General features: G+C 41.7%; 2 protein-coding genes across 10 annotated transcripts in view; one reads left to right on the top strand and one right to left on the bottom strand.

Annotated features, from left to right (window-relative positions):
* Positions 1 to 62,587, top strand: part of Cul1 (cullin 1) — a 64,514-nt gene extending 1,927 nt beyond the window's left edge. For both annotated transcript variants that reach the window (XM_013126280.3, XM_005087501.4), the window contains exons 2-22: positions 25,522 to 25,815; positions 32,792 to 32,966; positions 34,914 to 35,081; positions 38,963 to 39,013; positions 39,512 to 39,602; positions 40,382 to 40,545; positions 45,460 to 45,622; positions 46,142 to 46,272; positions 49,331 to 49,438; positions 49,515 to 49,621; positions 52,217 to 52,265; positions 52,831 to 52,962; positions 53,811 to 53,928; positions 55,089 to 55,165; positions 55,580 to 55,711; positions 56,655 to 56,747; positions 60,303 to 60,350; positions 60,429 to 60,511; positions 60,918 to 61,023; positions 61,569 to 61,682; positions 62,365 to 62,587. In XM_013126280.3, the coding sequence (XP_012981734.1) occupies positions 25,676 to 25,815; positions 32,792 to 32,966; positions 34,914 to 35,081; positions 38,963 to 39,013; positions 39,512 to 39,602; positions 40,382 to 40,545; positions 45,460 to 45,622; positions 46,142 to 46,272; positions 49,331 to 49,438; positions 49,515 to 49,621; positions 52,217 to 52,265; positions 52,831 to 52,962; positions 53,811 to 53,928; positions 55,089 to 55,165; positions 55,580 to 55,711; positions 56,655 to 56,747; positions 60,303 to 60,350; positions 60,429 to 60,511; positions 60,918 to 61,023; positions 61,569 to 61,682; positions 62,365 to 62,445 (2,331 nt within the window). In that variant the 5' untranslated portion in view covers positions 25,522 to 25,675 and the 3' untranslated portion in view covers positions 62,446 to 62,587. The remainder of the gene's footprint in view (positions 1 to 25,521; positions 25,816 to 32,791; positions 32,967 to 34,913; positions 35,082 to 38,962; positions 39,014 to 39,511; positions 39,603 to 40,381; positions 40,546 to 45,459; positions 45,623 to 46,141; positions 46,273 to 49,330; positions 49,439 to 49,514; positions 49,622 to 52,216; positions 52,266 to 52,830; positions 52,963 to 53,810; positions 53,929 to 55,088; positions 55,166 to 55,579; positions 55,712 to 56,654; positions 56,748 to 60,302; positions 60,351 to 60,428; positions 60,512 to 60,917; positions 61,024 to 61,568; positions 61,683 to 62,364) is intronic.
* A 3,723-nt stretch (positions 62,588 to 66,310) lies between these two features.
* Positions 66,311 to 128,982, bottom strand: Ezh2 (enhancer of zeste 2 polycomb repressive complex 2 subunit). 8 transcript variants are annotated; one of them, XM_040740415.1, is made up of 20 exons: positions 128,873 to 128,982; positions 110,005 to 110,128; positions 108,934 to 109,062; positions 90,829 to 90,945; positions 87,194 to 87,314; positions 86,186 to 86,326; positions 85,510 to 85,612; positions 84,820 to 84,998; positions 80,137 to 80,228; positions 78,521 to 78,758; positions 77,283 to 77,452; positions 76,809 to 76,903; positions 75,743 to 75,783; positions 75,192 to 75,317; positions 74,056 to 74,234; positions 69,779 to 69,874; positions 69,043 to 69,124; positions 67,975 to 68,055; positions 67,733 to 67,817; positions 66,311 to 66,633 (listed from the first exon to the last, which is right to left on the bottom strand). In XM_040740415.1, exons 2-20 carry the CDS (start codon positions 110,119 to 110,121, stop codon positions 66,573 to 66,575), a joined length of 2,253 nt encoding a protein of 750 aa, XP_040596349.1. In that variant the 5' UTR covers positions 110,122 to 110,128; positions 128,873 to 128,982; the 3' UTR covers positions 66,311 to 66,572. The 8 variants fall into 8 exon arrangements, with proteins under 8 accessions (XP_040596349.1, XP_040596350.1, XP_040596351.1 ...); XM_040740416.1 differs by having other exon boundaries at positions 84,835 to 84,998; XM_040740417.1 differs by having other exon boundaries at positions 108,961 to 109,062.
* Between the last annotated feature and the right edge of the window lie 15,197 nt (positions 128,983 to 144,179).

The following is a 144,179-nucleotide window of genomic DNA, read 5'->3' as shown; positions in this document are numbered from 1 at the left end:
ATTCCCCCCCCCCTTTTTTTTTAAAGTTTCTAGGACCTCAGCTTAACACAACTGAAGAAGCGAGTGCGGTTTAAGAAAATAAGGATATGGGGTTTTCCTTGGTTTGGAAAGGTTTCAAGGTGTTAGGTTTTACTTTTACTTAAAATTTATGTTTGTTGCTTCCCATAGTAAGTTGAGCACTTATGTCTCAATTTAAATTCTGAGTATGCAAACACAAGACTGACCTGTTTTATCTCTTGTTATGCCCATTTTTTTTTTTTGGAAGTTTTGGGGGAGCGCTTATTAAGTCCGGGAGGAAAGGCTGAATGAACTGCTTTGTAAAAATGTTAACCTTTTCCCTTTCCTCCCCTCATTATCATCAGCTGTAAAAAAAACTATTTTGCTAAAAAAAAAAAAAACCAACCAACTTTAGATATGCTAGGATGTTTTATCAGTTTGCAAACTGTCTTTCCTGAGCCTTGTGGTCAGGCCCTGGTAGGTGTGGCCCGATTTGCTAATGTGCCACATACATCTGGGCTGATTTGGCCAGGTGTCTTTAGACACAACGCAGACTCTGTTGTTCTAGGGAACTCCACCTTCTTACCCTATTTAATTTTGTCCACGAAAGCTTATTGCCCATACATTTTGACTATGAGAGCATTAACGACAAGGGAATAAGTACTTTGTATCCCTTAAATAACATAGAACATGATCTTGGTGGTACCTTGCATCAAGTTTTTGGACTAAGTTAATCCTAGGGTTTTACTACTGAGTACCCCGAATTTTAGTTGCAGAAAACATAGTCCTGTTGAGCTGGTTAAGAGTGGAAACTTTAACCGGGTGTTGGTGGCGCATGCATTTAATCCTAGCACTAGGGAGGCAGAGGCAGGCAGATCTCTGTGAGTTCAGGGCCAGCCTGGTCCACAGATCGAGTTCCAGGACAACCTCCAAAACAATACAGAGAAACCCTGTCTCGAAAAACAAAACAAAAAAGAGTACACACTTAATAATAACGTTGCATGCTTCTCTATAGTGGAATTTGTCATCTTTCTTGTGTCTCTCCCTCCACCCCCATAACTAGTTACTGTGTCCTTGTGGAAAACCAAACAGTGTGAAATAATTCTAGTTTAAGGGGTCACTACTTAGACTTTTGAGTTATTTATTTATTGATGGAAACTTGCTTTTATCTCTTTGCCTTTGAAGTAAAGCAGGTTAGTATTTAAGGCTGTTTCCTACTGGGATGAAGTGTCTTGTGAGATACTTCAGTATGGAAAGTGAAGTTAAAGGAACATGTTTTAAATCAAGCAGAATTACTTGGCCCCCAAAAGTTATGAATTACTTGCAGTTTGAACCCTCTGTAAGTTCCAAAGTATAGTCTTTCTACCCTTACCGATAAGATCATAGGATAAGTTGTTTTTGAGAATCAGTGGTTTCATTTTGAAATTATTTTTTAGATATTACTGAAGAGAAAGCTGTTAACCATCTATTTTAAGGGACAGCTCTACATTCATTTTCTTACTGTGTGTAAGCAGACATCCTTGCGTGTGCATGAACCACAGTACACATATGTAAGCACCATAGCACAGTAGTCTACGTAACTCTAGCTTGTGGGTCCCAGGGACAAACTCAGTCATTGAAGTCTTGGCAGGAAGCACCTAAGGTGGTCTTTAAAGTGATGCCATCTAGGTTTTCTTTAAGCTCCTAAAGTGTGCAGATTCCATGGGAATGTCATAACTTTTAAACAAAGCAGTGGACATTGGAGAACTACCTTATAAAACATAGCATACCATTGATGTTTGACCATCGGAATTCTAAAAAGCCCATGTTTGATAGTATTTAATGTTTCCCTTGGAACCTGAACAGAAGAAAGGTACTTCTGCTCTCCTGCTTCCACTCAGGCTCACCTTGATTGCATTCCATTGTGTTCTGTGTGAACTTCATGCCTTCCTTTCCTTATTACCCTTGTCAGCGGAGGCTTCTCCATCTCAGGAGAGCTGGCCCTGCTGTCCTGTCTAGAAGCTGGCCCTGGTCTTCATGATGTCCGTCTGTCTCTGAGTGCTTAACCTTCTGATGACACTTGGTGGTTTCTTCCACTAGACTGACCTTTACCCAGGGACAGGGAAGAACAAATCTGACGCTAGTACCTAGCACAATGCTCATGTCAACATTCATGTACATCCTTCCATTTCAAATCTTCCCAAAGCCTGTGAAATTTAAGTACTGACTTAACCCTCCTTGTAGAAAAAAAGAAGGGTCCTGGACTTCGTGTAGTTTCCATCAGAGCTAAGAAGGTATAAAGAAAGCCCCAGGTGGGAGGTTAGAGCAAGATGGTGGTCTTGGAGAGTAACTTTAACTTTTGTTGTTGTTTGTTTTCGTTTTTTTTTTTTTTTTTTTTTTTTGGTTTTTCTAGACAGGGTTTCTCTGTATTGTTTTGGAGGCTGTCCTGTAACTCTTTTAGCTCTGTAGCTCTGTAGACCAGGCTGGCCTTGAACTCACAGAGATCTGCCTGCCTCTGCCTCTCGAGTGTTGGGATTAAAGGTGTGTGCCACCAACACCCGGCCTAACTTTAACTTTTAACCAAGGATTCACCCTGAAAGTCTGATTTATATGAAATAGAAAGATTAGTAGAGACTAAAGTGAGAGCACTTTTAAGGATTGATGTCTGATCATCAACGGAATACATCATATATAACTTCTAGCAGGGGCAGGGGCAGGTGGGTCTTTGTGAGCTCAAGGCCAGCCTGGTCTACGAGTTGAGTTCCAGGACAGCCAGGGCTGACAGAGAAACTCTGACTCAAAAGAAAAAAAAAAGATAAAAGAGAAGGAAAAAGAAAACACTGGAGAGTACTGATAGTGTAGACATGAACAGTTGTGGAACTTTGGGGCTATTGTTAAATTGAGTGTGATGTTATGATTCGTTGACCTTCAAAAAAATTTAAAAACCAATTAATAAGCTAGCATTATTTTAAAGGCCTGTGTCAGAAAGTACTTTAGAAAACAGACTGCCAATTTTAAGTCTGTATAAAGCATGCACTGGTATAAGTAATTAAAGTTGTAAAATGGTGGTGATTTTAGGTGAAATTGTGTGCTTTTACAAATTTTTTAGAAAAAAAACTAGTAACCAAAAAAATAATTTCAAGTCTCAGTAGAGAAATTTCGTACCAGAAAATATAGACCTTAAAGAAGATGGTTCAGTTACTTTAGAATTGTAAAACTTCCTTATGATAAAACATTATAAACAGATAAATGGCAAATGACAAACTAAAAAATGTTTTTACAAGCAAATTTAATGTTTAGACTATCAAAGAGGGCTTGCAAACTAAAGGAAAAGAAAAATTTCTTCACATGGCAAAAAAGGGCAGACTAGAGAAGAAAACGTGAGAAATCTGGGATGTGTTACAATAAGCCACTTCTGTTGAGAAGCTGGGGACGCATGCCCACTCATTGCTAGAAAGAATCTAAGTAAATACAGTTTTAAAAGACTTTTCATGTATGGGGGTTTACTTGCATGTACACGTATGTACCATATGTGTGCCTGGTTCTCAGAGACCGGACCTGGTGACCACAGAGGCTAAAAGAGAGCATTGGGTCTCCTAAACCTGGAGTCACAAGCCACCATGTTGGTTTTGGAAACTGATCCTGAGTCCTCAGAAAATGCTCTTAACTGCTGAGCCATCTCTTTAGTCCCAAAGAAATACAATTTTTAAGAGCAAATTATGTAACAGAAGCTTTCAAAATGATGTATAATTTGAAATAGCTAGCCTGATTTTAAGTGCTAATGATATAAAAAGTGATAATAGTGATTTAACACCTTCTAACCCTGAGAAAGTTTCCCCATGCCGCTTTTGGCTGTCACGGAGCTTGCTTTGTAGACCAGGCTGGCCTAGAACTCACAGATCTCCCTGCCCCTGCCTCCAAGTGCTGGCTTAATGCCGCCTTATTGTGCACTCTTTTTTAGTTGGATTTATTGTGGATGACTATTTTAGCATTGTTTAGGTAAATATTTGCATTTCTGTAATACAGTATTGTGTATTGAAGTACAAAATTATTAGAAATTAATATTTAATGTATAGATAGAGTTTGTATTTTTGGAAGACACATGTTAATAGTGATTATCTTTAAGAAGTGGTTCATTTTAGTTTTTTGCCAGTTTTTATAGTGCACATGTATTTATAGATAGACAACTGAAAATACAATATATGAATTGGTTCTTTGCAAGCTTTTGGGGTCAGTGTGCTGGGGATGGAACCCAGGGAAGCCTCAAACTCTTTGTATGCTAGGCAAGTCCTCCACCACTGAGGTGCATTCCCAGCATAGTGAGATAATTTTCAAAAGGGTAAGTTGTAAGAAAATAGTAACATAAGAACCATGCCAAGGAAGATCATTCTGCTTCTTCAGTGCAGAAATGACTTGGTGTTTGAGTTACCTGCCCCTCCTTCCCATGTGCTATATAGGGTCAGATGTCTGATTTGGTGGCCTGACTTTGTCTTGTTCTCATTTTTTCCCTGTATCATTCTCCATATACTTTAGATCCCTTCCACTACACTGTCTCCATCTCATGAAGCTCGCTATGTTTTGATAATTTATTGTTTATTTAAAATAGCATTCTTAGTGGAGGTTTCCTTTCTTTTAAAAGTGTGTGTATGTGTACACAAGCATGTATACATACAGGCACCCTACCATACAGTTGTGGACGTCAGAGGACAAACTTGTGGCACTTGGTTCTTGTCTTGTACTGTGTGGGTGCTTGGGACACACTCAGGTCACCAGGCCTGGGGGCAGGTGCCTTTCCCTGCTGAGCCATCTGGGCAGGTGGATAACTGAACATCCCATCCTGTTTTGCTTAGTTCATAACTCCTAATAGGAGATAACATTTTAAGTTGAATATATAACCTTCATGTGTAGTAATAAAACTAAAAACTAAGAAAATAGTACTTGACACAGTTTATGCTTTAGAAAATGAAAAATTTCCAGATTATTAGGGAAATGATTTTGGGAATTAAGAGAAGATGGGCACACAGAAATGAGCATAAAATACATAGAAACTATCACCAGATTCAAGGGGAAATGCCTTTACTACATAGAACACACTAACTATACACACTAAAATAATTACCTGTGCCTGTTAGACTTCTTAAACTCACAATTTGGAGAAAAGGTGAGGATTTAGACCTTCCTTCCTGAGAGCTGGAAAGAGGCCTGCTCTGATGGGACTAGAAGGAAAGGTTTGCAATCCTGCATGAGCATGAGGTTGATAAGCCATGGAGCTTACAGGCTCCTAAGTCCCAAATGATTGAGTCCTAGGAATGGATGCAGGTGCCAGGCTTAACTTGAAAGTGTAAAAGTGGCTTAGGAGAGAGACCAAAGGAGAAGAGTACAGAGTAACGGACTCCTCCATCTTAAAGATTACGTCTTTAAATGCTTTGCTTATAGGTTAATGTTACAGAACATTGATATTCAGCACTAAGTTTGTGCCAATGACTTGCTGAATATGTGCTTTTTGACTTAACTGGCTGCTGATTCTCCTTCTTGCAAATGCTTTACACTGGAAGAAGTCCATCTTTGCTATCCTGGTCGAAACTAGACTTTGACACGTGTCACAGAAATGTGTGATGCTAGACATCAGATAGTTTACTGAAATTCAACTTAATGTGTCTTATTTGGTATGGTGATGAAAGACCATCTCAGAAATTCTATAGAGAGGGGTAGGTCCCTACTACTAAGGGACCCAAAAGATACGAAAGGAGGGAGGGTGTGGGATGTTGAAGACTCATAGTGGGTGGAGTGATTTTGCTTGTTGTGTTAGCTCTTCAGTGGCAGCTTTGTACATGTTTTGCATATAATTGACTTGGCCATTTGCACTGTTTGAAAAAGCTAAGGAGACATGGCTTTGTTGTAGTAGGTGTGGTCTTGGAGGAAGTGTTACTGGGAGTGGGCTTTGAGGTTTCAGAAGCCCACGCCAGGACCAGGCATGTGTGCACTCTGTCTCTGTCTCGCTGCTTGTGGGTCAGGATGTAGCTCTCGGCTACTCACTCACTTGTCTAGTACGGCTCCTGCCTGCCGCCATGCTCCCTGCCATGTAAGCAAGCCTCCAGCTAAAGGCTTCCTTGTGTAAGAGCTGCCTTGGTCATGGTGTCTCTTCACAGCAATAGAACAGTGACTAAAACAATACATGTGTGCCATGTATATAGGCCAGCAGAGGGTGCCAGGTCTTCTGGAGCTGGAGTTAACAACTGTTTGTAAGCCACCAAGTAGGTGCTGGGAACCAAGCTTGAGTCCTGGAAAATCAACAATTTCTCTTAACTGCTGAGCCATCTCTTCAACCCCATTTGTTTTGTTTTTAATGTTTGAGATCACTTTGGCTATTCTAAAGTTTTGATTTGTTTCTATCCTAATATTTATAATCAATAGACTCATTTCCACCTGTTAGCTTCCTTTTCAGAATTAAAAAAATTTTCCGCGTGTGTGCGTGCGCGCTTGCTCATGCACAAGGGCGCAGTGCACAGGAAAAGGTTAGAGGACAACTTTGAGGAGTTGGTTTTCTCTTTCCATTATATGGACTTGAAGATCAAGTTCAGATCATTGGACCTTCGTATGCTAGGACATCTCACCAGTCCGTAGTAATAAAATCTGTGGGAGGAAATCTGGATTTTGTAATTTCAGTGTTATCTTTTATTTTTAAAAAATGTATTTTTACCTGGAAACATGAATAATGGTTTTCAAACTATGCTGCTTGAAGATAATCTTGAAAGCCCTTGAGCAATACCCAAATAAGTGAAGCAAGTTATGTGACAGCAAAATTATGACACCATGGTAGTTTTGTTGTTGGGGCCTTGGGTAGGCAAATGACTACTGAGCTATATCTCCAGACCTCTTGAATATTTTTTTTTCCATTTTGACAAGAACTCTGGAAGTTGTCTGGGTTGGCCTTGATTTATCTCTGTAGCTTAGGTTGGCCTTGGATTTGGGAACACTTCCCTGGCCTCCTTAGTAGCTGGAATTATAGGTCTGTGTCATTAGTTCCAGACATCAGTGTTATTTTGTTTGTTTTTGAGGCTCCCTATACTAAACAAGTGCGGCAGTAAGGAGATTGTGTGGCACTGTGCAACACTAGTTACAGCTGGTGTAAGGATAGCCATAATGAACACCTGAATGAGAGTGGGCTTTATGCTTGTTTAAAACACAGGCAGCAGGGGTCTTTAGTTTGGGTTTTGGTGCTGGGGAATTGGATCTAGGGCCAGACTCCGTTATTGCAGAGGAGCTTCTAGTGTGTCTTCTGCTCTCAACACTCCTTGCAATGTCAGCTTCTGGAGAGCCCTGAGGTAGGAGGGTCATTTTACCCAAGAGGGTAGTTCAGCCCGGGTCCAGTTATGAAGACAAAAGCTGGAAACCCTACTTACCACTCTTATATTTTGACAGATGAAAGCAAGGTATGCAAACAGGGAAGATTTTGTAGTTGAAAAGAAAGCCGTTGATTAGGAGCAGGCGGTTCAAGAAAAATCCACAGCATGTACAAAATGCTGGAGGCTTAACTGTTTGAAAACCACCTTCTAGGGGGAAGTTGGTATTGCAGGATGAGAGAGGTCATCTCAAAAACAACCCAAAGTAGGTGGATGGCATCTGAGCAACACCTAACGTTGGCCTCCAGCTTGCACTACACACATGGGATGGATGGCTCTCACACATGTGGCGTGTCCACATGCCCAGAGTGGGGATTGGCAGCAGGGTGGGTGCTGCCAGGATCTTAACCCCACGTTTCTTTGTTTGGGGACAGTACAGTAGTAAATTGTCTTAAAACAACAACAACAACAAAATGTGAAACTCCAAGGTGAGTCTGGTGTGAAGATCTAAAACCTCTGCTACTCGGCAGGCCAATGCAGGAAGACCATGGGTCAGGTTAGCCCTGACAACCCACTGACCTGCCTCAAAGAGAATACTAGAAGTGTTAAGGATGTGTAACACAAATAATAAAACCAGAGACAGGTATTGGGGTTCCAGCTGAAGATCAGAAAGGCAAAGCAGCCAACCACTAGAGAGTTCTTACCTCTATCAAGGCTCAGACTAAAAAGAGACGATCCTGTTGACTGCAAACTGCAATACTCTCACCAAAACTCAGACTGCCCCTGAGTCTGCACTGCCTGCCTTATGTTCCTCTCTGGTACTGGGATCCCCTTTGTGTGAGCTCTGTTTCTCATTTAGACTGATTCACTCTCATGTAGCCCAAGGTGGCCTTGAACTCACAGAGATCCATCTGCCTCTATTTCCTGAGTGCTGGGATTAAAGGTGTGGCCACCACTGCTTGTCCTCTATGGCTAACCAGTGCCCTAGCTCTGCACTCTGATCTTCAGGCAAGCTTTATTAGGTTACAAACAAAATATCACTACTAGAATGCAGCCATGTGATACAGTGCTTGCCTAGTATTCATACCCCCCAAAAAACCACGAATAAACAAGCATTGAAATAAAAGAATTTCATATTTACTAAATTGATTTCCTGACCTATATAGTAATAATGGATTATAACTGTCAATTTGAACATGTATGCTATAGGTGGGTGATAATTATAGAATATAATTCCATTTCTCTTTAACAATAAAACACATAAAGATTACTAGTCTATATCATTTTTAAACTAGATTTTGACAGATAAGTCAATTGTATGTGACACCTTTGGAGCCTCGTGTACTTATATTTCTTGGCAAATTTTCAAGTTTTCTAAATGTTCATGGTATCCTCTTGTAATCATAGTAATCAAAGTAGGAAGGGTATAGAGGTTGGCTGAGCTAAATTTCAATACAAATTAAGTGATTTTAGTATTTTTTAATGCTGTTTAGATATTTAGACTTAACAGATAGTCTCCTAATAGTCATCTGGTACCCATTCTAAGAGAACAAAAATTATTTACTAATTACTAGATGTTCCTATGAGCAAACTCCATACTTTATGGTATCTGAGGCTTTCTGTAGTTGAAAACGTATGCTTGAGAGAATGATTGTGTAAATATTTATATTCAACAATCAAGAAGAATAACGAGAATGATCAAAAGGAGAAGGCTGCTGGATTCATTTTGTAAAAATTTTGAGGGTCTGATTTCAGAGCTCCGCTAACTTTCACGGAGTCCTGGGAGCAGGATAGAACTGTGAAGTTCAATGTACTTATTTATTGCTCTTGATCTCCCTCAGGATTGTAGGTCATGATCTTCTTTCTTAACTTTCTAATACCATCAGTTTTATAATTTGTACAGCTTGTTTCAATAACTGCATTTTCCCCAAATTTTTAAATGCTCATATTTTATGTGTATGAGTATTTGCCCACGTGCATGTATATATCATGAGTGTGCTAGGTGGCAACGTCCAGAAGAAAGTTGAATTTCCTGGACCTGGAGTTACAAATGGTTGTGAGCCAATATATGGGTGCTGAACCATGGTCTTCTGCAAAGTAGCTTCAGAGAGTCGATTGTGTTCTCACAGTATTTAGAGTACTAACTAACCAGTATCCCTAGGATATCTGTATTATGCCAGGGTACAGTAGAGTGCTGAAGGCTGAACTGTCAGCCAGGTAGGAACTCCAGCTGTGGATCAGTGGTTTGCTTTCAGGAAACCTCTAAGGGAGTGAGATTTTCTGTTTACAGACAGTCATTGTACATACACTCATCAAATTAGTAGGATGTAGAGTCACTATAGAAACATCACTGGGCGTATCTATGAGGAATCATCTCGAGTAGGCTGACATGGGCAGTAGTGTTCCTCCAGCCAGAGTCCTGAACTCAGTAAGGAGGAGGAAGCTACCTGAGCATGGGCTTTCATCATGTCTGCCTCCTGAGTGGGTGCAGTGAGACCGGGTGCCTCATACCCCTGCCCCTGAGCCCCCCTTCACACCGAACTGTGCCCTGAAAGTGACACAAATAAAGCCCTCCGCCTTAGAGTTGCTTTCGTCAGGGTATTTTATTGCAGCAATAGGAAAAGTAAATACAATACATTTTCCATTTTATAACAGGTTAAATGTAAAACTTACTTAATAAAGCATTGATTACCCAAATAACATTAATTATTAAGAAAGCCTAATTTTGAAGTAAGTAAAGAAAATAAGTGTAACATTTAATATTAACTGGTATATTTTGTTTACTAGTGTTTTCTGTCTTATAGAATATGTGTTTCATAAGTGCAATGTATAAATCAACAATGAACTTCTAATTTCCTTTTTAAGGAAAGTTTTACAAATACTACTTGAATAAGTTCATTATCCTAGGATTATCCTTGTGTTTAATGGGTTGTAATCATTTTCTAGTAAATGCACATGAATTAGACGTTCATGGGTTTTAAGGAACGTCTACCACTGTTTTAGAAGAAAATCATCATTTGCAGGGAGATTCCTACTATGTCCCAGCTGTATTTTTACCTACAGTGTCTTACTTTACATCAATCTGAGAATTTGATGTTTAATTCCCCTTATCTTTTTAAGGTGAAACGTGTTTATATTTGTGACGTACAGCACTATAGCTATTCTTTGCTTTGTTGGCACCCAGGGCCTTGTGCATGCTACACCTGATCCCTTACTTCTGAGATATTATACTTCAGATCCCGTGAATGCTGTTAGATGACAAAGTCAGACAATGAGTAGTTCCAATAACCTCACATGTTTATCCTCTTATAAGAACTTTCAAGATTTCCTCTTAGCGTTTCTTCTTTTTTTTCCAGCATGTATGCAGTATACAGTGTTTTGTTTGTTTGTTGTTTTTGTTTTTTGAGACAGGGTTTCTCTGTGGCTTTGGAGGCTGTCCTGGAACTAGCTCTCGTAGACCAGGCTGGTCTCGAACTCACAGAGATCCGGCCTGCCTCTGCCTCGGGTGTTGGGATTAAAGGCGTGCGCCACCACCTGGCTGTATACAATGTTATTAGTTACTGTCACTCTGCTGTGCAGTAGTTCTCCAGAGCTTATTCATTTGTAAAACTAAACAGAATCCCTTGAGCATCCTCCCCATGCCCCATGTTTAATCTCTAAGGATTTCTTTAACCCGAGTGAGCACAATGAAACTGTCCGTATGAAGTACCCAGCTGTTGACATCTGGGTGAGTCTGCTAGTCACACATAACATTTTGCCACGTCTACCTCTTCTAGGCAGCAGTTGGTGTGTTTATTCCATGCCATCTGGTGGGGAGCTGAGTATAGGGGGTCACAGTGTTGAGGTTACCAAGTGGACTTGTTTAAGGGAGAGGAAGGCAGAAACACAAACATGCTCTAGCAGAACATGGTCTGTTTTGTATCTAGCTATGAATTCATGGTCACATAAATTCAGCCACGGGACATGCAGAAAGGATTGGCTATGTTTTGTGAAGGTATGGGATTTATTTTTGGTAATTGAGCGTGATAGTTGTCATATCTACCCATTTATGTGTAAGTTATACTTGCATTCTAGCTTCAGAACTTACCTCATTCCGGTGTCATAGTGTAACGGTGAGTGGGAAAAGCTCACACATCTGGGCATGCTGGGAATCCAGCTGTGACAGCAGTATCAGGAAAAGGCCGCGTGTCTTTTTCTCACAGTTGCTTTGAGGGGGCTAGTTTCCATCTCCAATGGGCTTCTGGCTGGTTTTCTGGCTTCCCACTCTAGTAGAGCCCCCTGCTTGCCCCCTGAGTGTTGGGGATTGAACTCAGGGCCTGTGTAGAAAACATTGTACCACTGGCTATTCATCTGGAGCACCATTTTTTAAGGCCACCAATCTCCTGACATTTACTTTAGTCGGTGACTTTTTCTGAACAGATCTTATATTGATTGGTATCCAATCTGTTGTACTCATTACATTAACTTCTTTCATTTGTGTTTTTTTGGCTTTCTGTATCCAATGTGACATAGAAGATTCTATGTCTTAGTGGCTTCTACTGTAAGTGCCAGCCCTCATCTCTGTTTTTTGTTTGTTTCTGTTTTTGTTTTATACTTGCCCAGGCTGATGTGTACACCTGTACATTTCTGCTTATTTATTGAGGTATGGTTTCCTTTGAGCTTGTTTTGTTCATATATATATATATATATATATATATATATATATATGTGTGTGTGTGTGTGTGTATACACACACATACATACAGACATTTCAGGGGCAGGCATGTACATCATGATGCACTCTGGAGGTCAGAGGACAACTGTCAGGAATTACAGCTCTCCTTTCGTCATAAGAGCTCAGGTAGTCAACCTCAGGTCTTCAGACTTTACCCACTGAGCTGTCTCACTGGTCGAGCCTTGTATTTTGAACTGTGTGTTTGGGTATTTTCAGTTTTGTGTTCTTTGCCAAGTTAACGTGAAATTAATCCATTGACCCCTTTTGAGTAGTGCGTCTTCCCATGGCTTACTGCACAGGGGAGGCTGTTCCAGGCTTCCTTATTGCTGATGTCTTACAGCATGAGAGCTGTTAAACCAAGTGCTCAGTTTAGTACCTCAAAGTTTCACGAAACCCACTTACAGGTGTCTTAAGTGATCATTTAGCTTGTCTACAACTGTTGTGAATTAACACACTTTTGAACTCCACGTTTGTTTACAATACGATGTTAGGTGATTGTCTAAACCAATTACAATTGGTTGAGATCATACAGGCAGCTATGTATTTATAGCTCTTACAATATACATTGTTAATTTTTAAAAGGTAGTGTATAGGAGTTTTGCCTGCATGTATGTGTGTATACCACAGTTATGCCTGGTGCCTGAGAAGATCAGAAGAGGGTGTTGGGTCCCCTGGGACTGAAGTTTCAGATGGTTATGAGGCATTATGTGGGTGCTGGGAATGGAACCCAGTTCCTGAAAGAACAGTCAGTGCTCTTAACTGTTGAGCTATCTCTCCAGCCCAATTTTTGTAAATTTTTTGTTGTCGTTTTGTTTTGTTTTTGGACCATGAGAAATGTTCAGATGTAACAGACATGTTCACCTGAGGCTTAACATTTATTTCCCATTTAGAAAACTACAAATAAGTGTTTGCTTAACTACTGTAATCTCAGTGTTGGTGAATATAAATGATACTGGCAATAACTGTCACAGGACAATGAAAATCGTTGTAGTGACTTCTCTCTCTGTCCCTCTGTTTCAGGATCCCGCCTGGGTCCTGTCACTGCTTTAGTCCCCAAATAACACACAAGACACTATATTCATTATGAAGCTGTTGGCCATTTGGTATGGTTTCTTAATGGCTAGCTCTGACTTAACTATTAACCCATAATTACTAATATATATTTCTGTAAGGACTTATCTTTCCAAGGACCCAGTTTCATGCATCCTCTCTTCCCAGGATCACAGGGTGACTTCCTACCCTTGACTACATTTCCCAGACTCCTCCTTGACTCCTAGTCCTACCTATCTTACTTCCCTATTGGCCAACAGTGCTTTATTTACATATACACAGAAGGACTTCCCCCATCATCTCCTCTTTTCTGTCTAAATAAAAAGAAAGGTTTTAACTGTAACAGTAAAATATATAACAAGGCAGTTATTAAGCAATAACTATAAATACAATATTTAGTCCATTAACATTTAGCAAGATTTAAAGAAAATATCATCTATCTTTGTGAATCTAAAGTTTTATTATGTAGCTTATCTTTAATCCTAACTAAGGAAAACTAAAACTGTCTGTCTTCAACTTCATCAAAGACCACAGAAGGATAATATATAAACACTAGAATTGACAAAGACATCTGGCTACCTGGACAGTCACCTGAAGTTCCTCTGTAACATTGGGGCATCCATCTTCAGCCCATAGGCCACAGTGTATTTGGAAGACTTCTCAGCAAAGTAGAAAATTTTAAACTGCCCATCTGCGTGGGCAGTTTGTCAGTCATTTTTCCTTGTCCTGCAGAAAGTCTGGCAGACTCCTTCATGAAATAGGAACCCTGTAAGACTGTTCATAAGTTCAGCAGTCACTTTTCCTGCGGGTTCTGCATGTCCAGTTTATACAGCAATAATCAAACAGTCTAGGCAAGAACAGATTCTTGCCCAAATGGCTAATCTTGCCACGTTGAAAGCAAACTCCATAACAAGTTTCTTTGATGCCCATCTTCCTCTCAGACATAATTGGTGTGCCAGGAGTAGTTGTGTCTCACTATCGTGAAAAACCCTAAACCATTTAAATGCCGTGTGTGTGTGTGTGTGTGTGTGTGTGTGTGTGTTTTGTTTTGTTTTGTTTTTTCGAGACAGGGTTTCTCTGTATTGCTTTGGAGGCTGTCCTGGAACTCTGTAGACCAGGCTGCCCTGGACTCACAGAGATCTGCCTCCCGAGTGCTGGGATTAAAGGCATGTGCCACCAATGCCCGGTCCCTAAACCATTTAAATGTCATATATTCTGCAGGTCTTTGAAAGGTTTGAAGAATATCTATCCATCTCAAATACATCTCTATATGTCTAAAAAAGCTAACTAACCTTACTATACGTTCTGACTATTATAGGTAACTATAATCTGTATTTAATTATACATTATATTTTAAATGAGTTATACAAACACAGGTAATACCTAAACAAGAGGAGAAATATACATATCACAAAACTGACCTTAAATTTGTGTCAGTAAATTAAAATCCATTCCAAGACAAAGTATTCATTTCTATATCATATTCCCCTTTTTCCCTTTAGAAAGAGACTGACTGTGGTCATTACCGTTTATAAGCATCCTGACACATCCTCTCTTCCTCGGGATCACATGGAGACTCCCTACTCTTGACTACATTTCCCAGAATCTTCCTCGACTTCTAGTCCCACCTATCTTGCTTCCCTATTGGCCATCAGTGCTTTATTTATCAACCAGGAAGAGAGACATATACACAGAAGGACTTCCCCCATCATTCCTCCTCTCCTCTCTTTCTCTGTCTCTGTCTCTCCTCTCTCCTTTCTCTCGTTTTCAAATAGGGTTTCTCTGTAGTCCTGAAACTCCCTCTGTAGATCAGGCTGGCACCAAACCCAGAGATCTGCCTTCCTCTGCTTCCTGAGTTCTGGGATCAAAGGTAGTAAGTGCCTAGCCTTTACTTCAGTTTCTTAATGAAGGGTACTGCAAAACGCTGTAGTCTCATGCCAGCATTCATGATCAGTGAATTGTCACGTTTCAGTCAGGGTAGTGAAGATAAAGATGTCATTCTCTTCGTTCACAATGTCCCTGAATGTATCAATATATGGGTGTGAGAGGGTGCAAGTGTATTCATATGGAAGTCAGAAGGTATCTTTCTGGAGTCAGTCCTCTCTCTGGGCGAACTCACATCAGGCTTTCACGTTAGCACCTCACCATTGAACTCCTTCATCAGCCTAATGCCACTGAGTTCTGCCCACGGAAACCACTGAGGTCTCTCACTACCTAGCTCCCCGACCAGTGCCCTTCCTCCTGAAGGTGACTTGTAATTTTTAATTTATCTTCCTTAGAACAAATATGCTTGTGCCTGCATGTTGGTATTTGCTCTTCCCCATACATAGAAGGTTTCCTGCTTTGATAAGCTAATGTTTGCTAAGAAATCCTTGTGTGGTCAGTACATAGAGACCCTCCTCATTCCTTTGCATAATTGCACAGGCCACCATGGTGTGGACATACCAGAGTGAGGTCTTCTTGTCCCCTCTTGGTGTTTTTTGTTTGTTTGTTTGTTTTTTGTGACCAATTGCTAGTCTTTTGCAGTGAATAAACCTGAATTTACAACTTCTTGTGATTTTGGCTTATTTGTTTGGGGGAGAGATTCCTAGAAGTGAATTTCTGGGCAGAAGGGTAAATGTTTCCATTTTTAAGGGAAAATAGAACTTGTATCATTGAATATTTCTATGAGTTATAGCTAGTTTGAATTTTTTAAAGATTTATTTTTATTTCAAATTTTGAGTATATAGGGAGAGTTATATGCACATGTGTACATTCAGGTTTGTGGTGATACTTTGTTTATACTATAGCAAATAAAGCTTGCCTGAAGATCAGAGTGCAGAGCTAAGCCACTAGGTAGCCACAGAGGCCAGGCAATGGTGGCACACACCTTTAATCCCAGCACTCAGACAGAGGCAGACACCTGGGCTACATGAGCTTGAATCTGTCTAAAAGAGAAACAGAGCCCACACAAAGGAGATCTCAGCACTTGGGATCCCAGCCTTTAATCCCAGCACTAGGGGGGTGGAGACAGGAGTGATATGGCTGGGTGGAGAGAGGGATAGAAGGTGGGAGGTGACTGGAGCAGAGAGGCAATCTGAGGATGCAGTTTGAGGACAGGATTGTTTCTCTGGTCTGAGCATTGGTAGATTTCAGAACGCTAGTGACTGACTCTGCTTCTCTGATCCTTCATCCCCTAATATCTGTCTCCAGGGTTCTATTATAAAAACAACTAGAATTTATGCTACCCAGGTTCCCTACAAATCCAGAAAAGACGTTATCAGATCTGGACTTTTAAGTTGCAAGTAGTTGTGAACTGCCTGATATTTGTGCTGGGAGCTCTGGTCCTCTGCAAGAGCCCCAAACATTGCTAACAACCGAGCCCTCTCTGCAGCCCCGTGAATGTCAGCGCTATCGTCTGTCCTGGAAATTGAAGGAGAAGGTGTTGGAGGTTTGTAAGTTGTCGTCTTTCACTCTTTCCCCTCACATCCTTTACCGTAATTCCTGATGCCGTTCTCATCTGGCTTTTGTTTTCCATTGCTGTCGTGGATATTGAGCCGTTATCCTAATTCTCTTGTTAAAGTTCCTATTTCACTGCCTGTGTCCTCTCCAGACTAACATGTATAAACTCAGGTTAGTAGAACCATTTTCTACTCACAGCAACAGACGGATGGCCCGGTGTACACTTCACACGCGTGTGCCCTCCCTGCCGTGCCCAGCTTTTCCCCCCGGTGGCTGTTCCCTGTCTGTACTTCTGCTGTTGAGAGACTAGAAAGCATTCGGTTTGAGAGCCGCCTTTCTTGGTCATTGTGGCCAGGCAAGATTTCTTTCCCTTCTGGACTTGAGTTGCCATTGTTACCTGTGTCTTTAGTAGGGTGATAAATTGTATATCACATGACCTGTGTGTTTAGGCGGATCTTTGAAATTGAACTTTTTCGTGTTTAGGTATTGTTTTGAGGGAGGATCAATACCTGTGCTGATAGGGTAAGCTTTAAGTTGGAATGCTCAGTAATGTGACTTTTAGTGTTAGGTTAAAGCACTTATATATGTAGAACTTAAGTCATCTTGTGGTGATGTTTTCATTTCTGTGAATGAACCAGACTCAACTTACAAAAATTAAAAAATAGCATGTTTAAATTTGGTTATTCTCCTGTCTTGCCCCCCCCTTCCCCAGCCCAAGGATTTTTTTGTTTGTTTGTATATTTTGCCTGTATGTATGTCTGGTGCCCAGGGATGTTAGAACAGGGCACCGAGTCTCTTGGAACTAGAGTTAATGATGGCTGTGAGATCCTGTAGGTGCTGAGAACCGAACTCAGGTCCTATGATGAGAATGGTCAATGCTCTTGTCTGCTGAGCCATCTCTTTAGTCTCCCCTTCCTCCCTTAATAGCTTTGTTCAGGTGATACATACCTTAAAATATACTTGTTTAAATTTATAATTAAGTTATTTCTAGGAAAGTTAGAGTTATACAGCCAAGGCTACATCCGGTTCTACAGCCTGTTTTGACAGCCTAAAAAATTTCCTGTGCTGATTTGCAGTCATTCCCACCACTAATGTACTTTGTGTCTAGAGATGCTTCTTCTGGACATTTCACAAAACACAAAAATTATTTGCATGATTGGTGTGTGGTGGTTTGCACCTAACATCCACTCAGTTGATACGTTTTTAGGGTTTATCTGTATTGTATCAGTACTTCATTTTTTAAAAATGTTCATTTTATGTGTGTGGGTTTTATTTGTATTTGCCTGTACCACATATGTCCCAGTGTCCCTGGAGACCAGAAGAGGGCATTGCATCATCTGAAATTGGGATTACAGGTAGTTGTGAGCTGCCCCGTGGTGCTAAGAACCAAACCTGAGTCCTCTTGCAAGAGCAGCAAGTGCTGTTAACCACTGGACCATCTCCTCCAGCCCCTAGTACTTTATGTTTTTAAATTATTAGTAATATTTAATAGTAGGAGCTGCCTTATATTTTGATTATCATTCACTTGTTGTTTATGGTCATTTGAGTTGTTACACTTTTTTGACTTTATGGCTATTATAAATAATGTGCCACAGACATTGGTAAAAACATCTTTGTAGATTTTTTTTTAATTTGGAGGTATATAACTTATTGGAATTGATGACCCACATGCTGAATTTGCTTTAACTAATAATTCTGTAGATACTTGCTACCTTGGAAAGAGATAAAAATAAGTAATTGCAAGTATTTGGGATATCTCTGAGACTTGAGGATTTGATTTTTGTTTGTTCAAGAATCAGACTTTATTCTCCTTTGGACACATATTTATGTTTCTTCTCTCAGAGCCATTTCTTAAAACCTTGAAATGGCCTAAAGAAGTATAGATAAGCTTGACTAATATCTGTAGAAAATCTTTATTAGGGTTTTATTAAAAATTGGTTGTGCTGGAGATAAAACCTAGCATTCTACCATTGAGCCACAGTGTTGGTCCTGGTTTAATTTTTCTTTTTCTTTTTTCTTTTTTCTTTTTTTTTTGGGGGGACATGGCTTCTCTGTATTTGCTTCTCTCTGTAGACCAGGCTGGCCTTGAACTCCTGATTTAATTTTTGTGTGCTTGTCAAATGGTAGTTGTTTGAATGGACGCTCCTTTCATTTTGTGTTTAAAAGACATAATTTAAATTTTAGATGAATTTTGTGAGCCTTAAATTTCAGTACTGAAATTATGTAGCCTTGTGTAAAATAATAAATGCTGTCCTCGGTGGATGTGCAAAAGGATTGCTGAGATTTTTGAATGCACAGGTTATTTATAACATACCAACCGTTCCTTTTCTGGTGTGCTTACATGGATTTACAAAAAATGGTGTATTTTAAAAACAACTAATTAATGAAGATTCAAACCAAATGTTTGTGTAGGTTTAGAAGTATCAGTGAAAATCAAGGTCGTGCAGTTACTAGCTCTTTCTGACCTCTAGCTTGGCAGCAGCAGGTAGACTTGTCACCATACCTGCACCATGAATCTTTTCAGCTGTCTCTTTGCATAGTTCTTTTGGGAGCACCTGCTGCTGGTTAGTATTGAATTAAGAATAACTCTTGGAAACAGGCTCTTTGAGGAAGTGGAGTAAGAGGCCACCTTCCTAAGGAAACAACTTAGGGAATAGAAAATAGTGGCAGGGGATAGAAAATAGATTCCAGAATTTCAAGTCTCAGGTTCAAATCCTTGCCATTCAGTAATACTGAGTTTGGGCAAAATATTTAATGTCTCTGAGCCTGAGTTTATAAGATGTAGATAGTGCCATGCAGAGAATCTGGTTATTGTAAGGATTAAATTAGCTGAAGCAGCTTCTATCAGAACAGGTATGGTGGTGCAGAACAGGTATGGTGGTGCACACCCGTACACTCTGCTGTTCAGGAGACTCTTGAGATTTGGGCAACAGTGAAACTTAAGACCCTGCCTCTGAAACAAAACAACAAGTGTTTGTATCAGTCTAGTGTAATCAGTCTATCTAGTGACTATTAGTTCCTTTCTTTCTGTGGTTGATAAGTAGACACGAGACAGCTCTACAGACATGATGAAATGGTCTGAGAATGGTTAGGGGAGAGGGTATATCAAAAGCCAGCTGTAGAAAATCATTGGGGTTAAATCGTTTAACAAAATGTGTATGTCTGTCCTATAGAAATTTCCGGGAGCAGCAGTATGGAAGTTTGATTAGAAGGGTAAGATTGATGACAATGAGAGCAGAGAAGACCCATTAATGTTAATGACCCAGGTGGAGATAATCAAAAAGCTAAAATAATAAAATTGACTATGTTGGGATAAGAACAAGAGGAGTCAAAACCTCTTCTCTTACCAGGGTGGGAAATAAAGAAGTGATGTTTGTTTGAAGGTGGAGAGTCATGAGGCTAGATTTGGCCTGTAAAAGAAACCCAGGGAGAAAATGAAGAAGGGTGTGATATGTAAGTAGTTTAAGGAGAAACTTGTGCTCTCCCAGTTTTGAGTTGGATAAGGGGAAAGTCAGGTAGAAGACCCATCAGAAAGAATGAAGGAAAGGTTGCCCAGGAGGTTTCAGATAGGATTTTTGCAATGAAGGCACAAGAATCAGCTAGGTACCAACCATCACAGGCTCGGGTGTGAAGGGGTGAATTTGGTTGGCTTCTCTTGAGAAGAATAGTTATAGGGGTACCCTGCTCCCAACAAGAACACCTCAGAATTTCCCCAACACTTATCTCACCATGCTTGTGCTTGGAGGCCAGTGTGACTTTTATCCTAAAGGCCCAGTCTGTTGCTTGAGCTGACAGACTTGACTGCATGGTGCAGACATTTCAGACATGGAAAATGCTCTGGAGTATGAGATCATAGAAAATTCACCCAAACTTCAAAGGAAAGCTGGAAGGCCAGGCAACCAGTGACTGAGTGAGAAGACTCTTCAGTTAGGCCTGCAATGTATACATATAACTTTAGAAGGTGAAATCTAAACCTGTTGAAGGTGCCAGGAAAATGGAACATTTCCAAGGAAACCTGAAGGCCACATTCAGACTAGCCCTGACTGACGAGAGGCCAGGTGACCTGCTGTGGCGTCCAGATACGGCTGCTGAAGGCCTTTGACACAGAACATCCTTTAGACACTGCGCATGACTCATTTGCTTCCTCTTGGTCCTGTCTTTCTTTTCTGTCTCCATTTCCTACCTTTTAGAGCAGCAATGTTCTGTGCCATTGTTTCCTAGAATTGTATGACTTGCTTTTGATTTTTAGGTTTTTGGGGACTCATAGTTTGCCTTGAGGGTCAGAGGAATCTTTGAACTTGGGCTTTGAGAAGTGTTGGAACTGTGAAGACTGTGGAGAATCTTGGAGAAACACTGAATGCATTTTGCTTTATGAGATGGGTATGAGCATTTTGAGGACCAGGGGTGGACTATTCTAGTTTAGGGAGATATGTTTGGATGTCAGGTTGATGAGGAGTAGTCACATGGTAACTAATCTTGATTGTCAACTTAATTGGGTTGAGAAGTACCTGAGATATCAGTAAAACACATATCTAAGTATATCTGTGAGGACTCTTTTAGGATTAACCAAGGGGAGAAGACCACTCCTAAAGGTGATTGGCACTCAGTCACACCCACCTGCCATGATGCCTGAAACTGTGACTAGAATGAATTCTTGTTGTTTTAAATTATGTCAGGTATTTTGCCATAGAAAGGAAATAAGTAACTAATTCATTAGCTATTTACATAGCTTATTTGTGAATTCTGCTGGTGGACATGTGGGCTGTCCTCCCCATTCTTATAAACACTTGAGCCAAAGTCTGTTGTACACATGCAGGAGTTCCTTTAGGTCTGAATAATTTTACTGTACATTTCGTAAGTATGTACCACATTGGAAGTGAAAGCCAGGGTTAGGAGTAGAAAATTAGTAATAACTTTATTCAGTAATTCTCAGAATCATTTACATTTTTATCATATTAAGATGTTACTGTACTAAGGTTAGGGAGCTGGTTCACGGGGTAAGTCACTTGTCACACAGACGTAAGGGCCAGACTCTCTACTCTTCCTCAGAGTGAATCTGGTGGGCCTGGCAGTCCACCTGAATTCCAGCTCTCAGAAGACAGTCATGATCCTCAGAGCAAGCTAGCTCGCTAGACTAGCCAAATTGAGAGAGGGTTTAGGTGAGAGAGACTGCATGCCTCGGTGTGTATGGTGGAGAGCAGTTAAGGAAGACATTCCACATTAGCCTCTGTCTGACCTTCATCCACACATGTGCAAGCCATACCTACGAATGCACAATAAGTGACCAAAATGGAACAGCTAAATTTAGTCTTAATTTAAAAGCAGATTTTCAATGTAGTCTTCATTAACTCTAGGCTTTAATTTTAGGAAGTGAGAAAACATTTTGTCTTGCTGGTTTTTCTTTTTGTGTTTCAGCAACAGTCAACCTAACCAAAAACAGTTGTAGTCTTTCCATGAAAACCCCTAATTCTTGTGTTCCTGTTACAGCTCTTATTTGAATCATCTCACTTTAACACTTCTCAGTTTTGGCTTCAGCAACAGCATCAGTGAAATGAATTTAGTTCGGTTTATAGAAATGAAGGCAGAAATGGCACATTTTGGAGTGCTTGGGGGATAATTGAGATGAGGACACGTTGTTACTTTAAGGGTTATGGATTCTGCCTTTGAGTAGAGATGTACTTAAAAGTCTTAAGGATTTATATTTTTGTGGCTGTTTTCAGGGGAGTTAATGCAGTTGATGGCTCTGAGATAGCCACGTCTAGCACAGTGGAGGCTGCCCTGCTCCTTGAGTGCACAGCCTCTTCTCTTCGACCTGTTGAGTTTACTGCTGTGTTCCCTTCCCCGTCTTAGTTTCTCAAGACAAGAGTGAAGACTGGACGCTGTTGTAATTCATTCACACAGGATTCATGTGTCAGTGGCCATTATACGAAAATACAATTGGTTCTGCCATCTGTCCCTGTCCTTGGTTGGTGATGTTTTGTGCCTTGGTTGCCTATCAGGAAGGAATATGTGGCCTGTGCATCTTGCAGGAGTTAGAAGGAGCCTGTATAGCTGGGGTTCCTAGAGAACACTGACATGGTAAGGGACCCATTAGCTGCCTTAGCTGGCGTCACTTCCCTTCGCTGGCAGCCGTAACCTGTGGGCTGTTTGGAACACATTCTGCAGATCTACAACTTGGGGAACTTTGTAGCCTGTAATACCAATAGTGCTTAAAAACAGCCTGATTTCCTAAGTATGTCTTATTAAGGTTTTGTTGAAAATGACTGAGTTTTGGAGTGCTTTCAAGCCTTCTGGATGTGTGATAAACTTTCTTACTTCTTAGTTAAAACTACCTGAATTCTGACTTAAGAAATCTACTGAAATTTCCAAGTTTTTGGATGACTTAGTTACAAGATAGAGAATGTATAGTACGATAGTGTATTTCTGAAAAATCAACAATGGCCATACGCCAGTTATTTGCAGGTACCATTGCTCTACTTTATTGCTCTACGTCGGTTCATCTCTCCAGCATCGGGTGCTGTAAAGTCAGGTTAAGCACACACACTTGTATCTGCATACACATGACCTAGGCTGGCATACTAAAGCCTTACTCAGCCTCTCCTTCCTATTGGACTTGTCTGGTGTACAACCCTAGCTTGCTAGGGTGTCCTGTGTGGAGGGACTGCTCAGAGGTAAATAAGCTATAAGCTGCCTGTCCTGCCTGCCATCCTGGTCCCTGCAAGTTTGGAGACCCAGTGAAGCAGTGCTTGGTTGGCCTTGTGTTTTACGGTCTGAATCACAAATACCTTCTCAGCCCAGTTGGCTGTATTTCACAAATGATTATAACTTAAGAAAACCGTTCCACCTACACTGTAGACTGTTCGGCTTTCGATTTGCCCTCAGATGTTTCTGCAGTATGCTTATGGTAAACAGTTCCTTTCAGACTTAGATTTGGATTCATCTGCCATGTTAGTTACAACATACTGGTGAGACACTCTGAGGGACATTAAAATGTAAGACAAGGCTGTTGTTTATACTTGCCCGTTTATATAGACACTAACTTGGAAATCTGAGGACCTCAGATTGATTGCTCGTGCTTATGAACTTTAGATACTCAGCGTGGTTAACTAGAGAAAGGGAGCGGGTAGTTAGAAATCAAGCACAGAGCACAGAAGGTGCGGTGCTGAATAGAGTGTGTGTCAAGCATTGTCTATGCGGGGATGGAAAATGTGAATGCATGTGCTGTGCAAGTGTGCAGATGTCAGAGGACAGCTTGCGGGACCATGTGGTCCTGAGGATTGACCATGTATGAGGGATTAGGATGGCAGTTTCAGGCTCTGTTGCTTTAAAAAGGGTCAAGGACACATGTGTGAGGGTCTAATTGAGAGAAATGGTGATGATCACTGGAGGAAGAAACAACAGAACTAGTCAATGTGACATGTCCTTGACAGCATCAACAGCACTCTGTATCAGAATCCTTTCAAGGCCGGAAAGGTGGATACAGTGCTTTTCCCACTTTGGAGAAATAATTCAGGCGCGTGGTAGAGAATAGTTTACTCCATTGCGGGTAGCGATTAGAATAACTGCACTATTGATAACAGTTTGGACAAATTTAAGTTCCCCTTGGGGACATAAGCAAAGAAGTGACGGGGGAGGTAAGTGTAGAAGTTGATTAGTGGGTGGCAGCACTAGTCTTAAATGCTGATTGTCATCAAGTGGGGTGTTACCGTGATTTCCCCCAAGGTGAATGAAAGGAAGACTGAAACTGTGGGAAACATTGGCTGAGTTGTTGTTTTCTTTATGTTTAAAGGAGACTTGCTTTGTATTGGATATATATATATATATATTTCACATTTGAACGTATTTGAATGTATGAAATAAAATACTTTTAGAATAGGAATTGATGGTTCGGTTTCATAGAATGTTCAGTCCTATAGATCACAGTATAGATGTTAGAAACAGTCGCCGTTTTAAACAGGCCTCGCGTTGTGGAGCTTCATATCTTTGATCAGGAGATAGAGTATGCTGAGTGACTCAAGCCTTAGACTAGCAGCCTGTGCTGGCATCTCAGCCCACTGACTTCATTTGCATTTTATTTTGTGAAGTCACTAAAAGAACTCAGTGGGGTTTGTTGTTGCTGCTGTTGTTGTTTGCACTTAGAAATACTTACTAAAACCTCTACATTTTAGTGTGCTATGTATAAACAATTGTGAAGTACCAACTAAATACAGTATGGTATTCTATAAGGCCCTTAATCAGTGGGTCCAACAAGAGAAGCGTTACAGATTGTGTTTTGAAGTAGCACCATACACTTAGAAATAACAACCATATTATTACAATATTACCTTATTAATAATACCATAACCATTTAGCAAGCATTTACTGTCAAATATATATATTACCATCCTTAACAGCCCTGTGAGGAAAGTCATTTGCCCCCATTTTGTAGGCTAGGAAGTTCAAGCTTAGTGAGGTATAAGCTGAGCTTCAAAGCCAGGACTCCTGAATCCAAGGTGCATTGTAAATTTTGATAATTCTCCCCAAATCCCCTTGTTTCATCTTCACACTTACCAACGTTAACTTTTTCTGCCAAGTGCTAAGTAAAGAATTCCTAAAACTCACAGGCAACTGGAGATTGTTGCCTTTCCTGCTTGTTAGCTAGCGCCTCCGAGTTTTCTGGGAGTTAACTAGGCATGTTCTCTGCCCTGTCTTTTGTAGAATTTGTCTAATTGTCATAGAGGTCTACTGCTATGTTTTAACTTTTGATGGTTTTAGAAGGTAAAAAATGACAAGTCTCTTTAGCTTGTTTTCCTCAACTTTTTTCAAGATCACTGGTAGTTAAATGATTTTGGATGAATTGTCTAAGCATATTTTACACACACACACAATGATTTTATTTTCATTAAAAAGTAAGAATGTTTGAAATACCTGCAGACTCCTACAGATTGTCAGATTGTGTGGCCATGTTACTATTCCAGAAAGTTAGAATTGATCAGTCCTCCTTTATTTCCTTTTCAGGTTTGCCTGCAATGAGATTTTACTTTCTACACTTAAAGAACATTCTTCCTGAGCTGCTGTGAATAAATTTGGAATGATACTGTCTATTTTCAACTAATGGAGAATTAGCTGTGTCTTTACAAGGGTACTGGACAACTTCAGAACATCCCTCATAATGTCATCAAACAGGAGTCAGAATCCCCATGGACTAAAGCAGATTGGTCTTGACCAGATCTGGGATGACCTCAGAGCAGGGATTCAGCAGGTATATACCAGACAAAGCATGGCGAAGTCCAGATACATGGAGCTCTACACGTATCCTTACTTGAGCTGTGATTGGTATGTCTAGAGTTATGATCATGTAGTGGTATGTTCTTTGAATTATTGGAAATGTTATGTCATATTTCCTTCCTCGTTTATTGTTAATAGCTTTTAACCTTTCTGTATTCAGCAGAGGTTAATTTGGTTAGTTATTTAAAGTGGTGCTGACTAGTGCCTGCAGATGTTTCTATTTGAAAGATACTTGTGCCCCCTCTGCCCCTCTCCCTGCCCCCGCTTGTTAGTAGGGGCTGTGCACATGAATACATGTGCACCCTTGAAGGTATGTGTGGAGTTCAGAGGACAACTTGAAAGAGTCAGTTCTCTCCTGCCAGCACAGTCTGGGTCTGGGGATCAAACTTATGTAGTTGGACTTTGCAGCTTTCTATCTGCCGAGCCTCTTGCCAGCCGTATAGCCTCCCTTTATGTCAGCAGGCTATACATCAATAGATCCAACCAACTGCTGGTTGAACATATTTGAAAAGGGGCCCCTCTATTAAACATGTAGACCTTTTTTGTCATTCTCTGAATGGTATGACAACTGTTATGTAGGATTTGCATTGCATTAGACATTGCAAGTAATCCAGCAATGATTAAGTATAATGTGAGGATACAGGTGAATTGTATGCAAATTATTGTCATAATTTATAATCTAAAAATTCAGATTTTCACATTGGAGAGGTCCTATAACAGGTACCCTGTTGTTTTAGTTACTTTCCACTTTTCTATTGTCACGATGAGATGCCACGACGGAGGCAACTATTAACTTAATGGGGATTTTCTTACAGTTCAGAGGGTGAGTTCATGACCATCCTGGTGGGGAGTGTGGCGGCGGGCAGGCTGAGGCAGTAACTGAGAGCTCATAAATTATCCTCAAGTTGGAGGTAGGTCAGGGGGGCAAGGGATGAGCTTTTGAAACCTTAAAGCCCATTCCCAGTGACTCACCCCAACAAGGCCACATCTCCTAATCCTTCAGAAATAGTTCTGTCAACTGTGGAACAAACAAACATTGAAATATATGAGCTTGTGAGAGCCACACCTGTAACACTGAGAAGTAACTATAATTCTAAAATTCACATCCTTAGCAGAAAGTCGTATTTCTAGATGCTCAATAGACTATATTGTAGAAAGTTCTGTGGGCAGTATTGGCCTAGGGGGGTTTAAATGGTCATTGTGACTGCCTTCATGTCCCAGGAGAGTAGGGTGGTTGTACCAGAAACAGTCTGGTCCACAAAGTCCTAAAATATTTCCTGTTTGTTCTTTACCGGGTAAAAACTGTTTATCAGTTCTGAAGGGCATACATAGAACAAAAGCTTGACTGACTATTATGGTTCTGTTTTACAAATGCAGTACCAAGAGTACAGTAACTGTGTTTCTGGCTGCTCTGACAAAACAGCTTAAGGGAAGAAGGGCTAATATGTGTTTACAGCTCATCACAGCAGGAGACACGTAGCCCATGGTTTCAGGGGTGTGCAGCTGCTGGCAACAACACCCACAGCAGGCAGCTGAGATGCTTGCGTTCCGCTTGCTCCAGTCCAGAGGCTGTGCTGTGCTTTGCTGTGCGTCAGGAGGTGGTGCTGCTCATATCCACGGTTAATCCTCATTCAGAATTCTCTCAGGAACACCCAGAGGTGCTCCATAGGTGATCCCGAGTCCCCAGCAACCATCACAAAAAACATTTCATTGGTGTTTGGTCCATAACTTGTATGAAGGACTATGCTGTCTCTTATGAAAGTCATGAGGTTATAAAAGGCATAGTTCCTACTGTTAGAAACCCAGTTAAATTTGTATTTGTTTAAAGATTTATTTTTATTTACTGTACATTCGTGCCTTGCCTGCATGTATGTAATGTGCACCACATCCATCCCCGGTTCCTGAGGAGGCCCAAAGAGGACATTGGATCTCCTGGAACTGGAATTACAGGTGATTGTGAGCCACGACAGTGAATGCTGAGAACTGAGCCTTGACAGTCTGCAAGAGCTGCAAGTGTTCTACACTGCACAGCTCAGCCGTCTGCCAAGCCCCAAACTTGTAGTTTCTTGATTCTATACAAAAATAAAACTGAAATTAGAACTCACCAGCCAGGCTTGGTGGCTCAGGTATGTAATCACACCAGGTCAAGGCCATCTTCAACATAGCAAGTTCAAGGCCAGCTAAAACTGCATGAGCCCTTCTTTTAAAAAAAGTGAATAAAACTCAGCTGATTGAACAGATTGGTGCTGATTCTAGGACTTTATAGTTGCTCACTTAATAGGGATGTAAGTTTAAAACTTTAGTGCTTAACAAAATAGATGATGTCACATTTCAAATATTTTAATTTTAAAATACTAAAAAATTAGCATATATAAATGAGACCATGTATCCAAACTGAATTGTGTGTATATGCGTCGTGTACATGTGTTATTATATTTAAATATGTTTTTACTGTAGGACTTACTTAAAAATGTAGCTTTGAGGGGCTGGAGAGATACCTAAGAGTTGAGTACATACCCGTCTTGTACAGAACCTGAGTTCAGTTCCCAGCACCAGTGTCGGCTTGTAACCGGGCTTCAGAGAATTGGATTCCTCAGGCAATCCCCGACCCGCACCCCATACACAGAGGCATGGAGACCAAAGATTTTGTCCCGCTGGTCTTGCAGCTGCTTAGTCCCAAATAAATACACAGAGGCTCACATAAATTATAAGGTGCTTAGGCTTCTTTTTTTGTTCATTTGTTTGTTTTGTTTTTCTGAGACAGGGTTTCCCTGTGTAGTTTTGTAGACCAGGCTGGCCTCCAACTCACAGAGATCAGCCTGCCTCTGCCTCCCAAGTGTTGGGATTAAAGGCGTGTGCCACCACCGCCTGGCCTTTGCTTAGACTTCTTATTGGATAGCTCTACCTTAATTATTCGCCCATTTGTATTAACCTGTGTGTCTCCACATGGTAATGCCCAAGCCTCTTGCTTTCTTGGCAGCTGCATGTTGTTCCTTTGAGAGTCTCTCTGCCTTCCTCTTTCCAGCCCCTCCTATACTTTCTACTTGGCTGCAGCCTGCCTGCCCATTGGTCGGAACTGCTTTATTTATCAACCAATAAGAGAAACAGCATACAGAAGCATGCACATAATTAAAAATAAAATAAGTTAAAACAAGAAAAAAAACAATTTGGGGCTGGCAAAATGGTTTAGTTAATAAAGGCCCTTGCTGTCAAGCCCCACAACCTGAGTTCAGTTCTGAATCCTACATAGTAAATGTTAAGAACCATTTCCTGCAAGTTGCCCTCTGACCTCTACAGGTACACTGGGGCATGTGTGCTACCCCGTCCTCCTAAATAACCATAAAACAATTGGTTAAAGTATGGGCTGCCAGATGTGGTGTGCACACCTTTAATCCCAGCATTCAGTAGGCAGAGGCAGGCTGCCCTCTCTGAATTTGAGGCCACCCTGGTCTACCTAGCAAGTTCCAAGCCAGCCAGGACCACACAATGAGACCCTATCTCAAAACCTAAAATAAAAGCTTGGAGCTAGAAAGATGGCATAGTGGTTAGGAGCACTTTTTGCTCTTCTAGAGATATGAGTTCAGTTCCCAGCATTCATATTTGGCAGCTTACAGCTCCAGGGGATCTCAATGCCTTCCTCTGATCTCTTTAAAAGAAAGAGTTGAACCCAGGTCCTTTGGAAGAACAACAGCTGGCTCTCCAGCCCTCAGGATATCTTCTTCATCATTGCAGAGAGACTCCTTGTTCTCATTAGCAGTTGAATCTGCAGCCATCATCAGCCTCCATCCCGCACCAGCACCTCTGGTAGCCAGTTTCTTCCAGTTTGTCTGTTGTAGACTTGTGTAAACTTTTGTACAGCATATGGCTTTTGTGTCTGGTATCTTTGACTTGGCATAATGACTTCAAGCTTCATCCTTCCAGCATTAATCAGAGCTTCATTTCCTTTTGTTGTTTCCATGTCTTTACTGCTAGGCACACTGTTATGAATATCATGTATTAGTTGTTGAGTGACCATATGTTCTCTTATTCTCTTGGGTCATTTGCTGAGTCACAGATATGTTGGGTACGTTTAAGGAAAATGGAGTCTTTGCCAAATGAGTGGATAGTATGTCTCTCGGGATTTGACTTGCTAGGTCTGACTTGTGGCTGACTTGCTTATAATAGACTAAAAGACTGATTTCACTGGTAAAGCAGACCAGCATTACTTTGAAGACCCAGGAAGCTTCATTGCTAATGTATTTGTAGGCGTGCGTGCGCGCGTGTGTGTTGTAGGGGTAGGGGCGTGTCTCTGTGTGTGTGTATTTACAGGTGTAGGGATATATCTCCACAATGGAAATTTGTGGGAGCCCACAGTGACTCCATTCCATCTTGACTTAGGTTAGAGAGTTCAAGCTTGTTCTTGCTCCTCGAGGCCAAGTAGTAGGATGATTGGCCAAAGGCGTGGTTACTAGATGTTTTAAGAATTAAGGAGGTGATAAACTTGTTTGTTCCGTGAACCATGGTAAGGAAGGAAGTCTTTTGCACTCCCCCTTTTGGGGGGTTATGAAAGGACTATGAGAAGTAAATTCAGGGCTGGTGCAGTATTCACTGAGAGCCTTCCCGACTCTGTCTTCTGTCTTTTGTCTCTTTCTTAGTCTTCACTTCCCTATTTAGGTACTGTTCAACAGGTGGGCTGGCCCTGACAGAAATCGATATTATTATTGATATATAATTAATGCTATTAATAGTATATTAATAGTTTCCTTTTTGAGATGGACTCAGTTTTACAGCCCAGACTAGCCTTAAACTTGATCCTCCTGCCTCACTCTACCAAGTGCTAGGATTATAGGTGCCTGGCCCTGGGAAAATGCTTAAATTGATTGTTTAATTTGTGGTGAGTGCGCATGCGTGATGTGGGAAGGGTACGTTCCATGTGTGCATGTGAGTGCGCATGCGTGATGTGGGAAGGGTACGTTCCATGCGTGCATGTGGAAACCATAAGAAAGCTTTTCTCTGGGATCTAAGGTCAGATTCAAGTTCACAGGCTTTTGTGTAAACTTCAGCAGCCTAAAATTTCTTACTATATAATTTTTCACTAAATTAGGTTGTTTCTTCTGGTAGATTATTTTTGTCTTTGTAAGGCTGTGAGGAAGTAGAACGTTTCAGTGCTTAAAGAAAGTGTTTAGGTAGGTGAGTAAGTAGTAGATTTCTTTCCTTTTGAACTTGAATTAAGTAATGAAATTTCGTATTCACTTCTTAGGATTATTATATATCATGCCCTATGCTGGACTCAGGAAAGTTTTAGTTTTTAGGCTGGTCTTATACTCACAGAGATCCTCATGCCTATGGATCCACCTGCCTCTGCACTTGGGAGGCAGAGGCAGGAGGATCTCTGAGTTCGAGACCAGCCTGGCCTACAAGAAGTAGTTCCAGGACAGTCTCCAAAGCCACAGGGAAACCCTGTCTCGAAAAACCACCTCTCCTACCCCCCCAAAAAAATTCTAATGTTAAAAAAAAATCAAAAAGCATTCCAAGTTTATTTTGCAGCAGAGAATATCAGCAGGCAGTGGAGGTGTTAGAGGTGCTCATCCTAGAACACATTCACAGAAGAAGCCAGTGCTCTGTACTTGGCTGCTTCAGCGTGAACAGCTACTCTTGTGTTCACTTTCCACACAGAAAAATTACTTTGAGTGCTAGAATCAGGTGGAACAACCAGCAAACAAAACCTGAATAACATCCACATTTCAAGACAGATTGACACAGGAGAGAAATTCTTCACTCATAAATTGGGACTAGGGTTCTGGAATTAAACTTGGGTCCTCCAGAAGAGCAAGAAGCCCTCTTAACCACTGAGCCATATTTCCAGTCCCTCAGTTAGGTTTGTTCTCTGAAGTTTAACTCATTTTATTAAATGTATATCTTTATATGATATATATGTATAAATAAATAAAATCTCTGTGTGGGGGTATATATATATACATGCATGTGCACTCATAGGTACACAGCACATACACTCATAGGCACACATACATGTGTGTTTGGAGGCCAAAGGTTGATGTCATTTGTCTCCCTCAGTCATCACCTACTTAGTTTTGAAACAAGCTGTGTTCAACTCTGTTATTTGGCTAGCGTGGCGTCTAGCAGGCCCTGGGGATGATCTGCCTGCCCCCCCCCCCCCCCCGCACAGCTCCACCGCTCCTGGCCTTTTCATGTGGGCGCAGAGATGGGTCAGCTGAGCCCTCTCTCCAGCCCCTTGCCTTTAAAGTTCTATATAGTAAATTCTTAAGTACAGCAGAATAGTATGTTTGGTGACTGTGTCCTGTATCTAAAACTTCCTGCATCTGACAGTAGTTGTCACAAAGGCTTCCTGAGAGGCAGTTCTCTGCCTTTCTCCTCCCCATCCCCAAGTCCTGCCGTGCCATATCTAGAGCCAGCCTCCCCCTGCTTCCAGCGGTGTGTAGACCCGCTGCTGTTGTCCAGTGAAGATGTGGCTCTGTTCGTGCACTTGGCGCTCATTCTCAGAAGGTACCCATTTCTGAATCATCTTAAAGTTTGAGTTCTTTATATTTTGTTTATTTATATATATATATTTATATTTTATGACGTGTGCTTCTGGATGTTACTCATAGCAAGCATCATTGTCTTTGATTAGTGTTGGCTGCTGTTTTTCTTAAACTAAATAATGTAATTATTATTTTTTACGTGTTATTTGCAACTTTTCCAACCTGTTGGAATTTTCAGGACAGTTTCCACAAAATAGTCATGTTAAGCAATTTTAGATGTCTGGGGGTTTTCTTGGCAGTATTTCAAAAATGTTCCATAAGCTTTCCAGGCCTGTGGACATCCTTCTGAATGGACTTGCTGGCTTTTAACATTATCAATAGAGTGAATAGCATCTTCTACTATTCTAACTTTTAGCAGGTTTTGATCAATGTATTGAGAATATATGTAAACAGAAGGAAATAAGTTCACATTAGTCACTGTTAGTATCTATGTGTCAACCTCCTTAACTTTCTCCAAGTCATGTTTATAACTACTGTACTAGTGTGCATCAGTCCAACCAAGCGCGGGGAGCTGGAGTCCCTCCTTCCAAGTCAAAAAAGGGGCAGACTCCTGGGGGAGCTCAGTTTGTTGGCTTAGAGTTATACAAGCGACTGAAGGAGTTTTTGAAGAATTACCTGACAAATCTTCTCAAGGTAAGCTGTCTCACTGCACGTAAGCATATAAAGTACTTGTTTTGTTTTTCCTTAGCGAGCCGTGACTTTGCCATGCTGTCATCTGTCATGTCCACTGCTTCAGACTGACACTGTGCCTAGCCTGGGCTGTCTGCCTACACAACTGCCTACATCCTGGGATTCAAAAGCTCATTTGCTCAAAGCATTGCTTGGGCAATGAGGAATCTTTCCCCTTGGCCTTTCTGCCTTTGGTCTTTTAGTAGTCTGTTCTATAGCAAAGGAAGTGGGTTGCCTTACACTTGCCATTGAGTGGGCAAGTAGAGCCCTCAACTAGTATTGTACATGATTTCTGGATCTCTTCTGTGTACAGTTTATATTTTTAATTTATATAAAGGATATACAGGGTATTCTACAAATTTTTTTTCTTAATTATTTTACAAGCTAAGTGGAAACATTTCTCTTTCTCCTCTCTCAATTTTGGAGCCTCTCCTGGAACTCGCTTTGTTGACCAGGCTAGCCTGATACTCACAGAGATCCCCCTGCCTCTGCTCCCAAGTGCTGGGATTAAAGGCGTGCGCCACCACCTGGCATGGAAACACATTCTAACAGACTATGGTTAACTGACAAGTTATAACTAATGTTCCACTTTGGTATTCTTAAACATGAAGCATCTTGCTGCAGCCCCTGTCCTTTTGTATTTTATTTGCATCATTTTGCAAATAAAGCCTTGTAAGCAAAGCATGTGCTGTTTTAAGTAGGTATTTCATCAGCAATATATTTGTATTTTACATCTAGAATAGATCAGCTTTGCATTTTAAAATTCATTTCATTTAAATAAACAAAACCTCTGGTTTTGTCTTTGGTATGGCCAGGTATTTACATAGATGGCTGGGTCACTTGAATGTTGTTACTTGTAGAACTTAGTTCTGCTGGTCTGTGGCTTTCCACGTGAAGACACTGAGGCTTGAACAGGCCACCATTGTCCGGCCTTTACTGTATCTTTGGCACACTCAGCACAGCACCTGTAAATGGTAGCACAGTGTTTTCAAAGGGTAGGACATACTTTGGAGATGTCATTAATACCAAACTTTTCAAATTAATTTTGTCCAAGTAAAAATTAGGAGTTTAAAGTAAAAATCATTTTTGATAACTTCCTATTTTCTTCCTGAGGTATTGTTAGAGAAGAAATATTGTATTGCTATAGTTATGTTTTTTGTTTAAAAATGTAACAAATAGCACAATTAAGATGAATATTTCTGTAAGTTTACAAATTTGTGAGACGGTCCATATTTTTTAAATGATTATATTAGCTTCCATTATATTTGTTAATAGGATAGGTTGATGTTTGTTTGTTTGTTTTAAACTGGAAAGATGTCAAACAGATGCTTTGGAGTAGATTCCTTAATAAGAAATTGCTTAAAAACTAAGCAAAGCATGTAGTTTCATATTTGTAATTCCAGTACTTGCCTATAATCCTAGCTTTCATGGACACAGAGGAACACAAAGAAGTTCAAGGCCATCCTCAGCCAGATTGTGAGTTCAAGGCCAGCCTTGGAATAAATGAGAACTAAGGGAGACAGGGTAAAGAAATTGCCACTGGCTGTGGTGAACACACCCATAATCCCAGAAGTTGAGGATGATCCCAGGTTCTAGGTGTACTTGGGCAGCTTATCAAGAGCCTGTCTTGAATTTAAAGTAGAACAGTTGCCTAGAGCTAAAGCAACCCTAGGTTGACTCGCTAGTACTAAAGAGACAGCACTCTGACTGCATGTGCATATTCAACTAACTTAACTTTTTAGTGTTCTTGTGAGAATTTATATTAGTATGTTTTCATACACAGCAATTAAAAGTACCCATCTGTAAACCATATGCATTCATGTATTTTTGTGCAGTAACTTTTTCGATAAGTTTTGTCTTGATTATGTGACAAACCAAGCCATACTAAAGCCTTAGTGTACTTTTCTTTAGGATGGAGAAGATTTAATGGATGAGAGTGTGCTGAAGTTCTACACTCAGCAGTGGGAAGATTACCGATTTTCCAGCAAAGTGCTGAATGGCATCTGTGCCTACCTCAATAGACATTGGGTTCGCCGAGAATGTGATGAAGGCCGAAAAGGAATATATGAAATCTATTCAGTAAGATTTTTTTAAAAAGATAAATAACATTTAAATATGTGGTGGCAAGAAAGTAGAGAGGTGGGGAATTGGAGCTGTAAAATAAATAGTTAAACAGTTCTGTGTTTACTTTTAATGTGTCTTCAATTGATTGGCCAATTATAGTTTGCGTGGAACTGCTTGAGTTTTAGCCCTAGAATCCTAGATGCTGGCAGTTGCTAGCAAGTCAGGTGCCTTATCTGAGGATTAAGCTCTTAAGTGGATCCTCATACATTTTCTTGGTCTGAGAGTTCTGTATTTGAGAGAGGACTAAATTAATTTTTTTGTTGGTTTTCAAGGTTTTTGTTTTAGAATATGACTCCTAAATTTGTTTCATTAGTGTCACCTTGGAACAAGATAGAGATGCAGATTCTCAGACCACCTTCTAAACTTAGAGACTTTAGGTATGGGCCACGGTGGGGGCAGGGAACTCAGCAGAGTGCTTGCCTAGTGTATATGAAGTCCTGGGTTCAGTCGGCTATACTGCACATACCTGTAATCCCAGACCTTGGGAAATAGAGGCAAAAGAATCATAAGAACCATAAATCTCTGCTATACAACAAGCTGCTGGCCAACTTGGGCTAAATGCGACCCTGTCTGAAAAATAATGAAAAGTAAAGATAGAAAAGTCCACAGAGTTGGACAGCTCATTTGGTAAAATATTTGCCTTGTAAACACAAGGCCCTGTGTAAAAAGAACATGGTATTGATATTTGTAATCTCAGTGCTGAGGAACTCATCATTCTTGACAAGTATAAGCCAATAAGAGACTTTGTCTCTGAAGGCAAAGTGGATGGCTCCTGAGGAACAACAGCAGAGGTTGTCCTCTGGTTTTTGTGTACACCAGACAGACAGACAGACAGACAGACAGACAGACAGACAGACAGACAGATGATAGATAGGTAGATAATAGATAGATAGGTAGATAGATAGATAATAGATAGATGATAGATAGGTAGGTAGATAGATAATAGATAGATGATAGGTAGGTAGGTAGGTAGATGATAGGTAGGTAGGTAGGTAGGTAGATGATAGATAGGTAGGTAGGTAGGTAGGCAGAAGAGAACCAGATAGATACTTCCCTAGGTAAGCAGAGTGAAGGAAAATCACTATTCTAGAACAGTTTGGGGAGGACTCATTGAAAACATTAGTCTGCTCATGGATGTCTGTCAGGTCCAAACCTTTTGAGGTCAGTTTTATTAAAATGTCAAAATCTGATGTTGTGTTATAGCAATATTTTGTTGCTTTGCTTTTGACAAATTTAATTAGACAAAAACAACTGAAAACAGCTCAGGTGTAGGGCTTCTCTGTGCCCAGCATAGTGACACGTTATGGTCACTATGGACTTTTGTTTGGGGTTCTGTTTGCTTGGTTTTCTGTTTACTTGTTTTAAACAAGGTATCATTGTAGGCTTGGCTGGCCTGGAACTTCACTGTGTAGACCAGAATGACCTCAAGCCTGTTTCTACCTCCCAAGTTCTGGGAGTTATATGGTTTTAACTACATTTTCTAGGTTCAGGTTTTTTGAATTGAGGTTTTTGAATTTTTCTTTTCTTTAATATATTTCAAAAATTATATTTATCTCATTGAACATGTTTTGAACCCCGTCCATCAAGAAATGGCTGAGGTGTTTCTCTTGTCTCGGAATTGCATAGTAGGTATTGGCATGGCTCCAGTTGATTTCCTTTTGGAAGCTGCTTGACCTGAAGTTCCATGTGTATACCCTACAGCAGCATCACAGGCTATTGAAGGTCATTCCTGCTTTTTCACTTTTCATGTACTTTGTTTAACATTTAAAACAAGTTTAAATAAAGTACCAGCATATGTAATGTTTCTGAAGACTCAGCCAGACATGGTGGCATACGCCTTTAATACCAGTACCAGAGAGGCAGAAGCAGGCAAATAGTTGGAGCAGCCATCCCTGCATAATGACTCCCTGAGAATCAGCCACCTTTGTTACTTTTTAAATCTGCCTTAAAACCCACACTTTGTGTGTCATCAAATAGTGTAGCTGCTGTTTGGAAATGCGGTAGAACCATAGGTTCTAGCAGAGGGCGGTCACTGCCTCGACCTAGAAACGGTGTCCCTGTCTCTGTGTCTCAAGTGTGCTAAGCCCAGAGTCTCTAGCAAATGTGACTGTTGTCATGCAGTGACTTAATGACAAATTACAAGGCTTTTATTCTTTTCTAGATCCTTTTTTTTTTCTGTTTTTAACTAAAGAAGGTTGTTGGTTTCCTTCCAAGTCATCCAGAAAATCTAGGGTGATTTCATTGTTAATGTGTTGAAGTTTTGCCACCAAGACTTGTTTGTGCTAACCTGCTCTGAAATTTCTTTGGTTTGCCTCTTTGCCTTCTTTTGCTCTTTAAGAACTTTATTTCTAGCTGGGCGGTGGTGGCACACGCCTTTAATCCCAGCACTCGGAGACAGAGGCAGGTGGATCTCTGTGAGTTCGAGGCTGGACTGGACCGACAGCCTCGAAAACAATACAGAGAAACCCTGTCTCGTAAAAACCAAAAAAAAAAAAAAAAAAAAAAAACTTTATTTCTTTGAATGGACAAATCATCCAGAGTTAGGTTAGGTCTGTCTAAGGATGTAGTTGGTAATTTAGAAATAGCTGGAACGAAACATTTCTAAAGTATAGGGGCTGATAGCCATAGTCTTGTATTGTCATTGCTGCCCTGAAGAGCAGGGAGGAGGAGGGCGGGGCTGAGCGCCTCCAGGTCGCTTCTCTCCTAGACAGCGAGCTCCGTCTTCTAGCCCCTCTTGCACACCACAGTCAAGAGTTTCTAATAATGCTAGGCCTGGTAGTATGCGGAGAGGCAGGGAGATCCCTGGGAGGCCAGCCTGACATACATGCTTAGCCAGTGCTCCATGGAGGGGGCGGGGGATAGACAAGTAAAAACTTAAATACTGCTTTTGTGGCGTTCATTTATTGGAGACACTACTTTGAAAATACTTTTCATAGACTAAATGTATATGTAATATTTTCAAAAACATTTTTACAAACTTAATTTTATCTCTAACTTGGGGGAGGAGACTAATAGCATTTATGTTTAATTTCTTGATACTTTGTGTTGTAAAGTCCAATTCTTTTTTTAACTTTCTAATACTTCTCCCAACAAACAGTTTAAGAATCATGTATGAATTCTAGCTTTCTTTTCAGAGACGATTTTTACACTAATTAATCTTAGTATAATACTTGTGGGAAGACTAGGAATGGAAAAAATGGACCATGGTATTTACACATTCACACTAACATGCATGTATTGGGACTGTGGGGATAGATGGCTCAGGAACATTTGAGTCTCAGTCCATATATGTACAGCCTCAGGTACACATGTGAGCATATAACATGTACACACAAAAATATATGTCTCACACTTAGTCACATGAAAACATAAATACAATAGGAGGTTTTAATAAATAACATATAAGAAACTGCATTTAAAATCCAGATATAAAAGTTAGAAGATTTTTATATTCTCTTTATCTTGATGTGTTAGGAAACTTTGGTAGTGGCTGTAATTACTTTTATCAGGTGTATCTGGGTCTAAAATTGTTGGATTCAGGGAATACATTCAGAGGTTGAATCTACTACTGGTTTTTAAGCTGATAAACTATTCATCTTAAGTCAATGTTCTTTTTGAACTTCAGTTTAAAATGTGAGCTGGTAAACATCTGTGCAAAGTGACTCACTTGAGAGGCGCTCTCATTTCATTGTGGCACCAGTTGTGTTTGGTTTTTTAACTGAGTTGTAATCTAGCAATTTTGGTAAAACTAAGAATTCAAATTATTGTCTGACCGGTTTTGGAGAACCGTAGTGAAATACGGTTATCTAATGCATCTTTCCCCCTTTTTCCTCCAGCTTGCATTGGTGACGTGGAGAGATTGTTTGTTCAGGCCATTGAATAAACAGGTATCTACTATGGATGTGTGTATTTTTCCTTTAAAAAACATTCCCATTTCATGTTGTCTTCCCAAGCCTTTGAACTATCTCAAGAGTTGGTCTGGGGACACGGCTCTGTTGAAAAAGTGCTTGCCATGTAAGCATGAGGGCCTGGGGTAGATTCCCAGAACCCTGGAAGGAAGGCAGCGGGTGTGGTGATGCCCACTAGTGATCCTAGCACGGAAGAGTAGGGTCAAGCAGATCTTTGGGGCTTCCTGCCGGTGCCATCCTAGTCTTCTGAATGAGCTCCATGCCAATGAGAAATGCCATCTCAAAAACAAGGCGATAGCTTCTGGGGAGCAGTACTTGAGATTGTCCACTGGTCTGTCTCCATGCCCATGTACATACCCATCCCCCTAAAATATTTGTTACCTTGTATTATTTAATGACTTTAATTGTTTAAAGAATGTGTAAGATACATTGTGACCTGTAGCACATCTACATAATGTTTTTTCTGTATTCTTAAAGGTAACAAATGCTGTTTTAAAACTGATTGAAAAGGAAAGAAATGGCGAAACCATAAACACAAGACTGATTAGTGGAGTTGTACAGTCTTATGGTAAATAATTTGTTTTTATTCAGTTTTCATATCACATGGAAATTATGATAATTCTAGTATTCATTTAAAAACATTAAATATTATCAAGAATATTCTATGTTTAAGGCACTTTTAAATAGTGATTTTATAAATCATAAGTTGTTTAATCTTTGTACTTTAAGGAAATTTTGATTGAAAAAAATGAATGTGATTGTTCTTGACTCCATGCTAACCAGAAATCTATAAGCTTGAAAAATTGAGACCCTGATTAACTGATGTGTTGTTCAAGCTCAATAGATTTACATTTCTGTGAAAGTTTACCATGCAACATTTAGATCCCTTTATGAAATGTAGACTTTCTCTAACTGAACTTGTGATAATTTTGAAGTATCCCTGGCCCAGGTAGAGGTGATTTACTTCTATACATCTTGGAGTTTATTGTTTTGTTTTGTTTTTCTCTTACTGAAACAAGAATGTTTCATACTAGTGAGTAACAGTTAACCTTTCAACCCTCCACTATAGTTGATCTTTTTTTTGTTTTGTTTTGTTTTGAGACAGGGTTTCTCTGTATTGTTTTGGAGGCTGTCCTGGAATCACTGTGTAGATCAGGCTGGCCTCGAACTCACAGAGATCCACCTGCCTCTGCGTCCTAAGTGCTGGGATTAAAGGTGTGCACCACTTAGCCAACGCTTGGCTATACATTGATCTTTCAAGTGTAACTTAAACTGCATGTTACGCAAAAGTATTATCTGTGAAATATAACAAAAATCGGGGTAAATGCAGCTCATATTTCTTTCTAGTGGAATTGGGGCTGAATGAAGATGACGCTTTTGCAAAGGGCCCTACGTTAACAGTGTATAAAGAATCCTTTGAGTCTCAATTTTTGGCTGACACAGAGAGATTTTATACCAGAGAAAGTACTGAATTCTTGCAGCAGAACCCAGTTACTGAATATATGAAGAAGGTAAGCTTAAACATACACAGTATGTAAAGTAGATGTAAGCTAAATAGTCATTGCTTCTCCCGTGAGCTCTTGGTAGTGCAGTGTTCCTCACAAGTCAGGCGTGGCGCTGAACTCACGCCATGCTCCTGTAACTCTGCAAGGGACTTTCACAAATTGATAATCGTGAGTGAGTGAGTGAGTGAGTGAGTGAGTGAGTGAGTGAGTGAGTGAGTGAGTGAGTGCACGCACACACATCAAAGGAAGTGCCTTGATAACTGTACACCTTCATGTTTTGAATCATCTCTTGAGTGTGACTGACTAGTGGACCCCAAAATTTTGTCAATGAGAAAGTATTAAGCAGATATTCCGAGATTTGCTAGCTATTTTGTTTGTTTTTGCTACTTTTTTCTTAAATATTTCCTAGGAGTCCATAGCTTAGTCTTCAAGATTGTATTAGGAAGGAGGATCTAAGTTCTGACTTGGGAGAAGAGCCGTATGTTGTACTCTACAAGCATTATTTTACTACACGGTGCTTCCATGAACTAATTTTTTTTTTTTTTTTTTTTTTGTCTGTCTTGGAAATTCAGGTATTGTGGATGGAAGGTCTGAGGAATGGCTGTGTCAAGAGTCTGCAGGCTTTCTGTTAGCTACTTCCAGGCTTTGCATGCTGTGTGATCTTTTCTACCGCTGTTCACAACAGTCATAGCAATGTGCAAATAAACAAGACATGTCCATCAGGGTTTTCCCAGCAGACTGTAGAGTTTGGTGACTCCTCTCCTGAATGCACGAAATTTTCAAGTCTGGTTCAGACCAACTCTAATAGCTGCTTTGCCCTCTCTGGGGCAGGATGGGACTGTGGAGTCATTGCTTCCATGTTTAAAGACAGAATACAATGCATAAGCCCAACCACCCTGCTTCTGACTTAGAGAAAAAGTCATGCCCAGCTTGTGGTGTTCAAAGTACATTTTCATATAGTACACTTACACCAGGATGTAAATGGGTCTTCTACGTTTGAAATTGAAACTCAATTACACATTTCTGATAACTTAAAACCCAACTAAAGTGGGACTTTTAGTTGTTTGTGCAGAATAGTAGCAGTTCTTTGGATTTTGTGTGTGACTGAAACCTGGCCAGCTCCTTAAGAATATTTGAAATATAACCTGTTTTGAATTGTGTTATTGCCCATTATTTAATTTTTTAGTGTGACAGTATAGTAAGAGACCTGTTTTCAATCTTTTTTGCATTTATTTTATCTGTGTGTATACACCTGCTTGTACATGTATACACATGTAGGTGTACGCGTGTCATACTAGCATACATGTAGAGTGGATCTTTCCTTCTACCATATGGGTATCAGGTCATCAAGATTAGCCACAAGCACCCTTATCCCAGCCCAGTAGTGATTTTTTTTTTTAACTATGTCTTTAAAATGGAACCTTCTTCCATGTTGCGTGCCATTGTGGTGCCAACCTGCCCTTTGTAGACTTCTTCATGGTTTATGGTGATGTCTGCTGCACAAGGAAAGCAAGGGGTTTTTTTGTTTTTGTTTTGTTTTTTTGTTTGTTTGTTTTTGTTTTTCAAGACAGGGTTTCTCTGTATTGTTTTGGTGGCTGTCCTGGAACTTACTCTGTAGACCAGGCTAGCCTCGAACTCAAGATATCCTCCTGCCTCTGCCTCCCGAGTGCTGGGATTAAAGGCGTGCGCCACCAACGCCCGGCGGAAAGCAAGTTTTAGGACAGTGCTGCATGAGCACACTAAAAAAGGAGATCTGTTTTGTTTGGCAACTTCAAGAATAACAGTGTCTAGTGTGTAGGATATTCGCAAGCCTGTGTCCAACTTCTAGGAAACTTTTTAAAAACGTTAAAGCTCTGGTCCTGATCCACTTAGAAGTCATACCAAGCATGACTCCCATCTTTTTCTGGAAATCCATGATTTAGACTCTTAGCAACAAACAGTATATAAATTCAGCCACATGAACACTTTCATTTCACACAGCAGAAATCTTATATCCTTGTGTCTTGAACTGGGCCACTAGTTCTAAAAGTTAAAGGATGATGACCTTGATCGCTCTGTTCCTCAGTTTCCTTACCTGTGATCAGGAATAATAATTGTAGGTTATGGTGGGGATTTGGTAAGCTTTACGTTTGAAATCGTGTAAGGAGATTTGAAACTGTATATACACTAGATGTCTGTATTGAAAGGATCTGTAGATAGGTGTAGCAAAGCAAACCTGATGGAGGACTCTGGCCTTACACAGTCTCCAGCATGTGCCTAGGCAGGTTGGAAACCACCAGATAAAATTGGCAACTTAGGTAACTTGAGAAGAAATTACATTTGTATTAAAACAATCAAGTCGCATACATCTTAGTACAATAATACTGAGGTAATACCCTGTTATGAGAATTCCCGCCCGGTTCCACAGCTGCCTTGCCCCAAATGAACACACAGATGCTATATTAATTATGAAACTGTTGGCAGTGGCAGTGGTGGGCTTCTTATTGGCCAGCTCTGTCTTAATTATTAACCCGTAACTACTAATCTATATATTTCTACATAGTCTTATATTACCAGAGAGCTCCTGACTCGTGTCCGCTTTGTGGCCTCACACAACAACTCCTCTCTGCCTACTTTTCCCAGAATTCTTCTTGTCTCTTAGCCCCGCCTATCATCCTGCCTGGCCAATCAGTGTTTTATTCATCAACCAGTAAGAGAAACATATACAAAATAACATCCTCCCATCAATAACTTGCTTTCAACAGCCTGTTTGAGCTAGGTGTTCACAGTCCCTAGGTGGGGTATCTGTTTAGTTTGCTGTTGTCTGCATTTTAGTACGAACATTTGATAACAGTTATAGGCCATCTTAACACTTTGAAATCTATCTCATGTGATTAAGACTAATCTGACCTATAAAAAAAAGAACTTATGAGTATTCTAGATTCCTAATATTTTAGTATTTAAAAATAATATGGGATGGAGTGATTGGTCAAGAGTTAAAAGAGTAGATATTGCTCTTGCAGAGGACCTGGGTTTGGTTTCCTGCAACAACGTGGTAGCTCATGGCCATCTGTGACCACAGTTCTGAGAAATCCAGCAACCTCTTCTGGCCTTTGTGGGTACATGGTGTACACACATACATGTAGCCAAAACACTTTTACATAAAATAACTTATTAATTTGCTTACCAACCTTTCAGTTCTGTTTTTTCTACCCCTTTGCTTTTGCTGAGAATTGCTTTTAATGGAGTTAATCACGGTCATTTTCAAGAACTTTAGGGTACTTAGTTATTTGAATATGATCTTGCTGTTTCATGATCAGTACATGAGATGAGCAACAGTAAAACTACCTGCCACCACAAAATAGTCCCCAATTAGGGGCCTGCTTCCTCTTTTATGCCACTTGGCCCCTGCAGGAAGCTCGGTAAACAGACCATAGTCCGTGTTCCTAAGAGAATACACAAGGACATCAAAGCTTAGCCTTCTGCACAGGAATAAAAGCTTTGTTTTCCTGACCAGGATGATCTGTGTTCTTCCAAGAAACGGTATAACTTAAAACAGGAAGAGTGGTACTTCAATGTGTCTGCTTCTGCTCTTCAGTATCTGATGGAACGAAACCCTGGAATTTAACAGCAGAGCCTGAACGTGGCATTTATTGTTCTAGAAGAACTTTGTAGTACAAGAAACAAAAGTACAAATTAAAGACTTTGTAAAACACCCAATGATAGACTCACAAGCCTGGGATCCTTAGCATACTAGAATGTTGCTGTGAGCTTTTTTTGTGGGAGGGGGCTATTTTGTTTTTATTAAGTTTCTTATCAGAAATTTACTAACTTCAAACTTTCATGTTTCTTTGTGGCTTATCTTCTCCCTCATTCTGTCCTTTTGGATAGACTTACTGGTGGGTTAGAGCATTCTGTGTTAAGGCTTTGTGATGCAGATACAGTTCACTGTGCTTAAGTTCACTTTGCATGTTTGGCTTTCTGGAAAGTGTGATTGTGTGCCGAGGCTCTAGCAGATTTCCTGCAGTTTAGTAACTACCATTTGATAGTTCAAGTTCTGCGTAGACAGTTGGCTTGGTATTGAATGTTTATTAAATTCCAATGGCAATTCTCCAGATTTATCCACCATTATACCAAATCTGAGAGGAAAGTAAAATACCATTTTTGTCTTTTTTATTCAGATCACCTGAATAATTCAAGGCTATCATTGAAATTTCTTGCTTGCTCTGATAGTGTAACAGTTTCTCAGTGACTCTGTACCACAGTTTTAGGTGACAGATTCTAAAATATACCATCTTTTACTTGGGTTTTTTTGTATTATATTGTCTGTTAGTCTCTCTTCCTTGGAGAGAAATCCATGAAGTTGAGACTGCTAAAGTGACCAAGTGGGCTTTTGAGGTGAGGTGTATGTTCAGTGACTGACAAAAGAAGCTCTCTCTCTCTCTCTCTCTCTCTCTCTCTCTCTCTCTCTCTCTCCCCCTCCCTCCCTCTCTCTCCTTCCCTCTCTCCTTCCCTCCCTCCCAATGATTATTTCTGAGTGGTCATTTCTAGGATTATATTGGTGTGACCCTTCAATTCAGACAGCTTTCAAACCAAAGTAGTGCTTCTTAATTCAGAGTCCGTGTGTTGGAAAGGACCTGTAGGTTTCTCTCATGGTCATAAGAATGTGGGTCATTGCCTCCAAAATATGAATAAATGAATGAATGATGATATGAAGACATTTGAATTGTTAATTATAATATTGTTCTTAGGGCACTTAAAGAATTAGAGCCTGTGTTGCAGAGAGTAGAGCATGCCAGAGACTACCCTCCAGTCTAAAGTCCTTTTCCCCTTTGCTTAATCATACTTTGCTAGAGCAGATTTATGAATGTAAATTGTCGTTGTCCATGTACTAGTTCTTTAAAAGTGAATCAAACCGTGCTTTGATTGAATTCTCTGCAGGCTGAGGCGCGTTTGCTTGAAGAGCAGCGGAGAGTGCAGGTTTACCTCCATGAGAGCACACAAGATGAACTAGCCCGGAAATGTGAGCAGGTCCTCATCGAAAAACACTTGGAAATTTTCCACACAGAGTTTCAGAATTTGTTGGATGCTGACAAGAATGAAGGTGAATATAATTTGTACCACATACTTTTGTTGGTATTACCAATGGTGGGTGGATTTTTTTTTTTTGAGATGTTCTTGTTTTGTTTTCTCTTCCCTTAATTGCTCCTCTGTGCTAGTGGGAACTGTTAGTAGCTTAGTCACATTGCTATTGGGATTTAGGATTTTCCATCTTTAACCACCATAGATTGAACACATACACAAAGTGAGTGATTTGGGGATCCCTCCATGACTTAGAGTTGAAATGAGTTTCTATATTAAGTTTATTTTTCAAACATATTTTAGTACCTTCTGTGGCATAAATAGTATCTCATCGGGATTTTAGAAGGCATTGAGTACTTTTTCTCTGTTGTTACAGTAGTGAGTTCTCATGGTAAAGGAGAAATAAACTTCCAGTAGCCTGATGTTAACAAAGTACCAGATCTAGATGGTTTCCGGTTTCGCTTTATATAAACATATAATGAGCAGAATAGGTATGCACAGTTGGTTTCCATGCATAAAATTGGCTCCTTTTTTCTTTCAGATTTGGGCCGCATGTATAATCTTGTATCTAGAATTCAGGATGGCCTAGGAGAATTGAAAAAACTACTAGAGACACATATTCATAATCAGGGTCTTGCGGCAATTGAGAAGTGTGGAGAAGCTGCTTTAAATGTAAGTAGGGCCTGGCTGAGTGCACATGAGCCAGTTTTTCTCACGCCAACTGCAGGTGTGTGCAGTGCGTGTTTGCTGGTAATTCTAGGAAGATGTGACTGACGTTCTCAGAGAACCTGTTTTAGCCTTTGAAAGTAGGAAGTTCACAAGATCCTTTAACTACTTAACATTTTTTAAAACAAGATTTCATTATGTAGCCCATGATATCCTTAAATTGACAGAGATTCACCTGTCTCTTTGTTTCTGCCTCCTGAGTGCTGCAAAACCATACCCAGCCCTCTCCAGCACCTTTTTAAGTATTGATGATCTCCTTTTTCATCTTGTTTTAGTGTTATATGAGTGTTTCTGCTTAAATGCTTATATGCCTGAAGAAGTCAGAATAGAGGCTTCAGATGCCCTAGAACTGGAGTAAATGGTTGTGAGCCATCACGTGACTGTAGGACAGAGGACTTGAGGAGAGGCTGGGAAGGTAGAGATGGGAGAATGTGGAAGCATGTGCATTCTGTCAACTCCACCCTGAGGGCACAAGGAAAGCTGCTAAGGGTATTAATATTAATAACCATGTACTTGGCAAGATCAATTTTTATTCAAAACATTGCTTCATATAGAAAATGATTGAAATTAGTAAGAGTGGCTGTAAGAATAGCACTAAGTTTTGTTGAAACAACTAAGATGAAATAACAGTGGGGGTGCGATCAACCAATTGGAGCTTAGGAAATATAGAATCACTTGGACTCTGAAGGGCAGATTGTGCAAGGTTGGTGGCGACTTTGGTCTGGGTGTTAGATATGTCGGTTTTAACAGCTTTTAGAATCATGAGCAGCTCCTTGGGAACTGAGAGGAGTTGTGTTTCTTATATGAAAAAGAAACCTTTCACATACTGTTATGGATATGAACCAGACTTACTACTATTATGTTCATTTTGTTTTAAACCTAAAATGTTTCTTCAAAGCCAGCATGATGGCACATGCCTGTAACTCAACCACTCAGGAGGCAGAGGCGGGAAGATGAGACCCAAGGCTTATCTATCCTTGGCTATGGAGCACATAGGAAAGTAGCCTGAACCGTGGGACCCTGCCTCAGAAAACAAAACAAAAACCAGGGCTGGTGCAACGGCCAGGCCTGGCAACCCGAGTTTGATCCCCAGGACCCACGGTAGAAGGGAAATACTCACCCCAAAAAGTTGTCATCTGAGCTCCACCCTAGTACTGTGGTACCCCCTCCTCCACACGCAAGCATGTCGTGCATACACACAACAGTAGTGAAGTTTTAAAGTCACTTTTCCAGAGCTTGCTGTCTTGGCACATTATTCTATGGGCTGCTGTCAGTTCTCCCCCTCAGCCAAACTCTGCTGGGTCTTCTCTCATATGGAGAATCTAGAGTCAATCTGGAGGCTGCTTTATTCTTTGCAAAGCTTTGTGTCTCCATATAGAAATTTTTTCTGAGCATTTACTAAAAAAATTGTTTCCAAATCCTAAATCTGAGGGAATAATTTTAAAAAATGAAAAAGCCAAAGAAGAGGTTATAATATAGTCATTACTGTAAGTCAAGATACAGCAGGAAAGCCAGTGCCCAGAGGTAAAGGGTAAAGTCAGCACAGCACGTAGGAGCCACAGTGAGAGATGAGAGCCTGTGGGAGGGGCACTGCAGGCTCGTCACCTACCTTCTCAGTACATGAGTCTATAGCCCCTCCACTTCTAAGCTTGAGTCATTCTTGTAAGTTCTAGAATGTTTACACACACAATCTACCTTGTATGAATCCTGTGAGTGGCAGTCCTCAAAGTGCCCGGTTTGATCAGCACTGCTGAGTCTGTGAATTGGCAGTTTTGATATTCAGCTTGTTCTTTAAAGGATGCTATCCTCTGTATGGGCTCTGAGTGGTCCAGTAGTGGCTACTTACTTTTCCTGTGTTTGGATGCTTGCTGTAGTTTGGAGTTCTTTGTAAAAACAGCGACCATGGAAACTGTAAAAGAAGAAGATATGAACACTGAGTAGTAATTTAATGTGAGATCAGAAAGCAGTGTAAACCTGAACCCACCAAAGTAATGTGGGCTTTAATGACAAACAAGATTATTGTTTCATGATAATTTTGCATTGATTATGTTTTTAAACAATACACACTTGCAACTTATATGAAATAATTGCATGATAGGGTTCTGTTTTTACCCATTATTAAATTAAAACAAATGTTACCAAAAATGCAAAGTAATTAGTATTCAAGGGATTCTGTTTTCTCATTCCTGAATCATGCAAAATAGTGTGTCAGGAACTAGGGTCTAGTACACCTGTAATCTCTGCAGGGTAAAGCAACAGGATCACAAGTTTGTGATCAGCCTGGGCTACATAGAGAAATACCGTCTCAAAACTGTCAGCAGTGACTTTGGAGGCATCGCCAGAACACCTCCCTTGTGTGCACTGTATACAGCTCCTGGGTTGCGAAGGGCTAGTCAAGCTTCCTATGTGAAAGCTGAAGAGAAGAGAACATATGTAACTCAGGGGTCATCTTCCTGAGTCTGCCACTCACGTTAGTAAGAAGTGTGGCTTAGCTCAGTCACCTACAGTGGACATTTAAAACGGCGCCTGCCTCTGTCATGACAGTGACTGCTGATGATGAGCCACTTGCTACTGCGCAGCTTGTCCGTCTGCCCGTCCACCAGTGTGGTCTGTGTCCTCTGTCATGGGACTAATGTCCCGCTGTGGTCTTTGGTCTATAGAGCCCCTGTTGCCCACCCCCGTGTGCTCCGTGCTGGTCCCTGGCCGTGACCACACAGTTGCCATTGTGTGCCCTCCTGTGTTTAAACCTGTTGTCATTTTGAAAATGAAAATATTTTCATGATCTCTTCCAGTTTTTTTTTTAAGGTATTTAATTTTTAATCTGGAGAATTACTTTGTTTTACACATAAACACAATGCCCTTTGTGTTTTAGTGGTGGAGCCAAAAGTATTCCTGATCATGTTAACTTCTTTGAAGATACAGTTAACACTTGTAGAATGTTTTACAGCAGCAGAAGAATATGCTCTTTAATTCCTGTTTGGTTCTGGTTTCCCCCCCATAAAAGGACCCAAAGATGTATGTGCAGACGGTTCTGGATGTCCATAAGAAGTACAATGCCCTGGTGATGTCAGCGTTCAACAATGATGCTGGCTTCGTGGCTGCACTTGATAAGGTGAGCGTGTCACTGTACTGTCTGTTCAGTGTGTATGAACAGAGCACCTTCTCTCTAACTCTCTTTTGTATAACAGGCTTGTGGTCGCTTCATAAACAACAATGCAGTTACCAAAATGGCCCAGTCATCCAGTAAATCCCCTGAGCTGCTTGCTCGGTACTGTGACTCCTTGCTGAAGAAAAGGTACCGTCTTTGATTTGTAGTTTTCCTAGGAACCCTCTCTAAGCCTCAGCTTTACTCAGGGATCCCATATGTGCGGGAGGCGTGCTCGTGTTGCATCACGATTGTTGACAGCTGCATCAGCTCCCACTGACGCTCTGTACACTTCAGTATACACTTCACAGAGCTGCTGGGTAGCACAGGCTAGCCTCAGAACTGCCCCAGCCTTCCATACTGGGTTTACAGAGTGTGCCGCATACTTTAGTTTTATTTTCATCTCGTCATTTGTTGGTGCTATGTATTCATTTTTCAGTCCCTTATGTCTTACCTGGCACTTTTCCTCATCTTCTGACCTGTCTTTGGAGATGGAGAAGGGCTGGTGAGGCATGGCTTCCTCCTGTGGTGTCCCTGCTGCTGTGTGTCCTGGTTCTCAGCCTCTCCCTGTCACAGTTCCTTCTGGTCCAAAAATGCTGATTGTTTGCCTCAGTGCTCCGCATGCCCCATCACCAGACGCCGTGCAGGAAACAGACCCTAACTTGTGCTGGCTCTAGTGCCAGTGCATTGTGGTTTTAAAAGCTCTCCAAGGCTAAGAGCACCCACAGATGCCAGTGTGAACAGTGGCAGTCAGTCTCACCATCAGGGCCAGAGAGGTGGCTCAGCTGTCAGACACCTGCTGCTCCTGCAGAGGACCTGCGTTAAGTTCTTATCTACATTGCACAGCTCACAAACGTTTGTATTCCAGCTCCGTAGGCTACCCTGTACATATGGTGCTCGTACAGACACATGCACAACTTAAGTTAACAAATCAACATCGTCGGTGAACTGGAGAATAATTGTACTACATGTAGGCTGTGCAGCACCCTCAGACTGTGCTGGTAGCTCAGCAGTAGCCCGCCTGACAGCTCACTGTGATGTCTGCTTGGTACATGGTGGGCACACATTGAGTAAAGGTCACTTGCTATCGATTTTTAAAAATTAAATTACTTTTTAAATAGCTGTTTCTTTTAGTGTTGCCAGAAAGCCATCCTCCCAGAGCCAGTGGGAACTTGAGTATTTTATTATCTCTCTGTATATTGTCATGCTGTCCTGATATATTATTTATTCTAGTCAGATGCACTTATGTATTCTTTCCAAGGAGGAAAAAAGGACTTTACATTTAGTGATGTGTTTCATTTATTTTGGGGGCACAGATGTCACCACACATTTCTGGAGGTCAGAGGACAACTTGCAGAAATCCGTTTCCTCCTTCTGCCACGTGAAATACTGGCATCAAACTCAGGTCATCAGGCTTGACGACAGGTGCCTTTCACTGAGTTATCTTGCTGGTTTGGAAAAAGGAGTTATTATATACTTGGTGCCTCTTAGGACTTGGTGCTGCTTCTCAGCCATTTCGTTGTAGATGATTGAGTGACTTAAATTCAGAGTTACTCCATGAGGCCTTCAGTTTGTGTGACAGAACAAACAATTGTATGCCCATAATTGTCTACAGTTAAATAGTCACGACTATTAAAACTGAGTGGTGGAGACATTCCAGAGTGCTGCTTTCGCAAGTCTGTTTGGTGTGTAGAGTAGCTGGCATCGAGCAACGAGGAGAGATAGTGGATATGATGGTACGTTCATTCATGTAATCCTAGCACTCAGCCTGAGGCAGGAAGATTTCTAAGAGTTGGGCGGTAGCACGGGATATCTCAAAACAGCAACAAATGACAACATTGTTTTAGAGATTGTTTGACCAGTTGTTTTTGTTCTGCTTTTTGAGATTATAATACAAATTACCTTTCTTCCCTCTCAGCTCCCTCCCATGTTACACCCCACCACACAATTCAATTCATGACTTTTCCTTTAATTGCTGTTTGGTGGTGGTGGTGATGCGTGTGTGTGTGTGTGTGTGTGTGTGTGTGTGTGTGTGTGTGTGTGTGTTCCTAAATACAGAGATACAGCCTGCTCAGTCTGTATAATGTTATGAGTATGTATATGATTTCAGGGCTGACTATTTGGTGTTCTGTTCTTAAGCAAGACTATTTCTCCTGATCTATGCATTCCTTAGTTGTCTGGAGTTCTTGGTCTAAGGTTGAGGCAAACCCGTACATTTTATACAGGATCCTTCTACAATTTTTTTTAAAAGCCAATTCACCCTTAGTTTACCTTTTCTTAATTATATTCATAGAATAAATTAATCAATTGTTTTAATGATATGACCACAGATGAAAGCACACCTCACCCATGGCTCAAACCTTTCATTACCTTTAATTATTAGGTCATTAAACAGAAAGTATGTGTTTTTCTATTTTTTTAAAAGTAGTATAGATTATAGGAAGCAATTGTAAGAATGATATTTAAATGGGTATCTTAAAGGAAAACTTTATAATACTGTGATTAGCTTCTGTTGATACTTATCTTAGATATTGTGACTACTTTAAGATCTCTTCCATGATCACGTACAGTGTGAGGCTGCCAAGTTGCCTTCGGGAAGGAAAGTGACTCCCCTTGCTCACCAGCTGATCTGACAGCTCATCATGTAATACTTGAAACCCCGTGTGGCCCTGCCAGTTTGACAGAGTGGTTTGTGTGCACATCTGCTGGCTTGTTTGTAAACGCACTGCCCCTTTTCCATTTCAGTTCCAAGAACCCAGAAGAGGCAGAGCTAGAGGACACCCTCAATCAAGTGGTAAGGTGCTTCTGGGCCACACCCATTGCCCTTTGTGATGTGCACAGTAATAGGCATTTGATTTTGAATTCATGGTTTTACTCCTCAAATTGACTTACTAGTTTTAGTGTTGCAACTTTGCTTACTTTTTTGTTTCATTTAATTATTCAGGGATTGATTTATTTTATTATATGCATATGAGTGTTTTGCCTGCACATGTGTATGTGTCCGCACCACATGTATACCTGGTGTCTGAGGCAGATCCTCTGAAACTGGAGTTACAGATGGTTGTGAACTACCATGTGCTAGGAATAGAACTCGGGTCCTCTGTAAAAACAGCAAGTACTCTAATCCACTGAGACAGCTCTCCAGCCCTAGTACTTTGTTTTTTGCTACTAAGTCACAATAGCAAAAACTGTTAATCAACTGGGATTTAAGGAATGGATGGCAATACTTATTATAAGCATTGTACAGGTTAGTACACAGGGTCACCCAAAACCAAGCAATCCTTGTCTCCTGGTGCCAGCCAGCGATAGTTAGCTTGTGAGTTGACTTCACTAATGTGTTCTTCTCCTGACTTTGCCAGATGGTGGTCTTCAAGTACATCGAGGACAAAGATGTATTTCAGAAGTTCTATGCAAAGATGCTCGCTAAGAGACTGGTGCATCAGAACAGCGCGAGCGACGATGCTGAAGCAAGCATGATCTCCAAGTTAAAGGTGCTGCCTCCCTGGTGAACTCTGTGGGTGTGGTTATCAGCCTCTCCGTGCTGGCAGTGGGCACAGGAGTTTGTACGTGGGAGCCCTGCTTCCCTGGCGCACTCCAGCTGTGGGTGTGGGTGTCGTGTGAGCCCTGCTTGGACTCGCCTGCCTCCCACACAGTCAGCCTTGTTGGCTTTGGGTGGACGCTTAGCAGCTTTAGCTCAGGCTGCCAAAACAAAATACGATGATGGACCGGGTGACTTAGGCACAGAAGTTAAGTCTCCATTCCTGAAGAGAGCACCCTCTTACAGAGGCACCACCCCCGTGATAAGAGCCCTACACTCATGAACTCACAAGGGCTGGCCCATCTCCTCCAACATAGAGGTTTAAGCTTCAGGCCCATTCTGGAGGAGACAGTTTGGTAGTAGGATAAGGGACAAACAGATTATTTGGGATATGGAGGGGGGTGGTTAAAGGGCATTTGTGACAGCTTGAGCTAGCCTCAAATGTGTGATCCTTTGCCTCTACTTCCTGAGTGCTGGGCTTTCAGATGGATGCGCATCACCACAGCAGGCTGTGATCATTTCCCAATTGTACTCTACTCAAGTGGTAGAACACCTTGTTTTAAATGCTGCAGTATACTTGTTGCATATTAAAATCTTAATTGTTCGATTTTTAATGATCTTTTTATCACATACTAATTTTAATCAGTATATATTTATACTATGATATGACTAAATATTACTAGTAGTAGTCTCATATAACAAAGATGTTGTAGTGTGATTTCTCTAAAATTCCCTTATATACGTTGAATATATTCCATGTTTCTATATGAATTAATGATAAAATGCCTTGGTTCATTTCAGCAAGCTTGTGGTTTTGAGTACACCTCCAAACTTCAGCGAATGTTTCAAGACATTGGTGTAAGCAAAGATCTGAATGAACAGTTCAAAAAGCACCTAACAAATTCAGAACCACTGGACTGTGAGTATTAAGTGCTCATAAAATGACTTTTCGGGGCTCATCATTGCAGAGGAGAAAAGTGACAGAATATGGAGTAAGGGTGGGAGACGGTGACAGAATTCCAACGACTAAGAAACAGTTTTCTCCCAAGTGGCTTCTCTGAACTCCAGGATGGTGTGATGGCAGCCTTTGTCAGGACCAGATGATGCCATGCCACATGTTCCTGTAAATGCATTCTTAATCGGCCTAGATTAGACAAAGCCAGAGTTGGATTAGAGGGGAATGCTGAGAGATCAGAGAGAAGGAGCCACGGCACACCTAACCTTAGCGTCTCAGCAGACAAGGGAGCAATTTCCTGTTTCTCCCTGCTTATATCCTGTTTCTGCCCAGCTACCTCACTTCCTGTCTGTACAGACCTCCAGACCTCTGTGGTGAGCTAGTGGCAAGCTCCATTCTCTGACCCTCAGACAGGCATTAGGTGTACAAGGAAGATACCACCACATGTTCCAGCTTGGGCTTTGCTGATGTGTGGGCTTGACTTGTCTTCCCAAACCAGAACTTGTATCATCATTAAGCTTGCTGGTTTTGCTAATAGACATCTAAGTTGTCTGTGAAGATGAAATTATCCTAACTCGTAGGTTATGCATGTCTCTACGATCTGTCTTCACGGTATAAATGGTCCACAAGCTGTAGTGGAGGTAGTTGTTTGCTGTTGAGCTTTCCATGTCCTTGTATTTGTGGCTGTTAAACCATTCCTGGTCACCACATACTGCTTGAGCAGGCTTAACTTCATATGGAAAAAAAAAATGAAATTGAACAAGGCAGACCAGCTTGGAACTCTATATTGACAGTGAAGTGGAGAATTGTTGTCCCGGAGGAAAGCAGTTTCCTGTTCTGCAACCTTTAGTCTTGAGTTTCTGACATAGAGCATCTGCCTGTGTAGGGCTACCCTAGACTCATGGTCCTCTGTGTCTGATGTTGGGATTACAAGTGTACACCACAAAGTTAGACTTCCATTTTTACTAATTTTAATTGGATAAGTTGAAACTCTGTGTTAAAGTCTTAGTTTTATATTTAAGTAAGACTTTCAATGTATTTCTTTAAGTTTGATCATTTCCTGTGTATGTAAAACCATAGAATTTTTAAATTTGTAAGGGTTATTAAATGTGTTCCCACCCCAGTGGACTTCAGTATCCAGGTCCTCAGTTCCGGATCGTGGCCCTTCCAGCAGTCTTGCACGTTTGCCTTGCCGTCTGAGGTAAGGGTTGTCACCTGTGTGGAGAGGGCAGGGGGCGGCCTGGCCTTTAGTATGCCCAGCAGTGCTGTGCTGAGCAGTTGGAGCCGTGCTCACGGAGAACAGGAAGTGGGTCTGGGTTGGGTAGCAGAAGTCTGCAACTCTGCTGCAGCAGTGTTGATTTACTCCTGTAGAGTGGAGAATCTCATTGGCTGCATGGTGAATTCTCTGGTACCTACTGGGTCTGAAGTAGAGACCTACTGTGGTTCTGCTCTCCAGTGCCTTACAGTGCTCACGAAACAGTTGTGCCTAACAGCTGAGGTCCACGTCTCTGAGCACTGATTTTGTTCTCAGAACTTGGGCAGGGAGCTTTATTTAGCAAAGCTGACTGTAGAATGTGGAGCCATCGATGCTACATAGCCTGGTTCTTTCGTCCAGCTGGAGCGCAGCTATCAACGGTTTACAGCCTTCTATGCCAGCCGCCACAGCGGCAGAAAACTGACATGGTTGTACCAGCTGTCCAAAGGGGAACTAGTCACTAATTGCTTCAAAAACAGATACACTCTTCAGGTAAGGCCATCTTTTTAATGGGTGTGGTTATTTTATTACTAAATGATGATAGGACAGATTATAGAAACCCTGCTAGAGTTCATTTCTGACAAAGTGGTCAGGGGAGCCTGGGGGACAAGTTACCTCCTTACTTTGAGCCTCGGTTTTCTCCTCCATTTTGGGTTAAGTGTTAAGACAGGCTCTTTGGTAGGTGTCTGGCATGTCCCTTGCTTGACATATTTAAAAGCTGACATCTAACATACCTAGTTGTAGTCACAGCTCTTAGCCTCACGTTGGTAAGACTCCTTAGCGTGGAGTGCTGAATAGTGATAGCTGTAGGACTCATTTCTCTTGTGGATGAGAAAGCGGGGTCGTTTAGGGGACACTGTACTCTTACTTATGTGTTGCAGAGCTGTTAAGACATTTTCTGTTGGTCTAGATTCTTTCTATTTTAACTTCTGTACTTGGTGTGTTAGATGTACATGCTTATTTCATATCATAAGATGGTCTTAGTTGTGAGCTGGTAACAATAATTATAAATTTCTTTCAGTGTTAAAAACATTAGAATGGTTGTCTCAAACTATTCCCTAGCTTAACCTTTCAACCTACATTGGTAACCGTTATACCTGGTCTGGAGGTCTCTGTCAATGTGAACACATACACATAATAGATCCATGATATGTACCAAAGTCACTTTTGCTTTACTGTATATAAAACATAGTTCAAAACTCATGTCTTTGACCTGGTGTGTATTTATACAAGAGTGGAGATGCTTATATAGTTATCTTTGTATAGAGGACAGGTTTCAGTGACTTAAGGGAAAATGTATGTTACCTGGGACTTCTGACATTTTATTCCCTTTTCTTTTTTGCGTCTGTTGAAGACTGTTTAGTGAAAATAGGTTGTATTTGTAAGACCTTTCCGCATTTTCACATTTCTCTTTCTTTCTCTGGGGGCCTTGAAGGCATCCACATTCCAGATGGCAATCCTGCTTCAGTACAACACGGAAGACGCCTACACTGTGCAGCAGCTGACTGACAGCACTCAAATTAAAATGGTATTCCTGCCGTTTCACACTCGGTCTATACTTCCAAGCTGCCATTCCTTAATCATCAGGACGTTGTGGAAAGAGGAGAGGACCTGGGTGTCTTTGACTTAATTGATGTTTGCAGCATGAAAAAAACAAAACAAAAGGGTCCTCCCCCAAACAGTAAACTTTGTCTGACCACAGGCACCAGGGACCAAGCCAGATTTACAGAGGGTTCTTCACTGGGACCTCTGGACATCCCTTGGGTGGCAGCAAAATCAGTGAATACTCATGGTTTTATGCCAGGGAGGTTTCTATAATAGGCATGGTTCATTTGGCCAGAAGTTAACTGGACTTATCTCAAGATGAGTGACGGGCATCCGGCACATTCTGGATGCTGGTGGCTCCCTGTGCCATTGTAAGGATTTTTTGACTATAGTTTGTGAGGGAAATTTTTGGAGAAAACAGATGGGTACTCAAGCAGACATGGTATCTAGCACTTGTGATGGTGGTGACCAATTCTAGCTGATTCCGTACAAGCTTTTATGTCAGCATTGTAAGGACGTTACAAAATGCTCTATTTTTAAACACAGGCTCGCTCTCTCTCTCTCTCTCTCTCTCTCTCTCTCTCTCTCTCTCTCTCTCTCTCTCTCTCTCTCTCTCTCTCTGACTCTCTCTCTCTTGTGTGTGTGTGTGTGTGTGTGTGTGTGTGTGTGTGTGTGTGTGTGTGTGTGTGTGTGTGTGTGTGTGTGTCTCCAGCATCTCAGGTGATAAGTACATCACACCTGGCTCTCTCCCATTTAACCATCTCTTTTCCAGCTAGATTTTTCTGATTAAATTTTAACTTGTTTTTTCTGCTATTCTTCCCATTAGTTGTATTCTCCTGCAGTATCTTTCAAACAGCATGAAATTTCATGTAATATAAAGCTGACCATTTAAAGTGTTTACTTAGTCAGTAAACAATTTTACACAGTCACTACTGCTATCCAGTTCCAGAACGTTTCCATCCCTTGAGAGTAGACCCATAACCATTAGCAGGGACAACACTGCCTTGAGAGTAGAGCAGTAACCATTAGCAGGGACAGCACTGCCTTCCCACTTTGCCCTGTGTCCCTGACACCCGTCAACCTGTGGACTCTTCTTCAATGGACATGGCATAGACATGGAATCAAGTGGTGTCTGTCTCTCTGTACTTGCCCATCTCACTTGATGTACTCTGTCTGCAAGTGTTTTATTCGTGTGTGTGTGTGTGTGCGTGCGCGCGCGCGCCCACGCACACCCGCACATGTGTATGCATTGAGTCACATGGTGTGTGTGTGTGCACCTGTATACCTGTGTGTGTGTGTGTGTGTGTGTGCGCGCGCGCGCGCCCACGCACACCCGCACATGTGTATGCATTGAGTCACGTGGTGTGTGTGTGTGCACCTGTATACCTGTGTGTGTGTGTGTGTGTGTGCGCGCGCGCGCGCCCACGCATACCCGCACATGTGTATGCATTGAGTCACATGGTGCTGTTGAGCACTTTCCAGCCTGTCTTTCTGAGGCAGCAGCTCTCTTGAATCTGGAACTTATTCATTCTGCTGGGCATCAAGGCCAGAAAGCTTCAGGGATGCACTTACGCCGGCAGCACGGCAGACAGGGCTAAGCTTTTACATGGTCCTCATGCCTAGATGGCACTGAGCCATCTATTCAGCTCCACGGCTTTCATTTTTATTTTAGTCATTTTTATTGTTTGGGGGAGCATACTTGCATGTCATTGCTTGCCTATGAAAGTTTTAGGACTTGGTTCTCTCCTACCGTGGAGTCTAGGGATCAAATCCAGGTAGTCAGGTTTGCATGAGTACACTTACATCATGAGCCATCTTGCCTGCTAATATTTTTTCTTTTTTATTTTAATAAAATTCCAGTATACGGATGGAGCCATTTTTGCCTTGCCCATTCATTCACTGATGGATATTTTAGTTATTCATATACTAGCACAATGCTCATGCTATTAGTGTATGTTTTCTGTTCTCTTATGCCTGTCCACAGGTGTGAAATTGCTCAGTCACATGCTCACTTTATATTGGCTTTGGAACGTAGGCACTCTATTCCATGGTTTTTGTTTTGCAGCTTTTCACATTGTTCTTCCTGTACAGTGGAACTTCTAGTCCCTCATCCTTATGCCAAAGTCAGCTTCCCTTTTTTCTTCTGTAGTTATCCTGATGAGCATACAGTATCTCAGCATGGTTTTGCATTTTCCTAGCCAGAATGTTTCAGGTGGTTATACTGTTTGTGTTTCTTGGGAGAAATATCTGTTCATAACTTGTACCTGCATTGTAATCTGATTGTCTTCATTGTCAGGGTGTAAGAATCTTTACATAATGTGTGCATTATTCCTCTGGTTAGACTACATGGCCGATGAGTGTCAGGGATGCACCTGTGCCCACAGCACTACAGGAAGAAAGCTTTCACGTGGGTGCTGGGGAACAGATACATGATTTAAAATATTTTCTCCCATTCACTCGATGTTTTGTTTTGTTGAGGGTTTGGTTTGGTTTGGTTTTTGAGACAGGGTCTCCTATAGTTCAGGTAGAGAATGGCCTTGAGCTTCCGTCCTTTTGCCTCTGCACATACATCCTGTAGTGCCAGATGACTAGCATGTTCCACCATAGCTGTTTTTATGCAGTGCTGGGGACTGACCCAGGGCCTGTATATGCTAGGCGGGCACTTAGCAAAGCTGTTGTCCCAGCCCTCGTCTCATTTCTTAATTGATACATGTATTTATTGATGACTACAGTATCAAGGCCAATGTGCACACATTTTTTATCTTGATGAATCCTACTTTTGTTTTTTGTTGTTTGGCTCTCTGGTCTCTACATGGCCTTCTTAAGGCCACATCAGTCTTTCTACTCTTTTCTAGTATTAGAATTCTCTTATGGGACTTGAACTGTCCTCCTTAAGGCCCCCGCTCATAGTTGCCACTTCTGATAAAGCTACTATGCATAGCCTCAGACCAGCATGGGTACCATTATGAAGAGGGCAGGATTTCTGTCTAGTGTTGGCTAAGAGTCCAGGTGAGGTGGTAAGTGCCCATGAGGCTGACGGTGCTGGAGATCCCCAGACCAGCTATAGATGAGGTTGCATAATGCACTGGGTTCACTAAAGCCACCAGGCCCCAGCATGCTCATGAATACAGTACAGCTTTGCTTCTGTTGGAGCTCCTACGTTCTTCATTTGCATGTCCAGGGGTGTAGTTCTGTGGTAGAACACTTGCCTAGCATACACGAAGCCTTGGGTTTGATCCCTGGCACCATATAAATTTTTTGTAGACATGCAAATACCATGAAGAAGTGAATAATTTTCTGTAGGCTTAATTGGAGAAGCAGGCACTCATTGTGTCCAGTGTTCATAGGAAGCTGTATTATTGCCTTTGATTATTGGGTGCTGTGAGCCATAAAGAAACTCTGAGAACAAGCCATGTTACTTTCTCTGGGTGGCTTCTGCTTTGGGGTGATGACTGTTCCTATGGACAGTGTGCTGAATTTCTGGGACAACCACTTAAAAGAAGTGTTTCTTGCTCACCATCTTTGTCTCTAATTGCAGGACATTTTGGCACAAGTCCTACAGATTTTACTGAAGTCAAAGTTGCTGGTATGTTTGTGTACTTTGTGTTAAGCTAATAGAAAGCCTTTTCCTGGGATGTGCCTAGTAACAGTTGTTTTCTTCTAGGTCTTGGAAGATGAAAATGCAAATGTTGATGAGGTGGAATTGAAGCCAGACACCTTAATAAAGTTATATCTTGGTTATAAAAAGTAAGAAAATCTAATACATAGCTGTTGGTCTTATCCCCTGGCACCAGGCATACTTCAGGATCAGACAAGCCAGGGGAAAGTGGACTCTGAAGGCTTGGTGACTGACTGCCAGTCTCCCATATTGCTCTTGTGTTGTTTTGGTTTTCTCTTTCTTTTGAAAATAAGTATAGAATGTTTAGACCTTTATGTCAAATTATTTGGTGACAAAGTGAGGGATCAAATGTCACTTCAGTCACAGCCCCGCGGTAATTACATTGGTGGAGGGGCAATTCCCAGGTGGCTGGTCCAAATGGTGCAGAAGAGAGGTGTGAACCGCTTTCTGCCCCAGTCCAGGGAAGCAAAACCTCCAGCGGTGAAAAAGAGGAAGTAGACTTTTCAGTGACTATTTCCTCTATTGTCTTAACAGCAAGAAATTAAGGGTTAATATCAATGTACCAATGAAAACCGAACAGAAGCAGGAACAAGAAACCACACACAAAAATATAGAGGAAGACCGCAAACTACTGATTCAGGTGACTGAACCATGTCTGTACTGTACACTTCGAGAAATGTGTTACCCCCATGTATGTGCTTTGATTGACAAGTGCTGCCAGAACAACACAGGGCTCGGGGATGGCCAAAGATGCCAATATCTAAAGCTGGGACATTGGTGTCTGAGGTTGGAATATTTTATGTAGCTACATATAGGGAAAGAGGTAAACATGGCAGACTAAAAGAGTGGTAGAGTTGAGTGCTAGGACGGGTAGCGTCTGTGACCTCAGAAATGGAACTTTTTCATATAAGGCATGTCCATGACTGGTGCCCCCAGAGGCCAGAGGCCAGGGTACTGGATCTCCAGGAGCCCAGGTTTTCTAGTACTCTGAACCACTGAACCATCGTCTAGCCCCTTGGCTTTAATGTTTGCTCTCTTAGGATTGAAACTTGTGCCCTCTGGCCTGCAGGACACTTGTTACCCTGTGCATGGGAGTAGAGCTGAAGTGTCCTTGCACGGCTGCCTTACCTTTCCTGCTCAGCTGTGAAAGCTCTAAGCGTATGTTTTTCCCTTTCGATTGCATAGGCGGCCATCGTGAGGATCATGAAAATGAGGAAGGTCCTGAAACACCAGCAGTTACTTGGTGAAGTCCTCACTCAGCTGTCCTCCAGGTTCAAACCTCGGGTCCCAGTTATCAAGGTACAGGAATTACAGAGCAGTAGCTGTCCTTCTCATGTTAGGAGAGATGTAGCTTACTCAAGAAACAATGGAAAGTCAGCCTATCTTCCTCTTGAAATAAATACATATAGAAGTGTGTGGGTTGTGTGTAAGTACACCTTTGTAATGGACGCCCTGAAAAGGAAGAAGTAGTCCCATGTCTGTGTTTATGTGGCAATTAGCTGTGAACCATAATGCATCCTTGACTGGTTTTGCTTGCTAGAGAAGCAGTGGACAGAGGGTGCTCTCTGCTGTGCTGGTGAAAACCTGCTTGGCAGTATGAGGACTATCCTGGGTTGCATTGTTAGGAAATGCTTGTTTATTTCTGCTGCTGTGCAGGGACTATTGAATAAATGTACTACCTCGTATCTAGGACACTGATGATCTCATTTGCCTAGTTTCTGCTGACAGTACTCAGTGGGTCTTTCCTTTTCTGAGACTACTTGGGTAAGCTTCAGCCACAGGAGAGACTCAAAGGGTGGCAGTAGATAGTGACCACCTTAGCAGGTGTTACTGGAGGACTGCATTCAGGAGAGCAAATGAGGTTCGAGTTAAGCAGACAAGTGGCTTTGCTCCCTGCTGAGCTGTCGTGGAGGGTGACCTTGTCCTGATGGTTTTTTGTATTTTTTTCCCCTTTCCCTCTTCCTCCTAAAATAATGCCCAGAAATGCATTGATATTCTCATCGAAAAAGAATATTTGGAACGAGTCGATGGTGAAAAGGACACCTACAGTTACTTGGCCTAACCCTTCTAAAAGGGTCTGTGACCCACAGCAAAATAGTTCTGGCGAATAGAATGGACACGACTCAAGTTCATAGCAGCCAGCCTGCCACCATTTGGATCTCCCTTTTTAAAGCTGAGACCACAGTTCTTGCCACCTGGTCTCAGGCTTCAGCCGGACTGCTCAGGACTGACACATTTCAGTCTGTAAACAGACGCCAATGCCATTTTCCCTAACTTACGGACAGAGGGGAACCGAACCTTCCATGCTGAGGCTGCATGCTACTGCACTTAAATCAATACATCGGCTCCCTGGTTAACAGCTGTCATCTGAGGCAGCCCAAGAGCGAGTCTGAATGGACCCACGTGTAATCTGCTATGAAAACCATTTGTATAGTGTGTTTCATTTTTTAATGTGTGAAAATAAAGATAATTAAAGGATTTCTGTACAAGTTGCATTTGGTTTTGTTTTAAGTTTTACTAATTTCTATCTGTAAATAAAAGATTTAATGATTGTGCAAGTGTATATTCCCAGTGTCTTCCTGGAATCCAGAAGAGCTGCATTCCTTGCATTGAAAACTAAAATCTTGATGTTTAAGGCTCCTCATCATTTTGGGCACTGACCCTTGTTTCTGGGACTTCCTCAGTGCCGTGAGGGCTGCGACTCCAGGTTGCTGCTGCTAACCTGCAGGAACTAAATTAATCCTGAGACAGGTACAGAAACTGGGCTGTTACACTAAAGCAGAACTGGACTCCTGGGCTCCTGCTTCCACAGTACTGAAGTCAATTAAAGACAGGCGGTGGCACCTGCTCACTGGGTACAGTTCTGGAAAGATGCTGCAGTTGAGATTAAAGCTTCTGAATTATTGGCGACACCCCGGGTCAGCAGGGAGGATGCTCAGCCCTTTCCACTAGTGCGTGAGAACTGAGGATCTCTGATTTCAGGTCCCTCATAGTGAGCTTTTCCAAGGAGGCTGTCTTACTCACCACAGGATGCAAGGCCACCCATCCAGTCATGTCAAGTCCCCAGTCTACACTCCCTGGCCACAGGGTGAGATGGAATCCAGGTGATGAGTCTCCACACTGTCACTCTCCCTGGTTTCATTCTTCTTGTACTAAGGATGCCTTCGCCAACCCACTCACACAGATGGCCCAGGTTAATTGTGGTGGATCAAAAGACTAAAGGGCTAGACATGAATTAAGAGACTTTTTGGGACTGAGTGTCAGGGTTGAAGGTAAGCTGGTCAGAATGCGAAACTACTATTAGGCTTGCTGAGTAAAAAGGCAGGGTCTGCACCATCCACACCCCTGTCCCCTACTACACATGAGCCTGGTGGTCTAAAGAATGGGGCTTTTAACTAAGACCAGCTGACAGGACTAGGGGACACCACCAGGCAAGGGGTCACAGCATAGGAGCTCACTGCCTTGGTGGAAACTTGAAGACCTGCTCCAAAAGAGAGGAACACAGTGGCTACTAAACCAGCGGGCTCTGGTGTTTACTCTTTACTGAACATCACTGCCTACTTTTCTTTTAGATATGAAGTGAAAAAAAGATACATAGAGAGACCTTAATCTTTTCAGTTCACATAGCTATCCAGACCAAATAACACCTTTGTCTAACCAGAAGAGCATGGAATTGTTTCTAATAATACCTACCCACATAGGCCTATACATGGCCCTCACTGAAATTGTTTTGACTGAAGTCTAAAAACAAGCTCCCTGCCCCCAATTCCAGTCAGAATTAAGTAATAGAATACTTAAGTTCTTTCAAAATGTTCATACCCCGGCTGTCGTGATGACTTGTCAGCAAACTGTAATCAGGTAACTTGTTAGTCTTCAGAGTAGCCAAACCCCTGAGCAGAAATGGAAGTCAGACCTTCTAGTGGACATGGAAGGTTAGAGATAAGGTGATTTTCAGTACTGAAATAAGGAGTACTTCTAGGTAAACAACTACGTTTTAATACAAACCATAAAACACCTTGAGTTTGGCAAGCAATGATATGGACAGTGCTTTTCCAGGCCACCAAGGCTGGATGAGGTGTTGCAGACTGGTTTACCTGTGCATCGGGCTTTGTGCTATACCCCCAAGCTGACTGGCTCTGTCTACATTTGAAGCCTCAAATGTGTTAAGAGAAGCTTTTCCTTGCTAGCCGCTTTGGTTTATCACCCGCCAGTCGCCTGGGCTCTGCCACATTGTAGTCCCCAAATAAACACACAAGACGCTGTATTAATTATGAAGCTGTTGGCCTTGCTTGTTTCTTACTGGCTAGCTCTGACTTAAGTAATTACCCCATAATTGTTAATCTAAGTATGTCTCTTACCGGAGAGGTTTCCAGGCTTCCTACCCCAATGGCGTTACATCTCGACTCTCTTGTGTTTCTCCTTCCCAGAATCCTCCTGGACTCCTAGCCCCACCTATCTAGATTCCTATTGGCCAGACAGTCTTTATAGACAAATGCACAGGACTTCCCCCAACACAAATGGAGCCAGTGAGAGGGCTTGGTGGGTAAAGGTGCTTGCTCGAGGCCTGATGGCCTGAGCCCAGGGATCCCCAATGTGGGAGAACTGACTCTGTAAACAGTCCTGACTTGTGCACGCACAGTGGTATGTACACAGGCACACATACACTCTAAATCAAGATCAAAGAAGTAGACTTCTAACCATGCTTTTTTAAACAGAACAAGAGTGCCTGTAAGTGGCCCCAACACTTGAGAGGTAGTGACAGGCTCAGGAGTTCAAGGTTATTCCCAGCTACATAGCAGGGTCCAAGGCAGCCTGGACTATAAAACAAGTTCTCCAAATTATTGCTCTACCAATATGACCTGGTCTAACACATCAGGAACTCTACAATCTGAATGCTTCCTTTCATCTGGAGATGAGAACCATGACCAGATGGGCTATGTCGGAAGATACTATTGATGCCATGTACTCTCCGGGGTGTCCTGAACTGTCCCAAATATACTAAACGGGTGATCCATTTCCCGTTTGGACAAGGAAGACCATTAGGTTATCTTAAGAAATTGCCTAAAAGAAAGTGTTACCCAACTCAGCAGCTAAGTAGAGCCACCCAAACTTTGTCCAGGGCAATCCATGCAAATGCCAAGTGTACAACAAGGAGTCATGTACAGTAACTGGAGCCCCTCCTAGTCTACATCAATGTAAGACTCAAGTTCTATGCCTTGTGAATTGATGATTGGAAACTACCTTGGAAAATAACGAAGTGAGTTTTAGCATATAGTGTGAAAGTGAAGGTTTTTAACACCTTTATAAATAACCCATATCTAACTCTAGACAATGTGCTGTGACTTGAGTCGTGGGCATCTGCACTGCGCACAAGGCCTGGAGGGTGCTGAGCCCTTACGGTGCTGCTCGGTGGCCACCTACCAAGGAAGTACAGGTGCCCGGCCCAGGGGAGACTTGGAGGGGGCTCCTTAAAGATTTGAACTATGGTCAGCTTATTTAGGGGTGTTTTCTGTTTCTCTGAGACCATTTCACCAGGCAGCCCAGGCTGGGTTTGGGTATCCCCAGTTCAAAACCTTCCTGCCCTAGCTCTTCCAGTACTGGGATAAATCACTATGCTTGCCAGCCTGCTTGCATCTGTAACTGTGTCTACAGTATAGAATAAGTGTATAGGTTCTTAGAAATAACCTAGTCTACACAATCATTTTACATATGGACAGATTTGGAGCTTTCCCTGGGGTACAAGCTGACTCACTTGCCCCGATGAATGTCCAGAACCAACACCAGTGTCATTCACTCAAGGCTAAAAGGCAGTATGTTTATTAGTTATTAAAGATTCATAGACAACTGGAAAACCAAGGTAAGTTGTGTTTTCCCACTGAATGTAGTGTTTCTGGAATCAGTTGCTGACTATTAAAAGTGACACAACAACAAGTTCAAGTATTCTTTATTCAGAGTTGAAAAATGTACCACACTGCATTATTGCAAAAATTCACTGGTACAAAACACTTTGCAGCTGGTGAGAAGGCAATAAAAAGTTGATTTTTAAAAACTCATTACTATAAATTACTGTTACAGTACTTTGCAAATTCAGAATTTCAAACTGCATTTTCTTATTCTAAATTGCCCACAGTACTCAAGGTTCCTGAAGCTAAGGCAGCTGTTTCAGAGGAGGGGACGAGGTAGTAGATGTCAGGGGATCTCCATTTCTCTTTCGATGCCCACATACTTGAGGGCATCAGCCTGGCTGTATCTGAAACAACAGAAACAAGAAATGAGTACTGTTCAATATTAGAAAAGCCAAGCCTGTTGGTGTAGAGGATCATGTCTCTACCACACGCAGACCCTATCACACAGCTGCATGCATGAAGGGGAAGCACGCGGCTGTCACTCATCACCTACTAGTTGAGAGATGCTGTGCTTCTAGAAGCATTCCCCAAGCCCTCCCTGTGCCTCTGAGCACTCTACTCTGAGGCAGCTCCACATGGTGGTGTCCGGGTCTAATATTGAGAAAGCAAAAGCATGTTTGGAAAGCAGCCCCCATTAGGCCAAGACGGGGACTGGAGGGCCCCGCCACTAAGGAAGCTGGACACCTTTGCCTCTAACCCTGGTCCATGTAGAGCATGCATGAGACAAGTCACTTAGAGTGACGTCCCCGTAAGTACCCTATCCCAATCCCCAGGCATCACTTAATTATTATCTCCAGAAGCTTAAGTTGCTGAAATGTACTAGAACTAAGCACACACAGGCCCCCATTTCAGCAACTCAAGCGTCTGGGTGGAGTAGATACTCAGTTACAAGAATTCTGACTAGATATCTTTACCTGACCACATTTAAGTAACTGTTTTGTCATGTTTGTCCCACAGCCAGGCAGACTACACTGACAGCCTGTGTGCCCCCTCCCTGCCAGTGGAGCTATACACTGTCGGTGGTTGTGACTAGCTTCCCCAAAAAGAATCCACAGTGACCATAGGGTAACGATGACAAGTAAAGCAATGAAAGTAGAAATGTGCTTCCAATAAAGACATACAAACTGTCTAATAAGAAAGGGTGCTGTAGAATACAGATATGAAGTGACACATAAGGCCCAGGGGTCACAGCCACTTATCAACAGCAGGGTGTTAAATGCAGCTTCCGGCATGGGGTGTGGTTTTTTTTTTCCCCAAATAAGCATTATATAATTAACACATGGCATTACCTCTCACTGGTGTCCACAGCAAACAGTGACTGGCCAGTTCAAAGAATGCCCTCTCCAATGACAGCAGATAAGGCAAAGAACTTAATAACCTTTGACCCCAGCCCACAGTACAGGAAGGGAAAGCTTGTAGATACTAAAAGTTTGTTTTACCAACCTGTAATCAAAAAACAGCTCTTCACCAGTCTGGATGGCTCTCTTAGCAAAGATGCCTATCCTGTGATCACCGTTAACCATCATAACTGAAAGGAGAAACATGTGGCTGGTGAGCGTGAAGACAGGCCATGGAGGTTAACAACTTCCCACAGCAGAGGCCCCAGAGGTACTGAAGTCTGCTATCACTTGGCTGGTAGAGCAGGGAGTTTTTGCATCAAATTGGCAATCGAACCTAAAGCCTACCTTTCGCATAGCAGTTTGGATTCACTGAGTGATTAGCAAAACGAATTTTGTTGCCCTTGCGGGTTGCGTCCACCACAAAATCTAAAGAGAAAAAACAATCTAGTGACTAATTGCAGTCATGGCCCAAAGTCACTATGGTTTAGAAATACATCTTTAGGGTTTGACTTCAAAAGCAAATAAAACATTCAAACACGATGACATTTGGAAGAAAATTCTATTCTAGATTAAAATGAATCCCTGGTTGTTAAATATGGTTCTCTAATGCCATGACTTCTCAATTATATGTTGCTAAATAAAACATGCCTTAAAAAAATGGAGTCCTGGGGCTGGAGAGATGGCTGAGCACTTAAGAGCACTGGCTGCTATTCCAGAGGACCCAGGGTTCAATTCCCAGCACCCAAATGGCAGCTCACAACTGTCTGTAACTCCTGTTCCAGGAGATCCAATGCCCTCATACAGACATTCATGCAGGCAAAACACCGATGTACATAAAATAAAAATAAATGAATTATAAAAACAAAAGTTTCTGCTGAATTTCTCTGAATGTTAAGAAGTAGGAATATTAACATTTAAGATTAGAATATTTTTACAGAACATTTTCAATTAAAAAAAAAACTCCTATTAGTCCAACTGAAAGTTTCTCTAAGTATCTGTATTGAGCACAAATTTTTCACCAACGCAGAATGAGGCAGCTGCCGCTTTCCTCACAACCTGTGAACATCCTGGGCCTCAGGGTGCTTTGCATGTGCTGCCTGTGCGCCCAGATCAGAGAGACAATGCCTGATGGGTGCTGAGACTACACAGCCCCAAGTCCCAGGGAACACGAGGCAAGTCACGGCAGTGGGAGACACAATGTCCCCTCACGGCCAGAGTCTGGGGCTCGCTGTTTCCTGCATGTAGCCCTTCTACTCCATGGGGACGTCCCCTCCCCTCACACATCCCAGGAGCTGTTGCTGCAGACGGGTGCCTCATGCCTGCATCTTGCTGACGTCCAACCTGAGAAGCTCAGCCAGCAATCAGATCCCAAACCAGCTCCAAGGAGCTAAGTGCCTCCAGCTCAGAACACACCATTGTTCAAGTTGAACAGGAAGCTGCACATGTATTTGTCATACACTTTCCCTCTTCTGTCTGCTTCATCCTGAGAAATGATCTAAAAGGAAGACACAGGAGGAAATTGTTTTGGAGTAAGTGTCACACCTGTTAGGACATGTAAGAGCCAATGAACATAATTTTGGTCCCTCTTGAGAATATCAAGGGGTCACAGTAGCCAAATTCTCTTCTCTGGTGTACAACAATAAAGAATTTTTAAATTTTATTATATTGTATCTATTAGTGTAGGGGAGAAGTGCCTGTACTCATGCCCCAGTGTGTTTGAATTTTATTATATTGTATCTATTAGTGTATGGGGAGAAGTGCTTGTACTCATGTGTTTGAAGGTCAAAACAACTGTAGCAGTTATTATTCGCCTTCCACCGGGTGAGTCCTAGGGACTAAACTCAGGCCATCAACTTTGCAGCCTGCACCTTTACCCACTAAACTGCCGCCCCCAAAATGATGTTTTAAAGAAAATTCCAAATCTGAGAGATTTCTATGTCTTAAGCAAAACCCCTTATCTCCAGTTAATAAAGGCCAAACATGACTAGAACTAAAGCAATCTAGCTAGTTACTACACAAACCAAATCTACAAATACAAGTCAGTCACAGCTAAAGGGTATTTAGTAGGAATCCGTTGTAACTGAGACTTCTCCAGTGAAATCTATCCGGACAATGCACGCTGCCGCTGTAGTCCGTGAGCGCGCCTCACCTCTCCGCAGTACTCTGAGATGAACTCATTTTTCTGCACAGGGTCTTTGATGAAGATCCCCCACCCTGCCACATCAGATGGAGCCAGCAGCAAGTGCTAGGGAACAGACAAAACCACAGAGTGAGACACGGCAAGGCAGAGGACGCAGAGATCGGCTGCAGCACCGCTGAAAACAAGTCACCACGGTTAAACATCAGACCCATCCCACTGAGGGGAATCACTCAGTTCCTACGTGGATTTGACAGGTACGAAAGTTGCCTAGTGTATCTGGAAAACTATTAAAGCAATGTTTCTGAACAAAATTCAGAATAAATATCCTCTTACAGGAAAAACAAAACCAAGCCTCTGGTGTCATAGGTATGTAGAAATGGAAGCATGTGAGATCTGCTTTGTTTTGCTTTTCAGTTCTTCACTAATTCACTTTCAACCTAACATAATCCAAAGGGTTCATGTGGACTGATCACCTAGAGCTGACTGAATTGTGAGGACTCTGAACTAATTAAGAGATTAATGCCCTGGCAGACTCAATTTGACAGCATTACTGGGAGAGGGTACAGACTGGGTGAGCTCTGATTGGAGGAAGTGGTCACTGGTGTGTCTTTCAAATGTGTTATCTTGTTCCTGGCCCTTCCTGGGTTCCCTCTGCCTCCTGTGTGGCATGGACTGAGCGACTGTTGCCCACCTCATGATACTCTGTTGCACTATGCACAGGCCAAAAGCAGCAGAGGCAAGGGACCATGTGCTGAAACTTTACCAAGCCAAAACCTATCTCTTTTAAGTTGTTTCTCTCAGGTATTTTGTCACTGTGGTCAAAATGAGAAACACAAAATATTATTTTTGTTATTCATCTATTTAGTATGTATACAAACAGGGTATTCAGGTCAAGATTGCCTTCAGGTAGTCTATCTCCTGTTCTCCAACTTACTTCTTTAGAGACAGGATATTTCTCACTGAACCTGGAGCTGTTTCAGTTAGACCCCAGGCCCACCAGCACTGGGGTTATTAGTGCCTGGTTTTAACGTGGGTGATAGGGATATGATCTTATGACCTTACGTCTGCCGCAAACTCCTTACCCACAGTACCATCTCTCCAGACCTTGGTTTTGAGACATGGTGTCACTATGTGACCTAGACTACCCTTGAACTTATGGGTATGCCACCACAGGTGGCTGATGAACAACTGAATGTGAGCACACCAACCTCTCTCCTCGACCTTTCCCTGTATTTCCCATAGTGTATTCTGTCGCCTGCTCAAGCCCTCAACACATTCTGCTTCTTTGCTGGTGTTTGTTCTTTGGAGATCCTGCCATCTCCCTCACAGAAGCTTTCTTCCAGCAATTCCTCATGACAACACAGAGAACTACCGTGAAGAATATCGTGGTTCATCATCCCAGAGAGAAGGCCAAGATGACCACTCTTTTTTTTGTTTTGTTTTTTGAGACAGGGTTTTTCTGTGCAGTTTCTAGCTGTCCTAGAACTCTGTCTGTAGCTCAGGCTGGCTTCAAACCCAGAGATTCATCTGTCTCTACCTCCCAAGTGCACCACCACTACCCAGATGACAAGGTAACTTTTCATCATGGCTCTTTATCATGCTTCACTCAGAGCCTTATTGTGACCTTTAAAGGGATTCCCAGATCATCCAAACTTATCTCTTCCTATTCTGATCCACCCTTGTCAGGTGAATTTCCCAATCGCCTTCCTGATCAGAAGCAATATTAGCTAACTAGTAGAAACAACCAAGTGAACCAGGTAGTAAAAGGTATGCATAGTGTTCTATTCTAAGAGTTAAAGGATGTCACAAAGAAGGCACGGCAGCATGAGGATTACTGCCCACTCTGTGAACAAGCTGAGGAAGGGTGTGTCTGTCCTGCAATGGCAAATATGGGGCCAGAGGACACAAAGTGAGAGGTTGCTTGTTCTGAACAACTGTGCCAGAGGAAACTGATATGCAGCTACCTCAAGTAAAAAGATCCAAAAACCTAAAGAGAAAACTCACTGCACAGCTAATCCAGATCATATCTTCCATGAACAATGTTAGTTCAAAGACCCAAGGAGAAAAAAGAAAGCTAAGAGAAGCTGAGTGGCCGAATTTCAAAGAAGATCCTAAGAGTGGGTGATCGAGAGCTGGAGACATGACTCAGAGATTAAGAGCACTAACTAGCTCCTCCCTCGAAGGACTCAGAGATTAAGAGCACTAACTAGCTCCTCCCTCGAAGGACTAAGGTTCAATTCCTATACAGTGGCTCACAACCATCTGTAAGTCTAGTTACTGGGGATTCAACACCCTCTTCTGGTGTACATATATACATGCATGCATATAAATATACCTTTACAAATAAAAATTACAGGGTGCTATCAACCATGTGACAGCTCATGACATGTGTCTATACCGCACACAGGGCAGGAGAAGTGGCAGAGTAAAGACAGTGGGGACAGCAGGACACTGGATTGTGTTTCTTGCTCCATTATTTGCAAGTTCTCTTCTTTGATTCATGGCATGCTACGGTGCAGGTGTGGTGGACACCTTAGGGGTCAGTTCTCTGCTCCCACCATACCAGTACTGGGTTGTACAGACAGCAAGTCCTGTGAATCTGGGTTTCCCTACCTGTAAAGTGGGGTAAGTCTTCAAACAGCACCCGCTACACATTCAACAGCTAACAATATCACCTATTGTGACCAAAAGATATTAAATCTTCCTAGACACACTTCTTTTGCTCAGTAATCACTCCCTGGATACTCATCTAAAATCACCTATGTGCAATTCTCAGGCTTCAAACACATAACTGCTGGGTGGTTTATAAAGGCTTTAAGGGTGTTTGTGCAGTAGGACAGTCTTGGGAAACAGTTCCCATACATGCTCCTGTCTCACTCAGTCTCTGAAGTGTGAGTACTGTAAGCAACCACACGCCTGGCTGTTTTCAAGGACACTAAAGACCAAGAACAAAGTCTACAGGACTTTGCTGAAGGGAAATTCCATCTCTTACTATGCACAGAGAGAATCCTTTAAAAAAAAGAAGAAGAAGAAGAAAAAACATGATGAGAATGAACCTGGACACTGACAGAAATCACCATCTGCTTCCACTGAGGAGACAGATACAACACCTTTGTGTTAACAAAACAAGAATGTCTGAATCAACTGTTAAAATACTAGATAATAATTCCTACTTCAATTCTGATAGCACTCCTCAAAAGTTCAGGTTTATTAAGGGAAATATGAAGTGGTCAGCTGTGTCAAGATGAACCTGGCTATCTGCTCTCAAGCCCCCAGCTGAAATAGATGATGGATACAAACTTCATGCATTGTATGAAAAGTTCATGGCCACAGATGCAGCTGCAGATGCTCTGAGTGAGGAGCGGGAGGGTCATGTGGTCTGACTCAGGGGTGGGAACAACAGAAGACGTTTTCCATGAAGTAAGGTGTCTAGACCCACAGCCTAGTGTGCACCTGCTGTTGAGTCGAAGCATTCTTGTTACAGAACAAGGGAAATCTGAAAGAGCATGCTCAAGTCTGTCTGTCAATGCCAATCAGAATGTTCTCAACTTGGTTATTTGATAAAAAAAAGGAGAGAAGAATATCCCTGGACTGACAGATACTGTATCTCAGTAGTTAAAGAGCTAGTAGGATCGGAAAGCTTTCCAATCTCTCCAAAGATGATGCCTACAAATACCAGAAATGATGCCAGAAAGTCCTTAAACAAAAAAGGTAAGAAGTCCAGGACCAAAGCAGCCAGGATTCAGCATCTTTTTACTCCACATGTCCTGCAACGCCAATACCAACTACTGCTCTGAAGAAACACCACACTAAAACAAGGAGGAAGCTGTAGAGTGTACTAAATTTTTGGCCAAGAGAATGAAGTCAAAGAAAAATGCCAGGAACAGATTGCCAAGAGATGTAGGCTGTCCATGTTGAGAGCTTCTATTTATAAGTCAGAGTCCAATCAAAAATAAGTCTTTAAGAGTAACAAATAAGTAAATAAGTGATCAGACCTTAAATCTGGGATGGGGAGGGGATGACACCTGACCATTTCTCTTTCATCAGCTGCACCTCTTGTGGGTAAAGTTCAGTTGCTGGTGGAGCACTTACCTCACATACACAAAGCCTGGGTTCACTGCACAGAACATATCAAATTAGACACAGGTCCAGCACTCAGAAAGTAGAGGCAGGAGGAGGATCAGAAACCCAAGCTCATTCTCAGTGACACAGTGCATCTGAGGACAGCATAGGTTACATAAGGCACTGTCAAAAAACGACCCAAAGTCTCCAGGCTTGACTGTTACCTTTTTAGAGCCCCGCTGGATGCTGCAGTTCTTGCAGGACACGTTTTTACTGTCCCAATGGTCAGCAGCCCCACATGTGAGACACAGGTCGGGGTCGCACTCTCGGACAGCCAGGTAGCAGGGACACTGCTTGGTGTTGCACTGTGCTTTGCACCGGCATCCAGGAAAGCGGTTTTGACCTTCGGGGGTAAATTTTATCGCCATCAGCACCATATCCTGCTATCCTCATCATATACAATCCTCTATAGGAATGTAGCCAATGTCTTGCTGAGTGCGTGATTCATTTAAACCCTCACAACCTCTCCCTCACTACTCCACTGGAGACGAGGAAACGGGAACAGCAGCTGTGAAGCTGCTAAGACTGAGAACGAGCACTGCTGGGTGGTGTTGTCATCTCATATTCGTTAAACGGCATGAGTGAGTTCTATGGTTAATTAAACAAACAGAGAGGTCTTGGGCTGGGTGGTATTCATGACCCTTGACCATTCCAATAAGCCAGCAGTTCTCAACCTGTGGGTCAAAACCCCTTTGGCAAACTTTTATCTCCAAAAATATTTACATTATATTTCCTAACAGTAGCAAAATACAGTTATGAAGTAGCAATGAAAATAATTTTATGGCTGGGGGTCACCACAACATGAAGAACTGTATTAAAAAGCTGTAGCATTAGAAAGGCTGAGAACCACTGTAATCAGCCATATTTCTAATCCATCCCTTGGTATCCAAACTCTGTGTAAAGCTTCGTTAAGTGATTCTAAAAACCTACTAGCCTCATGCTACTTTCCCTGACTCTAACTCACTCCTCTGATGCTCACAAAAGGCTTGGTCATCCTGACCTTACAGTCTATGCCACTTTACTGTAATTCAAATGACCAAAGAAAAAACAGACAAATCCAATCCATTACTACAACTCTGCCTAGCTTGTGTGTACACATACACTCACATTACCCAAGAGGCTGACTAGACATTAGCACATAAAGGCTCAATGAACACTTGTAGACTTAAGTAGCTTTCCTAAAGCAAGCAGTAAGAGAACACTCCCAGTCCTTATGTCTTGATTTACATCACCATTTTCAGTTGCTGACCAAAGGCCTATTCAATTCTCATGCAATTGCACCAAAGCAACAAATACTTACACTCTGAACTACATTGACAAAACTTTTCACAAAAATTTTGTGCTATCACACAAGGGCACGAACTGTCACAAGGCTGCCGTGGATGGTCACAGGGTTGATAGTTGTAAACATGGTTAGAGGAGCCGTCTGAGTAAAGATAACAGCACGCAGCCAAATGAATCCAGGGAGATGGGAAATGATCATCACAGTTAACAAGACATTCTTCCCCACTACCTCTGGAACATCCTTTACTGGCTGCCTTTCCTGAAATATAGTCCTGTGGGGGGAAAAACTCACCTCCCGCCCCGAGTGCTTACAACCCAGGTCTCACATGCCAGCCCCCTGCCTAAGTGCTGGTCCACTGCTTCTCACTAACTCACTCCATCAACTCCGTCTCACTTTCTGAGCAGCAGTAACTGGAGAGCAACAGACAGATTTCATTTAAACTGATCTGCTAAGTAGAAGTCAACTGAATCAGAATAACCAAAACTTCAATCCAGTTTCTAGTCTAAAACAAACGAGGACAAAAGACATTTTGGGCTACTAATGAGGTGAAATGGGGAGGTGCTGACCCTTTTTCAGTTGTATCTTTCTGCAGTGAGCAGCCCACAACCTGGAAAAAAAGAAAAACAAACCTTTTGTGTGAAGGTGCAGAAACAACCAGCTACAAATCACCTGAGACCTGGTTAAGTGAACCTGTCTGTGCAATTAAGTTAGCAGAGCTATAGTCACGATGAACCTTACACTGCCTATTCTCTGTTGGCTTGTGAGCTCAGACTGACCTGGGAACCTGCTCACTTAGGTTGCTGTGCCATGCCCAGGAGCTTGGCATGAAAGTACTTATCCACATTGCCTGGTTAAGACTAAGGAGGCCTTGTTCATAACCACTGATTTAGTCTTGTCTGAATTATATGGATACTGAGCCTTTCTATAATTTCAGGCATCATTAACCACCCAGTTGGACTTCATGGGAAGAAACTGTTCAACCAAAAATTCAAAAGCATCTACTAAGGCCTAAATTCGTGCTTACAATAGCAATGTGATACATACAATATGGGCCTACAGAATTTTTGAAGCATAATCTAACTGCTTCCTTACCTACTCAACTATACTTTTCATTTTAAAAATCAGGGGGTTGGCGAGGGATCCAACCACGATTTCCCTGGCTCTACATTTACAAAAGCATTCTGTACACTTATTCACTGAAAACTTTTGTGAGAGGTATTATCCATAAACTCAAAGGAGGCTCACTTTAAATATCAGAATGTAATGGCACACACTTAGAAAATCCAGGCTCCTAGAATAAAAGATACTTCTAAACACCGGCCCACAGAGCACAGTAGGAACACATCTTACAACATTCCACACCAATGGCTAAAGGAACTGTTTATGGAGTCTGTACTGCAATACATTTTCCAACCAAAACCCAATGTGGTAACCAAAATTTTTATGACTTGATACGCCAAATATACTGAAGTGACTACATATAAAAAGTAACAGCAACCATCAGGGAGAAATGAGATTTCCACAGGTTTTTGTTTGACAAGTTTAAAACCCTTTTCATAATCATTCAAGTGAAAACCGACTCCTGCTCTTGGGAGAAGCCCTGAGGCAGCACTAGCTCCTCAGCAAACCTACCGGTGTTTTCTTTTCTTCTTTCTTGGAGGAGTGTCCACATCCTCAGTGGGGACAGGTGCTATGACACTGGACTCTTTGACTCTGAACTCATACACCTGGGCGAGAGGCAGAGAAACATGCACAGCCATGTCATGCTTTTGCATAATGGAAAGTGTTTGTCTCTCATAACAATGCCAGGTGTAGAGCACAGGCCAAGACACAGAGTAGAACTCACTGCTGTCTCATCACCTGGGAGCATAGCCAAATTCAGAGTCTGCCAAATCTCAATTCAATGTAAATCTACCACATCCAACCTGAAGTCTAAACCGGGGAAGTTCTGAAATACAGCTAAAGAACGCTACTGAATTAATTTTCTTAAAGGGAAGAGAGAAATAATCTTTTCAGAAGATAAACAGAATGAAATCAAGACGCGCCAAGTCTGGACAATGAGCACCTATTTTCCCTGTATTTAAATCTCTTTGAAAACATGCTTACCTGTCTACATGTTTTGGTCCCAATTAGCCTAGCAATGGCACAAAAATTGTCGTAGTAAGTACCGATGAGGACTCTAAACATCGAGGCTTCAGCACCACTCCACTCCACGTTCTCAGGAGGTTCAATATTTGGCTTCATCTTTACTGGTGTTTGACACCGAGAATTTGCTTCTACAAAACCAAATGTTAGCACTAGTCAAGAAATGATGACGAAGGGACCGGGGAAATGACTCAGTGGGTAAAAGCTCCTATCGTGCAAGCACAAGGACCAGAGTTCAAATCTTTTCACCACATAAAAGTCAGACATACAGCACAAACATCTGTTATCCCCGCACTCGTAAAAGGAAATGAGAGACAGGAGCATCTCCAGCAGTTCACAGGCCAGCTAGCCCAGTGTACACAGCAAAAAAAAAAAAAAAAAAAAAAAAAGCAAACGATATTTAAAGATGGACAGGGAGGATCCACCCAAGAACTTATTCTTTGCCATTCACAAGAACACCATGGTATAGCAGAACATACACACGCAAGCCTAAACATTATGAATAAGCAAAACTCAAGGTATGCCAAAGAAAAATAGAAGGCACTTAAATTGTATTTTGAAATTAGGTAAAATCATTGTATTGTATAATTAAATAAAAAATATTGTATTTTAGAATTAAGCAAAACTAAAAACAACATCAGAAACATCCTCATCCTCTCCAACAGAACCCATGAAATTCTGCTTCCTTTAAAACAGACATCAAATAAACACAAATGGGGTCTATTACCATTTATGGTATGGTTCACAGAGTGAGAGAACTAAAACTCAATAAAAGATAAACTAAGCAGCAATACTTGATTTCTTCTGAACCAAAACTATGCCTAGGTCTTCGGGATTGAAACAAGTATCTCAGTTTCATCATGCTCCATCAGAGAAAGATGGAATGGGAAACGGTACAGCAGCATGGACAAATCAGATCAGACCTTCCAGGAGCCCAGACAGACGAAGATGACAGGCGGGACAGTGGAGAGAGAGCACAAACAATTCAGCTGTGCGCCCGCCCCTGAGAGAATTCCCCGATCTTAGCAATGAAAGCGAGAGACAGCTCAGAGGACCTGGGTTTGCTTCCCAACACACATGTCAGGTGGCTCACAGCCGCCTGTCCCCACATGCGTCAGATGACATTAACTCTCATAACGCTCACTCACAAAGCGAGGGCAGACGCAGTTTTACCAGAGCGAGGGCAGATGCAGTCTTACCAGAGGAGCTGGAAGTTTCATCTTTCTTCTCTTCTTCTTCTTTCTCGTTGTTCTCTCCAGTTTCAGTCCCGGCTTCCCTGTCACTGTCTGTGTCCTTTGACTCCAGCACGCTGATGGTGGGCGTGCTGGGTCTGCTGCTGTTGTTGGGAAGTCTTCCTCTTCTGCGGCCCCCTGGGCGTTTAGGTGGTGTTTTTATCCGCTCAGCAGTGAGGGCAGCAGCAAACTCCTTAGCTCCCTCCTGCAAAATGAAAAATGGACAAATCAGGATAAAGTTCTAGACCTTATTTTGGTGGAACTGAATGTGAAGACATTGCATAACACAAGTAGGTCAGGAATCTTTCATGGTATCCGTTACCACAGTCACTTGTATATCCACACACCCAACTACTTTCTGTCTGCTCTTGATAGCTTAAAGATTTCAGAAACATAAAAATAGGTTCAATATTTTGTTCTAATGATGTTAAATCAGGCAAGACAGTTCTACAAGATATATTTGTACAATATGTTAAACTAAAATATAGTAAGTTAAACTATAAAAGTATTTTGTATAATAAAGTTATTTTCCCTACATATAGATACACTTATAAGAGAATCTGTATCAAAAGACTAACATACTAAAGTGTTTCAAGTCAGACTTCCTATTTCAAAGCTTAAGAAGTATACAAGGACACAAAACATACACATGCATGACTTAGTGACTTTCGTCTCACTATTAAACACTGTTTCCTGTGAAGGGTGCGAAGCCACAGGAAGACATGAAAACCCTTTTGGGAACAAGAAAGGTTGCACTCTCGCATTCTGAAGCATCACAATCCAATCTCACAAAGTATAAAACAATGGTAAGAGCATGGCTTGTAAGAGACCACAGAAACATTTTAGATGAGCCAATAAAGTTCTGCCTTATAGAGAATATAAAACAGTGCTCAAGAAATCCTTTTTGTTATTTTTTATTATTTTTTTTTAGTGGAAATAGGAGGGAAAAGTTTGAAAGGAGCCAACAGTTTTATACTTCACTCTACAAAAACCAAATTGCTTAAAAATAGGATACCTTCTGTAGGTGCCATTCACTGAATCTTCTGTCCAAAATCCAACAGGCAATATATACCCACTTAGTTCCTAGGTAGGAGTGGCTTGGTTCAAAGAGGGGAAATGGTAAAAAATAAGATAGTACCCGTAAAAAAACAACTTTCCTGCCTCATATTTTCCTAATCCCTTACTCCTAACCTCTATCCCTTAAAAAAAGAAATTCTGTGGGATCTACAGTATACGCAAAGTACAGTAAAACATTCACAGAAGGGATACGTCCGTGGGAAAGGCTTAGGACCGTCTGCACATGATTACTGAGTTTCTGTGTCTAAGTGGACTATCTATGTCTTATACTCTCATAAACTTCGTAGAGTCCTTGATCCTAAAGACCGAGAAACATTACTGAGGAGATAACACAGATAAACGAAGAGTACAGGTCAGACTACACTGCAGTGCACAGCTAAGAAAGAAGTGAGAGAGAGCACTGCCTGCCGCGTGCCGTGAGTATGCACCCAGACAGCGTTCGCGCTGCTCCACCACCTCCACCAACGTCTCCGGAGCCCTCCTAGAAACAAAACGCTCAGTCTCACCAGATGCTGGTAACACTGTGGCCCACAAGGCTTGTTGTCCAGAGCTGTTTCTGTGTTCTTCCGCTTATATGTATTGGGTGTTGCATGGAAGGCTGTAAAATAAACACAAAGTATCTAGATATGGCTATAAAAAGTTTACTTATAAAAGTTTCATTTCCCTAGATCCACTGGAAAATCCACTAATATCTTCCAAGGATGTAGTTTATTTTATACAACTTCCCTCCATCTATCACAGGGTATTTTCCACTCTTTCTCTGACCTTCAAGACAGTTAAAAATATGGTAAACTCTGGAATAATTCACAATTCTTATTTTCCCCTTGCAAGTATGATTGATGGACTATAAACATTTACTTGAGTGTTTGGCATTTCCAACAAGAAAAAATATTGCAAAAAGAAACCAGACTTCCTAATTTTATTTTTATTTATTTATTTATTTATTGGTTTTTTCAGGGCAGGGTTTCTCTGTATTGTTTTGGAGGCTGTCGGTCCAGCCTGGCCTAATTTTATTTAAAAAAAAATCTGGCATCTACAATTTCCCTGTGTAGGGAGGGTTTTTTGGGGGGAGGGTGAAATAGGAGGATTGAATCTTTCTCAGGCCGGCTTTAAACTCAGGGCAATCCTCCTGCCTCACCTCCTGAGTACTAGAATTGCAGGTTTATATCACAATATTCAGCTCTGACATAATTTCTTGATTTCTAGACGAAGGTCAATTTATTAAGCATGGAGTAGAAATTATTTTACTTGCTATAACTCTAGAAAGAAGCTCCCAGAGATTCAATTCTACAGTTTACCACTTCTTTTCTCATGCAATGGAAAAGGCCAATGCTTAAAACAAGATGAAAATGACCATAATTTGGGAAAAACAAGTGGCATTCACAGAATTGTGTGGGACTTTGGCGGCAGTGTTTGTAAAGACCATTTTTCATAAAGGCTCCTCTCTATCTTCTTCCCTCAAACACTAGGGATCCAATCCAGGGCCTCACTAGGCCAGGCTCAACTTGCTAAATTCCCAAGTTGTTCCCCACAAACAAACCTTTTTAATGGTAGCTGGGTTTTTTGTTGTTTTGACCAAAGTTTTGCCATATAGCCTAGGCTAGCAATCTTGCCCTCTGCCTCAATAATGCTAAGGTTACAGACAGCAACAACATATGTTCTGGTGTGTCTTGAATTTGTTTTAGCTCGAAATATTTTTAAAATACACTTAAAGGGATTGGCAAGGTGGCTCACCATGTAAGGGCACTTATCACCAAATCAGATGTCCTGAGTTCAATCCCTAGAACTCACATGGTAGAAGGAAAGAACCAACTCCAACAAGCTGACTTCCACACTCAACACCACAGCACACATGTGTCAACATGTATGCTCACATGCAAACCAGCCACCAACCAATGTTGTGAATAAAGTCTCATGAACAGACAAAAGGTACCTAAAGCTGAGAAACAGACCCAGGGGCTGGGAGGCGGCTCAATGAATAAATAAATACACGTGGATAATAAGCAATGAAAGAAATACTTTATCACAATTATGTTACCATCTTTGTGGGTGAGGAAAAGGAACTGGGTCCATATTCACACCAGAATAACTTCTACACAGAGACATACACACGTACATGTTTTGTTTTGCTTTGAAGGAGGTGTGGACAGGCGAGCTGGCTCAATGCACTAAAGGGATTGCCGCCAAGCCTGACAGCCTGAGGTCAATCACCAGCACCCACATGGGAGAGGAAAGCTGCCTTCCTAAACTTGTCCTGACCTTCACAACAACACCACAGCATGCACATCCTCCAACCCTCAAAATAAATGAATAAATGGAGGTGGTGGTGGTGGAGGAGGAGGAGGAGGAGGAGGAGGAGGAGGAGGAGGAGGAGGAGGAGGAGGAGGAGGAGGAGGAGGAGGAGGAGGAGGAGGAGGAGGAGGAGGAGGAGGAGGAGGAGGAGGAGGAGGAGGAGGAGGAGGAAGGAGGAGGAGGGAGGAGGAGGAGGAGGAGGAGGAGGAGGAGGAGGAGGAGGAGGAGGAGGAGGAGGAGGAGGAGGAGGAGGAGGAGGAGGAGGAGGAGGAGGAGGAGGAGACAACCACGACGCAAAGATTAAAATGGGAAGAGGGGCTGGGGATAAAGGGTGTTACAGTCTAAGTTATAGTTAGAATAGGGAAAGCCAAATGATAAATTTAATTCCTTTTACTCAATTTAACTTTAGTTATAGACCTTTTATCAACAAACCTTAAACAACATATTAAAAGAACTAATCACAGGGCTGGAGAGATGCTTCAGTAAGTGAGGTGCTTACTACACAGGTTTCGTGACCTGAGCCTGGATCCTGAGGCCCTCTGCAAAAGCTGAGTGTGGCAACTTTTGAAAGCCCAGTGTTGGGGAAGCAGAGATAAGGGGCTTGAACCCAGTTAATCTATACAAAAAAAGGTGAGCTCCAGGTTGACTGTGAGACCTTGCCTCAAAAAATAAGGTAAACTAGACTCACTCTACAATGGGGCAACAATTATAAAGACACCACAGGTTGACAAATAAAAAGCCAAGTGCTAGGAATAGGTTATCTCCCTAGGAGTTGTTGACCAAACATTACAGGTTATTGCCAATGCTACTGATAAGACCTTGTTGTTAACGTAATCACAGACTTGAGTCATAGAACACGAAGACACCAAGCTACACTACCCTGGAAGTTTCATCCTCACAGTGATGGAGGGTGCTATGCACACTAATGAAGGAGAAAAGAAATCATCAATCTTCCAGCTGTGAATGCTGCAAGATGCCATAAGGACAGGCCTGGCAAGACATGCCACTGTTGCAACAGAGTCATGAACGTCATGAGAGTACCACTATCTGGTTGGATGTAAGTCCCACTCCACAAGATGACACATATATCTGGCACCATTGTAGGGCCAAGAATCTGTGGGTAGACAGATCTTGAACCCTGGGGAAGGAGAGAGCCTAATACTATTATTTTGTCAAATGGGATGGTATTAATTAAATCAACTCTTAATAACATCATTATAACCATAAGTTAATGCAATTTTTAACCATCACCAGAGAAGCTTCTATTTGCATTAGATGTGATTAACATAGAGACCCACATCTGGTCAAGAGACCAAGAATGTTGAGGCCTCCATCACACCCCTCTTCCAAGGTTCGGGGATAGTTGAGAGAAACAGCATAGACTTAGTTTAGAGCCAGAGGCAGTGGGTGACTGGTTATTATTTTGTTTTAGGAAATGTAACTTTACTTCAAGTTTACTGAAGATAGACTGACAACTCAAATAAGGTGTTCTCTCACTGTCTGATAGATAGAAATTAAGACAACTTACAAGCTACTGAACTACCAAAGCATCACTTCAGATGAGGAACAGTCAACACCAGGAGATAGAGCTAGAAGTCTTGAAACCTACTTCAAGTATTTCTAATTTAAGACCATTGAACTACTACAATCTCCCCCCATATCTCCCCACCTCACTCCTCCCTCCCTCCCCCCCCCTCATACACACACTCACACAAATTTATTATTTCCAGGCCAAAATACATGTTACAAGAAATCATAAGTGGAAAGGAGCAACAAATATAAACAGATAAAGCAAAATTTTTTAAATACGTAGTATAAAAGATGTAGCTGTAAGTATCATCACTGGCCTTAAATCTTAGCACTCAGGAGTCAGAGGCAGGCAGGTCTCTGTGAGTTCAAAGCCAGCCTGGTCTACATAGTGAAACCTTGTCCCAAAGCAACAACAAACAGGCACTCAACAGAGCGAGCAGCATGGGGCAACGCAGGATAGGAGAGAGCAACACGGTCAGTGAATCCTAAAGCTAAGCTCATGCAATTTAAGCACAGTGAACAGAATGGAAAGGCTGTCTACATTAACTGCAAAGAGTGTTAATAACGTGCAAACACTTTCAAAATGTGAGCTTAAAACTAATGGATGCTTTTTATACTCCAGCCCAGGGACGTGGAATGTGCCCAGCAGGGTCAAGGCCCTGGTCCAACCCCTCGTACTACAGAAGGCAATCAAGCCCACACACCAGCCTGGAGAGAATTCCAGTTTTAGTGGGATGAGGAGTGCACTCAGGAGGCTGAGGCAGGAGGATCAGGATAGCCAGCAGTTCAAGACCAGCCTCAGCTACATACTGAGCACGAGACCCTATCTCAAAAGACACAAAACAAATTCTAGTTAACTGGAAATTTTACTAAGAAACTTCATTCCCTAGAAATATCATGGGAAAAGTAAGTTTTCATACAGACACTAAGAATATTTTGTGCTTTGCTTATATTGAAATGCAAGTACTTATGAAGCAATTACTCAGAGGATCAAAAGGAAATAAAATATTTTAACATTAGGCAAGTACTTGTTTATATAAAAGCCCTTTCAAAATTTGTTCAGAAATATTGGCAATATTGCTCTGAGCTATGAGTTCCTTCACAATAATTTCACTATAAAATAGCCTTATAAAGAGTCACTGGCCTGTACTCCAAGTTAGTGGGAAGCAATAACTGGAGTTAAATGTGTACAAAAGATGTCAGAGGAATCCTTAAATAAGGTAGAAAAAAATAACAGTACAGGGATGTAACATATTTCAATCTTTACTACAAGACTAACTGATACAGTCTAGCTTTGAGAAATGACAACACTTTTCAAGATGCTTTAATACATATTTCAACAACAAAGATAGAAAATGAAAACGTACAATAATTGCACTTACGATGTAGGAAGCAGTCATACTTAAAACATCGCCGACAGAAGAGTGTATGAAATGAATGTAGGCTCTGCTCTCTCTGAACAGATTTAGCATTTGGTCCATCTATGTTTGGGGTGCATTCAGGAGGCAGAGCACCTGGGAGCTGCTGCTCAGTGAGTTCTTTATATCTGACATCAAATAGACACAAAACATGTAAGAAGAAAGAAAAATAAAGTTTCTAAAAGGTTTCCATGGATCTGATTTTTTTTGTTTACCTTACCTAAAACAAAACCAAAAAAAAAAAAAAAAAAGATCTAACCCATAGAAATCTTTACTTACAGAAGGAACTAAGCTTATTAATACAATTCAGGTACATCACAGAAGAAGTCATTATGTTACTTTGAATTAAATATAAAAATCTCTACCAGTACCCAGAAAAGGTTTTCTACAATAGACTAATGTAAATTGTGCATGGGTCTATTATGTGCATGAACACTCATATGTATACTTATTCCATATGCAATAAAGTTTTTATAACACATAGTACAAGAGAGGGAGAGAGATTGTGCTTGAAGTATCACGTGAGCTGTAAACTATGGAACGGCTCATCAGACATGGTAATTCCATTTAGAAAAAAAAAACAAGATGATGAATTATATGCAAGACTGTCCCATATTTAAAAAAAAAAATCTCACTTACTTTTCTTTCAGTTCTTCTGCTGTTCCCTTATCTGGAAACATTGAGGAAATGGCTTCAAAAATTTTATCAGCAGGAAATTTCCGAGGTGGGCAACTTTCTTTATCTAAACAGTGAATTGTGATAAGGGAGATGAAAGAAATAAGTTTCAATCTCATTTTGTCTTTATCACAGTATCTCAACAAAGCTAATTTCCTAAGAAGCTGTCAACTTTGCTTTACCTGGCAGGGGCTGGGGAGTAATCTTTGAGACAAGGTCTCTTACTATGTAACTCTAGCTGGCCTGCAACTCAGTAGACCAGGTTGGCGTCAACCCTTTGATGATTAGTATTATTTTAGTGTGTGCACCACCAGTGCTGTGTGAAGATCAGAGTGCTCTTTCCTCCACAGTGGACCTCAGCGATCAAACTCAAGTCATCGAGGTTTGCTCAGCAAGCACTCTTACCCAGTGCCCACGCGTGGGGTGTTTTTCACATTTACTATTTGGCTGTATATATGCCATAGTGTATAGGAATGTGACCTTGAGAGGGCAACTTAGAAGAGTCAGCTCTTTTCTTCCAGTGTAGGTCCCAGGATCAAACCCCATTCAATCAGGCTTGATGGTAAGCACCTGGACTCAGTGAGCCATCCACTAGCTCCACACTGTTTTTCAAGAATGATGTAAACAGTGTTAAACATACCGTCTTGACTGTCCTCTAGATCTTTCTGCTTTTCTTCTCTTTCATCAGGGTCATCTCCATCATCATCGTCGTCGTCATCATCATACTGACCAAGAGCATTTACCAACTCCACAAAAATTTCATCATTTATAAATCCACATTCTAAAAGTCAGTCAGAAACAGGGGGAAAAGTGTAATAACAAAAGTTTATGTTTGTTTCCTAATCTGGAAGAATAGCCAGGGCCCATCAGCACAGCACTGTAACTAACCTGAGGGGCAGATACAGTCAGTCAAGATCATTTCACAGCCAGCAAAAAAAACAGTATTTATCTTTAGTATCTGTTGTTTTCTCAGGAATCACCCTCTCCCCAGATGGTCCAGGAACCTTTTATTCTCCTAATCTTCTAAGATCTGTAGCTTTAGCCTCCTCCCAATCTGTGTCACAGACTGGCTACTTCAAACCTTGTTCCCACTATAACATGACCACATGCCCCTTTCCCAGATACCAAGAACCTCCTGTACACAGAAACCTGAATCCAGGGCTCTGATGACTCAATCTCAGGCGCTAAGGCAGCCCTGAGGAAAGGTGTTTTTGAGCAGGGAGGATTTCTGAAGCACACATCCCATAAATAGAACTTTAAGCCTAGTTAATTTTACTAGTTAAAGCTTAGCAAATACACACACTCCGTTCCTATAAAATCTCCATGTTGCTGCTACGGTTCATTCATAACCACTTACTCATGGCTACCAAGTGGCAGGCAAGTAAGAGCCTCTAATGGAAAAACTAAAACAAACACCAAAAATGTAGGCCTGTAAGTCCAGGCTAGTCCTTTATAGTCAAGCACAAAAATTAATTGTATTACAGAAGTGTTCTTAATGTTTTTATTGAAGTTAGAAACACGCTTGCTTCACATGTCAATGCCAGCTCCCTCTCCCACAACTCCACAAAAGTTTTACAAGCCCTATGCTTAAGAAACCAAGCTCCTTGAGTCTTTAGCAAAATCCCCAAGACAATAACATATAACTCACCTCTGTCTCCATGCACTTTTCCATCATAATTCTTTATTAGTTCTTCAATGAAAGTACCATCCTGATCTAGAACTTCGTCCCCCATATAAGGAATATTATGTAAAACAGTTTCATCTTCCACCTCAAAGTTAGAAAAAAATACAATCAGATGTATTCTAATTATTTAAATACTTTTTAAAAGTCGTTGTGGAGGCCAGAGAGATGGCTCAGCAGGTAAAGACACTTGCTGCCAAGTCTGAAAACCAGATTTCACTCACCGAGACTAATGTGATAGAAAGAGAACTTACTCCCCACACGCTACACAAATACAGATACACATACATACGTGTACACACACACACACACACACACATACTTTTTAAGCTCTCAATGTGAGAAGTACTGCAAATATAGCTCATTAAATGGGAGACACTTGTTTGGCATGCTGAAGACAGAGCCCAATTCCCAGTACCACTCAAAAAAAGTCAATGAGGTAATGAAGAATAGTATTTTCCTGACCACTTTTCTTTACCTAAGATCTCTAGAGCAAACTCTGCAACTATATTTCATCTCATATGCAATCTTCCCTTAAGAACCTCTAAGAAATGAAACCGCTGCTGCAGGTTACATGAGACAGTAATCTTAACATGTTCCTACTGTAGATATTGTAACTGATGAGTGTGATTTATCAGAATAAACTGTAAATAATCATCAAAAGAGTTATTGACTTCATTTGGTGATCGAGGAAGTAAGATATTCAGTACAATAAAACTCTCTGCATGAGAGCTGTTCTCCAGGGGCCGTGTATCTGAACCCTTGGTCCCCAGTTGGCAGTGAAGTGTCGAGGGTGAAGGAGATGCCTCCTGCTGGAAGACGTGCGTCACTGGGTCAGGCTTCTAAGGGTCTACAGCCTTGCTTTACTTCCAGTTCCTTCCCTCCCCCACCTCTCTCCGCTTTGTGACTCAGTTGAGGGTGTGAAATCTCAGTTTCTTGCTCCAGCCACCACACCTCTGGCTGCTGTGGTAGATTCTTATCCCTCTGGAAACATGAGCACACATAAACTCTTCTTTCTATAAGTTGCCTTGGACTTGGTGATTTGTCACAGCAACAAAAAAATAACTGATACAGATATGAAACAGAGTATATAAATGGTCCTGTTAAAGTTTAGGCTAAAAGGATTTATGCTTGTAAAATCAGAATATTCTACTGCAACAGAAAATATTTCAATACTTTGATGAACAAGTCACACATGAAAGTTGATTATGTCAGTAAACAAGATGGGTAAGTCACATCAAAGTGTAACAGACAGTTGGGAAGGGCTAATGAAAAAAGTGTAGGGAGACTAGAATACTCGAAAACACAAAGGACAAAAAGCCAACAATCATAGAAGGAAGAGAAGTTTCAAAACATTAAAAAAAAAAAGCAACAAGACTGGATGGTTCTGAAGCATGTATAAAGAAACTTAAGTTATGTCAGGTCTGTATAAGCCCTTGAACAAGGTATTGATTAAATTTTTGAGTTTTAGAAAATTAACTCTAAAAATCAGGATGGACTAGCTAAGACTCAATGGAGAACACAGAGAATATTTCAGGAATGAAAATGTTACAAGCCTAGGGCCAGACTATGACAACAATGAAGAGGATAGAACACACTGGAAAAGACCATGAGATACACAGGTGACCATGAGACAACTAAGAAGCAGAAATACACATTTTTTCAAATGATTACTAGATAACAAATTGAGTTTATCAGAAGTGTAGATAAAGGAAATGAAAACTGAGGCAAAAGCAAAGTCTGAGGTACAAAAGGAAAATGTAGAACTGAATGTATTTGTTCAGGTTCAAGCATGTGTGCTCACTCTCAGGTTCAATTCAAGCATGTGTGCACACTCTCAGGATCAAGCATGTGTACACTCTCTCAGGTTCAAGCATGTGTGCACACTCTCAGGTTCAAGCATGTGTGCACACACTCTCTCTGGTTCAAGCATGTGCACACACTCTCAGGTTCAAGCATGTGTGCACACACTCTCAGGTTCAAGCATGTGTGCACACACTCTCTCAGGTTCAAGCATGTGTGCACACACTCTCTCAGGTTCAAGCATGTGTGCACACACTCTCTCAGGTTCAAGCATGTGTGCACACACTCTCTCAGGTTCAAGCATGTGTGCACACACTCTCTCAGGTTCAAGCATGTGTGCACTCTCTCAGGATCAAGCATGTGTGCACACACTCTCTCAGGTTCAAGCATGTGTGCACTCTCTCAGGATCAAGCATGTGTGCACACACTCTCTCAGGTTCAAGCATGTGTGCACACTCTCAGGATCAAGCATGTGTGCACTCTCTCAGGATCAAGCATGTGTGCACACACTCTCTCAGGTTCAAGCATGTGTGCACTCTCTCAGGATCAAGCATGTGTGCACACACTCTCTCAGGTTCAAGCATGTGTGCACACTCTCAGGTTCAAGCATGTGTGCACACTCTCAGGTTCAAGCATGTGTGCACACTCTCAGGATCAAGCATGTGTGCACTCTCTCAGGATCAAGCATGTGTGCACACTCTCAGGTTCAAGCATGTGTGCACACTCTCAGGATCAAGCATGTGTGCACACTCTCAGGTTCAAGCATGTGTGCACTCTCTTAGGATCAAGCATGTGTGCACACACTCTCTTAGGATCAAGCATGTGTGCACACACTCTCTCAGGTCCAAGCAAATCTGCATGTACCTCAAGTTTCATTTTATTTTGCATGAACAAATCCTATCCAACTAAGACAGTCCATGTCTCTGAAAGTAAGCAAAATTGAATATTTGTCTATTCTGTCTTCTCTAGTCATCAAACCCTTGAACCTAAAATATATATTAGCCATAAGAGCCATCTAATTTGCTTTGGTTACTGACCAGCAAAGCCAAAAAAAATGATGTAAACTGCCGACCCTCTGGAAACTTTAAACATTAGATTCTTTCACAATTACAATCTGAAAACATGAAGTCTCATCTAGGTATCAAAATGATTCTCAAATGCAGTATTTAGTAAAGCCTTAAATGCAAACATTTATTCAACTTCACAAGATTAACTGAAATTTACCTTTAACTGCCACTGTCAGAGTGTAAGAAAAGTCACTAATCACAACTGTCTGCTTTTAAAAAGACAGAAACTGCTAGCAAGCAATTTTGTACAGCAACTCTCTAACTTCGTCAAGAAATTATCTCAACATTTTATATATACATCAAATGAGTAAAGCTATGGTGGTTTTGGTGTGTGTGGGGTGTCTGTGTGTGTGAGAGGGGTGCGCACACGCGCGCGCGTGTGTGTATGTGTGTGTGTGAGAGTGTGTACATTCATGTGTGAACATGTCAGTATATGGGTGTGGATTTTTCGTGTGCTGCTCCTCAGAGTCATCCACTTTGAGTTATTTTGGAGTTTGGAAAGTCAGGCTGAGGTCACAGAACACTGTTCTTTTAAATCTTTTAATGTTTACTTCTGCTTTTCTTGTGTAGAATGCAAGAAAAGAACATTAAACGGTTTACAACTATTAATTTTTAAAAATCACTCTAATTGGTATCGTTTCGGTAGCTTAAAATTATCAGCATGAAAAAAATTTACCATGTTTCTTATTTAAATACGTTATCAAACAAACAAAAGCTACGTTACTTACATACCATAAAATTCTGCTGTAAAGGAGACCAAGAATACATTATGGGCACCGATGCAACTGCATTCAGGGTCTTTAATGGGATGACTTGTGCTGGAAAATCCAAGTCACTGGTCACTGAACACTAAAACAGAACATAAATAAATAAAATTTCCTCCTAGAAATAGAAAGATCAGCCTTAAGCTATGGTCATCATACTGTGAACAGATACTGATTTTTTGTTGTTGTTGTTTTGGTTTTGTTTTGTTTTTTGTTTCCCGAGACAGGGTTTCTCTGTGTAGCTTTGGAGGCTGTCCTGGAACTTGCTCTGTAGACCAGGCTGGTCTCAAACTCACAGAGATCCACCTGCCTCTCTCTGCCTCCCGAGTACTGAACTAAAGGTGTGCGCCACCAAAGCCCAGCCTTAAGTAACTTTTTTGAATAGAATTTTTTTTTGCCTAAGATGGAAAGGCTCGTAAAATCCAAAAACAATCCTCTTTTCTCTAAGAATGAAAAAAAAAAAACCTCCAGATTTTTCAAGTTTTAAATCCCTTCAGTCTTTCTCATACTTACCATTACCAGTTAGAATTAAAAACAATATTCATTAGACTCAGAAATCTGATCTGCTGCTGCAAACTTTCTCTAAAACTTGAGCTTACATTCAGTTCTGACCACCCAACCATACAGAATAGAGTGTAATATGTATACCAACCATGTATTTAAATCATAAGATTAAGAACGCTACATTGACCTTTTTTGATTTTTTGAGACAATCTTGTTATTGCACTCAATCTGTAGACCAGGATGGCCTTGAACTCAAAAAGATCCACCTGCCTTTGCCTACTGGAATACTGGGATTAAAAGCATGTGCAACTAGATCCAGGCACATTTACATTTTGTTTTTGTTTGCATATTATATCTTTTGTGTTTGTTTGGTTTTTGAGACAGTCACATGATATAGACCAGTCTGTCCTCAAATTCACACTCCTCCTTGGCAGTCATCACTACATGTGTCTAATCTTTCTTATCTTTTATTTTCCTTTTTTAAAAAGATCATTTATATTATAGTATCAAATAATGCATTAAGAGTAAGAGATTTCAGTTTCAATTAAGAGATGTGTTCTAATCAAGCCTCTAAGCTCTTGTTCATAGATAAGGCACTACATAAGCACAGTAAATGTCTCACCATAGTTCTCACTACACACTCTAAGACCTGCTTTGCAGTGAAAACAACTAAGGTAAAGAAAGGACAAGTAGTTTGCCCAAGGTATACATAGACAGATTGCGGTAACACTGTACTGACCACTACACAATGCCATGATACTACACTTGTATAATTGTATAATGCTCACACCTTCTGGTCCCTTGAGTTCCATTTTATATCATCTACAGTGATAATGATTTAATGATAGATTTCTGGGGCAGCATAAAGAGACAGAATCTGACCTCCAGAAGACAGAACTGTTTATTAGTGCACACAGTGGGAAACAGCTTCTCCTGAGAGAAACTGAGGGGTCTACCAGGTGTGGGGTAAGGGACTTGAGTGAGGAAACTGCTGAAGCCACAGTGTCTCCTTCCTGAAACTGTTTGCCTAAGGCAAGACAGACTATCCAACTGTAATCTCATAGGAATCCTGTTTCAGAATAAAGGCACTCTATCAGATTACATAGCATACTATTTCTTCTGTATCAGAAGGAAAAACTCCCAATTAAACTGTGATGTAATGCTTTCTTATCATGTTGACTTTAATAAATATGTTGGTTCAAAAACTTAAATTTTTTGCAACTTTGATTCTAAAAACACAATAAAAGTCTGTGTTGTATTAACAGCATTACTTTCTATCCTGGTGAAAAATAAAGCTTTTCTTAGAGTTCTCTTCTCAAATATCAAGCCTCCATAGCCATCTCAAAAACACCCTACATGTGTACTGATGATCTATAACTAATAAAAATAGAACAGAATAAAAGGAAACCATATCAGTCGCATATATAGACATAGACAGAGTCGATGTCTAGGTTTTATATAGTATGTTTCCAAGTCGGCAAGACTAGGAGAGCGCTCAGACACAGGCCAGCACATGAGCCCTCAGCACTACACAGCTGTTGGGTACTCCTACCGTCATATGCTCACGGCTATACAAAGATGGCTTCTTCCTAAAAGAAGTGAAACAAGGACAGCCCAGTTCAAAGAACTGACAGTGATGTCTACTAATGTGCTTTCCAAAATGGCAAAGGTAAAAATAACAATACCAAAAGCTCAAAGTCAAGTAAATAATGTATGAATGCTTGTTAATGTTCTCTTTCCTGCTAACTGGCTTCATATACATATCCTCATCCCACCATTTGCTAATCCAAAAACAACAGCAGCTAACATTCACTAAGTACATCCTGTGTTCCAGCTTATATAAATATATGATCATTATGACTGTACAATAAGATTTTAACATCACAATCCATAAATGAGACTAGGGGCCAGAAGTTAAATTAAATCTTCCTAGTCAGAAAGTAAATTTAGAAGGCAGGATTCAAAGCTAAGTCTAACTGCAATATCCAAGAACTTCTTTATCGTGCTCTCGTTACTTCTTCCAGAGGCTCACGAGAAAGCTTACTCACGAGAAAGCTTACAATAGCAGCCGACAGTATCTGCTGCACGGAACAAGGTCACAGCAGCGTCTCCCCATCCTCCCTTCTCTTACTCCACTGCTAGCACAGCTTCCTTCCCTCGCCCTAATTAGGTCAGTTTATGTTTGGAAGTGGTCATAATTACTCAATAAAGCATCACATACTATTCAGTGATCCTAAATATAAAACCACTTTTACTTCTTAAAAAAGGTATTGACTTTGATTTTATATTTGGTGGTGATAAACTAATTGTGAGGTTCTACACAGAAGCTCCCTTTAAAGCTTACAGACAGGTTAGCTCTCTGGATCTGACTTACCTGTTTTAGCATGTGATTCCAAGGCCACACATAAAATTGGACAGTTAAATATTTTTTCAGCCACTAGATAGGGGATGATGGCTTTGCAGAAAACTCTCTGGATGTACTAAATCAAAGCTGGGTTGACCATAAACAGAACTTACAGAAGCATGGGAAACAGAAAGGCCTGGGCTGAAGCATACATTACACCTCCAGTTCTATACCTCTGCCACATACATTCCAGGTACCCATCACTTCAATTCTGAGTCATCCACAAGTTATCAAGGAATGAAACATAAACTCTGTAAAAGGTAAAAGCACCTGAGGGAAAAGGTATGGTTTTCCCTCTATACCTCAAAATAATACTCAGCACAGCATCTCAAAACAAGTTTATGGAATCAACAGACTGCGTTTGCTGATTCTCTGTAACAGGGTTTAGTTCAGAGCTCTGCAGCACCTCTGGATCCTACCCTTAGCCACTAACCACGCTATAACCCTACCCTTCCTACTTAGGAAATGATACTGAAATACCGTTGCATTTGCAAATAAAACAAGGGAATGTTTATGTGCCGACTTGCAGGAAAACTACACAAAACTGCCAGTTACTTAGCAACTTTACTTTCTTTGAATGAGTTTCACCCTCAACACTTCATAAACACTCATATCGCTCAGAGCGAGCCAAAACCTGTTGCCAGTCTCCACAGCATTTTACCTGTTCAGTTGTGTCTCGAAGAGGCCTACTTTAGCAATTTAAATTTCTAATTCTAGTTTTAATTCCAGGCTCACACAAGACATTATTACAGATGATTCATCAACAATGGTAAAGAAAGAAACTAGTTATAAAGGATGCCACATTTTCAGAGAAACATAGCTTACTGCTAAGTAACAAGGTTCCTCTGAGGTTGTAGACTTACATCAACCAGCTGGTACAATAGGCGGCTGTGTGGCTGGAGAGGGAAGTCAAGCCAAAAATAGTAGTTGTAGGAGTACACAACCAAACTGAGACTCTTGGCAGAAGGCTGGTTCCAAGTAAAAACTGTGTTATGGAAAATCGTAGAGGGAGAGCAGGTGAATGGCCTGCAGGGAAGGGAAAGAAATTAACACATCCTACTATGTGCCAAGCACTGTGTTAGAGACTTTACCAAAGTTGACTTTAAAATTCACTACTACACTATGAGGTAAATATTCCCAGTTTTAGACAGGACATCCCAAAGGATAACAGCTACAGACATCCCACCGGAGTGATCCTTAACCTGAAGCCAGATAGTAAGCCCAGCTTCAAAAAAGTAGATGGGAGTTATACCACGAGCTAACCAAGTGAGTAATCATACATTCTTGGATACCCGACAGCTCATTTAGTTAGTTTATACTGAGACACAAGTGTCAATATTTTCTTTTTTTTTTTTTTTTTTTTTGGTTTTTTGAGACAGGGTTTCTCTGTGGCTTTGGAGGCTGTCCTGGAACTTGCTCTTGTAGACCAGGCTGGCCTCGAACTCACAGAGATCCGCCTGCCTCTGCCTCCCGAGTGCTGGGATTAAAGGCGTGCGCCACCACCGCCCGGCAACTGTCAATGTTTTCAAACACACTTCTATTTAATAATAAAGAAGGTGCACAATAGAATGTGAGTGACCGTCAACTCTAGGAAGGCCATCAGCCCAGGAGAGAGTAAGGAGGAGACATCAGCTTCCATCAACCCTAAGAGAAGCTGAAGATTATTCCTGAAACTACCTTCACTTTCCTTCAGGACTTAAAGGGAGCAAACCCAAGTTTCGTGATGTGTTTACTGTTGCTGTTGTTTGAGATAAACTCTCACTGTGGTCCTAACTGACCTAGAACCTGCTTTGTAGACCAGGCTAGCCTTGAACTCAAGAGATTTTCCTACCTCTGGCCCTTGAATACTAGAATTAAAGATATATACACCACCACATCTGGTAAACCCAAGTTTTTAGTTAGCTAGGTCTTCTTTTTTTTTTTTTTTAGTTTTTTTACAAGACAGGGTTTCTCTGTATTGTTTTGGAGGCTGTCGGTCCAGCCCGGCCTCAAACTCACAGAGATCCTCCTGCCTCTGTCTCCCGAGTGCTGAGATTAAAGGCGTGCGCCACCACCGCCCAGCTAGCTAGGTCTTCTTGTAAGGACAGTATACATGATTTAAATTCAAAACTACTTTTAGGTGAGACAGGAAGAAAGAAAAAACACGATGAGTTAAATACCATGCATTAAAGAAGCTCAACAGCAAACACGTTTCATAACTAGTTTTAAGGGCAAAGGAGGAGAATTGAAGGAGACAGTCTTTAGAAAAACAAGTGTCTCTGACAGAAGAGGGTCAGAAATAAAAATAAGAATGGCCCGCACATCTTCCTGCAAGCATTCAATAAAGCTAAGGAATAAACAGTGGTCCATTCCAGACTGTAAACTGCTTCCATTTTTGATGTTACACATTTATGTCAAAGAGCCATGAGGCTGGAGACTCCCTTGCAACAAATGGTTTTTGCTTTCATCTTATATCACTTCTTTCACTTCCGTTTTGTGTCATTTCTTACACTTATTCCTAGCAGCATTTCAGGATGGGTGGGTGGGTGTGTTGGGGGATGGGAAGTATTTTGCTGTTTTTCTGAGGCGGGGGTCTCTGTGTAGTTCTGGCTGGCATGGGATTCTCTGTGAGACCAGGCTGACTTCAACCTTGCCTCTGCTTCCTGATGATAAGATTATATGCAGCCTTTCAGGAGGATTAGTGTGATGGCTAATATTGGTTGCCAAATTAACGAAAACCCAATGGCAGGGCACACCTGTGAGGGATTTTTTTTCTTTATTAAATCATTTGAAGTAGAAAGATGCACTTCTAACCCTGATTTCGCAGTATGAAGACACATCTTCAATCAGAACTTTTGAGCGGGAAGATCCACATTTAATCTGGGCCACACTTTCTGTTGGCAGCCTGTATAAAAGACACAGAAGAAGGAAGCTCCCTCCTTAGCTGCTTGCCCTCAAGTCCTCCACTCGCATTAGAGCAAACTCCAGGATTTTCAGTGTACACTGAAGACCAGTTGAAACATCCAGCCTCATAAACTAAACAACTACTAGATTCTTGGACCTCCCATTGGTTGACGGCCATTCTTAGACTAGCTGGAGCACAGCCTGTAAGCCATTCTAATAAATCCCATGCATGGATGGATGGATGGATGGATGGATGGATGGATGGATGGATGGATGGGTGGATACATTTTCATTAATTCATTCATTCATTCTATCAGTTCTGCTCCACTAAAGAACCCTGACTGATACAGATTTTAGTACAAGAAGTAGTTCTATAGCAACAGAAGTATAAGGATAAATCTTTTAAGTATCTGGGATAAGTTTTCCATTTTGCCAACACCTAGTTACTGAAGCCTAAGCTCAGAGAGTACTGAAAGCCCATGGGGTGAATTATTTTACAAACTTAAGGAGACAAATGCATTTGATTATCCTGATTCACCAAATGTGAGAGGCAATGGATTCAGTAACTCTGTATATAAAATTTGACAATTTGTGGAAAAATAAGGAAAATGATGATACTAGTTGATTGCCCCTAGCATCTCTGGAAAAGAATGAGCTTCATGATAAAATTAACCAACTTAAACTAGCATCTCAGAATATAGTTATGGACAACAATAAACTCAGTGATAAAACTGGCCAGCTCCAGATGCGCATATAGCCTAAAGCAGTAGTTCTCATGACCCCTTTGTGGGTCACATAGATACCCTGAATATCAGATATTTACATTATGATTCATAACAGTAGCAAAACTACAATTAGGAGGAACAACGAAATAACTTTATGGTTAGAAAATCACCACAACCTGGAGCTATATTAAAGGGTCAGCTGCCATCAGGGAGGTTGAGAGACACTAGTAAAGTGTGCGCTGGAAGAGACTCTTCTCCCCAGCAGTCACAAGGCTCAAGCAAAGTCTGACCAAACTGCGAAGAAAATTCAAATCCCAGCCTCAGAGACTGTTAAGATTAAGGGCACTATTTGGTAAAGAACAGAGCTTAACTTGGGGTGCAGATGTGTGGGAAGATCCTACTGAAGCCTAGAACTTTGGACCCTCAAACTCTCAAGAGTTTATTTATCTCACCAGAGGAAGTAGTCTCTCCGCCCTCACAGCAGAAAATGTACTCCCGCCCCAAACCCTTGAAGTATTGCCTTTTCTGCCTTTGACTAGGGAAATTAATCCCTTATTGTCTGCTCAACCAGCAGTGGCTTTCTCTAAAGGCAATGCCAGGAAAGACAATGTCCCACAGGGCCCCCCAGTAACTCTCTAGACCAGTAAGTTCTCAACCTTCCTAATGCTGTGACCTTTTAATATAGTTCCTTATGTTGTGGTAACCCCCTCAACCATACAATTATTTTCGTTGCTATTTCATAAGTTTGCTACTGTTATGATTCGTAATGTAATATTTTTGGAGACAGAAGTTTCCCAAAGGGATTGCAATCCACAGGTTGAGAGCTGCTGCTCTAGACTTATAACCAGACTCAAGGCAAAGCAGGCTATTAGAAGACTAACAGATAGCACTTAATGAGTTCACCAATTCATCCAAGCAGAAGTCTGAGGGCTATGTGTAGGAATCGATTGTTAATGGTGGAAGGAATCTGATCAGATTGAGCTTATTGCTATGGGCCCTTTGAATGGAAATTCTAGCTTTAAAATGGAATGGTGCAGTTTTAAAAGGCGTCAAATGTTTGTTTGAATGGTGGGCTGAAGTATTTGTTAAAAGACAGCCTCCTAATACGAGTTGGGGATGCCTGGTATTCCTTGGCTTAGTGTGGTGAAGGGATTTTAAGGCTGAGGGAGATTGCATGCTAGAGCTGTGTAAAACCTAACCCTCCACAATGGGAAGGCCCAAAAGCTCTGCCCTTCATTAGTCCTACAAGATGTAAAATGGTGACACGGGCACCGCCACACCTGAAGAGCTTTGCGGTTGCCCCTTTCCTTGTACCAGACCTTAGATGCAGCTGCTCAACTGAATGGATTAAAATGCAATGGGTTTAATTGGGACCCAAAGTAGAATGGGGCCGGGTGGCAGCATTGAATTGCCAAAGACAAGGTGATCATAGTTACTGAATTGGGCAGCACAGACAAAGCAATAACCGTAATGGCCTGACCTGTAGCAGGTAGCCAGGAAAAGTGATTTTTGAAAAGTCATTTTTATGGTTTATAGACCTTTCAATCATGTTGTGACAAGACATGAAACAATTAAGAAGTTTACTGCATTTTTTGTTTGATCAATATATGTGGAAAAATTCTCAAACTAATAAAAGTTACATAGCACAATGGAATCAGCCCATAAACCAATTTCCAGATTTTGAACCAGTTTGTAGACCCAAAACCCCTTGATAAAATACCTAAGAGTTTTACAATTAGGGTAACTGGACAGTGGGGGAGAGGAACCAATCAGACTTTCTGGGGTCTACTGGATACTGGCTCCCAATTGACACTGATTCAGAAAGCCCCCAAGGAGCACTGTGGCCCTCCAGTTCAAGTAGAGGCTTATGGAGGTCAGGTTGTTACTGGAGTTTTGGCTGAAGTCTACAATTCGAAGTATAGCTCCAGTAGGTCCCTTAACTCACCCTTTGGCTATTTACAGAATGTACAATTGGGATAGATATACTTAGAAGCCGGCAAAATTCCCACACTGGTTCCCTGACCTGTGAAGTGAAGAATATTATGGTTATAAAGGATAAATGGAAGTCTTCAGAGCTGCCTCTACCAGGGATAACAGAGGATCAAAAACCAGTATCGCATCCCTGGGAAGAACTGCAGAGATCAGGGCCACCATCAAGGACGTGAAAGAGGCAGTGGTTCCCCACACATTTAACTCTCCTATCTGGCCAGGGCAGAAGACAGAGAGAGGTATTATGGAGAATGATTGAAAATCTAATCAAGTACCGAAACTGCAGCCACTGTACCAGATGTGGTATCCTTACTGGAGCAGATTAACACATTGCCTGATATATGGTATGCAGCCATTAATCTAGCAAATGCTTTTTTCTCAGTACCTGTCCATAAGGACCACCAGAAGCAATTTGCTTTCAGTTGCTAAGGCCAGTAGTATACCTTTACAATTTTCCTCAAGGATTTATTAACTCCAACCCTGTGTCACAACTTAGTTCAAAGAGATTGTGATTGTCTCTTCTGCAAAATATCACAGATTCACTATACTGACAACATCAGTGAAATTCTTAGGAGTCCACTAACGTGGGCAATGCAGAGATCCTCTTTCTAAGGGAAAGACAAGTTACTGCATAAGGAAGCGCATGTGCAGTGGGCCTATTTGGATGCTGCAGACAGTGCATTCCTCACTTGGGTGTGTCTCTCTGGCCCCATCCACCAAGTAATAACACTGTTAGGAGAGATGGCTGACCCAGATTACCAACAGATAATGGGATTGCTTCTCCACAGTGGAGGTAAGAAAGGCTGTCTGGAGGGCAGGAGGTCCTTAGGGCTTCTCTTGGTGCTGCTGTGTCCTGTGGTTGAAGTCGATGGGAAACTACAACAACCTAACCCAGCAGGATGACAAAGGGCACAGACCCTTCAGGAGTGACGGTGTGGTTCACTCCTTCAGGGAAAGAACCAAGACCTGCTGAGGTGCTTGCTGGGGGTGGAGGAAACAGAGAACAGCCAGTTGCAGAGATGAGGATTATAATTTACACAAGGAGTTCTGATGTATTTGTTTAGAATACGTTTGTAAAGATAGGAGTTTTCTTTCCTCAGTTGTCTTACCAGGTACTGTAACATCAATTAAGAGACTATCAGTGGTCGTCTTATTAAGTTTGAGATACTAAAAGGCTGTCTCTCAAATGACATCGCCACCTCTTCCACATTTATAATGTGTTCGTATGAGGGATAGTTATATCATTTTAGGTGTAATTACAACCTAGTTGTTGTTTTCATTTGGAAATTAAGCATAAAATAAGGAGATATGATTGTGTGTCAAGTTTATAAGGTGGACTTGTGATGACTATTCTTGGTGTCAATTTGACTACACTTGAAATTAACTAAATTCAAATGTCTAGGCATACCTATAAGGGAATTTTTTTTTCTTAACTAAATCATTTGCAGTAGGGAGACCCACTTCTAATCTGGATCTTTGAAGTAGGAAGATCCACTTTTAATCTGGGTCACACTTTCTGCTGGTACACTACATGGAAGAAGGAAGCTTGCAGTCTCTTTTAATCTGGGTCACACTTTCTGCTGGTACAGTACAGGGAAGAGGGAAGCTTGCTCCCATCCCCATTGGTAAGTCCTCCACTGACATTAGAATCTACTTTGATACTCTGGAGTGTGCTGAAGACAGTGTAGACATCCATCTTCATGGACCGAACACTGGATTCTTGGACCTTCCGTTAGTAAATAGCCATTGTTGGACTAGCTGGATCACAGCTGTAGGCCATTCCAACGAATCTCCCCTTTATACAGATAAACAGAGAGACATTCACTCTATAAGTTCTGTTCTTCTAAAGAACCCTGACTAATACAATTAGGCTCCTAAACACACTTTCTTAAATCCCCTTCTTCAGAAGCTTGACCCTAAATGAAGGGATTATAAACACCAAACCAAATCCTACCATAAAATCCAAGATTGTCTGTTTGACTGAGGTCATGAGGCTAAAACATATCCTCATTATATGTTCTGCTAAAAACCAGTTTTGGTTTAAAAGGAAAAAAAAAAAAACCCTAGAAATCACAAACAGAACATAGTCCTAAGACATAAACTACAAAATACTCAAAAATCTAAGTGTCTTGGTGTGTGCATAGTCCTAGCACTAGATAGAGACAGGAGAATAAGGGGTTCAAGGTCAGCCTGGGCTATGGAGCCCTGTCTCAAAAATCAAAACCACAGGAGTAAAATTAAAATTATAATCAAAAGTACCTACTTCAATAAGGGTGCGATGGACAGAACACTAAACTATTACTACCACCAAAAGGAAAGAAACTAAAACCTCAACAGAGCATTATGTGAGTTCGGGCTGTCTACAAACTGTGGCAGAAACCTGTTTCAAAAACTAAACAAAGTAGAGCAGCTCCACTAAACATCAACAGACAAGGCTATCACAGCTATGGAGTAAGCTACACCTAGGTTCTCCTGCAGGTCAGCAGCTCTGCTGATGTTGTCAACAGACAATTAACTGCTCTCTACTGTTGACTGACGAGTCAGCTAAACAAAAAGGTACACCCCACCTCCACGCACTGCTTATTCCACGAAAATTCCTAAGATTATTAGAATACAAAATCAAAACCAGGAAACTAAGGTTGGTGTGGTGATATATTATGATTCAAAGCTTGCTTGAGGGTTCAAGATACAAGTCAGTCATAAGCTATAGAGGTCAGGCAATGGTGATACACACCTTTAGTCCCAGTAGCCACACTAGTTAGCCATAGAAGCTGGGCAGTGGTGGCACACACTTTAATTCCAGGACACAGAAGACAGAGTTATGTGGATCTCTCTCTGAGTCCAAGGCCACGCAGGTCTACAAAAGACTGAAATCAGTCTAAAGGAGAATTAGAGCCTTTAATCCCAGCCCTAGGGAGGATCCCAGTGTCTCAGGCTGCATTTTGAGGATTCTCCAGCCACACTGAGGAGAGGAGCAGTCTGAGGCTTGGTGGAGAGTTAACGGAGACAGATCAGCCCTTTCAACCTAAAGTAGAGGTAAGAGTTAGTAGCTTGGCTGCTTTGCTTATCTAACCCTAAGCTTGAAACCCAATACCAGTCTCTGGGTTTTTATTTTTTGTGTTACAGATGGGTAAGTTATAATTCTGAAGACTCTCTAAGCCCTTGAGGAACGCAAAAGTCTAAAACTTAAAATATAACCAAATTCACCAGAGATGATATCAAAATGGAAAAACTGGGAAAGATGTGAATAAAAACTACTATTTCTAATCCAAATTACATGAAAAAATATCAATCCAACTTAGACCAGATGCCAAAACAGCCAATTACAAAACAAACAGAGGAGTTGGAGAGATGGCTCAGTGATTACAAGCACTAGCTACTCTTTAAGCAGATTCAGGTTTAATTCCCAGAACTTACATGGTGGTTCACAATTATCCATAACTCCAGACCAGAGAATCCAAGACCCTCTTCTGACCTCCATGGGCACCAAGCACACAAGTGGTGAACATACATCTATGCAAACAAAACACCCATGCACATAAAATAGAACTTAAAAAATATCTTGCAACAAACAAAGACATATACATACACATGGAGGAAGGAGGGAGGGAAGAAGGAGGGGGACGGGAAAGAGGAAGGAGGAAGGAAGGAAGGTTTAAAAAATGGGGCCTAAAGAAATGTCTCAGTGGTTAAGAGCACCGGCTGCTCTTGCAGAAGACCTGGGTGTCTCACAACAATCTGTAACTCCAGTTCCAGGGAAGTACACATCCTCTCTGGATTCCTCAAGCACCTGGCATGCACATGGTGCACATACATGCAGGCAAAACACTCGACTTCACTGAGTTAAGGCAAACTGTAACACAGCATGCAACATGTATCTATCAGACAAGCAATATCCAGCGTTGAGAATAAATGCAAAGAGACATTTCTATAAAGCTAGTATGAATGAGACATGGGAAGGAACCATTCCTCCCTGGGGCGTTAAGCAGGTGGTAAGCACTGATTAAAAACTGTTTAAAATCACTAGTAGTGACCTATAAAATAATTCTGAGGGCAAAAGCACTGCCACCAAGTCTGACAAAGTTCAATTCCCAGAATCTACATGGTGGAGAGAGGCAATTCCTACAAGTTATCCTCGTACTTTCACAAATGTACACACATATGCACATAAATAAGTGAATACAAAAATAAAAGGAAAAAACTAAGTGCATTCTTTAAAAAAATTGCCAATAAACTGTTGTTTCCTAAAAAAGCAGACAGCTGTTGTCAGCTGTTGGACAATCCTTTGCTGTCTTAATGTCTTAGTAGAAAACATAATGATTATTCTTAATGCCAGTACCAGCTATCTAGGTCACGCCTTGGACATCTTGAAATAATGACAGCATAACAGCTGACCGTCCTCACTCCCAAAGGCAGCCTTAGCCAGGGCTGTTTGAGATAGTATCAGATTTTTTGCCATTGTATTCCTGGGTGAACTCCAGATGACACTGCAACCAATTTCATCTAGGTCTGAGAGGTATTACTTTCCCCAAGTCATCTAACCAAGGGACTACCTGAACTGTGGCTAAAGACAAGACTACACACTACTGGTACAATACACAAACCTTCATGACAGCAATTGGTGCTTAGAGGTAGGCTGATTGGTCCAAAACATATGCCTGTACTGATCCGAACTTTCTTCAGCTGTATAAGCAGGCAATTCGAGCTCAGTGAGTTGGCCAGAAGACATTCTCCTATGCTGCCTTCTCTGATGTAGCAACACTAAGCCCAATAAAGGCTTCTCTCAAATTGTTTTTCCTTGCCTAGTTTCAGTGGTGCAAGCTAAGCTGGAAACACGGAGAAAAACGCAGCAAAATGCAGGGCAGTGAAGCAGCTCGGGCAGGGGCAGCAGTCAGTCACGTGGCTGAGCTATGGGCGCCGCTGCTGGGGTTAAGGACGTGCACCACCACACCAGTTTACCTTGAGTTCTTATAGTCTCAAATTTACAAGAGATGCGCTACTCTACTGAACTTGAGAATGTATCTGAGGCCTGGGATGTTGCTAAACAGTAGTGTTTGGGGAGTGATGGATGCTAACCAACAGCTCAGCTAAACAGGACTTTTTTCCCCATCAAACTGTAACTAACATCCTCTTTACAATGACCTGAGTAAAGTGCACTACAAGGCAGAAGCCATGCAATCAAGAATTTACTTACCTGCTAGCCAGACCCAGTTTTTCTTCAACAAGAAATAAGTTTAAATTACACTTACATGTTCTATTATTTAATGAAACTCGACTTTTTTAAAAAATTACTTGTAATTCACCTCAAACATTACTAGAAAGAGCAAAAGTTGTAAAATTCCTCATGAATATAAAAACTAGTATATTTATCTAATGCTATTTTTACTGCTAACAATCTCACATTTAAATGCATACCAAAATTCTCCCTCTTCTCATTAATAAAACACATATACTTACAAATACATTATATTGTTTTAGAGATATACATGGCAGATTATTTTATTATTAAATTATTTCTCATGTCATTTACCAAGCAGTCAGGCATTTTAAGCCATTCACAGTAGAAAGAAAACAATTTATGTTCAAAATAACGAAGGGTGAGCATGGTGGCATGGACCTTCAGTCCTAGGACAAGCGGCAGGGCAGACGCATCTCTGTGTCGGAAGCCAGTCTGGTTAACATAGTGAGCTCCAGGCCAGCTAGAGCTACACAGTGCGACCACATCTCAAAACAAACAACATGTCACTGAAGGAAAAACACTTCATAGTTTCTAGTGGGGGAGTGACAAATATATGAGAAAACACTAAGAACATCAAGAGTAATGACAATTTCTTTATTAAACCTAGGAAAAAGCAACTTAGGGGGAGAGGGAACTGGAACTGATACATAAAATAAGATGGTTTCTAATTTAAATAAGAATCACAAGTTTTTCTAGTCACTTGGAAACTGTATTTTGATAAACATGCACATGATAGCAATAGGTATGTAATCTTTGGTGTTACTTAATGACACCTTGATATTGAATAATTCTTTAAAAGATTTTCTGAAGACCAAAGAAAATGAATGCAAAACATATTGATGTTGTCTTGAGGTAAGAATTTTTTTTTTTATTTTTAGTGAAGAAAGGAATTAAACCACTGAAAACCTTTATGATTCCTGCAGAGGACCTGAGCTCAGTTCTCAGGGTCTGTGTCAGGAGGCTCACAACAGCCTGTAGCCCCAGCTCCAGGGACCTGCGGCTGGAGAGAAGTGCCGGGAGTGATGGCCGAGTGGGGCGTGGGGCGGGGCGGGGCGGGGCGGGGCGGGGCGGGGCGTGCACTGGGCTGAGATGGATGGTGGCTCACGTTGTGTGCAGCAGCTGGGAGCTCAGCCAGACGTAGACTCAGGCACTGAAAAGTTCCCCGGCTACAGGATCACCGTTGCTCTGTGCAATGATGGAGTCCTGAGGTGAGAGATGGTCCACTTTCTAGACTGAACCTCCTCAAAGGACCACCATGTCCTTTGCCACGGAGGGTCAGTGTGGGTCAGTGGCCCTGACGTGGCTGGAGTATGATTTTCTGTCCAAGGAGAGTGTCATCTCTAAGAACATCACATGTTCATGGCCTGTGCTGTGGCCTCAATCCATTTTGATGTCCATGGTCCGTCCATGCTGCCTACAGAGACCATACCGATGTGAGTGGTCTTCACTGCTACCTGAGGACAATGTCCAGGCTGCCACTGAGGGTCATGTCTGTGTCCGGGAAGTCCTGCTACAGCTGGGTCTGAGTTGATGTCTGTGGCCCATGTTACCACCAAAGGCCAAGTCGCTGGCCTTCAATATTGTCTAAAGCCATGCTGGTGTTCATGGGCCATGCTGCCAGGGGAGGGAGTTGGGGGAGCGGCATAATGATCACAAGAGCCTGAGCGGCCACCAAAGGCCATGTAACGTCTAGGTGGGTCCTTGCTGCTGCTGTGGGTCACAGCCGGGTTTGTGGTCTTACTGAGGCCAGCTCTGTGGGGCAGGGAGTGACACACACGTGCTGATGTGGGTGGTTTGTGCTGCTACCTGGGGACATGATCTTACTGTGGCCAGGACGGTTGGTGTCTGTGGCTGTGCTCCAAAGACCAAGCATATGTCTGTGGTCTATGCTGTGTTTATGCCCACAATCCCAGCTGCACTGAGGGCCTTGTCTGGGTCCATGGCCCTATTAGAGCCTTGAGTCCTGTTTGAGATCTGTGCTGATGTCAGAAACCATGTGGAAGGCCATGATCCAAGCTCCCACAGACTGTACAGAGGAAATAAGCTACTCTGGCAGTGATGTCCATGACTACAGACGCACAGCTGAGACAAAGACATGAAGACCTGTGACAACCCCACCTCCACCCCACACTGGCAAACAGAAACAGTCTAAACAGGGAGCCATGGGAGGGAACTCCTAATCTGTGAAAGGATGCTGAAGAGTCACTCTCCACAACACATGGCTTAAAGCGAGGGTGACGGAGGGCAAGGACTCAGTCTTATTTAATGGGCAGACCACTGAGAGTTTCATGCTCCAGTGAGTACAAATTAGCCTTTTTGGTTTTGTTTTTTTTTTTTTTTTTTTTTTGGCTATGGGGGCAGTCACAAGGGGTGGGGTGGGATGGGGTAGGCAGGTAGGCAAGGAAGGTCTGGGAAGTAAATGTGATATGGGTGTATGATGTGAAATCCCCAGAGAATCAATAAAAATATGTTGGAAACAAAAATATTCAAAACAAGCAATATTAAATGGACACAGTAGGTTTTGTGTGTGTGTGTGTGTGTGTGAGAGAGAGAGAAAATAATTAATGAACTTGTGAATTTATTCCTGAATACTCATTTTGTTTGTTTGTTTCTTGATATAAGGTTTCTCTGTGTAAGAATCCTGGCTGTCCTAGAACTCAATTTGTAAACCATGCTGACCTTGAACTCACAGAGATCCGCATGTCTCTGCCTCCTCAATGCTGGGAATAAGAACACTACCACCACCACCCAGCGAAATACTCAGAATTTTAAAAAGGTCACCAGACAAAGCTTTCAAAAGAAGGGGATACAGAAATAGTTCAGTAATTGAGAGCACTTGTTGCTCTTGGAGAGGACCTGAATTCAGTTTCCAACACTTACAAGGTAGCTTATAACCAGCCTGAATTCCAGTTCCAGGGGATTAGGTTCCTTCTGATCTCTACAGACACAAGATACATACAGTCCATTTACATACATGCAGACAAACACTCATACACATAAAATAAAAATAATTTTTTAGATGGGGTTTTACTATGCAGCCCTGACTAAACTTTAACTCACAGCTATCTGCCTGCCTCAAATGTGGGCTACCATACCCCAGTCAAAAATAAATCCTAAACAAATAAACAAACCTTGCAAAAGAATTACCTCAAAGCCCTGTCTTAGAATGTTCATAGAAAATTACCCGTTTACCCTTCAAATGATAATGAAAGCTATTATCAATGTCTATTCTTTGATTTGCATGAGATAATGGGGGAAGTATCAGTTTAAAACACATACTTATAAAGTCAGACTTTAAAGCATTGTCACCTTACAAACTATAAATAACTAGGAGCCTTTCCAAATCTTCTTTTTCAGAAGACCACAACACCATTAACATCATCGAAGTCACCACTACAAGCATGTTTGTAGCTACTATATTATCACAGAAGTCTTTGAAGTCTGTGTCACACCACCTCCACAAGCCTCGCATGACAGCAAATTATGGCTTGTTTATTATAAGACTACTATGTTTTAAAATTCTCATTGAATAATTAATTACTTTAAACAATTATATCTTCCCCATGTTTATGCACTCATAAATAATCTAATACAATGGTATCATCTTAATTCCAAATTGCTTGTTTTTCCTTCAGTTTCCATTTAACACCCTATGCCATTATCTTAATACATAAACAGAAATGCTCAAACCTGAATCCCAATAATGACCTCTGGTGTTTAGACCTTTGCCACTCCCCTCTTCTTGCTGGCAACAAACTTTGGTGAGATATTTAATTATAGACTCTGCCATAGGTCTTCTGTTCAAAATCATAATTACATTTTTCACTTTCCTTACCATAGAATTTTTTGCCTTTCTTTGAAAATAGGAAACTGCCTGATGATGATCATCAGAAAATGCGGTAGAAAACACCAATCTCTCGATACTGATTTTTTTTAATTCTCATAGAAGTCATAGCCTTTAAACAAATACATTAATAAAAAGCTTTCTTAGCTCATAAATATGAAAAGTATCTCTTATCATGTGGCTAATTTATATTAGGAGACAGGGAAGAAAGCAATTGTGAGTCAGAAAGCCTTGCACTAATAATACTGAATGATGAGTATTTCAAAGTTATTTTTAAGTCTAATATGCTCAAACACTCTGAACTGTTACAGGAATTGCTAGTAACAGGATAGGAAGCTGCCACTCATACACACCGGGAAAAATAGCAGTGAAACAGAGACACCCTGAAGTCAGTGACTTCTTCCCAACAAGCAGTAAACATTCCAGTAAGAGAAAAAAAAAAAAAACAACGTGGATAATTATTACAACGCTTTGTGTTAACCAACCTCCCTAGTCCCGCGCAATGAGCTCACAGAAGTCATGATGTGCACAGGCTGTATCCTTCGCTGCTTCCATTCTTGGTTTAAGGTTTCTGTTCTTTCCAAAATTTTCTGACGATTGGAACTAAACATAGTCTTTTAAAAACAAACAAGAAATTGTTCATTGTTACAATATGTAGCATAGCTAAAGCAGGTTAAAATCTAGTGAATCCTCAAAAGTACCATGACCATGTCTTCAAATGTACACACATGTTATACACTACACTAGTTTCCCACACTCTAATAAATACAAAAGCATTGCTCCTACTACTCCACTGTGAGAGGGGGACAGGAAATTATCTCCATCCTCTCTTTGTTTAACTTGTATTTCAGAAATCATAATGACTTTAGAAAAACAAACAAATGTCTTTGTGTTTGGACCCTGAGTGAGTCTATACAAGCAGTACAAAGTTATACTGAAAAGATTGATCTCCAATCAGGGCAAATAATCATTAGACTAGAATATCTCTGTTACCACTAATAAACATTTTATATATGTGTGTGTGTGTGTGTGTGTATATATATATATATATATATATATAATTTTTTTGAGAAACTATCTCATGTATCCCATGCTGACCTCAAGTTCATGTGTATCCCAGGATTGTCTTAAACTTCTTTATTTTTTTTATTGCATTGTTGACTCGCGTGCCTGTGAGTGCACAGTCACACAGCACTTCTCCTATGGAGGTCAGATACTCGTGTGAATCAGTTCTCTCCTTCTACCATGAAGGTCCCAAGGATCAAAATCAGGTCATCAGGCTTGGCAGCAAGTGCCTGTTCAGTCATCTCATCAACCTCGTCTTGAACTTCTGATCCTCCTGTCTCTGCCTCCCAAGCGCTGGGATTAAAGGCACATACCACTACACCAAGCAACCATGAAGTAATTTTAATTATGAGAGATTAGGAACCATACCTTTCAAGTCTTCATCAATTTTACTGTAAATATGAACTTGACTGAAAATGTATCATTTCAAAGTAAAACTCTTTAATGTGGGGGTGAAGGAAACCAGTTCGATTATATAAGACTGAAATTACCTTTACTTCATCAGCTCTTCTGAACCTCTTGAGCTGTCTCAGTCTCATGTACTCGGATTTTACACGCTTCCGCCAACAAACCGGTCCCTTCTCAGATTTCTTCCCGGTCTGGCCCATGATTATTCTGAAAGCAACGATTCCATATTAAAATCACTTCTAATCAGTTGAATATGATCTTTTAATCCCAAGCAAAATGGTATCAACAAAACATTTTTACTGTTGATATTTGAAGAGAAATGCCCGTGTGTTCTGTCATCAAATCATGGAAATGTGTCATTGAATGATTTCATTTAATGGCATCCTTTAAAGTGTATTTTTATTTATAAGCAGTCTATAATCCTAAACAATAGCAGGTTTACAGAAATGTGACCTCATTACAGGAATTACATATACTTTACCGCCACGTAGTTTTTACTCCACAAGGCTCACATTTTTAGAGGGAAAAGGCCATAAAACATTTTTAATTACTGAAAAGCTATTACAGGGCTGGAGAGACGGCTCAGCGATTAGGAGCACTGGCTGCTCTCCCGAGGACCCAGGTCCAATTCGCAGCACCCACACGCCACCTCACACCCACCTTCAGCTCCATTTCTACAAATCTGACAGCATCTTCAGGCTTTAGGCACAAAAATGGTGTACAGACATAACAAGTAGGAAAAACACCCACACACACAAAATAAAATACATTTTTTGAAAGCTGTTATAGAAGCAACATGTAACTGAATAAAGGCTTCACCTTTATGGACTCAACAAATATCTGATTAAAATATTTCAAGAAAAAATATCTCCAGAATATGACAGAGAGCAAACTTGAGTTTGTTACACAGCACGCACTATGTATTTGATAAGAAAGGTGAAGGTTGAGACACACTGTTGCAGTCCCTGTGACTGCACAGATCCCTAGTGGCTCTCCACACACAGAACACTGTGTGCCACACCTCAGCCTCACGCTCCGTAGCCAGGCCCAGGACAGTCACCTCTGCAGTCAGCATGTACAAACTTGTGGTTACTTTCCCTAAACAGTACACACAGTGCAACAACTATTTACAGAGCATGTACGTTACATTAGTTTCTGTAAGTATACTACAGATAATTTGAAGTATATACAAGATGTGCACAGGTTATATGTCAATTATCTTGCCTTTTTATATAAGGAACCCATGGATTTCAGTATCCAAAGGGCCACTGCAACCAATCCCCTCAGATGTCAAAGGGGCCACCAGAGCCGCAAAAGGTGAAAGAGAAGAGGGGCATTCCTCACAGCACCAAGAGTAGTTAGGACAAGTCAGGGTCAGGTGTGGTGGTCCGCGCCTTTAATCCCAGCACTCGGGAGGCAGAGACGGGCAGATCTCTGAGTTAGAGGCCAGTCTGGTCTATAGAGTGTGTTCCAGGACAGCCAGTGCTACACAGAGAAATCCTGCTTCCCACACACATACCAGACCACACTTCTCCATCCAATACTGTGATGGTATCTTCAGGGTTTTGTGAGCAAGAGGAAAGGAAAACGCAGTAAATGCTTCTACTTCATCTTTAGTTGTAGACTATGAGCCAGCTATATGTGAATGTGGAAACTAGCTATAGTTCAGACATATAACATTCTACAGTCTGCATCTGAAGTCTAAACCAGCTTCCTTTTCTAGAACATTTTCTTTCTTTCCTTCTTTCTTTCTTTCTTTCTTTCTTTCTTTCTTTCTTTCTTTCTTTCTTTCTTTCTTTCTTTTGGTTTTTCGAGAAAGGGTTTCTCTGTATTGTTTTGGAGGCTGTCCCGGAACTAGCTCTTGTAGACCAGGCTGGTCTCAAACTCACAGAGATCCGCCTGCCTCTGCCTCCCGAGTGCTGGGATTAAAGGTGTGCGCCACCAACGCCCGGCCATTTTCTTATACAAGTATTAGAACCATACCATATCTTCAAGAGACTACAAGATCATTTCTGTCTAGCTGCATAAAATTTTATGATTTTCAAATTTATCTTAAAATCAACAGGAAACCAGAGTGTTGTGTAAAAGGAGAGGTTGGGTGATTTGCATTCTGAAAAGACTAGGCGAGCAGTCATTAGAAACAGAAGAGGAGATGGGGGAACTGGAAGAGTAACTGTGTGGCCAGGCTAGGTGCCACTAAGAGCAGAGGGTACTAAAGACAGAGACAAAAGTGATCACTCAGTCCCCAGCTGGCACTAGCGGCAGAAGAACTACGAGGTGGGAGCAGCTGAGGGAAGTCCCTGGCGACATGCCTTTGAAAGCAACACTCTCGTTCCAGGCACCTTCCTATTCTTTCAGCTTCTTGTCCATCAGAAGGTGAAGAACTGACTCCACCACAATTCCCAAATCCCATCAGTCATGTTTACACTTAAATTCACAATTTTCACTGTACTCCACCCCAATGTAAAAAAAAACTTCATTGTTAAGCACAGGGTTTTACTCATTTATAAAACTTCAGAGACTGTCTGTGTCTGGTAATGAGGACTTAACAAATGTGGGCTTATTAATACTTTAACTGAGAGTGAGCAACCTGCATCTTACTAACACATCATCTGTAAGGCTCAACTCTGCTACAAGAAAGAGAAGGGTGGGCGTCCTGGACTATCTATGCAGATGCCAAAAAGAAAAGGAGAAAAAAGGAGGAAAGGGAAAAGGAGGGGAGGGGAGGAGAGGAGGGGAGGGGAGGGAGGAAAGGGACAAAGAAAAAAAGAAATGCACCCAATTCCAACAACAAGAGGAGTATGAATCTCAGGGACACTTGAGAACCCTGGTTGAACTGTCCTAGTGAAAACACTTGTGCCATACCATCAAGCAAAGATCATAGTCAGTTTCAGTAACTGCTCAGTTACATAAGCAACAAATACATGCAACCTCACACCCCATAAACTACTTTGAACTAGGTTTTCTAGCAATCACAGATGGTATCTGATATACTTAGTATGAAGACCATGTATGCAATTGCATCTCAATCCATGTTAGATGGCTTTTTAAGGCCTGTTTCACTACCATCAACACAAAGACAGTACAGTATCTCTGCTCTCCACAAAAAGCTTCCCCCATCTTCCTTTTTTTGTCTCATGTTGATGGAAGCCCCTAGGAAGTGGTCAAAACACTGCTCTCTACCTCTCAATGACTAGACAACACAAACCCAAGAATTCCACATTCTTCCTAATCAGGTGCAAACCCAGGAAAGACAAGTTTGCCTAAATGACACTCCTGACCCAGCTGCCAACAACTAAGAAACTAAGAGAAATGAAAAACAAGCCAAAATACAAAACAAAAACAAAAACAAAAAACAAAAAAATGTACCAAGCAGTATGGTCTCTCTTGATAACCTTCTTTAAAGTACTTGCTAATCAAAACAGCAGTCATTATTTTCTTTTGCCTAATAAATGTTTCTTTTTCTACTTCACTGGAAAACAGAAATAAACTATGTGAACTTATCTTTCCAACTAAATTAGCAGCTTTAACTGTGACTCTTAACTAAATACCAGGCTAAATAAGGTCAAATTCAAACCCCCCAAAAAAGTATGATTACAATATTCTCAATGTCTTTTCCTTTAAAAATACTCTTTGGCTTTTCTGTGTCAATATCACCCCCGCAAACATGGTGAATGGCCTAGGATCAGCCTGACTTTGCAAGAAATGTGGCAAGAACCAGCCCCACGAAGTGCCTAAGTGCCGTACAAGAAGGGCAAGGATTCTCTGTATGCCCAGGAAAAAAAGTGTAACTACAGGAAACAGAGTAGCTACAAGGATTCTCTGTATGCCCAGGGAAAGAAGTGTAACTACAGGAAACAGAGTAGCTACAATGAGCAGACCAGGCCTGCCTGTTCTCTGAAAAAACACTAAAATACAAAGAAGCTTATACTGAAGTTTGAGCATGCTGAGCCTAACTGCAGCTCAAAGAGGATGCTGGCCTGTAAAAGAGTCAAGCATTTTAAACTGGGGCTGAGGGGGGCGCAATAAGAGGAGAAAGGGCCAAGTGATCCAGTTCTGAGCTGATTTTGTTATGAAGATAATAAAATCATAAGCTTTTATTCACCTCGATATATAGTACAAAGCTGCCATAAAAGGACATATTCTGAAAAATGCATGTCTCCAATACCATTTTCTAGTATTTGTGTGTGTGTGTGTGTGTGTGTGTGTGTGTGTGTGTGTGTATGTGTGTGTATGTGTGTGTGTGGGCACAAGCATGCCACGGTGTATGTGGAGGTCAGATAACATCTTTCAGAAGTTGTTCTCACCTTCCACCAGGAGGGTCCCAGGAAATGAACTCAGTTTATGGGCTTGACAACAAGCGCCTTCCTCAACCCTCTTCAGCCATCTCACCAGACTCTTTCAATAGCATTTAATATTTAAATGTTTTGATGGCAGCTATTAGTCTCAACTATTTATTTTCAGTTAGAATTTACTGCTTTAATATATATATATATATATATATATATATTGAAAAGTAAATCAATGGTTAATAAGATTTAAAGGGTAACATAAAAAGAACCATAAGAAGCCGGGTGGTGGTGGCGCACGCCTTTAATCCCAGCACTCGGGAGGCAGAGGCAGGCGGATCTCTGTGAGTTCGAGGCCGGGCTGGACCGACAGCCTCCAAAACAATACAGAGAAACCCTGTCTCGTAAAAAAAAAAAAAAAAAAAAAAAAAAAGAACCATAAGAAATTGGTTAAGAAGAATTAACTGCCTAAGATCTTATGCCTGAAAGGAAATGCATAATATATGCAACCTGTGCAAAGAAAGTCCCTAAGAGAATCCAAGAAAAGCAGATGCTCAGACCATATGAAACCTTGTCTCAAAATTAAACAAACAAACAAACCGTGCTGGAAAAATACTTTTATTTATTTACTTGTGCAAGATTACAAATACAGTAAACAAAAGCAAAAATACATAAATAAGAAAACAGAATATATCAAACTCACAGCTTCACATGGCAAAGGAAACAATTACAAAACAATCACATAAGTGAAGAGATAACCTATGAATATTTGCAAACCATATAGGTGACAAAAGGTTAATAGACTACACAAGGAACTCAAAAAGCTATGTTTTAAAAAAATACTATAAAGAATTGGTTGACTACAAGTCAACAACCAACTAGATAATTCCTGCAGTTACCTCCCTGTGATTTCCTAAGATCTGGGGAAAGGTTTTGATGAGGATGGTACACACTTCTATCTCCATGTGAGAAAAAAAAAATGAGAGGACCAAGATAAATACTAAAATTTAAGCTCTACAGACTATAGGTAGAAAAGATTAAGACACTTTTTTTTTAAGTTCTCTGAACTTAACTGGTGCCATTACCTCTTTTCTAGAATATGTATGTTGCAATTTTCATTTTTTTTTTTGTTTTGTTTTGTTTTGTTTTTTCAAGACAGGGTTTCTCTGTATTGTTTTGGAGGCTGTCCTGGAACTCACTCTGTAAATTAGGCTGGCATCAAACTCTGCCTTCCAAGTGCTGGGATTAAAGGTGTGCCCAGTTAACTTTCATTTCTTTAACTACCTGAGAACTGGGAACCAGTAGGCTTAAACTACACAATTTGTAGTTTTTAAAATGTATTTACTTATTTAAGGTTTTGCTTGTTTGTTGAGACAGGATCTCATTATATAGCCTAAGTTAACCTCAAACTGACTGCAGACCTGCCTCAGCCCCAAAAATGCTAGGATTACAGGTATGAACCATAAAACCTAGCTACCTGGTCTTAACTCTGTTCTTTTTCCAATGATGCTAAAGATTAAAACAAGCTTTCACTTATGATAAGCAATCACATTACTATTGAACTACTAAAGTTAACGAATTTTGATTTGTTTGAAATACTAATTCAGGTACTATCGAGATGGCTCAGGGGTTAAGGGTGTTTGTTGACGACCTGACAATGAAGGAACCTTAATTAAACTATTGCCTCCATCAGACTACCTGTAGGCAAGTCTGTTGGCATTTTCTTGATTAATGCTTGATGTGAGAGGGCACAGCCCACTTCGGGAGGTATGCCTCCTGCGCAGCGTAAGAAACCAAGCTGAGCAAGCTGAGGAGCCAGCCATTCCTGACAGCGCTCCTCCATGGTCTCGCCTTCAGTTCCTGTCTTCATTCCCGCCCGCATTTCCCTCAGGGATAGGCAAACTTAAGCCAAATAAGCCCTTTCTCTCTCTCTTTCTCATATTGCTTTTGGTCAGAATGTTTTATCATGGCAACAGAAAGCAAACTAAGATACCAACAAAATACCAATTTATCAGCAGAACCTCCTCAGATTACTATTTTTATTTAACAGAGGATAGGAAGTAGCAGTGAATGCCTGTAATCTCTAGCACTAGCAAGGTAAGCAGCAGAACAGAGTTCAGGGCCAGCCTCGGCTACATGAGATCACATTCTCAAAAAACAGGAAAAGTATGCGTCATCTTTATGCATAATTTCTATTTCTGGTAGGCAAACATTCTCCAAAGAGTGGAGATACCGTAGCTCCCTCTACGCTTGTTCAGGCAGCATTCCTGCCACCCACAGATCCTCACTTACTAATCTAGAAAGGTTATTGCCCCTCCTTCCCTGACTCGTATTTTTTTAGATTCATTTACTTTTATTTTATGTGCATTCGTGTTCTGCCGGCACGTCTGTGTGAGGTGACAGATCCCCTGGAACTGGAGTTGTATAGTTGTGGGCTGCCGTGTAGGTGCTAGGAATTGAACCTGAGTCCTCTAAAGGGCAGCCAGTGCTTTTAACCACTGAGCCATCCATCTCTTCAACCCTACATCTGTGTTTGTTGTTGTTGTTAGTTTGGGGTAGGGGGTTTCAAGACAGGATTTCTCTGTGTAGCTGTGGTTATCTTGGAAAGCTCTGTAGACCAGGCTGATTTGAACCTGCCTCTGTCTCCCCAGTGCTGGAATTAAAGCTATGAGCCACCATCACCTGATGGCCACATATCTTATAAAAAAACTCAATAGGAATTTAAAAATGAACTTGTCAACTTTGCCTATAGTATAAAACAATTTGAATATAATACATATTAAACTAGAATTTTATGAATAGTATTGTTGCTTTTTTATATCAAATGACAGACCAGTTAAGTGTGTGTGTGTGTGTGTGTGTGTGTGTGTGTGTGTGTGTGTGTGTGTGTGTGTGTGTGTACACAAGCCTATGCTAACCTAGTTCCTCAGGCATCAACCACTCTGTTTTTCTGACACAAGAAACTCTATAATGAGGCTAGGCTGCCTCCTCAGCACTGGTTTTACAAGCATGCCCCATAACACCCAGCTTTTTTAAATGGATTCTCAGCATCAAACTCAGGTCTTCATGCTCATAAAAAGTACTTTATTGACTAGTCTATCTCACCCACCCAACACAATTTTCTATACATATATAAGAGAAGATGCTAGTTAAGTGTAGATTTTCTTTTACACTAAAATGCATGGTTTTCAACAAATTCAAAATTAAAACGTTGAAGTACAAAAGCATGTGAGAAGATGTTGAAAAGCCCTGATGCAAAGCAAACAAACAAACAAACAAACAAGTCAGGCATGGTGGTACTTCGTGTACCAGCACTAGAAGGCAGAACCAGGCAGATCTCCTCCAGTTCCAGGATAGTCTGCTCTACATAGAATTAAGTTCCACAGCTCTAGTGAGACCCTGTCTAAAAACAACAAAATCCACACACCCATTTGGAGGGTCACTAGCCAAAGAACAGAAAACAAACTGGAAATAACACACACACTGGCAATCCTAGTACCCTAGAGATGGTGGAGGCAAGAAGACCATGAGTTCAAGACAAGCATGAGAGGAGTAGGGAGACTGAGTCACGATACTTAGCAGATACAGTGGTGCCCGCTTACAATCTCAACAGTTAGGAGGCTGAGACAAGAGGATAACCGTAAGTTAAGGTCAGCCTGGGCTACATAGCAAGACCCTGCCTGCTCTGCCATTCCACAAAGAAAGTTAAAATGAAACAACATAGCAAGTGCTGACAAGAATATGGAGAAACTGGAGCCTTTATGTAGGTTCCATTTTATGAAGGGGGAGGTGTGTTTAGGTAGGGGTGTAAAATAGTGTACTCATTATAGAAAATAGTGATGAAGTTCCTCAAAAATTAAAAAGAGAATAACTTCTGAATATGTAACCAAAAGAATCCCAATCACAGACAGGTATAGTCCAAAGGCCTAGAATCTCAGCATGTGGGAGATAAAACCAAGAGGATCCAGAGTTCAAGGCAGAAGGGTTAGGGGAGAAGAAATTCAGAGCAGGGGGAAGAGTCTGTCCAACATTCATTTCAGCACCATTCAAAATAACCAAAAGGTAGAAACTACCCACATACTCATTAGCACATGATACAGTAATTTTAAAATATGGTTTACATATATCATGGAATCGTAAAATACCTTTTAAAAGACAATTCTGGGTTTTTTGTTTTGTTTTGTTTTGTTTTTACCTGTTTGCATTCTAAAGACAGAGAGAGAAAGGTGTGGAGTAGAGCAATACAATATTCTGTAGATATCTCTTCCATTCTAAGAGACAGGAACTTTTGCTGGACCTCACACCTAAGTTAATAATACACCTTGAGGTCACTTAAGACTGCTAGCCTACTGGGTACTCCAACTGTTTACCTGCCTTTAAGAGAACAATGTAACAACCAACCTTACTTGCCTTGGATTCCCCAAGTAATCAACTTTTACAACCTAAGCTAATGTATAGCTGGAATCTTAAATTAGGTACTCTTCTATGCCCCTGACCAAGAGTAATACGTGTATATCATTTCCTGAGAACAGCAAATACAGAAGTTGAAAGCAACTTCCTAAAATCTACCATAAAGGTTAAAAGCAACTACTTGTATTATTGGCTAATAAGCAATGATGTTTGTTGTCTGGGTCATTTGGGATCAGTTGGAGCCAGTGACTTAATCCCTTGTAAAACTCTGTGATGTTTTCTGTGCTGCTCAATAAATAGAGTGCAGCCTTTCATTAGGGACAGATCTATACAGCTGATAAAACAGACGCAGGGACAGAGTCACAAGATAGTCCTTTGGCAGGGACAGACTCAGACAGAGGACAGAAGATAGATAGGGTAGGAAGTAGAATAACCACTCTCTTGGTCAAACAACTCCAAAAGAAGTGCTTTTATTTCTTTCCTTAATAGAGACATCAATGCATTATTTACAATTCAAGAGTTAATCCTGATGCATTATAATCCATGCAGTGCAGTACAGGCTTTTTGTTTTGTTTTATATACTACAGAAAGAATGAAATTTATTTCTATTCCTGGCATTGTGGTGCATACCTTTAATTTCAACACTCAGGAGGCAAAGAGAGTTAGAGGGATTTCTCTCAGTTTCAGGCCAGTCTTAACATAGCTAGACCCTGTGTCCAAAAAAAAAAATCTTGCTTGCAAAAAAAATGTGTTGATTGTAATGGTTCTTAATTTGGATTAATAAAAATGTTTGAATCTAGATATAATGATTTGAAATTCAGCCCAAAACACAGTTCTTTTCATGCCAACTTAGGAGTCAAAAAACCCACAGAAACAAAAAGAAGTACTTTCCAAAGCTTGTGGACAAAAGATAAAGCTCTAAATATCTGTTACACGTCAGTCACACTTAACATTACGGAACCATGCACTTTAGAAGTAAATGTGGGCTAAATAGACGGCCCAACTGCTAACAGTGCTCACTGCTCAAGGAAGGACTCAGGTCTAGTTCCCGGCAAGCACGTCAGGTGCTCACAGCTGCATCTGGTCTCTGCAGGCAGCACCACTGTGTACATACAATCCCCACAGACATGCAATACACCTGATTAAAAATAATCTCTTTAAAAACAGTATACATGTCTATAACCCCAGCAGGAAAGAGAAAGACAAGTAGGAGAATCAGTCAGTTTGAGTTCACCTGGCTTACACAGTGAGTTCCAAACCAAAAACAAAAAACAAAAAACAAACAAACAAATAAGGGTTGGAGGCAATTCGCAATCATCTGTAACTCCAGTTCCAAGGGATCCTATGCTTCTGAGCTCTGTAGGATCCCACACCAATAGGATACAAAATTATATAAGCATTTCAAAATATATTAAAATATTTCTCTCTTTCTAAAAATCAAAAATATAAGTGTGTTTTGGTTTTTTCTTTGTGGTACTATAGATTAAAGCCAGGGATGTGTATATACTAAGCACATATTTAATCACCAGACTGTATCCCCAGCCCTGTTGTGTTGTGTGTGTTTCTAGCACAATAAAGAGTAGTAGGGATTTCATCTACAGTAGGCACAGTAGAGGTTCAACAAATAACTAGTTCTATTGTTTACAAGCACATGACTGGTATTCACATGTCTACAAACTAAATAACTTAAACTTCACTACCAACTGTAACATCAAAAACTAGGAGGAGTTCAATGATGATTGATGGCAGCACCCCCATTCTTAAACATCAACTGTCTTTCCCAGTCCTTCTCCACTTCATGATTAAAAATAAAAGCACTAAGACAGATCAAATGTTTTGTCTTGTTGGCATTTTGTTTAACTTACAAAAGATAACTTGAACTACTTCCCCTAAATTTGATTCCTATGAATACATTTGATCACTAGGTAAATTTGCAGAATTGTCAGTTTGGTTCCTTATCCATGCCCCCCTCCTTTTTGGCGTGGCTGGAATTGCTAAAACTCTCTGGCTTTAATCGACAGTTTAATAAGGACTTACATGAAATTCTTATACTAATAAAAGAACAAGTTAACACCATTCCCTCTGGGATAGAGAATGGCTGTGTAAAGCCCATTGCTGGATCCCCCTCCCAGACTCTGCACTCAGGAGGAAGGGCAGTATTTAAGTAATGATTCCATCCTTTCTGCTGAAGCTATCTAAATCCTCTTCAATATACCCAAAAAGATGGCAGACCATGCCAAGTAAGACTGGGTCTTGGGTCCCTAACAACTACTACAGCTTTGCCAGCTAGCAACATAAGTTAGAAGACACTACTATCCCCTCCACTGAGAAGGCCAAACAGGTCTTGGAGAATGCTCAGCGAGGGTAGGTGAACATGGCTAGTCCAACAAACGCAGTAAGGTCTGACCTTCAATAAAGGCAGAGTCCCCTCTTACAGTCTCCCCAGTGAGATGGTAGGAGATAGTTGCTCCTAGAGAATTCGGGAGTTTGGGGGCCTTTGAACCTCCTGGGTGTGTTACCCGGTGGTCAGTGCTCTGAGTTTTTAAGCATAAATGCCCAGTGACCCACAGGAAAACACTGTTGCACTGTATTGCTTAGAGAAAAATAGCAAGAAAACACTTTTGTTACATGTTCAACACCAACAATTTTTGGTAGTACTTTCAAGGAGAAGATAATTAAATCTTGATCTAGAAGGCTGACTAGATATATTCAATACAGTGTTAAACTATCTGGAGAATTATTTCATAATTGTGAACAAAAGCTATTCACTAAACAATAACTCATTTACGTATCTTCTCAGTCATTGATAATCGAGTCTCTAAGAAGTTGTCTATTTCAGGTACCTCATATAAATGGTAACATTTGACTTTTGGGTTTTGATTTTTTTTCTTTCCATAAAAGTTAAGGGGACTCAGCAGTTAAGAAAGAGCATGAACTGCCATTCTACTGACCCAAGTTCAATTCCCAACACCAATATCAAGCAGTTGGAGCTCCAGTTCCAGGGAAATCCAACACCTCCAGCCTCTGGGGTCACCCGCAGTCACATGCACGTACCTATATACATACACATAATTAAAAATAATAAAAATAAATCCTTTTTTGAAAGGGCTTTTAAAAGTTATTGAGGATTTTTTCCTTTAATTACATTTTGAGAGAGAGAGAGAGAGAGAGTGTGTGCGCGTGCATGCACACACAAAAGATGGAGTTCTGTTCCCAGCACCCACATGGCAGCTGGTAACTACCTGTAACTTCATCTCCAAGGATCTGACACCCTCTTCTGGCCTCTGAGGGCACTGCACATACATGGTACACACACTATGCATACAGGCATGTGCACTCAACAGTACATATATAGAGGTCAGAGAACAACTTAAGGGAGTTGATTCTCCTCTTCTGGCCTCTGAGGGCACTGCACATACATGGTACACACACACTATGCATACAGGCATGTGCACTCAACAGTACATATATAGAGGTCAGAGAACAACTTAAGGGAGTTGATTCTCTCCTTCTGAACATGGGTTCCTGAGATGGAACTAAAGTCATCAGGCTTGGCTATAGTCACCTTTACAGCCATTAAGTCATCTTACCAGTCCTATTCTGTTTTGAAAGGGTTTCTTACAGCCAAAGGTGAGAATTATCTTGAATTCATGATCCTCCTTCCCCTATTCTTGCTCTATAGCTGAGAATTAACTTGAACTTCTGATTTACCTGCCTCCATTTGGTAGAGTTAAAACTAAGTACTGTAACAACTGGTTTTACATGGTGCTAGGGTCAAACCCAGAGATCCTTGCATGCTAGGCAAGAATTCGACCTACTGAGCTGCATACTTAGCCTCATAAAAAAATTAATTACACTCGGGAGGCAGAGGCAGGCAGATCTTTGTGAGTTTGAGGCCAGCCTGGTCTACAGAGTGAGTTCCAGGACAGCCTCCAAAACAATACAGAGAAACCCTGTCTGGAGAAACTAAAAATCAACGAATGAATGGATAAATAAATAAATTCAATGGAGCTATAAAGCTAGCTCAGTCAATAAAGTGCCTACCATACAAGCAGAAGGACCTAGGTCCAGATCCCCAGCACCCACACTAAACAAAACAAATCAGAAAAGCTAGGAAACAGCCTAGATCAATCAGTGAGCTCCATATAATGTAATGTTTGAAAGACTGTCTTTTTAAAATAAGATATCTTACTCAAAAATATGATGAAAAAGAACTGAGAAAGACATCTGATGTCAACCTCTGGCCCCTACAAACATCCACAAATACCATATATCCCACACATAGAAAACTGTCAAAAAGCTGGTATAGTGGTGCATGCCTATATATCCTAGCATTCAGGAGGCAGAAGCATTAAGATCATACAAAGTTTGAGATCAGCCTGGTGTCCCAGGCCAACAAGGTCTAGAGTGTGAAATCCCATCTCAAAAAATAGGTAGATCCTTCTCCCAACACATCCAGGCATTCATTCAACCTCGCAGCCCACCTAGATCTTGCACCAGGGCACAGCAGGATAAGCCAAGGTTCACCATTCACTAAAGAAACTTCTCTTTGCAGCAGATAGAAAAACCACACCAAGTCAAAGTGCAGAGAACAAGTAATCATGCGGTGCCCAGCCCCATCAACGACACAACTCCTGCCCCTAAGGTGCAGGGAATATATCACAAGAGAAAGGGCAGGAAGATTTTTAAGAGCTAGAGGACCAGGAAATCTGCTGTGAGATTCTGTCTCCTACAAGTGACAAGAAGTGTCCTCACCCATGGTATCTCAATAATACAGCTACCTAAACAAGGTCTGAAGAAGTACACCACCAACAGACATACTAATATGGAAGAGGAATCCTTATGGGGCCCCATCCCTAAACGAAGAACTAACGGCAACTGAAGAACTCCCCCAGGGATGAGCATCCTAATTGGCTATCCAATAACAAAGGATCTGCCCTGAAATCATGTACATATAAGAGACAATAAATGGAGTGAGCAGATCTTATTTATTTAGGTAAACACTCCCCTCCCTCCCTAATAACAAAGAATGTAACCATGAGCAAGGTACCTGGGAGGAACTAGAGGGAGGAAAGGGGAAGAAGGAAAATGATGTAATTACATTGTATTTAAATATTTTTTGTTTTGATTTTTGGGTTTGTCCCCCCCCCCCCAGACGGGGTTTATCTAAGAGCCCTAGCTTTCCTAGAACTCAATTTAGAGACCAGGCTAACTCCAAACTCACAGAGATCTGCCAGCCCCTTGTCTCCAAGTGATAGGATTAAAGGCATTCACCACCATGCCCTGCTTACTATTTTTAAAAAGTAAAAAAAAAATTCAATAAAAATAAATGAGCTAAGAGATGTAATTGCAGTTAAGAGAGCTTACCACTCTTCCAGAGGACTTGAGTTCTATTCCCAATACCCACATGGCAGTCACACAAACATCTGTAACCCCAGTGCCAGGGGATATAAAGAAGGCCCTCTTCTGGCCTCCACGAGTTCCAGGCAGAAACACACACATACATGCAAGCTACACTCGAACACATAAAATAAAAATAAACCTTAAAAGTAAATAAAAAGTTGTTTCTGGCTTATTTCACTTAGCATAATGTCCTCAAAGACCTTGTAAGTTGTATATATAGCATGTATCAGAGTTCAACTATATATATGCCTTCACTGTATTTTGATTCTTCGTCTGCTGATTAAATGAATTTTTAAGAAAGTAACATCACCACCATTTTTTTTAAAAATACGGCAATAATAAACACTTTAACATCACAGTCTTAAGTTGCTTAATGACAGAGATACAATTGTAACACCTGGAGTGTAGTTATACAGATAGCTACAATGTCACTAAGCAAAGAATCTTATAGTAAGTACTGTGCTCATATACATGGTATCATGGACCAAAGCTTCATTATACAGTGCCTGAGTTCATTATGCAGAAATTCCTCTTCTCACTTCATTTCCGCCTCACTTTCCTGTCACAGAGGTATTTCCTGCTATGGTATGGAACTATGTGACCATTTTAGAAATGTATCAGCAACGTAGGCTGAAGAGATGGATCTTCGGTTATGAGTGCTTGTCACACAATCACGAGGACCAGCGTTCTGATGGGCACCCAATAACAGTCGGGTGTCTTGCAAACCCCAGTAACTCTGGTTGCAATAGACTGGAAATTCAATTCTGGCTTCCTGAGCACACACATGCTCATGTACTCACACACACACAAGCAAATAAATAATTTTTAAAATTTCATGTGTGTTTGTGTATGTGGTGCGGTGTGGTATGGTGTGTGGTGTGGTGGTCAATGGACAACCTGCGAAACAGTTCTCCCTATCATGTGGGTCCCTGGTAAAACAGGCACAGATCATCAGGCTTGGTGGCAAGCACTTCTGTCCACTGACTTACCTTGACACCCCAATAAATAAAATGTTTGAAAAGAAATGTATCAGCTCTAACCTCTATAATTTTTGAGGTACTACTAGATTTGTCTCTACTTTTGCCATTAAGAAAGAATGAAAAACAGGTTGCAGAGCAGCACAGCAGTATATAGGACCATAAAAGAATGATGAAGAATAAATAACCCTATAAGTGACATAATTACACTGTCAATGCTTCCTTCAGTTTTAACTTCAAAACCTACCTGAAATTATTAAAGAAGTCATTAATTCCAACAGAATATCTTCCAATCAAAAGATCTGCCACCTTCAAACTAAGCAGTGACACATGCTTATAATCTTAGCTACTCAGGAGGCTAAGGTAGGGAGATCACAGCAAGATCCATCTCACAAAAAGAAAAAGGAAAAGCAGAGCATTGTGGTATGCATTTAAAACCTAGCACTTTTTTTTTTTTTTTTGGTTTTACGAGACAGGGTTTCTCTGTATTGTTTTGGAGGCTGTCGGTCCTAGCACTCAAGAGGCTAAAGCAGGAGGACCTCAAATTCTATGTCAGTCACAGCTACAAATCAAGACCTGGTCTCAAAAAAAAAGAAAGAAAGTTAGCAAGGTATGGTGGCACGTGCCTATAGCCCCAGCACTCAAAGGCCAAGTTATTTCACTGTATTGTTCCCATTTCCTTAATTCATTTGATTATTAAAATCCCTATTCTCTGGAAACTACCAACCTAGGTGTTAGACATACAAACAAAACTAGGACAGAACTCCTGTGCCAAGGCACTTAATATAGTATGAAGCATAAACAAGTGAGCAATTTGACATGTGCTATAATAAAATCATGAATAAAACCCTGTGAGAATAGCATAAAGGTGCCTGAGAATTCTGGGATGACAGCTCCATAATAAAGCACATCATCTGATGGACTTTTAATTTAAAGTATTGTTCCTTTTTACCCATGCTCCACGTAAAGATCTCACCACCCCATAACTTCTATGTAAGTCACATAAAACTCTTCATCATCTACATTAACATAGATTTCAAAGCTAACCTATAAGCCATTTCTAATTAGCCCATAATTCATTGCATCAGTAGAGGAATTTTCCTTGTTGGTTTTTAAGAAGCAAATCAACTTTCTTCTTTATTATTTAAAGGCTAATAATGAAATATATCTAAACTTCTTGAGTATAAACCTCAAAGAATGAGGGACATCCTAAAGCAAAAGAATTTCAAATCTGGGAAAATTAGCAATTTGGGAAATCTGCCTAAAGCCTTTAAATGACCAACACTAAGATAATGGTTACATGTATCCATGCAAGAGGAAATCAGTATCAAAAAGAACACTTCTAAGTACAGTGAATCAACAAGTGGCTTTCTTTTCCATCACTATTTAGACTGCCTAAAAATATTCTCAATTCTACCAAAACACAAGGCAAAAATCTTAACCAATTCTTCAAAAAGAGGTTTTAAAAAATATCTGTGGCAAGGACAAGATGTCAACTCAGTACAAATCACATGTTCAGGCAAAACTGGAATTTTTAAAATCTAACACCCAAGTTTCTACCAAAATTCTACACAACTAGCTCTTCATAATGAATGAGATTGTCAACAGGATTTTAACATAAATGTAAACCTTATTTTACAGTCTCAACACTTAGAGCAGCACCTGGAATGCCTGTTCCAAGATGCTCCACTCTACAAATCAGAAGCAATAGAGATTTGACACTGCATTTCTTTGTCTCCATTTGTATGAAGCTGTAAGTTAGCAAATGTACTTTAGGTCTTCATTAGATAAAGCAGTGCAGTAAGAAGAGCCTGTGCTTTCCTTTTGCTTTGTTTTTTTTTTTTAAAGAAATATATTCAAGCCCCATCAAAATAAGAATTTAGGATGCAATTTTCCTAAGTATTTCTGGGGCTTTAAATATCTCATTCTCTAACATGCTTCCAAAGAGAAAAAGCAGGAATCTTTTCATTTCAAAATCCAATCCTTTTCCAACTTGAGAGAACAAGAACAGGAAATTAAATTATGACCCAAATATTTCCACGTTCTTGCAAATAAAATTATGAGTAAATTACTTAGAAACATACTGCTTTATATCTTATTTCTAAATGTGAATTTACTGCTACTGTCCATTAGGGAAAGGTAATTGAAAATAAATTCAGAAATATAAACTACATTCAGCTGTGACAGAATTAGTATCTTAAAATATTTTCCAAACGTTTTATGTGACATAAAAACCCCCGTAAAATTAAATAACGACTTTCTTGAAACCGAGAAAGCCTTATTGTAAAGCATTTTAGATATCAAAGGCAGATTTTTTTTTACTTCAAATGAATTTAGATTCTACAGATCCTATGTGATGAACAAAGGAAGTTTCGTTGAATTGTGACCAGAATTCGTTCGAATTTCTAAGGCAACAATCGTCTTTTCTGACTCAACAAAGCTATTGTTCAAGGGACACAGGACCCACTAGTAAGAAACTGTCAACCCTACAGCCTAAACCCACATTTCTCGTGGGCATTTTATTTCGATCATCTAACGTCTCTTCCACATTTATCAACCCCCTGGAGATTGGGGAATAATCGCTGAGTAAATGACAGCTGGGTTACGGTTAGCACCTGTCGCCATTCTCAAGAGCACACAAGTTGACCAAAAAAAAAAAAAAGCCATTCTTTCTTTCTTTTTCTTTTTTAAAGATTACCATTCTTTAGAGGCTGAAACTCAACAACGCGTCCACCAAGTTTTGCGAAAGCAACGTGCTTGCTCTCTCAGTTTCTCTCCCATTTTTCTTTTCTTATTTCTTCTGCAAAAAGTGGCTCCCGCGGCGCAGACAGACAGACAGAGAGACAGACAGACAGACAGACCCCCTCCCCCCCAGGCGCGCACACCGGGGGCCGACGGTGCAGCCACACCGAGTGAGAACCCGGCAGAGAAGCCCCTCCACGCCGACACGGTCCCCCCTCCACCCCCCGCCATCGCACTTGGCTAGCACAAAAAGCCGGGCGAGGGAGACCCGATCGCCGGCCCCGCCGGCCCCAGGCTGTGGGAAGTCTTCCCCGCTCTCTCGGGGGTGGGGGGGAACGTCAGCCGCGCGCGGGGGGCGGAGGGAGTTCCCGCCTCGCGCAGCAGCACGCAGTCCCGAAGCGGCCGCGCCGGGAAGCTCCCCGCCCGCCCGCCCGCAGCCAGGGCCAGGCAGGGAGCAAGAGCCCTGCCCACTCGCGCCCGCCTCGCGCCTCCCCACGCGCGCGCGCGCGCCGCCCGCCCCGCAACCCGCGCGGAGCGAGCCCCGAGTGTCGAGCCCTCCTCCCCTCCGCTCCCTTCCCGAGACACACTCTGTCCTTTGTCTCCAGTGCGCGCCGACTCTCGCTCGCCCCGGTCCCACCAACTTGGGCGTCCCGTCCCGCCCGGGGCGCTCGCGCCCGCCCCACCACACAACAAAGGGAGACCCGAGGCTCGCGGCTGCCGGCCCCGATCGGCCACAGGAACGCCCCCGGCCCGGCGGGATCAGGCGTCCGGACAGAAGAAGCCGCCGCCCGCCCGCCCGCCCGCCCGCATCTCCAGGGAGCCACACAGTCGTCCCACTCGTGGGACCGCGTGGACCGGCCCGCCGCACCTCGCCACCTCCACCACCCCCGCCCCCTCTCTCTCTCTCTCTCTCGGAAAGGTCGCCCCTCGCCTCCCTCCCCGCGCCTAACAAAAAAGCGGAGCCCCGGGTGTGCGAGCGCCGCCTCCCCCCACCCCCTTCCCCCGCATGGGCGACGCCGGAGCGACTTGGCCGGGGCACCAGCGCGCGGAGGTCCCGCGGTCTCCGCCGCCGCCGCCGCCGCCGCCGCCCCGGGGCGCGCGTTTCAAGAGCCCTCCCCGCCGAGCGCTACCTTCGCCCCGCGCGCGCGCCAGCCCGCGCCTCTCCCGTGCGCCGCCGCCGTCACCGCAGCCGCCGCCGCCGCCGCCGCGGGGGACTCCAGTGCCTTCGGTGTCCCACTGGGTGCCGGACGCCGACCGGACCGAGCGCCAAACGCAGCCGCCCAATCGCCATCGCTTTTATTTGGGCCTTCCCCCCTCCTCCTCCTGGGCGCAAGCAAGCGCCGCCCCGATTGGCGGATGCGGGAGCGCGCCCGTCCAATCAGAAGGCCCCGGCGGGCCCTCCCCTCCTCCTGGGCGCAAGCAAGCGCCGCCCCGATTGGCGGATGCGGGAGCGCGCCCGTCCAATCAGAGGGCCCCGACCGGGCTGAGAGCCTTGCGAGCGAGCCCCAGCCCCAGCCCCAGCCGAGATCGCCAGGCTCCGGCTCGCCGGCGGCGGCGGCGGCGGCGGCGGCTGCGCGTGCGCGTAGGGGAAGGTGGCCGTGGCTCGGAGGGATGCGGCTCGCTCGGTGGAAGCGCCCCGGGTCACCGTCTTTGTTCTTTTTCTTTTCTTTCCTTCTTTGCCAGCGTAGGGGACCTCTCTCAGGGAAGCGGCGGCGGCCCGGCAGGCAGTCTGGGACCGGGCACTTGGGCAAGCCCGCCGCTGCGGAGGAGCGGGAGGCGGGGAGGTCGGGGTGGCGGGAAACCGGCCGGAGGGCGGGCCTGCCCTTGGCGGGAACCAGGCGCGCCGAGTCGTTCTCGGGGAGGGAGGGGGGCGGAGGGCGCCGGAGCCGAGTTTGAAAATAGTTGGGAACTGGGCTGGTAACAGTTTTAACCGCCGTCCTCTGTCTGGCGTGCGCATCCGGGGCCCCGGGGCTCGTGGCGTCGCCGCCGCCGCGGGGGAGGGCGGCTGGGGAGGAAGGCGCGCGGCGGAACCCCCACGGGCGATGGTCCGCGGCTCCTTGGGGCGACTTGGGCTGGCGAAACTGGCGCCTAGTGACAAAAAATTAAATAAATAAAAAAAGCAACGCCACGGTGACTTGAGATTTCTCCGAAAAGCCTCACCAAAAACAAAACAAAATCGTGTTTGTGGTTCTCGGCCTTGTCAGGTTACGCGTGTGTTAACTTTTTTGAGTGAAGATTGCAACATTTGTCAGTGGTTAGAGACCATCTCGGGGAGTCTTATCTCGGCCGAGAGAAATTAGGAATGTGCTTCGTATATACACTCTTTAACCCCTGTTGCATTATCTGGCCGCGGAGTGAAAGATATTTCGAATCCACTTTGTTTTGGGTTTTTGAGACAGGGTTTCTTTGTGTAACCCTGGCTGGCCTCCAACACAGAGATACTCCTGCCTCTGCCTCCCGAGTGCTGTCGACTTTACTGTTAAAAAAGTGTGTGTGTGTGTGTGTGTGTCAAAGTCCCACACACCCGTAAAAACAGATTCAGTAATGAAGAGTTCAGACTGAGAATTTGTAACACTGGAAATTGAGTATGTATCTATCGTGGTTCTCTAGAGGATCAGAGCTGATAAAATGAATGGGGGGTTGTGAAGATGGAAATGTATCTGTATTTATATATGGATTTTTGAGAATTGCTTACAGCCTGTGGACTAGCTAGTCCTAGCAATTGCTGTCTATCAACAGAAAATCCAAGAATCCTGTAGTTGTTCAGTCCCCAAACCAGGATATCTTTAGTATACTGCCAGTGAGAGAATGGATTTGCCAGCTAGAGTGAAAACAAGTAGATTTTACTTCCCACCTCAAAAGATTCAGGGTAAAAATCAAATGATGATTTAATTAAGAAAAAAATTCCTCATTGGTATACCCAGCCTCTTGAGTTTTAGTTGATTTTTGATATAGTCAAGTTGACCACCAAGAAAAGCAACAAAGCATTTATTTAGTCTTTCATGTATACTGAAACTATCCAATGCTGAGAAGTATACATAGAATCTGTAAGATCGGCAGAAAATTCAGTCGTGTCCAAATACAAACAAAATATGTATACCCAGAGTGCTCTATAATGTGACAAATCATAGCAGTCATACCAAACAATCATCAGTATATTAACCTGCCCTGGTAAAAATGCTTCTATCCAATACATCAGCAACTTATTTTTTTTTCAGTAAAAAATTTAAATTCCTAAACTCGAGTAACTGCTTATCTCTAAGTTTGTGTTACTATTTTATCTGCTCTTTAATGTTAAGTATTGATACCATGTTTTTAAGGGAAAAATCAAGGAAATTGCCCTAGAAACAACCAGTATATAAATGGAGCTTCTAAAGAAATCCAGGAGTTGTGGAGAAAAAAAATTTTAGAAGCTTGCAATTCACTTATTTTTTTCTGACTATATGGTGTTTATGAAGGCCAGGAAAATTAGAAAAATTACTTAGACTTTGCTGGAAAAAGATCTGAAGATTCCTAAAGGAAATACTGTAGAGGCATGGTGTACAAACTTTGAAATCACTTCAGTGTGAGGATGGTGATTTTTTTTTTTGTATGTAAAGAACACCAAAGTTTTGAGTGTGTATGTGAATGCTAGCTTCCTAGGGGAGCTAGATGAAGCAGAAAGCCATGTAAAACATAAAAGGCTGATGTTTGCCGAGGGTTTTCAAGACAGTGGTAGAAGTCACCCTGGTCTGTTAAGAGACAAAGATTCACAATCAAGTTTAAGGGCTAAAACCAAACACAGAGTTACTGCTCTATCATGCCCACCATGTTAACTGAAAGCTGGGAGAAAGTAAAATTCAAAGTTAAGGCTTTTAGGAGTACAGAACTTTCAAACCTTGAGTAGGATTTGCTTCTGATATCTTCAGTTTGTTGGCACTCAGCAAGTATGTATAGACTGCTTACTCTATAAATGGGTGTTAGATATGTGAAAAAACAAGTTAGTGTGCAACCCATAAGGTGGGAGACATAAAATCTAGAAACCGAGAAACAGCTCATTGGAAAGATGGCTCTTGTGCCTTTTTTAGAAGATGAGATTTTTAGCCGGGTGGTGGTGGATGCACTCGGGAGGCAGAGGCAGGCGGGTCTTTGTAAGTTCGAGACCAGCCTGGTCTGCAGAACGAGTTCCAGGGCAGCCTCCAAAGCCACACAGAAACCCTGTATTGAAAAAAAAAAAAAAAAAGATGGGATTTTTGCTACCTTAGCCTGGCTAGCTTTCATTTTGCTGGCGCATCCTGTCCTTCTGCCTGCTTCATAGCAGATGGAAGGGCATGTCAGTAGGAAGGAGAAAAGGCAGAACTTAGAGAATTTTTTTGTGTTGTAGGTGGATATAAGGCAAGATAGGAGAAATTAAAGGAACATGAGGAAGGAAAGGAACCCCAACTCCAGAATCTAGTAGAGCTTCATCAGCTGAGAATTGAGAATTTTGACACCAATAACAAATTTGCTATGAAAGTTGTCTATAGAAAGAAAAGAATTTTTATGTGGAGATTTCCATAAAGAATGTTAAAATGGGAACTTGCTACATACAGCCCAGACCGCCCTTGAACTTGATCTCAATACCTCAGCATCTAGAGTGCTGCCACCGCCGTTTCCTGCTTTGAAGTCTTTTGACCTTTTCCCAGAATAGCTGTTCTTAGCATGGCTCCCTACTGAGATTCAGCTACTTACTGCAATTTGAATGTTGCACTAGAAGTTGACCTCATATTTTTACTTTTGAATTTTCCAATGCAAAGATTAGGTTCATCAGGCTGCGAGATGGCTTGCTGCTGCCCTGACAACCTAACTTCAAGCCTTGGAATCCACATGGCGAGCCCAGGGCATGGTGGGTGGTGGTGCATGCCTTTAGTACCAACACTTAGGAGCCAGAAGCAGGCAGATCTCTGTGCCTTCCAGGCCAAGGCCAGCCAGAACACATAGGGATTTCCAGGACAGCCAGCACTACTTAGAAAGATCCTGTCCCAAAAACAGCAGAATGGTGGAAAAACAGCTTGTTACACAGAGAAACCCTGTATTGGGGGGAAAAACGGGAAAAAAAATTGTCAATGACTCAATTTTCTTTTTCTTCCATGTTTTTGTTTATTTTGTGGGTTTTTTGGGGGGGGTGGGGGTAGGTTTTGTGTAGTCCAGCCTATGCTACTTAATTTGCTATATAGGGGAAGCAAGCCTTAAATAAATAGTACTTGAACTAATTTTCCAGTCTCTGCTTCCCAACTTTATGTATACCCCTATACTAACTTCAATAAACTGTTTATTGAAGATACAGATTGGGTATGGTGGTATATGTCCTTAATTCTAGCACACAGGAGGCAGAAGCAATGGCTTCTATGAGTTGGAGGACAACCTGTTCTATATGGTGAGTTTCAGAGATTTAGGCCAGCCAAGACTACATAGTAAGACCTAAAAATATAAAAATTAGGGACTGAGCATGGTGGCACATACCTTTAATCCCAGCTTTAAGTAGGCAGAGAAGGCAGATCTCTGTGAGTTCAAGGTCAGCCTGGTCTACAAAGCAAGTTCCAGGACAGCCAGGACTATTATACAGAGAAATACCAGGTAGGGGGATGGAATACGTATGTATATGGACCAGCAAGAAATTTCAGGAGGTAAAATCTCATGCAGGCAAGCCTGAAGCCCAAAACTCCTATAATTGTCCTCTGGCCACATGTACACTGTGACACACATACACCTACACACACACATACCAAGCCAATGGTGTAGTGGCACACATTCATAATCCTCAGTCTGGAGAGATGTGGGCAAGAGGATACAGAGGTAAGCCTCTACTAGCAAGTTAAAGGACAGCCTGGTTACCTGAGACTCAGCTTCTAAAATCAAAAGTGGTGTGTTAGTGAGCTAGCAGAGTATTTTCAATAAGATTTATTCATTTTGATCCTAGTTCGCATCTTAAAATTAATTTTCTATTTTCAAACTATTTAAAAGCATTTCCCACAGTCTACCTTCCAAAGAAACAGGGCTCAAACTTGTATGAAATTTAAAGTGACAGTTTTAGGAAGACAGTAGGACAGAATTTGCCAGCATTATGTTTACACTCTGGCTAAGGAGCTCCATTTCTAGAAATCTTTCACAAAAGCTCTTGTAGATGCATGTAAAGCTGTGGATAGTCATGAGTTTGCAAATGATTGTTTATAACTGGAAATGGCTTCATCATTCATGTTATAATATGTGAAGTGTGACAGCTATCACATCTTTATATACTTTATACTGTTACTAAGTGCTATGCCATTATTAAAATGGATGATCTTAAGTGAATGAGGTTAACTTTTTTATTAAACTTCAGATAAATTTACATGTACTGGTAAAAAACCTCCAAAATGTGCTATGAAAAGGAAAAGGTAAGTTATAAAGCTGTGTGAAGGAACTGAGAGCATAACACTGTAGAATCATAAGATCAGCTTCTGTCTACTGAGGCAGGGAGCCCCACTCATACATGAGAGAAGTAGATGCATGCATGTAAAACGGTGTCCCCTCTGGAGAGAGAAGGGGAAGGGACAAGGAGGAAGGCGCCTCTGATTCAGCTTTGTGCCTTCTGCTTACCTTAACTTCTTTACAACAAAGCCGTATGTATTTGCTGGGTCCACGTATGTATTTGGTGGTCCACGCCGGCAGAGGCAGGCAGATCTCAGAGTTCAAGGCTAGCCTGTTCTACAGAGTGAGTTCCAGGTCAGCTAGGGATACACAGGGAAAACCTGGCTCAAAATTAAAAAAAAAAAAATGAACAAACATATTCATGTATTCCCATAATTTTGAAAATTAAAACTGTAAAATTGTTACAGACTAATATTTTAAATATCATTTGTGTGTGTGTGTGTGTGTATAATTGTGGGCACATACCAGAGATAGGAAGGTGGTTCTGTCCTACCTTGGGTCCCAGGGATTAAACTCTAGTCATCAGGTTTGTGTGCAAGCACTTTTAACTCCTGAGTTATTGCACCAGCTTATCCGTCTGCTGTTAGTTTCTTTAAGATGGGTTATAGCTCTGACTGGACTTTATATCAGCTTGACACAGCTAGAATCATCTATTGAGGAAGGAGCTTCAGTTGAGAAAATGCTTCTGTGTTATCAGTGGCACTCTGGAATGCTTGTAGGCAAGTCTGTAGGGTAATTTTTAAAATTAATGATCAATGTGGGAAGACACAGCCCATTGTGGGTGGTGCCTGGGCTGATGGTCTTAGGTGCTGAGAGACAGCAGGGTGAGCAAGCCAGGAGGGTCAAGCCAGTAAGCAGCCCCCCTTGATGGCCTCTGCATCAGCTCCTGCCTCCAGATGCTTGCCCTGTTTGAGTTCTCGTGTTGTTTTTGATGATGAATTGTAAATGGAAGTGAGTTAAACAAACCCTTTCCTCCCCAGGTTACTTTTGGTCACATTTCTTCAGCACAGCAGTAGAAACCCTAAAGAAGACATGGGTATAATAGCCAAGGTTGACCTCAAAATCACTATGTAACTGAGAATGAGTCCTGATCTTCCTGCCGCTACCTCCCTAGTGATAGGAGTACAGGAGTGTGCCATCACGCATGGTTTAAAATAAAACTCTTTAGATATATTTATCCTAAAACATATAATACAAGAAACTACAAGAAAGAAAATCACCAAGAGTCTGCTCTTTCCTGGTAGAATTGTCTGTCACTTTCACAGACCCCAGAACAAAACCCACTTTCCCATGTCCTTATTACTTGATTTCATTTAGGGAGAATTTCTAATCTACAAATCCGATATGGAAAGAAAACATGAGAATTCCAAGGAGCACAGAGACATGAGGGCACATACAGCATGGTGTGGGCTACTCGCTGTTCCCAGGGACTCCGATGAGTTTATGAACTGCACTGTGAAGCAAACAGCATAGTCCCCACGGCTCCTCAAACTTGGATATCTGGTCACTCTTTCTAAATCTAATTTGTTTTCCTTCACAATGTGAAACTTCTCTATGTGCTAATCTAACAATAACTTCTTTTTCTCTCTGGGCTTAAGGTTCTCCAACTAAATCAAACTTTTATCACCTGACCTGACATTTCATTAAAATGACAGTCACTTCATGGAAGCTAGCACTAAGTATACCAATTACCAGGAAATATGACGAAATGGCAATGCTTATCCCTTAATAAACAGACCAGAATTAATCACAAAATCTTCCCTACATATATCCAGTATAACACTGGCAAGAAAATTAACACACATGAACAAACACTGATAGCTGAAAGGGAGGCTGGGAAATTGTGGAGTATTCAATGAGAGAGAATAAAGTTGTCAGAATTAACCTGGTATCATGGGAACATTGTTATTCTGAACAGAATCAGGATTCTACAAGAAAAGTGTGAGAAATCACGAGTGGTGGCACACACCTTTACTTCCAGGTGCATTTCTGTGAGTTCAAGCCCAGCATGATGTCTACATCGTTCTGAGGCAGCCAGAGCCACATAGTTAGACCCTGTCTCAAAAGTGACAAGTATGACAGGTGTATGAAAACAATGTAATGGGTAGGAGAGGTGTCTCAGTGATTAAAAGCATTGACTGCTTTTCCAGAGGACCTAGGTTCAATTCCCAGCACCTACATAACGGCTCAAAAGAAGATCCAAACAACATAATGAAAACTATTACCTTGCGTGCTTATTTAAAATTTGATCATTTTTAATGGAAATTGTGATGATATCCCTTTTTCCCTTTTTGTTTGTTTTCCGAGACAGGGTTTCTCTGTGGCTTTGGAGGCTATAGCTCTTGTAGACCATGCTGGTCTTGAACTCACAAAGATCCGCCTGTCTCTGCCTCCCAAGTGCTGGGATTAAAGGCGTGCGCCACCACTGCCCTGCCATGGACACATCTTGCTTGTACAAATAAAGCCTGTCTGAAGGTCAGAGAATGGAGCTTGCTTCTAGCTAACTGTAGAGGTCTGGAGGTCTGTACAGACAGGAAGTGAGATAGTTGGGCGGAAGCAGGGAGAAACAGGAACTCGCTCCCTTGCCTGCTGAGATGCTAAAGAGGTGAGGTGTGGCTGTGACTTGTTCCTTCTCTCTGATCCTCTATATCTGACTCCATGCTTTTATTACTTAGACCAATTAAGAACTCCATTTACAAGAGATGCATCCGGGGAATCCAAATATCTATCCTCTTAACTGACTTTAAAGTACCTTTTTCTACATAACAGGGAAACAAAACATGAAAGTATGATTTTTACTATTTTGAGGGGGTGGCCTGAACTTTGAGCAGATGAATAAATAGTGGGTGTCTTCTGTATCAGTTACTTTTCTCTTGCTATGACAAAATACCAGATAGAATCGGGTAGAGTTTATTTTGATTCAGGGTCTATGAGTATCATGGCAGGGAGAGTCTGGAAGTCTCCCCTCTGATTCCAAACCCTTTCAAGCTGTGAAGAGTAACCATCACAATGCCCTGCCTGGCCACCAAATTCCCAACCAGGGTGTGTCTAGAAATTCTCAAAGCCCTTGAGACCTACTCATGTGCTAAGAAGCCTACTGAAAGTCAGCTCAGGCTTCAACCTGGTCCTCCATAGCTCCCAAGCACTATTCTGTCAACCTGGTCCTCCATGGCTCCCAAGCACTATTCTGTCAACCTGGTCCTCCATGGCTCCCAAGCACTATTCTGTCAACCTGGTCCTCCATGGCTCCCAAGCACTATTCTGTCTTTCCAGTTTTAGTGATACGGTGTGTCTGGTGATTACTAATTTTCTTTCCTTCTCTCTACAGCTGAATATTTGACAGGATCGAAAAAGGGATAACATGAAAAATGGACATCTTACTGTAGTTTTTATGTGGAAGACTCAATGCTTTAGTTAGTTAATTAGCTATGGTTTCCACCACCCCCCCAGGGGGAGGTTAATTTACTTTGTGTTGGTTTTTTTTTTTAACTTCTAAATGTGTTTTTAGATTTACCTATTTTATTTGCATGAGTGTTTTGCCTAGTGTCCCTCGTGCCCATGGAATTCTGAAGAGCGCATTGTATCCTCTCTAACGGGAGTTGCGGATGTTTGTGAGCAGAGAACTGAACCCAGATCATCTGCAAAAGTACAAAAGCATCAAGTGCTCTTAACTGCCGGGCCATATCTCTTACCCTGATTTCTTTGGTGGGGGGGTGCCTCCCTGCCCTTTCCCATTGCAGAGACAGACACATCTCTGAGTGCTAGCCTCATCCCTGAGAGACACGATAGTAAGGTCTAAATGAACGCTTTTTGCTGTTTTGAGCACCTGGTCACCAGAGCTGCCTTCAGCTCTAGCAAAGTGGATACTGTGTCATCAGTGACCACATTGTTGACCTCAACTATACAACAGTCTACCTTGTTCCAGTATGTCTCTGAGCATGGCTGAATTCCATGGTGCAGGGTCCTTCCCGCAGGTAGAGCGGGGGAAGGGCCGGTCCAGCCGGCCTCTTCCCGGGTGCTGAGCGGGATGGTGAGTATCTACGACTCAGACCCTCCCCCATTAATAACTGGGAAAAACACACTGAGTCAGGAGTCTGTCGAAGCAGAATCTCGATTTATTCCAACACACAGGAACTTATATAGGACGGAGGTAGGGGATGGGAATCTTGGGATAGGGTAAGGTGACCTGAGGCCTTAAGGGCCAATAGTATTCCACCAAGCAGGCAGGTAGCTAGGCAGGGGGCAATCTCGCATCAGATCTGGCTGAGTCACCCCCACATGGAGGTTACAGGTTAGAGACAGGTCGCTAAACTCTAGCCAGGCTCAGGAGCTTACACTGGGCCTCTCATCCAAGCCTTTCTTAGGCCCAACACCATGGCACAGTCAAGGCTGAGGAGAAACTAATCAACAGGAAGGTCATTCCCACCTTCTAGAGGTAAAACTGGAGAGTGTAAAAGGCCAAGGGAAAAAACCATCCTGCCCTTGAATAGACAGAGACCCGGTTCAAAGGAAAAACATACTGACCCTGACCTGACTCCAGGACAAGAGCTTGAAATCCCACCAATACCTGAGCCTGTCCCAGAGTCAGGCTGCAGAATCCCTAAATACCAATCCCTGAGGTTCCTGAGCATGAAATCCCAACAGTCTTTGAGCTTGCCCCAGAATCAGGCCACAAAATAAAACACCAATCTCAAGCCACCATGGAAAGCTCTACCCACACCCACCCACTCTATATATGCTCTGAACCTAGTTCAGTTTGCTGTTACATTTCACCCTAGAGGTAGCTACCCTCTTGAATTCTTCCCCCCCCCCAACCCACCCAAAAAAAATCACTTGAGTGAGGTTCGTTTTCCAGGTGTGACATTTTCACCAGAGCAGAGCCCAGATGTAACAACTTTCCCCAGAGCCTGATAGAAAGGAAGCAACTTTGTAACAACTTTGCAGGGAAACCCTGTCTGAGCTTAGTTGCTCCACTTGCACTAAGGAAGCCTTTCCCTGCAGCAGAGCTGTAACTGCTTCACTTACAGTGACTTTAAGCTCCAACACTCGAAAAAATCCCACCAGCATCAGATGGATCATGTATCAGGCGGGATGATGTAGACAAGGCCAAGACCTAGTTGAAGGGTAGAACCAGAATGGTCATCATCTCCCTTCTTCTGATGCCCCCACGTTTGTGATAGGTATGATCTACGAGAAGTATGACAACTCACTCCAGGGTATCAACAATGCCTCCTCTGCCAGAAACTGCTTAGCTTCCCAGGCCAAGATCATCTATGATACTTGGGTATCATGAGTCATGACTACAGCCCAAGCTCTTACTGTGTTATGTGTCACTATTTGCGAAGGGGGTGGGGGAGGGCACGGGACACAGACGACATAAACAAGTGTCTACTCACCCCAGATAGGGAACTGACAATAGACCAAAGGACAAATACTGGCAAAGTTCATCTTTCCAAGCCAATGAGATTGTTTTTTCCTGAGACAGGGTTTCTCTATGTAGCTTTGGATCTATGTAGTTCCTGTAACTCACTCTGTAGGCCAGGCTGGCCTGGAACTCACATAGATCTGCCTCTGCCTCCCAAGTGCTGGGATTAAAGGCTTGTGCCACCACCACCTGGTCCAAATGATTTGGTGTTTTTTTTTTTCCAAATAATCTAGCTTTATCTTATGTGCATTGGTGTGAACTATCTGTAGCTCCAGTTCCTTTGCCAGTTGGGCAAACTGGTACCCAGTTCCTATATTAAAGCATTATCAATGGCAAGCACCTCTTGCGAAATAGTGTTCACAGGTAACTACATGGCTTTAGGTCCTCCCACGAATTTATGATCTTAAACTAGGGTGTTGTGGGTCATCAAATGAACTGGAAAGACAGATAATGTTGTTCATATATGATCAGTTTCAGAAGTATAAACTTTTGAAAATGCAAAATTCTGAAATCAAGTTCAAACTCTATGCTTTCTGACAGATTAGAGCTTGCTGGTAACATCTCAACTTAAATCTTCTCATGGAATACTGTATCTGGCCTGATGAGGCTCTCCCTGGACCCTCCCCCACACACAGAAGCAATAGCTTTGTTTTGGTTTTGTGGTGTTAGGGTAGAACTGAGAGCCCCTTATATACTAAGGCAATTACTCTGGACTATGTCTCCAACCCTTAATAATGTAATTTAAAAATTGAAAGAATACTGTGCTTACTTTGATTATGAAAGAACAGTGTATCAGTATTGTGTGCAACCTTATGCTTAAAAAAATAAATCTAACGGGGGGGGATAGGGAGCTAGGTCCTGCCCCAAATGATGTGACAGACTTTGATGATCTCCCCATGGAAGGCCTCACCCTTTCTATGGAGCAGAAGGATGGGATGGGAGTCGGTGGGGGGCATAGGAGAATGGGAAGGGGAGGGAACTGGGATTGACATATAAAATAATATTGTTTCTAGTTTAAATAAAAGGAAAGAACAAATAAATAAATGATCTAAGCTGGGTGGTGGTGGCGCATGCCTTTAATCTCTGCACTCTGGAGACAGTGGCTGGCAGATCTCTGTGAGTTCAAGGACAACCTGTCTACAGAATAAGTTTCAGGACAGCCAGAGCTGTTACACAGAGAAACTCTGTTTCAAAAAGCAACAACAGAAACAAATCTGCTTGAGGTTCAAATCATCACATTCTTCTCCAACACTCCTTTGCTTTGTCTCAACATGGTCCCTGCCCTTGCACTGGTTTCAGTTTTCATGAAGATCTGAACCATTCGGAAGCAATTAGGAAACATTTCTCACAGAGTTTCATCCTAGGGCAGACGGCAGAATTAAAAGACAGAAGAGCCTCCGGCAACCTTCTGTCAGGCAGTGACCCTCCTACCAACGAGATTTCAGGAAAAGCCCTTGCACAGAAAACATCAGTGTGGTTTGCAGATCAGCCGGGCCAGGCTAAGCAGAGCCTGGATCCAATTGGGTTAGGATTTCAGTGGAAGACGGTTAAGATCTAATGCCCTCCCTGTCTGACCCACCTTTGGCACCTCATTGTCTTCCGGCTGTGCCTCCAACTCCAGTACTGTTTCCTGACCTGCTCCTGACCTACTGTGTGACACACTCCAGCCTGCCCAGGGCCTCACAAGATGCACAAAGGCCTGGATTCCGGTGAAAACAGTAGATACTTCCCCTTGCACTCTTTAGAAAGCATAGTGACTTTACCTATTTTCTTCCTTTCTTTCTTTTTGTTCTGTGTTTGCTTCCTTGAAGTTCTTTTTTTTGAAACACAAATTTAGATTACAACCTGATATTCCAGTAATCTAAAAGTTATTTTGCTCTAGTATTAAAAATGTATTTCATTTCATGAATTTTCCCCTGTGTGTCAACTAATCATTTCAAAGACTCAAATGCATATAAAATTAATAAACCTGAACATGGTTTAGTGGCACAACCATAATAAAATCCACAGCCTGAAAACCCTCTTGCAGCGCAAACATTTTTTTGTTGTTGTTGTTTTGTTTTTTGAGACAGAGTTTCTTTTTTTTTTTTTTTTTTTTTTGGTTTTTCGAGACAGGGTTTCTCTGTGGCTTTGGAGGCTGTCCTGGAACTTGCTTGGTAGTCCAGGCTGGTCTTGAACTCACAGAGATCCGTCTGCCTCTGCCTCCCGAGTGCTGGGATTAAAGGTGAGACAGAGTTTCTCTATATGGCTTTGGAGGCTGTCCTGGAACTGGCTCTGTACAGACCAGGCTGACCTTGCACTCACAGAGATCCACCTGCCTCTGCTTACCGAGTGCTGGGATTAAAGGTGAGCGCCACCACCTCCTGGCTGCTCAAATATCTTTGAATATTAAAGCCATATGAACTGTACACAGTGCCTCAAGTCTTTAATCTCAGCACTCAGAAGGCAAAAGCAGATGGATCTCTGCAATCTCAGTGCCAATGCCTGCTCTACATAGTGAGTTCCAGGACATCCAGAGCTACATAGTGGATTTCCTAACCAAATAAACATTTGTCCTGTAGTGAGTAGCTTTAGAATCAGTGTGAAGTATACCACAAGAGCAAGTTCAGATATTCTTGAGCCTCCTGTGATAAGATAACAGCAAAAGGTCAAAAGGTGAGGATACATGGAACTATCCTGACAGAAAAGAGTGGGCAAGATTTAAAGTAGCCACAGATGGCTGGAACAGGAGAAGCCCCTGCATTAGAGGCAGAGGTAGGAGAGAGGAAACCAACTATGGAATACTGATATACACCAAGTGTTGACTGTTCCCTTCACATCTCATCAGTTCCTTAAGTGTCGTGGTTACTATATGAGGAAAGGATATGGAGAAACTGATTCATGGGAACCCCTACGAGTGGCCTGACACAATAGATTCCATTTATTCTATTCTTCATTGTAGTTCTGTGATTATGCACTATGCCCTGTGCACAGAAGACGTTTAATAAACATTGTTACATAAACAACCTGCCCTGTCTGTTTTCCTGACAAGGTCCACTCAGAGCAGATGGTGCCCGACTTTAATAAGATGTTAACTAAGCAAGGGTTTTGCTTTCTGTCTCTTTTGAGGCAGAGGATCATCTATAAGCCCCCAGTGCCCTGATATAAATCAGGACCACATGGTCTGCCCATATCTGTGTCTCAACCCTTGCATTCATATGAGGAAGTTGCTCTGGTGCAGGTCAGGTTCCCAGATCTGCAGTCTGAGCCCTACAGTTGGCATGGTCATCTGTCCATGGATTTTCTCTAAATAAAGCAAGTCCAAGACAGCCAGTGTCTTTCCTTCATTGAACTTACCATCCCCCAACTAAGTTATCTAAATAATAGTATCGTGTCCTATGACTCCACAAACATGTGATTAGCACATCTGGAACAAATGCAGATCCTTAAGAGGATTCTAGTACTATTACTTTTGATTTTTTTTACTTTTGATTTTAAATCTATGTTAGTCAAATTAATTCCTTCTGAGTTGAGATTTACATGTATTTCACGGTTGCTATAACAAAAACCAGAATATTTTCATTTTGTTCTGATTTAGTTAATTACATGTCTTTGTAACTAGCAAAGAGATTGCTCTTCAAAATATCTGAGAAGTTGAGGCAACTACGGAATTCAGATGGATGATCAACAATTTCTTTGGTGATGTGGGAAGTCCTGTGATTATGTCAATAAAGCACTTCTGGCCAATAGGAATCTAGATAGGTGGGACTAGGAGTCCAGGAGGACTCTGGGAAGGAGAAACACAGAGACTCAAGATGTAACGCCATGGGGTAGGAGCCCGGAACTATTCTCCGGTAAGAGACATACTTAGATTAACAATTATGGGGTAATTACTTAAGTCAGAGCTAGCTAGTAAGAAACAAGCAAGGCCAACAGCTTCATAATTAATACAGCCTCCTGTGTGTTTATTTGGGACTCATGTGGCTCTGGAACCAGGCTGGCGGGAAGGCTTCTCTCAAAGAAAAAGCTTCTCTCATTAAAAAAGAAAAGAAAAGAAAAAGTTTCCCTTTACACTTTGGAATTAATGCAATTGAGTTTTTATTTCTGCTTATCCACTCCAATATATATACACATTCAGATACGCCTTTATTCCACCATCCCTTCCTACTGCTCCAAGTCTTATATACCATGCATTAGCCTTTCTGTTTTGGAAAAATGTAGAGTGAGAAAAAAAATGCACAAACTAATATAAAGAATTCTCAGACTCCCCAGTGTTAATATTTGACCACACTGACTGACTTCATCATTCTTGGTTTCTCTGTCTGCCTTTGTTTACGATAGTCATATAAACAGACAGACAAGGCCTGGCAGTGCTGGCATAGGATTGGGAGGGAGGATGGAACAGAGGCAGGTGGATCTCTGTGAGTTCAAGGCCAGCCTGGTCTAAAGATCGAGTTCCAGGACAGGCTCCAAAGCCACAGAGAAACCCTGTCTCGAAAAACAAAAACAATAGACGGACGGACGGACAGACAGACAGATAGATGTATATGCAAACATTTTCTTCAGAAACATTCAAAGTAAACATTTGCTAACAAATGTTTATA

Source organism: Mesocricetus auratus, unplaced genomic scaffold (genome assembly GCF_017639785.1).
Source record: "Mesocricetus auratus isolate SY011 unplaced genomic scaffold, BCM_Maur_2.0 Super-Scaffold_100694, whole genome shotgun sequence".
NCBI lineage: Eukaryota > Metazoa > Chordata > Mammalia > Rodentia > Cricetidae > Mesocricetus > Mesocricetus auratus.
This window is presented reverse-complemented; position numbering and strand designations above follow the sequence as displayed.

Bases quoted from the DNA above. Each gene is read 5' to 3' on its own strand.
- Ezh2 (XM_040740415.1), bottom strand. From the start codon at position 110,121: ATGGGCCAGACCGGGAAGAAATCTGAGAAGGGACCGGTTTGTTGGCGG. The intron at 90,946-108,933 runs GTTGGTTAACAC...GTTCTGTTTTAG, and splicing joins CATTGCGCGGGACTAGGGAG to TGTTCAGTGACCAGTGACTT. The intron at 86,327-87,193 runs GTGAGTTATATG...ACTGACTTTTAG, and splicing joins AAAAGTGCATGGAGACAGAG to AATGTGGATTTATAAATGAT.